This window comes from Rhipicephalus microplus, chromosome 2 (genome assembly GCF_043290135.1).
Source record: "Rhipicephalus microplus isolate Deutch F79 chromosome 2, USDA_Rmic, whole genome shotgun sequence".
Classification (NCBI taxonomy): Eukaryota; Metazoa; Arthropoda; class Arachnida; order Ixodida; family Ixodidae; genus Rhipicephalus; species Rhipicephalus microplus.
The window spans coordinates 300,910,368-301,054,546 of NC_134701.1; the positions used below are offsets into that span (position 1 = coordinate 300,910,368).

The following is a 144,179-nucleotide window of genomic DNA, read 5'->3' on the forward strand; positions in this document are numbered from 1 at the left end:
GCATCCTCGTCGAAGTGAGCAAGAACTGGTGGTGCCTGCATACGCTCACGTAGATCGATAAAAGCCGCGTTCTGTTCTTCATTCCAAACGAATGGTACGTCGTCACGTGTGAGACGAGTCAGAGGCTCGGCAATTCTAGAAAAATTGGCGATGAAGCGACGATAGTAGGCGCACAGACCGAGGAAGCGGCGTACTGCTTTCTTGTCACGGGGAACGGGAAAGGAGGCTACGGCGGTTGTCTTGTCGGGGTCAGGTCGAACACCGTCTGCGCTCACAACATGCCCCAGAAATTTAAGTTCTTTATAGCCAAAGTGGCATTTTTCTGGCTTCAGCGTGAGGTTCGCAGAGTGGAGTGCTTCCAGAACAGCCTGCAGACGTTTCAAGTGTTCCTCGAAAGTGACCGAAAATACGACGACATCATCGAGATAAACTAAGCAGGTGTTCCACTTCAGACCGGTAAGAACAGTGTCCATCATTCTTTGGAATGTCGCTGGTGCAGAACACAGGCCGAAGGGAAGCACCTTGAATTCATACAGGCCGTCCGGTGTAACAAAAGCAGTTTTTTCTCGGTCTCTTTCATCAACCTCAATCTGCCAGTATCCGCTTTTCAAGTCTATGGATGAAAAATACCTTGCTCGCCGTAGTCTGTCTAGTGAATCATCGATGCGTGGCAGAGGATACACGTCTTTTTTTGTCACGTCGTTCAGCTTTCTGTAGTCCACGCAGAAACGCAACGTTCCGTCCTTTTTCTTTACAAGAACGACTGGCGATGACCATGGACTATTGGACGGCTGTATAACATCATCCTGAAGCATCTCTTCGACTTGAGCATTGATCGCGTCACGTTCTTTGGCAGAAACTCGGTAGGGTTGTTGCTTTATGGGCGAGACATCGGTGTGTATAATAATCCGGTGTTTCATAAGGGGCGTTTGACGCACCTTTGAGGACGAAGCGAAACACTCTTGAAATTCAAGCAACAGCTCCTGCAGCGCTGCGCGTTCTTTCTGCGTGAGGCTCGAATTGATGTCCACCTTTTCAAGAGCCTTAGAAACGCCGGTCGATGTCGATTGTAGCCCACTATTTATTGATGCGGCAGAAAAACATTCAGCAACGTCTTCGATGGGGTAGGCGAAAGCGATAGCGGTGCGTCGAAACAGGTGCCGCTGCTCATTACTAAAATTTGTCACAAGCAGCGTGGCACGTCTGTCGTGAAGCGTAATGAGGCTGCGGGCTGCGCAGACACCTATGCTAAACAAAAGTGTCAAGTTGCCTTCGGCGACTGCCTCACCGTCACGTATCTCGTCACACACGACTTCAACCAGGATGCTTGAACGTGGAGGCAACGTGATTATGTCGGCCGAAACACGAAGCGAACTGAGATGGCTGTCATCAGGCTTTTCTGCTTTGTCTGTAGAGAACGTCACTGTGCGCTGTCGGAGGTCAATGATAGCACCGTATTCACGTAAAAAGTCGACGCCTAGGATGAGGTCTCGGGAGCATTCAGGAAGTATAAGGCAGCTGCAGAGAAATGTGCGTTTGCGAATGCCGACTCTAATCGTGCAGATACCGAGAGGGGTGACGACGTGCCCGCCGGCTGTACGGATTTGTGTCCCGTACCACGGCGTACCCACTTTCTTGAGATGCGTCGCCAGTTTTCTGCTCATGATGGAGTAGTCGGCCCCTGTGTCTAATAAAGCTGTAATATCGTGGCGGCCGTCGAGCACTACAGGTATATCTAGGGAAAGTCGGCTTTCTGATTCGGGAGCTGTCGTCGTTGAACCACTGCTGGTACGTACTCGCATGGATTGGGGCCCTTGTTCGTGTCGTTTATCAGCGGCCCCGCCCCCGAAGGTCGCTGTCGTTAGTTTTCCCGCCTAGGGCTGAGCGGCCGTGCTGGCGCCGCCCCTGGGTAGTTCGGGACACTTGACGAAGACCTTCTTGGAGATGGTGATCGTGACTGGCGCCGCGGGAGCAGTGGCATGCGCTGCTCGGACAGGTACTCCTCAATCGCTCTGGGTCTTTCGCCAAATCTTGGCCTGGGTGAGTCGACGGCGAAACCCTGAAGTCCGAGGCGACGGTACTGGCATTCGCGGTACACGTGTCCGGCTTCGCCACAGTGGTAGCACAGCGGCCGCCTGTCCGGTGTGCGCCATACGTCCGATTTCCGCGGGAGGAGCTGCCGATTCTCGAAATGCTGGACTGGTTGAACTGCTGGGAGTGGATCGCGATGTGCAGGGTGTACGAAACGGCGTGGAGGAGCGTAACGACTTGCAGCTTCGGCGTACGATGCAGGAGCGACGTAACAGCTCACAGCCTCGGCATAAGATGCACGGTGAGGCTCGATCGGTACAGGTGGGGAAGCATCGTTGGACAGCGGGACTTGCAAAGCCTGCTGTACTTCACTCCTGATGAGGCTGGAGATGGATCCCGCAGCAGGTGGAGGCGGCCCGTGAATCTTCTGCAGCTCGTCGCGTACCACCGATCTGATGAGGTCGCAGAGAGCTTCGAGATTGACGTTACTCCCCGCAACTCCAATCTGGTCCACCGGCGAGGCAACATTCACGTGGCGGTCGTACACAGCTGATCGCTGCTGCAGCATGTTTTCCATTGTCGTTGCTTCAGTTAAAAACTCTGCCACAGTATTCGGGGGACTTCGCACGAGACCAGCGAAGAGTTGCTCCTTAACTCCTCGCATTAGGTGGCGCAACTTCTTGTCTTCTCCCATACCTGGGTCAGCGCGACGGAAAAGGCTCGTCATGTCCTCCACGTACGCCATCACGCTCTCGTTCGGCATTTGGATGCGTGATTGGATGGCCCGTTCCGCTCGTTCACGGCGATGGGGGTCAGCGTAACTTGCTAGCAGCTGACGGCAAAACATCGTCCACGACGAGAAGGGTTCGCGGTTCTCGTACCAAGTACGAGCTCCGTCCTCAAGGCTGAAATATACATTCCGCAGCTTGTTGGCGTCGGTCCACTCGTTGAAAGCCGCAACGCGTTCAAAGTGAGCCAACCAGTCCACAACATCCTCCAACATGGAGCCGCGGAACACCTTCGGCACTCGTGGCTTCTGCAGCGTGTAATTAGCCATCGGAATATTTTCCGTACCGCTCTGGGGTGGTGCAGTTGATGCCATCTCCGGTAGAGGTTCACGCTCGGGGGACAATCCTCGGATTCTCCGGCTGGCCCGGTGGACAGGTGTTGCGACTGCGGGTATAGGGCTCCCAGGAGGCGTTTGGATCATTGACTGGGAATACCCAGCGACTCCACCAGTTGTCGCGCGTGAACAAGAGGGACTTCAGGTAAAGAATACCGCGTAGTCACAGAGGCGCAGGTCAGGGACACCACAATCCAAAAAAAACAAAAGCCTCGGCGAGAGCGCGCTAGCCCAACAACTTCTTCCTCCTTTTTCTCCTCGATGCGGGCTCGTGCTCGCCGCAGTTCATGGCCAGGTGGCAATATATAGAAGTGCCGCCATCCAGCGGACATGTTAAGGACCGGCACCGGTGGCTACATACACCGCCAGAAGATGGACAGACGCACACCCTAAGAAGTTTCGCCCCTAAAAAAAAGAGTGTTGCACATGTGTGGAAGCAATAAACATACATTCAACATACGTACCGCGGTGGTACGGTGTTCTGATACGTGTTCGATCCCAGCCTTTGTAATCGCTATTTGACGAATGCTAATCGGGTGGTCAAAACGTCCCCAAAAATTAATAATCTACTGTACACGACTTAAGATAAGTACCCCCCTGGCCCCACTTTTTCCCCCATTTTCAGTGCGCATGCCCAAGAACAAAGCATTTACAATACGTTTACTAATTCTCTTCTAGTAATCTCATCTGTCATATTTTGCAGTTAGTGCTAAAAGCTCTGAATTTCGGCCATGCTCTGGGTTGTAGAGGTGGATTGTGTGGGCATTCTCATACCATGTGGTACAGGGTGGCTGTTTTAGTGACGCAGAACCTGCACTGTGGTGTTTATGTGTCGGGATCTATCTTGGACAGTATGTATGGATTGGGGTAAGACAAGGTCTGCAAGTGACGCCATTGATACCCGAGATTCTTTACTGAGCTTTGGCCCCGGGGGTGGAAGTTTCCGTCTATCAAGTCTTTCTAGAACATCTGCGTATGTTAGGAACGGGTCCATACGCATAGCCGAGTGTGGGTGCGATATGCCGGGGTCGGAGGTTCGGAAGAATAATTCTCGGTCCGAGGCATGGGCGAGCTCATTGCCTCTAACTCCGCAGTGGCCGGGTATCCGTATCAGCTGTTTCCATTTGTCCTCTGAGCGTGAGGACGAGAGTTGTGTAAGTAGATGCGCAATGGGGCCAATGTAGCTTTTACAAAAATTTCGGTAGGCTGCTTTTGAATCTGTTAGAACGAAAGGGGACCTTGGGTTTCGTAGGGCGAGAGCACAGCACAACACTGTAGGGTGGGAGGCAGCTCTGTCCAGCTCGAATCCGAAGACCCAAGAAGCCCTCGTGAGACGAGCAAGGACAGCGGCCCGCACCAATGGGATCCCGGACTAAGGAGCCCACTCACCGACACTCCTTCCTCTGTCACAAATAAATGTTTTATTCTCTCTATCTCTCAGCCAATTAAGTAAAAAAAGACGCAGTAAACAGCTTTTTGAACTTGTGGTTTCGGTTTCCACGCCGCCTGCACTAACGCTACCGCCGGTCGAAACCACCTCGGCGCACACCTCTACAGACTACCCATTGCAGCGCCACAAGCGGATTGACCCTGTTTAGGCTTCAATTTTCGGAGCCCGGTCCGGGCACTCCTCTTGTTCTAGTACATTCTAGTACCGCTCAAGGTCGCAACACTTTATTGTCTGCGGCAACACCAAAATGCAGTACAGCCCATTGCAAAGGCGCGACAGGAAAGCAAATGGGGTTATTAACGCCACGAGCGAGAAGTAACACACAGGGTGCCACGGGCACGTCTCCGTGGTAAAAGTGATTCATGGAGACACCGGGACCAAGGCCCAGTTGCTCGAGCAAGGGCAAAGGCGCTCGCGTTGGCTTCGGAGAGATACGGATCGGCTTAGCTTGGACACGCACTAGGACACCATACAGCTCTTCGGCCTAGCGTACGCAAAGGGGCCACAAAAAGTAAGCGTTCGCCTCGAGCGCGAGGCGCCGTCAGCGAAGCCCGCCGAGCCCCAAACAATGGGAGTCGGCAAACGGAACAGGGAATACCTGCTCACCCCAAGCTGTCCCGGAGAAATCTGAGCACAGAACACCGATACACTACCAGGCCACAGAAGACCTACCAGGCCATGGAAACTCTCAAGTTCAAGTGATCACCTGTGGGAAACGGTTTAGACCGGCGGCGACAGGCTGGCGATGCAGATTATAAAGGAAAGACTGCAGGCATGGATAGAGGATGAGGGGGTGCTGGGGGAACTGCAGAATGGGTTTCGAAAACACAGGAGGTTGGAAGACAATCTGTTCTCACTGACGCAGTGCATCGAAATAGCAGAAAAGGACCTTAGGCCCCTGTGGTTAGCATATTTGGATATCAAGGGAGCGTACAATAGTGTAGTTCAAGAGGACTTGTGGGGAATACTGGACACACTAGCGTGGAACATGTAGTCACTAATCTTCTAAAGGATATCTATAAAGGTAACATCATCATCATCAGCAGCCTGTCTACGTCCACTGCAGGACAAAGGCCTCTCCCATGTTCCGCCAGTTAACCCGGTCCTGTGCTTGCTGTTGCCAATTTATACCCGCAAACTTCTTAATCTCATCTACCCACCTAACCTTCTGTCTCCCCTACCCCGCTTCCCTTCTCTGGGAATCCAGTTGGTGACCCTTAATGACCAGCGGTTATCCTGTCTACGTGCTACATGCCCGGTCCATGTCCATTTCCTCTTATTTATTGCAGCTATGATATCCTTAACTCCCGTTTGTCCCCTAATCCACTCTGCTCTCTTCTTGTCTCTTAAGGTTACACCTACCATTTTTCTTTCCATTGCTCGCTGCGTCGTCCTCAATTTAAGTTGAACCCTCTTTGTGAGTCTCCAGGTTTCTGCTCCGTAGCTAAGTACCGGCAAGATACAGCTGTCATATACCTTCTTCTTGAGGGACAGTGGCAATCTACTTGTCATAATTTGAGAGTGCCTGCCGAATGTGCTCCACCCCATTCTTATTCTTCTAGTTACTTCAATCTCGTGGTTAGGCTCTGCGGTTATTACCTGCCCTAAGTAGACATAGTCTTTTACAACTTCAAGTGCACTATTACCTATCGCAAAGCGCTGCTCCTTTCCGAGGTTGTTGTACATTACTTTCGTTTTCTGCAGATTAATTTTAAGACCCACCTTTCTGCTCTCCTTGTCTAACTCCGTAATCATGAGTTGCAATTCGTCCCCTGAGTTACTCAGCAATGCAATGTCATCGGCGAAGCGCAGGTTACTGAGGTACTCTCCATTAACTCTTATCCCTAACTGTTCCCATTCTAGGCTTCTGAAAACGTCCTGTAAGCACGCAGTGAATAGCATTGGGGAGATTGTGTCCCCCTGCCTTACACCCTTCTTTATTGGTATTCTGTTGCTTTCTTTATGAAGCACTATGGTAGCAGTTGATCCCCTGTAGATTTCTTCCAGAATGTTTATATATATTTCACCTACACCCTGGTTCCGCAGTGTCTGCATGACGGCTGATATTTCTACTGAATCAAACGCCTTCTCGTAATCTATGAAGGCTATGTATAGTGGTTGGTTATACTCTGAGCATTTCTCTATTACCTGATTGATAGTATGAATGTGGTCAATTGTTGAGTAGCCTGTTCTAAATCCTGCTTGTTCCTTTGGTTGATTGAATTCTAATGTTTTCTTTACTCTGCTAGCAATTACCTTTGTAAATAGCTTGTATACTACAGAGAGCAAGCTGATCGGCCTGTAATTCTTCAAGTCCTTGTTATCTCCTTACTTATGTATTAAGATGATGTTAGCGTTCTTCCAAGACTCTGGTACTTTTCCCGTCAGGAGACACTTCGTAAATAGAGTGGCTAGTTTTTCTAACACAATCTGTCCTCCATCTTTCAGCAGATATGATGTTACCCGATCCTCACCAGCAGCTTTGCCTCTGTGCATGCTCTCCAAAGCTTTTCTGACTTCTTCTATCATTACCGGTGGGGTGTCGTCTGGGTTACTGCTAGTTCTTATAGTATTAAGGTCGTGGTTGTCTCGGCTACTGTACAGATCTCTGTAAAACTCCTCCGCTATTTTAACTATCCTATCCATATTGGTACTTATTTTGCCTTCTTTATCCCTTAGTGCATACATCCGCCTTTTGCCTATCCCAAGTTTCCTCTTCACTGCTTTGAAGCTTCCTCCGTTTTTCAGAGCGTGCTCAATTCTTTCCATGTTATACCTTCTCACATCGCATACTTTACGTCTATTAATCAACTACGAAAGCTCTGCCAGTTCTATTTTGTCTGCTGTACTTGACACTTTCATGATTTGACGCTTCTTAATTAGGTTCCTAGTTTCCTGGGAAAGCTTGCCGGTGTCCTGTCTAGCTACCCTGCCTCCAACTTCCACTGCACACTCCGTGTGCAGTGGAAACTCGTCACTGTACACTCCGTGTGCAGTGAGCAGAGCAGCAGTACACTCCATGTGCAGTATCACTGCACACTCCGTGTGCAGTGATACTCGTCAGATTATCATTCATTGTATCTACGCTAAGGTTGGTTTCCTCGCTAAGAGCAGAGTACCTGTTCTGCAGTGACACTCTGAATTCCTGTACTTTCCCTCTCAGTGCTAGCTCATTGATTGGCTTCTTGCGTATCAGTTTCTGTCATTCCTTCTTCAAGTCTAGGCGGATTCGAGCCTGTACCATTCTATGGTCACTGCATCTTACCTTGCCAACCACTTCCACATCCTGCACGACTCCTGGGTGTGCAGTCATTATAAAGTCTATTTCGTTCTTATTTACGCCATTAGGGCTCCTCCATGTCCACTTGCGGTTTTCTCGTTTTTGGTACAAGGTATTCAAAATACGCAGATTATTGCGTTCTGCGAATTCTACTAGTAGCTCTCCTCTGGCGTTTATAGTGCCTATGCCATAATCTCCTACTGCCTGGTCTCCAGCCTGCTTCTTCCCTACCTTTACATTAAAGTCGCCCATTACTATAGTATACTGTGTTTTCACCTTACTCATTGCCGATTCCACGTCTTCATAGAAGCTTTCAACTGAAGCGTCATCATGGCTGGATGTAGGCGCGTAAGCCTGTACTACCTTCATTTTGTATCTTTTATTCAGTTTAATTACAATGCCTACCACCCTTTCATTAATGCTATAGTAATCCTCTATGTTGCCAGCTATGTTTCTGTGAATTAGGAACCCTACTCCCAGTTCTCTTCTGTCTGCCAAGCCCCGATAGCAAATGACGTGCCCATTCTGTAGCACAGTATAGGCCTCATCTGTCCTCCTAACCTCACTCAGCCCTATTATATCCCATTTAATGCCTTCTAGCTCCTCGAATAATACAGCTAGACTTCCCTCACTAGATAACGTTCTAACGTTAAACTTTGCTAAGTTCAAGTTCCAATGGTGGCCTGTCCGTATCCAGAAATTTCTAGCACCCTCTGCTGCTTTGCAGATCTGACCGCCGCCGTGGTCAGTTGCTCCGCAGCTGGTGGGGACTGAGGGCCGTGAGTTAATTGACGAATGCCTACGGGAGGGGGTGGCCAGATACTGCACCAGGGTGGCCAATCCTTCTCTGGTGACATCATCGGTGCGTACCGGCTTTAAGCCGGTACGATCAGACAGTAGTGGGAATGCTCCATGCATGTCTTCCTTATTGTTGTTCAGCAGCGTTGGCGGCCACCCACCACGGAGCCCAACGAGGGGACGCTACAAGTTTACAAATGCTGAAACCTGCAGACGCCAGCCGTACAATGCCACTATAACCCAATGCGCCTAGACCAAGGTAGGCTATTTGCACAGGGTTAACCCTAGCCGCCAGGAAGTTTGGAAGTAAACGGAAGAGAGTAGAAGACAGGACAGATAAATAGTAAGAGATAAAGACGAAGATTTAGGGAGAGAGAGATAGGAAAAGGCGACTGCCGATTCCCCTGGGTGGGTCAGCTCAGGGGTCTACGTGAAGCCTGGGCCAAAGGGGTGTGTTGCCTCTGCCGGGGGGCCTTAACGGTCCAATCACCCAGCGTCGGCTCAACCCCCAGGATCCCCTTTTCCTCGGACACGGCAAAGCCACGCACGGCTAGGCGTGGGAGGGAGTCGAAACTCCCCCGTTAGCTCGGGTTCGTGGTGTCGCTACACACCAAACGCCTACTTGCGCAGGCACCCCTGCGGTAATAAAAAACACAGGAGGTAACAGGTAACAAGGTAGGTAACAAGGTAGTTATAAAGATAACAAGGTAGTTATAAAGTGGGAAAAACAGGTATCCAAGCCTGCAGAGGTAAAACGGGGGCTTAGGCAGGGGTGTCCCCTGTCACCATTATTATTCATGATGTACCTACAAGGATTAGAGGTCAAATTAGAGGGAAGTGAACTGGGCTTCAACCTCTCTTTCGTAAAACAAAGAAAACTCATTCATCATGCACTACCAGCATTAATATACGCAGATGATATACTGCTAATGGCCGACAACAAGGAAGATTTGGAGAGATTGATGGACATCTGCGGTAATGAGGGAAATAGGTTAGATTTTAGATTCAGTAAACAAAAATCAGCAGTCATGATTTTTAATGATAACGAAGGTAGTAAGCTTAAAATACAGGAAGTCACGCCAGAGATAACAGATAAATAGAAATATCTGGGCTTATGGATAAGCATTGGGACCGAGTACCTAAGGGAACACAAAATATACGTGAACACTAAAGGTAACAGAAATGCAGCAGTGATGAAAAATAGGGCACTGTGGAATTACAATAGGTATGATGTTGTGAGAGGAATATGGAAAGGGGTCATGGTTCTTGGTCTAACTGACATGTGGAGAATTGGCATGATTAAGAAGTCTGCACAAGAGATATATCGAACTTTTAAGCAGGAAATAGCCAAGGAAAGAATCTATGATAACACTCGGTGTAGTTCTCTACTGTTTGAGGCCAGGACGGGAGTATTGCGAACCGAGACATATCGGGCCAAATACGAAGGGGTAGACACGGTATGCAGTGCATGTGGAGAGGAGGAGGATACTGCCGAACACTTGATAATGTTCTGTAAAGGGCTTCACCCTATAGTTCAGGATGATGACGCGGAGTTTTTCAAAGCACTGGTGTTTAGAGACAGGGAGGGGAAAATAGACTTTAAGCAAGTAGAAATAACTAGAAGAAGGTTATCTGATTGGTGGCTAAAGTCAAGGCACGAGTGAAAACCATTCACTGCAAAGTACCAGTCCTCAACTTCACTATTTAAAAGAAAAAAAAAAGAGATAAATCTTGTGGTTAGTTCACTAAGTATACGGCTAGGTGGCGATAACCGCCGCCCGATTTAAAGGGTACAGCCACATCCATCTATTCATCCATTCGTGTGCTCGCAAGGGGCAACGTCTGCTCCGAGCCTATTAGGACGTGTCCGGATCAATACGTGCCAATGAGACCATGCCACATTGATGGTTAAACAGACGAGACACTGCGTTGCACCTGAATGCAATGCGGGATATGTTTCGACCCGCAAACAAGGGAACAACGCGTCTCTCTTCTCTGCACCCGCTGACGATGAACAGCGCAAGGCCTAGGAGCACGCGATTCCTTGCGCTGACAAACCACTAGAAAAGAACTGCGTTGTGTGCGAAGCTCATTTCGACGAAAGATTCATCGCCCATAGCTACAAGCATGTTATCAACGGGTTCTTAGCAACTTGGGAAAAAGCTGTACCTAAGGAGGATGGGCTCCTGAGGGAATCAACTGCCGAAGGACTCCGCGTCACTTTAACCAGCACCATTTCCATCCAGCACTATGTCACGAAAACCTTGAGCTACAAATATTTGATGAGGTCTTGAGTCTGCCAAGATGCGCTTGAATTTTTAATGTTTTTTTTGAATACAGAAGCAAATGACTGGCTCGAACAATCACCCTACGCCGACACAATTTTTGATCTCTGTGAATTGCCTCAGTTTTTACAGTTTGGCACAATCACCCTCCAGTGTAAACATACCTTGTGGAGTTCTGAGCAGCCTTCTATGTCCGGGCATCCACAATAATTCAATAAAATTGCAGAATAAGCTGGATGAGCTGCTAGATGTGGGGCGCCTCAATGAAGTTCATGAAGTGATTGTTGCTTGTGAAGCCCTCTCTTAGCACACTGATCTTATTGGACGCAAAAGTGAATTCTGGATCACTTATTACGTCAGTAATTATGTGGCCTGGAAGATGGTGAAAAAGACCAAGTGCAACAATGTAGGAAGTTGTTGCTTGCTACATTGAATCACGCCTTCTGTGCCCGTCCGAGTCCTTAACAGACCTGGTCAAAGCTATGGAAGATGCATTCACCTATTGCTTCAGTTTCAACAAGTTTAAAAGTGACAGCATAACAGACATTTTCTCTTGCCTCTCTGTGAAGAAGTTAAATATGGTGGGCTGTGAACACCACAAACTGGAAGTGACAAATCAGATAATTAGATTCTTTACACTGACCAGAATACATTTGCTCATTGCTGGGGAAAATGTGCCCAATAAATAAGAGATAAAAAATGTTCTTGAAATTTAGACGTATGACTTAACTGTCATAGCGTTTCAGCGAACAAGGTTTTATTTATGTTATTGTGCATTACTCACACTGTGTTGTTTCTTGTGATTTTACTATTGTTTTGTTCACATTGTTACAAATTTGTACATGGGAGGTAGCAGTGGGTGATTGAGTTCCCTAACCGCTACCGGTGGCATAGGTGCCCAGGTGGGCTTCCAATTCGGTAGTGAGGGATTCCCATTAACAACAGTGATGTCACTGTCTAGCTGTGTTTCACATATGCAGGAATCAATTTTTTCGTGAACTGGTTTGTGACTGTATCTATGTTTGCGAATGAAATCGTAATGTCATGTGTGTATGCATGCCCACTATATCATCGTATATTTACTGTTCTTTTTGCTGCCTTATTCACTTGCTTTAGCTGAGTTTCGTATAACTTGCAGTTCTCTCCAACCTTAATGCATATGTTGTGTTTATTTTTCATGTTGTTTTTTGTTTGTGAAAATAAATGGCATGCTTGTAAAATTCGACCTCAATTGCTCAAGTCATACAAATAACGGTTGCCGATACCTTTGCGTGCATTGAGACTTCAGGGAGAACACAGCGGTATCAAAGTGAAAACTGCACGGACTTTGTTTTGGTGTCAAGCTACAATGATTGATGAGTGTGAGTTATATCCGCTACCATAGATGCTCTTTCTTGCAGGTGCCAACAATAAATTGGTTTGTCTTATGCATACTTTTTCAATTGTTAAATGGAATATGTAAACCAGATCTATTCGGAGTTTTAGGAACTCCGAATAGTGCAATTTCCTCAGTGCCAGTGACACAGACACTACATGTGTCTTTTGTGCACGATGAAATCTGACCAGGAATATTTGTTGCAGTTTATATAGAAGTGCTTATCGTTCTACATAAATGCTATAATAAATGACATCATATACACTACACAAATAGCAATAGAGGTAATCAAAATGATATATAGCTACAACACAAGGGTGTATGTGTTTATGTCCAAGCTTTCATCTCATAACCAGATGAAAGCTTGGTTGCTGTGGTAAATACATGAGTGAGAATGATACTACATACATAATGCTGAAATTTGTGCACAAAGCAAGCCTCGAGCGATGTCCAATGTGTCATCTACATGATGATCTAGCCTTGTCACTGATTACGACAGAGCTTTGGGCAACAGGCCCACAAGCTTAGACCTCCAGAAGCAATGGCAGTATTTGTAGTCTTCCACTTGGGTCTTGAACCAGCCAAAAGGATAGATGGTGAAAATTAGAGCCAGGACAGCTCTGTCTAGGGTCATAATAGGGTAAAACCAGAGAATGACACTCAGTGCGACCAAACTGGGGTGCCTCATGTGTTGCAAAAAGTGCTCCAACTGCAATGACCTTGAGCTGTTGTATGTGCTACTCTCTGCGCCGCTCCAAACCTATAAAAAGAAATAAAAGAGAGACATTGGCAGCTGTACAAGAGGTACAAATCTCAGATTAAGGTAAGTAGTGTTGAGCATGTAACTAGCATAAAGAAATGACAATCATGCTACTGCCAAATGTGAGTGTAGCTGTGTACATGCGTTCATTTGGTGATGTGTTAAGGCAAATAAGGGAAAGAAAAAGAGTACGTAAGAAAAAGGATGACACAAATGATGGCACTGTTGCTTCTATCTTCCTTTCCTTGTTATTACATTTTGTCACATTTTCTTTCCACTATGTCCGGGGTTGCCACTGACTTGCTATTGAAAGTCGCCAAATGACAAGCGAAATGTCGCCATTTTTCTTCAGATTTCGCCAGAAATGCCGCCACTGTACATACATAAGCCGTGTTTAGTGATGAAATTTCAAATTATGTATAGCCCCATGTAGTATGGTACCATCCATAAATCCTGAATTACACTGACGTTTTTCAATGCCAGTCACATCACCCGCTTCACCAGGGAAGCACTAAAAAAGGGCATGCAAAACTAGCAGCCTTTCTGAATGCTAGCGCATCACAACACAAGTTGGTGGTGATTTTAGTTGTAGTGAATACAGGATGAAGCAGTCGCTACAACAAGAGAAGGACATGATGCGTGGCCTTTCTGCAGATTTAGAGAATATTGCTGCAATGGAATCATGAGTCTGATAATTAAAAGACTTAATTACAAAGTAACGAACATAAATAGGAAACTACTGCATACATGCTTATACGCTACACATTCGTCTCACTGTAGTTTTTGAAGGCTAACCAAAGAAGCCAGACTTCTTGGTGCACCTGAAATGTATGTTAATAACAAATTTAAACTGAACATAACAAATTAAGGGGTACTACAACAGTGAAGAAGTCAACAAGCTATTCACGACACTTGGAGCTGCGGTCGGAGAACATGGCCTAATCGTCAACTACACACTTTAGACGTGAAATTTGTAGATGCTTAAAGTTTTTAAAGCACTTAAAGAACGTAGTATAGCACTACCACTTTGTGGTATGCGAAGAAGTCCAGTGGCCTAAATTGCTAGGAGGTTGCTAGCAGACACACCAGTGCACCAGTGCCTCCAGGACCTAGGTGAATTAGGAGATACACACCAGAAATAAAACTGACAAAGTAAATTGCACTTAAAGTGTGCCTTCTACTGGTGGCTGTAACATTAGGAAGATTGAAAAAATGCTGTTACCCATTCATTCTGAAGACAATGAGTATAAGATGTATAACTCAGTCGACCAGTCGACACCTAAGCTAAAAATCGCCAAGAATTGGCCCCGTGGCCAATCATAATTTTACATCGCCACGGGCCTCTTAAATTCGCCAATCTGGCGAAAAGTAGCCACCAGTGGAAATCCTGACCAGGGTCGCCACTGACTTTTGAGTGAAATTCGCTAAAAAATGAGCGAAAAGTCGCCATTTTTATTCCAATTTCGCCAAAAAAGTCACCACTCTAGATATGTGTGGCTTGTCTAGCTATAACATTGATAATTATGCATAGCTCTGAGCAGTACAGTACCATCCATAACCTCTCAATGATATTAGCGTTTTTTAATGCCAGTCAAATCGGTCACTTCACCATGGGAGCACAAAGAAAGGGCATGCATGCTCCAGCAGTGTTCCTGAATTCTAGTGCAATAAGAAAAAAATTATGATGGCTTCAGTTGTAGGGAATACAGGGGCAGTCGCTACAAGAAGAGAATGACGTGCGTAGCCCTGCTGCAGATTTAGAGAATTTTATTGAAGTGGGATTATGTGTCCAATAATCAAACAACTTAATATAAAACAGCGGAAATAAATTCGTAGATATGGCCTACTCCTTGCAACGTCCGCACCACACTTTCTGTGTGGTCTTGCTAACGCTGTACATTCAGCTCAGTGCAGTTTCTGAAGTTCCCGAAGGCTACCTAAAGAACCCGATTTCTTGGCTCGCCCAAGAAGTGTGTTAGTAACAAATTTAAATTCAATACGTACCAAACAATAAGGTACTACAGCAGTGAAGAAGTCGATGACTTATTCAGGACAATTGGTGCTGTGGTCCAAACACACAGCCTAACTTTCATCTGGCTACTTCAGAAGCAAACTTTAAAGAAGCTTGAAGCTCTTAAAAGAACACTGAAGAGGTTTTGAATTCGCCAATTCATTGTGAATTCGGTATCCGCGACCTCTTACATTTGTACGGAGGTTTTCTTGACGAGGTTCGATTAAACAACGGCGCTACATGCGAGCAAACTTTGACATTAAAAAAAATGGCAGCATATCTACGGAGTGAATGATGGAGAGTGGGGCAAAGCATTCGTCTGTCCATTCGTTCTTGCTTCCATGCGTCCGTCTGCGAGACCGTCCATGCATCCATCTGCCCGTCCGTGCGTGCGCCTGTTCGTGCGTCCGTCCATGCATCCACCCCTACGTCCGTTCATGCGTCCATCGATGCATCTGTCTGTGTGTCCGTTCGTCCATCTATTCAACACTCCAAGTACCACCATCTCACCGCCATCCAGCGGACATTCCAAGTACTAAACGAGAGCTGGCACACGCACACTTTCTTACGGCTTGCGCTTCGGCTCTACTTCCCACCTTTAACCACCTCGAGTTCATGGTATATACTAGTTCACTGTATTCATGGCACTGCGGCCCAACGCTCGCTAAACTTCACTAAAACCAAGGAGGTTACGCCCAGCGAGTATAACGTAGCAACCTTTTCCTGTCAGATAGTGCTCAATGTACATGCCAATGGCTACTAATGGGAAATGAGAGACAGGAGCATTCGGCTTTTAGTTAACGCGCACGCTGCAAACTTTTTATTGTTCAACAAAGCACAGGAGAAATCTCCCACCGGCACCACCTTGCAGGTCAAAATGTAACACTGGTTACACACATTGACTACGACAACAAGGGACGAACGGGTGCCGCTTTAAGGAGCTTCGCCCCTAAAAACGCCCCCCGCCATGCGGTCGAGCCACCGCCCAGCCGGCAACTTTGCGCCGGGCCGCCTGCATCGCTCAGTCAGCTCAGCTTGCTTACTTCGCGGTTGTATCATATTTCTGCAGCGATCTGCTGCCTGGCAGTTCTGCCAGTTCGTAGGGATTTCTTGCTATTGCACCGTTTTTTCTTCTGATTAGAGATTTTCACCATCTGACATTCAGTAGTTGTGTTTGTGCCAGGTTCAAGTGGACTCGCGATGCCTAGTTACTGCGCGGCATATGGCTGCCGCAGCACTTACGGCCGCGATGAGGTCGCTTTTCACAAGTTTCCACGGGATCAGAAGATGGCTGCGAAATGGGCCGCTGCAGTTAAAAGAATATACTTTGGACCTATGAGATGAAGCGCGCTGTGGTGGTGGTGAATCTGCCGAATCTTGAAGCAGCAGCAGCAGTCCTCTTTACCAATGTGCACGCATGCGTGCATGATCACGTATGGCGAAAACACGTGCACAAAGATATCAGTACACATAGTCGAAATCAGCTATTTTATACGACAGTCGCATGCTTCTAGTGCATATATACCAATTGCATTTTAACTCATCTTCACTGTAGTACTGGGCAGAGTTTAGAAAAAGTGACGGTATTATAAAAAACAGAATCGCAATATATAAGTCAAACTATTCTTGCGCAATTTTCAGCACAATTATGAGCCCACATCACCACTGCGGCAAGAGCGGTACTCGTCTGGCTCTTTTATTTTTCTCGCGGTAGCATACTGATTCATGGCGTGTGCCTTGCCGAGTGCAAAGTACGATACTGACTGCATTAACAACGCTGCACTATGAGCTGTGAAATCTACGAACAGCGGATGTTTCTGCATGCTGCCCGTGCCTAGCACGAACCGAGATAATAAGCGGCTAAAAGTGAGTGCCGATGCTGTTGTTTCTTATCGAACTTGATATCCACTGATAAGAGTATCATCTGTAACAGTTTAATATAGTGAAATTAAGCACTGGCATGCATCTTATACATGCAAAATTAAGCACTAGCAAGCATCTCATACGTGCCAGTCTATGTTTCCAATGCGGGTGAAGGTGGCTGGTTGATACTCATTTTTCTGTGCCGGTTTAGTCGTCACTATGAAAGTGGCGACCGGCTTGAACATGTACGGATATACAGCGAACTCGGTCCGACTTCCACAGTTTGCCATTCTTACAGCAACTACCCGATTTCAACAGACAAACATGGCATTGATTGCCAGCGAGCGCAGTCACCTGTCCTCACCTTCCTTACAATGACATCAAGGAGCTTCGATTAATCACAGTGGTGGCAAGACTTGCGATGGCGGTTTCAGCGCCTGTTGCTTGTTTTCAGCAAAATAAAGTTATTTGCATTGGTTTACGCAAATTTTCTACTTGATTTTCGAGTTAGCCGCACAAAATTACGTATAGTGACACCATATGGTCGTTTTTTTTTTCATGTTTCAGTGTCCCTCCAAAGCACCGAAAAAAACTTGGTATAACACCACCGCCTCATGACCCATGAAACAGTCTGCTTACCTAAATTTTGCTGGAAGGTTGGTGGCAGACGTACCATAGTGCCAGTGCCTACAGGATATGAGTGAACTGAGGAGATACACAAGCGAAACAAGACAGACAAACACAATGCCTTCTACTAGTGGGTCTCAAACTGCAAAAATAAGGATATATGTTGTCCCCCCTAACATTAGAAGACACTTGATTTGATTGATATGATTTGTGGGGTTTAACGTCCTAAAACCACCATATGATTATGAGAGACGCCGTAGTGGAGGGCTCCGAAAATTTCAACCACCAGGGGTTCTTTAACGTGCCCCCAAATTTGAGTACATGGGCCTACAACATTTCCGCCTCCATCAGAAATGCAGCCGCCACAGCCGGGATTTGATCCCGCGACCTGCGGGTCAGCAGCCAAGTGCCTTAGCCACTAGACCACCGTGGCAGGACCTTTAGAAGACACTTAGTATAGAATATATAACTAAGTTATGGCCTAAGCCGAAAATAACCAAAAATTCCTCATGTCACCATTCACAATTTTAGGTGACCATGGGCCTCTCAAATTTGCCAATTTTGCGAAAAGTAGCCACCAGTGGCAACCCTGACCTTGACTATGTCATACCAACATGCCCAAGCAATCACTCTAGAGGTGAATAATTTGGGAGGCATGTATGGATGTGTAGTTCGTGGTGATTGAGCTTGGCTCGCCGTCATTGCGCGGGCTTTTTCACCTATTTCGGCCGTCCACATGCCCTAACATGACTCACCACTCTTTTGCTTTATGTTGCAAACGCAGCATGACCAAACTCGTAGAAACACTGAGTGAGTGGATTTATTACTCAAGATCATAAACGCGACACAGCGTTGTCCAAGCTCCATTTCTTGAGCAATAAATACACTCAATCAGCATTCTTATGAGTTTGGTCACGCTGTGTTTGCAACAAAAACCAACAGGTTACGGGCCTAAGACAGTGCATTGATCGTTCTTTTTAAGAAGCACGAGTGGATTACCTCGGTTGAAAGAAGAGATGCGACCACGTCGAAGGGTGAAAGTGTCAGGCTGCACCGTCTTCGCCACAACATGCTAATGTATTCCGAAGGTTAGACTGGCATGCTAAGCTGTGACGAAAGTGAGAGGTGTGTTTCGTTTTTGTTTTGCCAAGAAGATGGGCCAAGACACGTCGAACGTGAGTGCGACAAAACTTTCATGAAGAGGTGACTGAATTTGGTGCTAGAAGTTAGAATCGCCGTTAGAAGCACGAGACACCATACATCTGTGATCGTCAGAAAAAAATGACTGGCAATTTGTTTTTGTTTTTTTTTTTTGCGCGTTCAAGTGACAGTAGTGTTGTGAAAAAGTGCGACTGACATACCAGTCCTGGTGGACGCTAGCGACTAAACTGTTGGGTGAGGAGTGACCGGAATTTTTGGTGTGTGCACGCTAGTTGAAAAGTATCAGCACAAAAGAAAGTGTGCTTGAGCATGATGTCAGACGAGTACGGAATGCCCAAGTTGTCATCCGACAATAATCATACATGGTACATAAGGACAAGAGCAGCTCTCGTACAAAAAGAATGCTGGGAGAAGATTGACCCTGGTTTTTCAGTGGGAGCTATGTATGAGCAAGAGAAGGCAATCAACAACATGGCACTGATTTTCCCTTGTCATGGATGACAACTACATGGATAACATTGGGACATGCAGAACTGCCAGAGACGCTTGGAATAGGCTACAGGACATACACACCAAGTTTGGACTCTTGAATATACTCCAGCTGACATGTGATTCTTTCAACGTGAAACTGAAGAGACACAAGTCAATGCAAAATTACCTCGGTAGACTGATAGATCTACACGAGAAGTTGTCAAATGTAGGTTATGCATTTACAGATAGAGAAGTTGTCTTGCTGATGCTGATGGGACTCCCCGAGACGTACGAGCAAATCATTCTAAAGTTAAAGCAAGATAAAAAAATGCTAACAACCCGAACAATAAAGACAAGATTGCTGATTGAGGAGGAGAAAAAGCTGCGTCATACCAAAGAGTGTACAAGCGATGAAGAGGGAAACAACGGCTCTGATCTCAAAAGCTCGGTCAAAGATTGAGAGTAAGCAACACAACAAGAAAGTACATTTGCCCAACGTCAAGAAGAATGAGAAGAAAAATGACCAGTGTATTTCAAGTGTCCAGAAGAAGAAAGTAAGATGCTTTGCTTGTGGCAAAATTGGTTCAATACTGAAAGATTGTGACCAATTTTCAGATGATGGGGATGATCGACTGAACAGAAATCCGCCACCTGCAAGAATTGCTACTCAGGTAGCTTTGTGTGCCAGAAATTTGGCAACACCACATCCTTACATGAGGCATACGGAAGCGGTGTGACAGAGCACATGACGATACTGCAAGCAGAGAATCGATGAGTGTGATGAGAAGAGAAAAAATTCAAATTCAGTCGTCTGAGGAGTGTGGTGAAACATACGTGACACTTGAAGATGTCTTTTATGTGTCCGTTTTGAATGGCAACCCACTGTCAGTTGAAAGAACTGAAGCGCCAGAGGTCCATATGATGTTCGCTAAGGGCAAAGCCAAAGTCACAAAGAACACTGGTGAGCTGATCCTTACCGCAACTCGAGAAGGACAACTGTATCTTGTCAAATAAGCAACAAAGTCGACGATGATGGCACAGACCAATAACATAGCCTTGTGGCTCAAAGGATTAGGACACCTTCACTATGATGCTGCTCATTGCCTCTGTGGAGCCACTGAAAATTCTGTGAAGAACAAGTGTGACACATGTTGTATGTAAAAGTTAAGACAAAGCAGTTTCCCAACGAAAGAAGCAACATGGGGCAAGGTTCCACTGTAGATTGTGCATTCAGACGTGGTTGGAAAAGTAGCAACAACATCCGGAGGGAGCTCCTGCTACTTTGTAACCTTCATGGATGACTACTCAAGATACGCTATGGTGTATTCTATGAAGGTTAAAAATAAAGTGCTTCAGAACTTTCAAAGGTACAGAAGCATGGTGCAAAATATCCACAACACGAAGACTTGTTTTCGTGCAAACTTGCAAAATCTGCAAGTAGCAACATTGAAGGAGACAACGATATTAGCAGCTCAATCTTGTTTCGAGCTGAAAACACTTTGAACGAGCTGCATGATGCTTGTGGTTCAAAAGATGATACTGAGAATAACAATCCTGAAGAAGACACCTCACCTGCTGACCAAGATGAGACAGTGACACAGGATCTGTCCAGTGCTTCAGATCAAGGCACACAGATATAAAGGCGGTCAGAAAGACTGGCGAGCTGCATTTCCGATGGAGGCGGAAATGTTGTAGGCCCGTGTGCTCAGATTTGGGTGCACGTTAAAGAACCCCAGGTGGTCTAAATTTCCGGAGCCCTCCACTACGGCGTCTCTCATAATCATATAGTGGTTTTGGGACGTTAAACCCCACATATCAATCAATCAGAAAGACTGGCGAATAAGAGACGACCTCAACGTGACTGTCTAAGCTGTTGTATAGCCAAGAGAACCAACCTGACTAATCCAAAGACAGTGGATGAGGCCTTATCTGTACTAGACAAGAAGAAACAGAAGGCTGCTAAACAGAGTGAACTGAATAGCCTGGAAGCATCTCACACGTAGAAATTAGTGCCACAACCAAAAGACAGAAGTTCATTAAAAGCAAGTGGAGGTCACTGCGATAATTTGGGCATCAAGAATGTGGATGAAATGACAGTCCATTAAGGGGGAGTGTTAGGTTGTAATGGATTGTCGTTAGATGGCAACATGGACCTGGAAGTGCACCACTACCGTTTTTCCTTTTATTGCGAGAGCAATTATATGAACAGTCCCGGCTGGTTTTTCCTGTTGCCGCCATCATTGATGTATACGTGTGTAAACACACACACACACACACACATGGGGAAAGATCCACTAGCCTCTTCTTTCTGCGGAGCGAACATCGCCTTTCCAGCCAATAGTTTGCATGCTTATTTCGTCAGCGAACAGTTAGCAGAGGGGAAGAGGGGTTATGGTTGCCGCGCTATCGCGGCAACCATAACCCCTCCGCAGCTGAGCTTGTAATGACAGAGGACGTCTCAGCGTAACGTGTCAGGTGGTCCACGGCGGTCACTATCTATTGTTTGCCACTAGATCTGACGGGGAGAGGCCCGTAACGGTCGACACCTATAACTTCGTATGGCATTGAAAGGCACTGAACTGCCTGTAGATGTACAGCAGGTGCAGATGTCGGGAGTTTACGATGCTGACATGGGGAGCAGGTACCAATGCACCGCACTATGCCAGAAAAAAGGCCAGGCCAGTAATAATGACATCAAATGCGGTCAAGAGTTTTGACTGCTGGTCAAAACCAAGATGACCAGCAGTCAAGTCATCGTGGAAGGCTTCGAGCACCTGAAGTCGAAGAGAGCGTGGCAGCACAGAACCCCATTGTCCAGCCTAAAGTGCAGAAGTTGACAACAAAGTCGTGCATTAGGTGGATGAGAATCTCCCGGAAGGTGGTCCATAATGCGTCTGCAGTTGAGCTCTCGCCAATGCTGATATGGGGAGCAGGAAGCAAACAACGAGATAAAGCGTCGACGTCTTGATGTTTTCTGCCAGACTTGTAAATTATGTCAAAGTCGTACTCCTGCAAGAGTAGTATTCACCAACACAAGCACCCGGACATGTCCTTCAGTGTAGAAAGCCAGCATGAGACATGGTGGTCCGTAATGATTGTGAAGTGACGGCCGTGGAGATAGGAACGGAACTTTTGCACCGACCAAACCACAGCCAGACACTCTTGCTCAGTTATCATGTAGTTCTTCCCGGCAGCAGTGAGTATGCGACAGGCATATGCGACAACTCTCTCTAGGAAAAAATTGTCAAGTCCCAGAAAAACGGCTCCTATACCAAGGCCGCTAGCGTCGGTATTGTGGCATTATCGTAGCCAGCAAGAAGCGCAGCTCACCGGTCTCGTAACGCTCGCGCTACGCGAGAGCTCGGGTTTGCTGAAGCTCTGGCTGACCTGGAATAAACGACGTGCCACCTATGTTCTGTTGAGTCAGTGTCGTGCGTTGTAACAGTGGCGACGAGGACCTCAACAAGTCCTGGACCTGCAGAGCCATGAGCGTGGGATGGCCAGCAGTGTTTGAGAAAATGTGGTCAACGTTCTGAGTTCGCCTCGAAGCCTACTTCGAAGCGCAAGACATCACGGACACGACGAAGCGACGAGCAGTGTTAGTGGCCTCGCTACCAGAACGCGAGATTCGAGTAGTCCAGGAACGTTGCCATCTGAGGCAAATCAACGCACTTCCTACAATGATGCCGTTAATTACCTCGAAGAGTACTACGCCCCTGAAGTCAACGAAATAGCGGCAAGTTATGTTTTTTTACTCGATCACAACTAGAAGAAGAGGGGCACAGGAATTTATTGCTGAAATAGGGCTGCTGGCAGAAAAAATGCAACTTCGGATTGTCGCTCGAACGCATGCTACGAAACCGAATCAATCGTGTGTGAAGTCTCAGATGAAGATGTGAGACGACATTTGCTGACTCTCAGGAACCTGACGCTAACAGAAGCAGAGGATTGCGTTATTGCAGCTCAGAACACAACCCCGAATGCTAGAAGGATGCAATCTGCCGATCAGATTAGCATTCAATTCATGCGTCAGAATAGGCCACAAAAAGGGCAATAGAAGGCCGAAGGCATGACACCTTGCCATAGATGTGGCAGTGAAGCTCACTCGAACGAGCAGTGCTATCACGTTCGTACGGTCTGCCGCCGATGCGGTAAACGAGAACACGTCACTCGAATATGCCGAGAACAAACCCAGAAGAAGCCCCGTGGCGCTTACGTCCTGTCGGCAGCAGCTAACGATAGCTCGGAAGATGAGAAGCTCTATACTATAGTGGCTCATAAAACGAGTACTGGTCGCATTGTTAAGCCAATTTTCGAGGAAATTACTTGGGATGGTGCCGCTTACCATGTTGAACGATACGGGGTCACCTGTTAGCATTATACTTCAATGAGCCTGTTCAAGCAGAATCAAAGCAGATGGCCACCTCCAAGCAGCACCACTCTCAAATTGTCATGTTTTTTTGGGAGAGCTTCCAGTGGTTGGAGAAAGGCACATGAAAGTGACCTGGGAGAGGCACGGCGTATAGGGCACCCTGGTTATCGTCGATACACCGGGACCAGCGTTATGTAGAAGGGATACCATCAAGGCGTTTAACAATTGTGGAGTGGCCATGCTGAGACCAAATGTCGTCGAAAACCTCGACACGTCCAAGGAAGACCGCACGAGCCAGGAACTTCACACTTTGTCAAGGAGTTCAAAGATGTGTTTGCTCCAGGTTTAGGACTACAGTTAAACCTCGTTATAACGAGACGGGCTATAACAAAATAACGGATATAACGAGCAAATCCTAATTCCCCTTGAAAGTCCCCATACAAACCAATGTATTCAAAACCTCGTTTTAACGAGGCAAAATTTGCCTGTTATGGGATATAACGAACAAATTTTGTTAGGAAGTAAAATTTTGAGCCGATGTCACGACAGTGCACAACGCGAATTTGAGACGGCGTGCAACGCGAGAACTGTATTTAGCAGTTCAAAACTCCCGCCATGTGCCCTCCAGCAACACGTGCAATGCAGATGACACCCGCTATTTCCGGAGGAGAGGTCGCTGCACGTGCGCCGCTTGGCTACCACCGACAGCGGAGCATTGCGCAGCTCCGCGAACGTCTCGCCCTTTTCTTTTCTTCTGTGCCTTCTTTATATTCTCCCTCTCCCCTTTCTCATGGCGCTGAGGCGCGCTTTCTAATCCTACATACCCTCTTCTCCTTGAGTAACCGGTTCCTAGAGGGCAGCGCAAAAGAGCGCCCCTTCTGCCCCTTCCTCTTCACAGTCACTTCTTCACAGTCACTTTCTTGCAAGTGTTGTCACTCGCCGACGTGAGCCGCGTTGCTTTTGCGTGCGTGTTTCTTCTCTTTTTCGACCGCTTCCGCCTTATCTTTTATCGTGTTGCGCACGTGATTCCAGCAACATAAATGCGCCAGGCGGGAAGCGAAAGCGCATAACGCTAGATCAGAAGGCGGCTATGATAAGAGCCATCGAATCGGGGACCAAGAAAGGCAACGTGGCAAGACACTTTGGCGCACCGACGAGCACACTGTCAACCATCTTGAGCAAGCAGGAGTCCATCATCGACGCTGTTGCACGTGGCGTGAAAGGAAGCGCTAAGAGGATGAGGGCACTTGCCTTTGAAGCGGTCGAAAGGGCCGTTTTTAAATGGTTCTTGGACACGCGGGCCGTAATCTGCCGGTGAGCGGCGCCTTGCTGCAAAGAAAAGCGAGAGACTTTGCCTGCATCATGGGCTATGACAACTTCGTAGCAAGTTCGGGTTGGCTCCAACGCTTCAAGGAGCGCCACGACATTGTCGGGAGAGCGGTCTGCGGCGAATCGCAACCTGTCGACGAAGCAGAGGCTACCAAGTGGGTGAAAGAAAACATTGTGCGGCTGCTAGAAAAATACAGCGCGGAAGATATTTTTAACGCGGACGAAACCTCTCTCTTTTTCAAGATGTAGCCGCACAAGACGTTAGCCCTCAAAGGCGAGCCGTGCCATGGCGGCAAACAAAGTAAGCTACGGATCACTGCGCTACTTTGTGCAAACATGACTGGCTCTGAGAAGCTGCCAATTTTCGTAATTGGCAAAAGTGCATCCCCTCGCTGCTTTAAGGGGAAGAGGCAGCTCCCAGTCAAGTACGTAGCCAATCGCAAAGCCTGGATGACCAGGGAGATTTTTTCAAAATGGCTTTGCGAATAGGACGAGAAGCTGGCAAAGGCGAACCACAAGGTGTGCCTTGTTTTAGATAACTGCACCGCCCACCATACCGCTGCCGTGCTTCAAAACATCGAGCTGCTGTTCCTTCCTGCCAACTGCACAGCAAAAATACAGCCGCTTGACCAAGGCGTGATTATGTCGCTGAAGGCAGGTTACCGCAAGCGTGTGATAGACAAGCTCCTGCTCAACATGAGGATGAAGCGAGACACCGATGTTGACTTGTACGCTGCGCTCGAAATGCTTCAGGCGGCGTGGATGAGTGTGACGGCGACCACGATCGCAAACTGCTTTCGACACGCCTCATTTGCCGCTGCACCAGACGCCAGCGATGAGCCATCAGACGAGCCCACTGTGCCGGACAGTTTTGCCACATCAGACGAAGTCGCTGCATCATGGACGGCACTTCGTGAGGTGTCCTGCCTGACAGCGAGTCGTTTTGCGACTATGTGAGTGCGGACTCGGAAGTGGTGGCAACGGAGCAGCTTTTGGATGACGATATTGTGCGCGCTGTCAGTGATCGTAACGAAACCAGTGACGATGGCTCTGTTGACAAACAGGAGACAAACGTGCCGACGGCGTCGGAGGCATTAGACGCGGTGGACGTACTGCGGCGCTACTTCAGCGCTCACGAGGGCGGCGAAGATGGCTTGAACATTGCGGCCGCAGCTGAGCGAGCCATCGTTCGCATCAAGAAGAAGCATCAACGTCCAATTACGGACTTATTTGCAGCTAAGTCTGCCTGAAATGCAAGCTGTGTATTTCGAAGTGCATCAAAACAGGTGCATGACTTTTTCCTTTTTATTTGGGAATGCGGTTATTTTGTTGCATACCACTGTGCGGCGGGATGCTATTTCGCCCGCTATTTTTGGGGGGTAAATACAGTGCATAATATTTGCGGTAAATGCCCGCTACGGCTATAACGAAATATTAGTTATAACGAGCGAATAGCGGCGCCCCTCTAATTTCGTTATAACAAGGTTTAACTGTATACAAAGGTCCACGGGTGAAGCTAATCCTGAAAGAAAATGCCACGCCCCGCTCTTGCAAAGTACATGCGGTGCCATACGCTTTGACAACCAAGGTGTCTGATGCTTTGGACCGATTGGTAGCCGACAGTGTGATATCCCCAGTTAAGGCTACAGAATGGGCAACGCCAGTGGTTCCAGTTGTCAAGACTGATGGGTTCATGCGACTGTGTACAGCTTTTCGCCTGATAGTGAACACGGCTACAGTGACTAAACAGTACTCACTACACCGTGTGGGTGACACCATCGCACGACTGAATGGCGGTGAAGTATTTAGTACACTGGATTTGACTCAAGCGTACAACCACTAGCCCCTGGACGATGAGGCCCTGGACGACGAGGCCAAGAAGCTGAGAGTTATAAATACTCACAAGGGCCTATTATGCTTCAATAGGCTTCCTTTTGGGATTAGCTCAGCTCCGGCCATCTTCCAGAGGCATATGAATTCCTTATTCAAGGCATTGTTAAAGCTAGTCTTTCTGCGCTTACGGGACTGTGGTCTCAGGCTAAACATCAAGAAATGCAAATTAAGACAAGAAGTCACCTTCCTTGGACATCGAGTTGATGCTAACGGACTCAAACCGAAGGACGACAACATTGAAGCAGTTCTTCAAGCACCGGTCCCCAAGTCAGTGAGCGAACTGAAATCTTTCTTGGGCTTAATCAACTATTACGCCAGATGTTTACCGAACCTTTCCACAGTCCTAGCGGCATTATACAATCTGCTAACTAAAGAAGGTACGTGGAAATGGTAGCAGGTACACGAGGAAGCATGATCATGATGATGATGATGATGACACGAGGAAGCAGTTCGAAAGGTAAAGCAGGCTATACAAAGATCAAAGTTTTTGACACATTTTGACTCTGACGAACCTTTGAGGTCGGAATGTGACACTTCATCTGTAAGAGTGGGGGCAGTACTTTCCCATCGCATGAATGGCACAGACTGTCCAATTGGATTTCACTCCAGAGCTTTGTCCAAAGCCGAACGAAACTACTCCCAGCTAGAAAAGGAAGCATTGGCCCTTGTATTCGGCGTGACGTGATTTACTACTGTCTGATCGTACCGGCTTAAAGCCGGTACGCACCAATGATCTCACCAGAGAAGGATTGGCCACCCTGGTGCAGTATCTGGCCACCCCCTCCCGTAGGCATTCGTCAATTAACTCACGGCCCTCGGTCCCCACCAGCTGCGGAGCAACTGACCACGGCGGCGGTCAGATCTGCAAAGCAGCAGAGGGTGCTAGGAATCTCTGGATACGGACAGGCCACCATTGGAACTTGAACTTAGCAACGTTTAACGTTAGGACGTTATCTAGTGAGGGAAGTCTAGCTGTATTATTCGAGGAGCTAGAAGGCATTAAATGGGATATAATAGGGCTGAGTGAGGTTAGGAGGACAGATGAGGCCTATACTGTGCTACAGAATGGGCACGTCATTTGCTATCGGGGCTTGGCAGACAGAAGAGAACTGGGAGTAGGGTTCCTAATTCACAGAAACATAGCTGGCAACATAGAGGATTACTATAGCATTAATGAAAGGGTGGTAGGCATTGTAATTAAACTGAATAAAAGATACAAAATGAAGGTAGTACAGGCTTACGCGCCTACATCCAGCCATGATGACGCTTCAGTTGAAAGCTTCTATGAAGATGTGGAATCGGCAATGAGTAAGGTGAAAACACAGTATACTATAGTAATGGGCGACTTTAATGCAAAGGTAGGGAAGAAGCAGGCTGGAGACCAGGCAGTAGGAGATTATGGCATTGGCACAAGAAACGCCAGAGGAGAGCTACTAGTAGAATTCGCAGAACACAATAATCTGCGTATTTTGAATACCTTCTACCGAAAACGAGAAAACCGCAAGTGGACATGGAGGAGCCCCAATGGCGTAAATAAGAACGAAATAGACTTTAAAATGACTGCACACCCAGGAGTCGTGAAGGATGTGGAAGTGGTTGGCAAGGTAAGATGCAGTGACCATAGAATGGTACGGGCTCGAATCCGCCTAGACTTGAAGAAGGAACGACAGAAACTGATACGCAAGAAGCCAATCAATGAGCTAGCACTGAGAGGGAAAGTACAGGAATTCAGAGTGTCACTGCAGAACAGGTACTCTGCTCTTAGCGAGGAAACCAACCTTAGGGTAGATACAATGAATGATAATCTGACGAGTATCATCACGGAGTGTGCAGTGGAAGTTGGAGGCAGGGTAGCAAGACAGGACACCGGCAAGCTCTCCCAGGAAACGAAGAACCTAATTAAGAAGCGTCAAATCATGAAAGTGTCAAGTACAACAGACAAAATAGAACTGGCAGAGCTTTCGAAGCTGATTAATAGACGTAAAGTATGCGATGTAAGAAGGTATAACATGGAGAGAATTGAGCACGCTCTGAAAAACGGAGGAAGCGTCAAAGCAGTGAAGAGGAAACTTGGGATAGGCAAAAGGCGGATGTATGCACTAAGGGACAAAGAAGGCAAATTAACTACCAATATGGATAGGATAGTTAAAATAGCGGAGGAGTTTTACAGAGATCTGTACAGTAGCCGAGACAACCACGACCTTAATACTATAAGAACTAGCAGTAACCCAGACGACACCCCACCGGTAATGATAGAAGAAGTCAGAAAAGCTTTGGAGAGCATGCACAGAGGCAAAGCTGCTGGTGAGGATCAAGTAACATCAGATCTGCTGAAAGATGGAGGACAGATTGTGTTAGAAAAACTAGCCACTCTATTTACGAGGTGTCTCCTGACGGGAAAAGTACCAGAGTCTTGGAAGAACGCTAACATCATCTTAATACATAAGAAAGGAGATGACAAGGACTTGAAGAATTACAGGCCGATCAGCTTGCTTTCTGTAGTATACAAGCTATTTACAAAGGTAATTGCTAGCAGAGTAAAGAAAACATTAGAATTCAATCAACCAAAGGAACAAGCAGGATTTAGAACAGGCTATTCAACAATTGACCACATTCATACTATCAATCAGGTAATAGAGAAATGCTCAGAGTATAACCAACCACTATACATAGCCTTCATAGATTACGAGAAGGCGTTTGATTCAGTAGAAATATCAGCCGTCATGCAGACACTGCGGAATCAGGGCGTAGATGAAATATATATAAACATTCTGGAAGAAATCTACAGGGGATCAACTGCTACCATAGTGCTTCATAAAAAAAGCAACAGAATACCAATAAAGAAGGGTGTGAGGCAGGGGGACACAATCTCCCCAATGCTATTCACTGCGTGCTTACAGGACGTTTTCAGAAGCCTAGAATGGGAACAGTTAGGGATAAGAGTTACTGGAGAGTACCTCAGTAACCTGCGCTTCGCTGATGACATTGCATTGCTGAGTAACTCAGGGGACGAATTGCAACTCATGATTACGGAGTTAGACAGGGAGAGCAGAAAGGTGGGTCTTAAAATTAATCTGCAGAAAACGAAAGTAATGTACAACAACCTCGGAAAGGAGCAGCGCTTTGCGATAGGTAATAGTGCACTTGAAGTTGTAAAAGACTATGTCTACTTAGGGCAGGTAATAACCGCAGAGCCTAACCACGAGATTGAAGTAACTTAAAGAATAAGAATGGGGTGGAGCACATTCGGCAGGCACTCTCAAATTATGACAAGTAGATTGCCACTGTCCCTCAAGAGGAAGGTATATAACAGCTGTATCTTGCCGGTACTTAGCTACGGAGCAGAAACCTGGAGACTCACAAAGAGGGTTCAACTTAAATTGAGGACGACGCAGCGAGCAATGGAAAGAAAATGGTAGGTGTAACCTTAAGAGACAAGAAGAGAGCAGAGTGGATTAGGGGACAAACGGGAGTTAAGGATATCATAGCTGCAATAAAGAAGAGGAAATGGACATGGGCCGGGCATGTAGCACGTAGACAGGATAACCGCTGGTCATTAAGGGTCACCAACTGGATTCCCAGAGAAGGGAAGCGGGGTAGGGGGAGACAGAAGGTTAGGTGGGCAGATGAGATTAAGAAGTTTGCGGGTATAAATTGGCAACAGCGAGCACAGGACCGGGTTAACTGGCGGAACATGGGAGAGGCCTTTGTCCTGCAGTGGACGTAGACAGGCTGATGATGATGATGATGATGATGATTTAAGGACTACTTATATGGCAATCACTTTGTTTTGGTGACTGACCATAAACCACTGACGGGTATGTTTAACCCAGAAAAGGCCATTCCTCCCATGGCTGCGGCAAGGATTCAGAGGTGGGCTCTTCTCTAGGACAACCATAATGACACATTGCAGTATCGCAGGGGAACCGAAAACTCAAATGCTGATGCCTTAAGTCGTCTGCCATTACCGAACACACTACACGATACCAGCACAGAAAATCCACCAGAATATGTCCTGTACTCGGAATGCTTGAAAAAAAAAAAAGCGATTAGTGTCATCGATGTGGCTAAATTTTACAGAAATAAATCCTCTGCTGCAGCAAGTTAAATTCTGGATAGAGAAAGGCTGGTCAAAATTTTTGTCTGAAGAGCTGAGCAGCATCTGGCCGTATTTCAGCGAGAAAGCTGAGCTCACTTACTATCAAGACTTGGTCTACTGGGACATCGCATCATGCTTCCTGTGGCTCTTGTGGGAATTGGGGCTAGCCCGCTCCTTTGCTGTCTGCCGCGCTGGGAGAGCAAGGAATGACGTTTAACCCCTCTCACCAGGTAGCGGATGTCGACTGTGGCACCGCACGTAAGACCTCCCGAGAGGTTTCGCGCGCGTGCGTCGGGAGCGGGTCAGAGATTCTCGAGGACAGCTGACAGTGAGCCACGCATTCCCTTTTCCGTTTGCCGACTCCCGTAGCTTGGGGGGGGGCTCCTCAGACTTCGCTGATGGCGCCTCGCGCCCGAGGCGATCTCTCACCTTTTGTTGCCCCTTTGCGTACGCTCGGCCGAAGGGCGGTACGATGTCCTAGTGTGTGGCCAAGCTACGGCGACCCGTCTCCCTCCGAAGCCAACGCAAGCGCCTTAGCCCTAGCTCGAGCAGCCGGGCCATGGTACCGGTGTCTCTGTGAATCACCTTTACCACGGAGACGTGCTCGTGGCACCCTGTGTAGTACTTTGCACCTGTGGCGTGGATAAGCCAATCTGCTTTCCCGCCGCGCCTTTGAAACGGGCTTTGTACTGCGTTTTGGTGTTGCCGCAGACAATAAAGTGTTGCGACCTTGAGCAGTACCGTGTTCTCGCCACGGCAACGGTTAACGCATGCCCTGCAGTTCGCTAAGACCGGACCCACACTAGTGGCCGTACTCCTTCGGGATATGTGTACACTACATTTTAAATCGACGCGTCTTCGACTTGCTTCATAAAACACACCTAGGCACGGCGACCACGAAGAACATTGCAAGATCCCTGTTTTGGTTTCCGGGTGTAAACAGTGAAATCGAGCAATAGGTGCATGGATGTCCTGCTATTATACAGGCTGCGGTGATGCCTCCAGCGCAAGCACTTGTACCATGGCCCACGACGGGAGAGAAATAGAGCCGATTGCACGCCGACTATGCAGGTCCCATTGAAGAACACATGGTATTGGTAGTTGTGGATGCCGAAACGAAGTGGATACAGGCAGTTTTAATGAAATCTAAAACAGCAGAAGTGACAGTGGAGGCCCTGAGGGCAGCGTTTGCGAGGTTCGGTCTACCATGTACTCTTGTGACGAATAATAGACCTCAGTTTACGGGTTTCCGATTCCGCAGTTTCCTAGCAAAGAACCAAGTTAAACACTTGACGACAGTGCCTTATCTTCCCCAACCAAATGGTTCAGCGGAGCCTGCCGTAAAAATGTTAAAGGAAGGCTTGAAGAAAAACGAAAAAATTCTGCTACAAACTTGACTTTCAAGATTTCTGTTTTGTTACCACCATGTGCCAGTGAGAGAGGGCAAGTCTTCAGCAGAGATTTTGCTGGGGTATCAAATAAGAAAGAAACTCGACTGCATTATGCCGACCACAGATGCTGTTAGAGGGAAATTGTGCAACAAAGGAGAACAGTGATGGCCGGTAGGATAGCATGTTTGGACACGAAGGTTCCGGCCATGGAAAAGGTGGATACCAGGTATCGTGCGGGACCATCAGGGCAAGCGCATAGTCCCAGTGGACACGACTGAAGAAACGAAACGGCGGCATTTTGACCAAGTGCGACGGCGGGATGTTTCAGTTGACGAATCGTGCCACACTGACACGCTATCAGCCCGTCAAGAACTTTCAGGTCAAAGTGCAAGAAATTCACCGATTCCGGCCACTCAACCTTTGCGGCGCTCAACGCAAAAGCGCCGCGCTCCTGATCGTTTGAACTTTTAAGAAGGAAAAAAGCTGTGGCATCATCATCACCAGCAAGAAAAGAAGCGCGGCTCGCCGGTCTCGTGATGCTCGCGCTGCGCGGGAGCTCGGGTTCGCCGAACCTCTGGCTGACCTGGAATAAACGACGTGCCACCTATGTTCTGTTGAGTCAGTGTCGTGCGTTGTAACAGGTATGAAGCATAGCGGGTGTGGCTTCAACAAAATGGCAGAGCACTGGTTCAGCACTGGACACCCTTCAACAGGTCGAATGCCTTTTGACATTCTTGAGACCACAAAAAGGGGACGTTGGAAAGCAAGTTCCTGGGGTAATGGAGCAGCTATGGGGGCAAAGTTCTGAATAGACCGGCGGAAATAGGAGGCGAGGTCAAGGAAACTGCGTAGCTCCTTTGATCTTTTGGGACGCAGAAAGCGAAGAACCGCAGCAATCTTGTCAGGTTCGGGCCAAATTACATCTTTGCTAGCGTCGTGTCCTAAGACCTTGATAGATTTGCTAGCAAAAGAGCATTTCTTAGTATTTATTTGGAAAGCGACACCGGTAAGGCATGCCAAAACTTTATCCAATCGTTCTAAGTGCTCAGGAGACGTTGACGAAAAGATAACAATCTCGTGCAGGTAGCAAAGGCAAGTTTTCCATTTCAGGCGGCGCAGCATGGTGTCTATCATGCGCTCAAAAGTTGCGGCTGCCTTGCAGAGCCCGAAAGGCATCACGTTGAATTCATATAGCCCATCGGGGATTGTGAACGCTGTTTTCTCCTTACCGTCTTGATGCATCCGAATCTGCCAGTACCCAGAACGCAAGTTGTGGCTTGAAAAGAATTTCGTGCCTTGTAGGGAATCAAGGGCGTCGTCAATGCGTGGCATGGTGTCATGATATGATGTCGCCTGGCGCGTTTTGTTTGAGTCAAGCGGGATTGACCCATGAAGCGGGACACAGGTGTGTGGCACAAAAACATGACTTTCATTGTACACACACAGACATGAATGATTACAGGCAGAAAAATAAAGCCAACAATAAATACCTATGTCCCCAGAGCGAAATGATGTACCATTTTTATTCCAGCCATGTCCCACGCACGTACATATCGTCCCACTCAGTAACTCACGTCTCTGTGATGAATGGAATGTAAAGTGTCGGTTGCTGACACCCGAGCGTCGCTCACCGTGTCCGTGAATGTTGATTCTGCTGGTGTGCAAGAGCATTCCGTCCAAATGGTGACGTTGTTCCCATTTCTGGGGGAAACTGATGGTGCCGGCAGGAACTCCGGGCACCTCCACGGCTGCTCTGGCTTATGCACCGTTACCGTTGCAGACAGGTGTCCATGAGCCTGGGTTGTTTGAAGGTCGGCGGCATGACGCTGACTTGTCCTAGCCGCTGGCTGCACCGCCCGCCAACCAGACGACCGGAGCCACGAATACGGTAGCTCGCCGAATGACAACCTCGGGTGGCTCTCGACACGTTGCAAGTCTTGGGGCAGGACTCAGGCTGCCTCGAACATCTGCCATCTTCTCCGTTGTTCACACCAAGCTTCTCCCCTTTCGCGCTCTTGTCCAATATGGCATCCCCACGTGCACTTCCTTTGTTTCTTCTTCTTCTCTATCAATTTTTCGAGTGCCTTGTTATCCTTGACACATGGGTACACGTCTTTGCGTGTGATCTTATTGAGCACCCGGTAGTCCACACAAAAATTCACAGAGCCATTCTCTTTACTGACCAATACAAAAGGAGACAACCAAGGGCTGGATGACGGACAGATGACTTCCCGTTTAAGCATGTTGGCAACCTTTTCTTCTATAATTTTTCTTTCAGCTAGACACACGGGGTAAGGTCGGCGGTGTACGTTAGATGTCCTAACTGTTTGAATTCGATGTGCTGTAGTAGTAGTGCGGCCCAGCGTAGACGAGCAAATATGGAAAGAATTTGCGTGTTTCTGTAACAATGCAAGCAGCTGCTGAGTCTGAGAAATTGTCAAGTCACTGCTGATGGCAGTGGTAAAGGAGGACAAAGGAGCATGCTCACCAAAGGAAGGGTTTTTGGACGTGATGGCCTAAAGCAGCATGACAAATACAGGCTCGTAGTCGGCAACACGGGCCCCTGTAGTACTCTGTTGTAGTAGGATCTTCTCCAGTGTAGAGATGACGGCGGTGATGAGTGCAGATCCATCGCGAAAACAAACGATACCGGACGGAAGAACTATGCCCACTGTGGCGGGTGTCATTAAGTCAACCTCTTGACTCAGCTATTGTCACCTACGCGAGGCCATCGCAAAGCACCGTCAGTTCGGAAGCGTGGGAAGACGTCGAAGGAGCCGTTCTCGGGGATCGAGCGTTTGGACTCCCTGAATCTGAAAGCAGCATGGACCGCTGCTGACGTTCGGGTTAGGGGCCATCTCCCCGGAGGAGCTCGACCTTCCCTCTCCGGACTCTACCTCATCGCCCTGTGGCGCCTTCAAGATGGGGGCTGGGTGCGTCATTGTGTGGTGCGCTCGTGCTCCCATTGGACCATTGAGACTTCGTCACCTGATTTGTGGTGAGAGTGCTCACCGCCTTCTTTCGATCTCAGTGTAAAAGAGATGACGGGCTATATGAGCTGAATCATGTGCGGAATCATGAACTGAATCGCTGTTGTACATATTGCGGGATCTTCTGTATCCCTGTACAGTTTCTATCTTTCATCCATAATGTAAACACACAAGAGTGGAAGCTTGGGCTAGTTGGTGCGTATTCATATTTGCAAGGTGTTTCAGCGCGCGACCAAAGGAAAAAAGGACAGGGTAGACAGAAAGAGCGCTCTTTCTGTCTACCCTGTCCTTTTTTCCTTTGGTCGCGCGCTGAAACACCTTGCAAATATGTAAACACACCTTCGTTCAGTCTCTTTCAACGCGTCTCCTCACTGGCAAAGATCGGCTATGCGAACGATGATGGGGAGCCAGCTTTCTTAATGAGAACCCGCCGTACCTGCCATCGACCTTGAGCCCTTAACAACTGGTGGCAGCGGTGGGATGGACTTGGCGACATGGTGCTGTGTTGTGGTGAGTGCTTGGTCCTTGCTTTGACTTTCCAGGCTTCGTTTTGTGAGTGAGTTAAGTAGAAGCTGGATTGTGTGTAAATTAGGGAGATCACCTATTTGTGAGTATTAAGTTGAAGGGATCACCAAATTATGTGCGAGACGCAGGACCAAAGTAAAGCAGCAATCATGGGGTGGAAGTCAATGCTGAGAGATGAACTTTTGACTGTGAGTAAGCATCTAGGCATTGAAGTAGTGGAAGGAATAAGCAGGACACAGATTGTGAGGCTGATCTCGCAAAAAGCCAGTGAGGAGGAGATTAAAAACGCGGTGGAAACTTTCGAGAAACAGAAAAAGAAAGAGAAATAAGGGAAAGAAGGGAAATAGAAAAGCGTGAGCGAGCACTCGACTTAGAGATTGAACAATTGGAACAGAAAGTCGAGGCAATGCGGCGAGAAATTCAGCCATCCGCAAGTGTAGCGCACAAGGAGTGCAATGAACAAATAAGAGTAGTGCAGTTCAGAGCCATAGAGAAGGCTAGCATGTCTTAAGCCAGCAGCAGGTTCGAAGATGAACCGAATTTGAATGCTGCGAATGATGCTGCTCTAATGAGAGAGGCTGTTGATGGTCAGAGCGAGTGTGACGAGGTGCTGTGCCAATTGAATGCAAGTGAAACAGCTAGAATATCTGTAGACAGTCTGGCACAGACCTTAACTGTTGTTGTCGCGATGGTGAATCTTGCAAATGAGGTCAAAGTGAGCAAGAACATCGGAGAAAGCTCAGGAGAGGCAGCGAATGAAGAATGTGAAGAAAACAGTACGGTTGTAGACTGCTCACAGCAATGCCAACTAGAGTGTTTGAGGGAAAACAGCCGCATTGTTCCTAAGAGCATCAAGCTGTCCACCAGTCTAGAGTGTGAAATAGGTGATTTTTTCGAAAATCATTTAGACATCGCGGCGTCGACAGCTGACGAATGCTGTGAGAGGGTGGCCGAACTTGAGCACCGATCGGAAGGCTTGGAAACGAACCACAAGAAGCAGCGCAGACGAAAGCGATGTCGGAGAGCTGCGAGCGAGACAAAAGACACTAACGATGTAAAGAAAGGCTCGACACATTTAAGCGTAGTGAACAGAACTAGGGGTTCTGCATCGGCGTCAAACTCTGTTTGCATGCGTCCGAGCCACCGGACGAAAAGTAGAAAGAAAGCAGATTCGCAGATGTAATAACATGCAAAGCGCCAGTTTTCCTGTTCTACCCACAGCAAGTTTCGTGGGGCGTCCTTGAGCTGTAAAACCATCGATGACGCAACCCGAGGCCAATTTCATAGTTGTGAGAAAAGGGTCGGTCGCAATCGTAAAAGAGTGAAATGAAGAAACGCGGTAAGCGAAAGCATGAAAGAGGTGGCAAACAGCAGGGCGAAAGAAAGAAGGGTAGATCATCGGCTCGTTTAACCAAAGGTCCTTTGCGGCCTACAGTAAGGCACAGACGACGAAATGGTAGGCCATGGCGCAAGTCCTTGCGACGGAATGCGTGGTGGAGCTTTAGAGCTTTTCGTGAACAAGAGTGTCGACGTGATCTTAGAAGAAAAGCCACATTAGCTAAACGCCGCACGGAAGCGAGCCCAAAGAGGACATCGCCACTCTTTCCCAAGCATTGCGGGAGGCCCCTCCACCAGACTAACAGAAGCTGGCCGAAATTGCGAATGAGGCGTGATTGCGCTGTTCAGCTTGTAGGACATGCACGTTGTGGTGCCGAGCGTTCTGGAAATCCCCCAAGACAACGGCCACTGTGTGTACGATTGAAGAATGAGAAACAGCTGTAAGCTGGAGACAGGGACACAGAAATTTACTGGGAAGCATGTTTGTTTGGTTATTTTCGGTTTTGAAATAATATTCTTTTGTCATCTTCATGGATAGTTTGTTTGAATACAGTTTTTTCACTTCCGGGTTTGTTTTATTAAGCAGTGACCAGCACCAGTCAGCCGACTGTGTGCAATGAGTTTATCTTTGATATAAGAGCACGTTAGTCGTGAATGCAGATTTGTACGCCCCGCTAGTTTAGAAAGCATGGTAGCGTTGTCAAGCGGAGCCGGCGTTTCTATGCTTCGTGCCTTTTAGTGTAGCGCGACATCGCATGCCGTCTTAAGAAAGTAAATGAGCAATGTTCAGGAACGTTTTAAAATAAATCAAAAGCTGTTTTTGAAAGGCTCGTGTTTGAGAAACATTTGCTACGGTGTTGGTGGTACAAAACTTACGCAGGTTTTCTTATGTACTCTTGACGTGTACAGCATCTAGCGTTATTTTCATCGCGTGTTGGTTTTTGTGAACATTGATGTTCATATGCGTGTTCGGTGGTGCCTAGCTTATAGGGATATGACCTATGGTTAGGTGTGTGTTAGTATACTAGAGCTCTTTGGATGAGAGTATGATGTCGTGCTAGGGTGCATAGCAAAGTCCTGTGCATTCTTTAAAAACATGGGCTGACATGAGGCTACATTCAGCAAACGAGTGTGCTAGTATGTGAGGGTAATTTCCTTTTGTTATTTTAGTGAGTGCTCAGAGTTCAAGTGATCTCTTGAGAAAAGCATTACGCTTTACCGAACGTTGAAGGAAGGGAAGGAAATAATTTCATTTTATATCTGGCGTGTCAGTGGGCTGGGATTCCGCCTAGGTGTTGGCTAGAAGGTCTTGTCTCCTCCTAGCGGCTTCCTCGGCCCACTGGATTGCCCATAGCTGATCGTCCAGGGCTGAACTGAGCAGCACGGCCAGCCAACGCGCGCCGAGGCTGTCGCTGAAGGCCACGTTCTCGTAACTGTGTTTTAATCCCTGGCATTCCCATAGTTTATGTCCTAAGGAAGCTCGTGCCTGACAATCATTGCATTGAGCGGTCGCGTAGATCTCTGGATACATAGCATGTAGTAGCGCTGGATTCCTATAGGATCTGGTTTGTAATTGTCGCCATTAGATAGACTGTGCCCTGTTGAGTTTATGATGAGGAGGGGGAAAAACATGCCTCTGTAATTTATAATGTTTCGTAATTTCAGTGAACGTTGTCATTCGGTCCTCCAACTCCCACACATTTGGAAATTCTGATGAGGGAGTAACATTAGTCATAGCCAAGAAAGTGAGTCCTCGAGATACGTTGTGTGCCACCTCGTTAGGGTTGATATCTCCCGTGGTGTCGGGTATGTGAGCTGGGAACCAGAGAATGCAAACGCATTAGTCGTCTTGGTTGGTTTTGCCTGTTCTAAAAATATACAGTGCTTCAGGGGAGATTCTGCCATTTGCAAAGTTGCGTACAGCTACTTAAGAATTGTTGATTGTATAACAAGGGTCAGTTTGTGATATTGTCAAAACTATACCCATCTCTTTTGCCATTTCAACGCGTCTCGTGTGTATTGTCAGACTGGTGCTGCATTGTTTCTTGTGGTTAACTACAGCCGCGACGAAGCAGCTTTTGTGTTCGTAACGAGCGGCATCTACGAAGACCGCTTCTTTATTGTTTCAATAGCTCTTTGTCATCGTCTTGGCTCTACTCAGCCTTCTACGAGCGTTGTGGACGGGATGCATGTTTTTAGGTAACGGAGGCACCATGAGCTTAGCCCGTACGTCACGAGGAATGTCGCATTTGGTGCCAAATTGTGTGTGGTAAGTGATGCTTAATTTTTCCAGAATGCATCTACCAATCTTGGTTTTAGAGAGGCGCTTGTACTGTGCAATACGTTGCGCCTCTATCAATTCCTCAAGTGTATTATATACTAAATCTAGCTCCAGCCGCCTCTCTGTACTTGTACTTTGCATGAGCCCCAGCGCTTGTTTGTAGATTTTTCTTATGAGGCTGTTTAATTTCATTTTTTCTGCTGCGAACCATCTATGGTATGCAGAAACATATGTATTGTGGCTGATGACAAACGCGTGGATGAGCCTTATGACATTTGCCTCTTTCATCCCGCTATGCTTATTCGTAATTCTTTTGATTAGGCGCATCGTTTCAGTAACCTTCGCTTCGATATTGCGTACCGTTTCCCCATTGGTGCCTTTGGCTTCTAGTATTAACCCCAGTACCCTTATCTTGTCAACAATGGGTATGGTGTGTCCATCTCGTGTTTTAAGTTGTATGTCTGTGTAGGTATGTGTGTTGTGGTGCTTGGGAAATCGGCCTTTTAATGTTGGTCTATATAGTAGCAGCTCAAATTTTTCCGCTGAGCACGTGAGACCAGTTCCTTCTAGGTATTGCTCTACGGTATAAATCGCTTCTTGTAAACGTTGTTCAATTGACCGATCGCTGCCGTTGCTTACCCACAGAGTGATATCATCTGCATATATTGTATGGTGCAAACCTTCTATCTTTTCTAATCTACTTGGGAGGCCAGTTAGGACTAAGTTAACTAACATTAGCGATATCACTGATCCTTGGGGGTACACCTGCACTACCTATAGATATTTCCTCAAATGTGAGGCCTCCTACAACGATTTTAGCTTGTCTATCCGTTAGGAAGTTCCTAATGTAATTATACGTCTGCTCATCTAAATCTAAGTTACTGATATGATCCAGTATGGCCTGGTGGGTGACATTATCAAATGCCTTTTTTAGATCAAGCCCGAGGATGGCTCGAGTTGATCTTCTAGGGTTATCTATGATCTCGTGTTTTAATTGTAGCATCGCATCTTGTGTACAGAGATTTTTCCGAAATCCTACCATTGTACATGGGAGTACGTTGTTGTTTTCTAGGTAGTTAGTCAATCGGGTCTGTAAGGCGTGTTCCATTACCTTACCCAAGCAGGAAGTTAGTGAAATAGGTCTCAGGTTTTCAAGTTGTGAGCGTTTGGCAGGCTCGGGTATGAGCACAACGTGGGCCGTTTTCCATTGCTGCGGTATGTGGCCTTGTCTCCAGCATTCATTAATAAAGTCTGTTAATTTGCCAATGATTGTATCGCCTAGATTTCGCAGTGTTCTGTTTGTAATGGCGTCAGGGCCCGATGCCGACGTAGTATTTAGTTTGTGTAGAACTGCTCTTATCTCGGCTTTGTTGAATTTTTCATCAAAGTCAGGATTTGGCACTCCTACGTAGTCGGCGTGAGTGCATGGTGGTGCCTGGAATATGTATTTAAGCGCAACCTCTTTGAGAAAGTCTTTTTCTGTGCCTTTATATGCATGCAGAATTTTTTTTTTGTGTACCAGTTTTGTGTCTTCTGGGTTTAGGAGGTGTCCAAGTAAATTCCACGTTTTGCTTAGGCTCAGTTAGTTGTCCATGGCGGTACAAGTTTCTTCCCATTGTTGGCAATAAAGCTGTTGTGCATATTGTTCGATTTCCTTGTTAAGTGTGGCTATCTTTTTTCTTAGTGTTCTGTTATGTTTTTGCCTTTTCCAGCGTTTTTGTAGCCCTTGTTTGGCTTCCTACACATGTAATAGCCTACTGTCCAGAATTTTACGCTTAGGTTCCAGTGGGACTATTTTTGTTGCCTCCGAAATATCCTTCTTTAGGTTAGCTGTCCATTGGTCAAAGTTTGTAACGCTTTCTGTGATGCCCTCTCGCATATTTCTGAATTTAACCCAGTCCACTTGCCTAAGCTGTTTGCCCAATGTGTTTGGTGGGCCCCCCAATAAGCTGGATTTCAATGATAGAATGATCACTTCCAAAGTCTTGCTGTGTATTCAGCCATCGCACAGATTGCCTGTTCTTTATAAATGTAAGGTTGGGCGTGGTATCCCCACAGACACTATTCCCTTGCCTAGTGGGTACTGTGGAGTCAGTGATGAGTGTTAGCCCTTCCTGCTGTGAGTCCAGCCAGAGATTCCATTTCACGAATTTATAAAAACGCAGTCTGATCTGTTGTGAGAGAGATTTCGTTGGCATCAGGGTGTCCTACAATAGGTACTCTCGACTACGCCTTGAAAGTATGTAATTAGAGAATGAAGAATGCGCACAGTTACCTTGTGTTGGGTTCAGGCTGCATTTGTGTGAAAATAAAGTAGTTGTGTTTCGTTGAGTTAGTGAAAAGTTTGCCGATGTTACAACATAGTAGTGCGAAAGGTAGAAGAAAAATTGTTTTCAAAGAGGGGGCCAAATTTATAATTGCCTTGGTGTGCTTTTCTCGCACGGCATATTGTTCCATCTTCAGTAGACACCTTCACATCCATGAATGTTGTAACTTTGGCCACACGAAATTGTCTCAAAATTTTAGCGTACGGGTTTTTCTTTTGTTTGTGTTTTTTGAGAAGCCTGGAGGATTTGAAGCAAGTCCAATGCACTTGACTGCAGCAGGGTATTGTGTTGCGTGGTTTGTTTTGCTGTTGTCAGTCATTGTGCGGTGGTTTGGGAGTTGGTTGCAAGTTATCAGCTGAAGGTCCCAAGCCAGGTCATCGTCCTCGTCACCAGCCATTCTCTTCATGCCCAGCGGTTGGGAGCACTTGCCAGCCGAGATTTTTTGGGCGGCAGAGGAGCTGTTACGTTTGGCCCGGCAATTCAGACGCCATTATGCATAAGCCGGTCTATTAGGGAGGCTTTCAACCCCATCGGCGCCCAGTCTGCAAGATGCTGTCCTGTAGATGTTCCAGGAAGCCGTCGGGTCTCAACGAAAGCTTCGCGAGACAAGCCTTTCTTTGAACGGGCTCGAACAGCGAAGGGGGGGGGGGGGGGGACACACACACCACTGTGGCGGGTCTTATTAAATCAACCTCTTGACTCGGCTATTGTCACCTATGCGAGGGCATTGCAAAGCACCGTCAGTCCGGAAGCGTGGGAAGAAGTCGAAGGAGCCGTTTTCAGGGATTGAGTGTTTGAACTGCCTGAAGCTGAAAGCAGCATGGATCGCTGCTGACGTACGGGTTAGCGGCCATTTCCCCGGAGGAGCTCGACCTTCCTTCTCCGGACTCTATTTCATCGCCCTGCGGCGTGGCGCCTTCAAGGCGGGGGCCAGGTGCATCGTTGTGTGGTGCGCTCGAGCTCCCATTGGATCATTGAGACTTCGTCCCCTGATTTGTGGCGAGAGTGCTCACCACCTTTTTCGGATCTCGCTGTAAAGGAGACGGCAGGCTATATGAGCTGAATCATGTGCGGAATCATGAACTGAATCTGTTGTACATATTGCGGCTCTTCTGGATCCCTGTACAGAGCTCGACCTTCCCTCTCCGGACTCTACCTGTGGTGTACACGTATCCCGAAGGAGTACGGCCACCAGCGTGGGTCCGGTCTTAGCGAGCCGCAGGGCACGCGTTAACCTTCGCCGTGGCGGGAAACACGATACTGCTCAAGTCGCAACACTTTATTGCGGCAACACCAAACGCAGTACAGCCCGTTGCAAAAAGGCGCGGCGGGAAAGCAGTAGGCTTATCCACGCCACGGGCACAAAGTACTACACAGGGTGCCACGAGCACGTCTCCGCGGTAAAGGTGATCCACGGAGACACCGGAACAAAGGGCCCGGTTGCTCGAGCGAGGGCAAAGGCGCTCGCGTTGGCTTCGAAGGGAGACGGGTCGGCGTAGCTAGGCCACGCACTAGGACGCCGTACTGCCCTTCGGCCGTGAGTACGCAGCGGGGCAACAAAAGATGAGCGTTCGCATCGGGCGCGAGGCGCCGTCAGCGAAGTCCGACGAGCCCCGAACAACGGGACTCGACGGACGGAAAAGAATGCGTGGCTCACCGTTTGAAGTCCCGGACTGTACTCTCCGCTCCCGACGCAGCGCGCGAAAAACCTCTCGGGGTCCCCGCGCGCGGCGCCACAGTCAACATCCGCTACCGGGTGAGGGAGTTAAACGTCACTCCGCCCTTCCCAGCGCGGCTGAGAGCAAAGGAGGGCAGACATGTCGGGACATGAGAATTGCAGAAAAGGCGGGAAAGCCCGCGCAAAGGCAGCGGGCCAGCCTCGATTCCCACATCCCCCTCTCCTAAATTTGCCCTTACCGGTCTGCAAAAGGCAGCCGGACGTCACCCATGCAGTTAAAATGACACTGCTATGAGCGACAGCTAACCTCAGTCCAGCCCTGCTACTGCTGCTAAAAAAATGATTACAAAGAAGAAACAAAACATAACTAACAAAATAAACACATGACACTATAAAAATAACTGCGGAAGGGAGCACAGAAACGTGGCACTATTGTTCGCGGTGCTGAAGCGGGATAGCGTCCACTGCGCGGAGGGGCGGAAAACCGTGACAGTGTCCGCTGGGTGCGATGCCCGAGTGCGAGGTCAGAGGTACGGGAGGGCTCACTGATGGCTCGTTGCTGCTCTTGATCAGCCGCGAGTCCGATGAAAGCCGCTTCGGTTGTTCGGAAGCCCCGCATATCCGGCTCGATGACGGAGCTGGACGTTGCGGGAAGCCGGGCCTCTCCGGTGGTCAGGGAGGCCGAACCAAAATTGGCTGCGGGGCGTTCTGGCGTTGGCCGGCAGCATATAGCTGCTTTCAGCTGGCCTCGCACAGGAGCCATGGTGGAAAAGGCAGCAGGGCTTCTTCGGCGACAGCCGAGAGCAGAGCACAGCCAGATGGTCTGACGTCTGTGGGTCAATGCCCCCCCAGCACCTCCAGTGTCCGCGTCGATGGAGGGGCAGCCATGACGCACTCTTCGCGGGCTCGCACCGAAGCTTACACACGCACAGAAGCACGCACACACACCGCCGACGGCTGCGCGAGCGTAGGCGCAAAGCGTCCTTCGTCTCTCTCCCCCGGCAAGCACCGACACCCAAGGTCACACACAGCTCCCTTCGCGGTAGACGAAACGAACACGAAAAAAAAGTAAACACAGAGCAAACTGACACTGAACATCTGGCAAAAAAGCATAAAACACAAATAACACTTAATATTACACAAAATAAAACCATAAAATACACATGAACACTTCAAAAAAAAAAAGAAACACTGGCAGCAGACAAGGCGGGGTCAACTTCTTTACGAGAAAAGGCCGTAAAGAAGCTAACCTATACTGAGGCTAGACAGTAAACTGAGGGCCTTCGGTTGCGGAGAAGTCCGCCGTCCGGCGCGAAATCACAAAGGTGACCGCTTCCTCAGCTTATACCGGTGCGGGGTCCGAATGCGGTCCGCCGCTCCGGGTGTGCCCGTTGCTTGCGCGAAGTGCCGCAGGGCGCTGGCGCGAGCTCGTCAGACCGTGACAAAGGGCTTCAGGTCTGCGATGTGGGCACGGCTGAGTTTTCCCAAAGGGGATCTTTCAGCTAGTACGCGCCACGGACGCTCACTGACAATCGGTTCATAAGACCGGGCGGCTTTCCAACCCTTGGCTCAACCGTTTGTCAGACGTGGCAGGCACGGAATAGCGATAAAAACCACGCTTCGTGCCGGGCCAGGTCACAACATCGCTCAGTTAGCAAAAACTTTCGAGCCACTCAGACCGGCCATGGATTCGTCGTGAGAGGATCGCAACAGTGCGGCTCTCAGACTTTTGGGCATAACCACCTTAAACGGGTCGCTGGACTCGTCGTCAGTGGCTATATAGTTCAGCAGGAGCCCGTCATGGTCCAGCAAAAATGAATCCGCCGGGGACTCAGCGACACACGCTGTATCAGCCCCCTAATCGCGCCCGCCGCAGAACAAGCAGCGTAACGGCGCGCCTCTCAAGACGGTTTAACGGCGCCCGCCGCAAAGCAAGCAGCGTATACGGCGCTCCGTCCCTCCGAGACTCGAAACGGATCACTCTGCTGAGCCTTCAGTAGCTCTTCGCTGCCGAAAGCAATTCCCATTCTCCCAAATGGGGGAGTCTGGTATCGCGCCCACTCAGGACCGCAGCAACCGCCGCGTGCACGGCGTCACGGGTTCGCTCTCGGCACGGTGGCCTTCGGAAAGTTCCCCCGCTCGGCCGCTACGCAGTGCGCCGCTTACCTGGATAGCAGCCAAGGTCGTCCTCATGGGGACTCCCCCTTCTCGCCGAATGGCGGCGAAGCTGCTGTTTCGCCCCCGACGCTTGCATGTGCTAAGGCACCGCGAGCGGCCGTCGCACCGAAAGCCAGGTTCTCGGCAGACAACAGGGGGCACGAGATAGCGCGTCAGCTACCACGTAGGAGTGTATTCCCCACAAAAAGGGGTGACGACACAGGCGAGCGCCGAAGGGCGCCCGTCGATAGAGGCGGTGGCCTCTTTGTGCAACGCGGCATGCCGCGGAGCAGACATGTTGCGACGAGCCCGAATCGCGCAGGCGAACTGACTCGCTAAGAGCAGTCAAAAGCTAGAGCTTTTGATACCGCGTTGGGCGCCAGTGTGGTGTACACGTATCCCGAAGGAGTACGGCCACCAGCGTGGGTCCGGTCTTAGCGAGCCGCAGGGCACGCGTTAACCGTCGCCGTGGCGGGAAACACGATACTGCTCAAGTCGCAACACTTTATTGTGGCAACACCAAACGCAGTACAGCCCGTTGCAAAAAGGCGCGGCGGGAAAGCAAGTAGGCTTATCCACGCCACGGGCACAAAGTACTACACAGGGTGCCACGAGCACGTCTCCGCGGTAAAGGTAATCCACGGAGACACCGGGACAAAGGGGCCCGGTTGCTCGAGCGAGGGCAAAGGCGCTCGCGTTGGCTTCGAAGGGAGACGGGTCGGCGTAGCTAGGCCACGCACTAGGACACCGTACCGCCCTTCGGCCGTGAGTACGCAGCGGGGCAACAAAAGATGAGCGTTCGCATCGGGCGCGAGGCACCGTCAGCGAAGTCCGACGAGCCCCGAGCGACGGGACTCGACGGACGGAAAACAATGCGTGGCTCACCGTTTGAAGTCCCGGACTGTACTCTCCGCTCCCGACGCAGCGCGCGAAAAACCTCTCGGGGTCCCCGCGCGCGGCGCCACAGTCAACATCCGCTACCGGGTGAGGGAGTTAAACGTCACTCCGCCCTTCCCAGCGCGGCTGAGAGCAAAGGAGGGCAGACATGTCGGGACATGAGAATTGCAGAAAAGGCGGGAAAGCCCGCGCAAAGGCAGCGGGCCAGCCTCAATTCCCACATACCTCATTGCCCTGCGGCGCCTTCAAGGCGGGGGCCGGGTGCGTCGTTGTGTGGTGCGCTCGAGCTCCCATTGGACCATTGAGACTTCGTCACCTGATTTGTGGCAAGAGTGCTCACCACCTTCTTCGGATCTCGCTGTAAAGGAGACGACGGGCTATATGAGCTGAATCATGTGCAGAATCATGAACTGAATCTGTTGTACATATTGCGGCTCTTCTGGATCCCTGTACAGAGCTCGACCTTCCCTCTCCGGACTCTACCTCATTGCCCTGCGGCGCTTTCAAGGCGGGGGCCGGGTGCGTCGTTATGTGGTGCGCTCGAGCTCCCATTGGACCATTGAGACTTCGTCACCTGATTTGTGGCAAGAGTGCTCACCACCTTCTTCAAATCTTGCTGTAAAGGAGACGACGGGCTATATGAGCTGAATCATGTGCGGAATCATGAACTGAATCTGTTGTACATATTGCGGGATCTTCTGGATCCCTCCACAGTTCCTATCTTTCATCTGTAATGTAAATAAACCTTCGTTCAGTCTCTTTTAACGCGTCTCCTCACAGGCGAAGATTGGTTATGCGGATGATGGCGGAGAGCCCGTACCCTAGTGAGAACCTGCCGTATCTGCCATCGACCTCGAGCCCTTAACAGGGCGAGAAACAGGTGGCTGCACGAGCAGAGGGCCAGTCAGAAATGTAAGTTCCTTTCTGATGATGTCACGCAAGGGAACCTGCGAAGACTGTGTAGAACGCGGTGAAGGAGGTGTGAAGCCGATAGACCGCGATTCTTCACTTACAATGTCGCAGATGAGGTGACACAGATGGCCATGAGTCTTAGAATAGTGGTCGCCAATGTCCAGTTAGAGATGAACGGAGTCCAATGCATCAAGGCATTGGCATGTCACGACGACGTCAGCGATGGTAGCTGAATTTTGTGCAATGAGGGCATTAAAGGCAGCCGATCCAATGCCTTTCAAAATGTTGCATACTTTGCTCGATTTTGGCATACATGAACTGACACGCCAGCACAGTGCAAGGACATCCTCAATGTAGGATTATACAATTCACGGGAATGTTGTCGGCGAGTATCGAGGGTCCTCTTTGCGACAGCGGAACAAATGGCCGGTGTCCCAGAAACGTGTCGGAGCTGTTGCTGGAAGGTCGCCCAATCGGGTAAGTCAATGTTGTGGTTGAAATACTATGTCTTCGCGACTCGGGTTAGATAGAAAGGAACATAACGCAGTTTGGCGGCCTCGTACCACCGATTGGCGACATTTACTCAGTCATAATCATCAAGCCAATCTCCTACCTCTTCTCCACGAAGACCAGCAAAGGTTGGGGGTTCACCCTGGTGTCCAGTTACGAAAACAGGAGGGGCGGCTTGCGACGGTGCGTGGTTGATGACATCAGCGCCGGCAGGCTCGTTCTGCGACATGCTGCTGGACAATGGGCGCAAGCGGCGGCCTGAATGAAGCTGCAGGAGTAGAGCGGGCTGCGGGAGGACAGAGGACCGATAATTCACCTCCACCATGTATGAAGTCTTGGTTGCAACAGCGTTTATTCGAGGGAAGACCTCGCAAAACAAACGGGCAGAGCCTGTACACAGACAATGATCCACAGTGGCAATGAGGACAGCGGCAAGTGGATGATGGTGATTATCATCAAGCAGGAATGGTGACGATGTATATAACAAATGCCTACCATATTCATAATCAATCATGCTATTTAGGATTATGCTAAATAATTCCCTACTAATCATGAACTTGCTAATTGCACCAGAGATAATTATTGCTGTTTTATTTGAAACCTTATCAAGACAAAGCTGTTCAGTGTTATGTTCATTAAACTCTAGATAATTAGTATAATCGAAATTAAGACAGAGCTATTTGGTCTTCACTTTGAAGCAGACCAAGCGGATGAGTAGACAATGGGCTTAGAAAGGTGGAAGAAGCAAAGTTATCACGAGCTCCTCTATAGTTCCAGCCCGCCCCGCTGCGGTGGTCTAGTGGCTCAGGTACTCGACTGCTGACTTGCAGGTCGCGAGAACAAGTCCCGGATGCGGCGGCTGCATTTCCTGTGGAGGCGGAAATGTTGTAGGCCCGTGTGCTCAGATTTGGGTGCACATTAAAGAACCCCAGGGGGTCGAAATTTCCGGAGCCCTCCACTACGGCGTCTCTCATAATCATATGATGGTTTTGGGACGTTAAACCCCACATATCTATGGTTCCAGCCTTGCACATGTAGTGCAAGCTGAGGTAATTATTTTATGTTCAAGGAAACTATAACAGAATCGAAAGTTGGGCTAGTTCGTGCACTTGAAGTGACAGTATACCAGGAAACTGTAGCTTAGCATCCACCGCATCAAACGTTTGACAGTCATGAGTTGAACCAGGGCCTTCTTAAAATCAACAAGTTTGTATACAAGTTCACATGTCAATCAGTTTGATTGATAGACGCCCACAGTGAAGATCAAGTCAGCCCACCACGTTTGCTTTTACCAAAGGGAAGTGCTCATGGCCCAACCCTTGTGAACAGCATGATTCATCTATGAGGTTTATTGTGCAGACTATGCAGATACGCATGCACAAGTAAAAGTTTTATCATTATGTGGCTATGATATCTTGCATTCAATTTCATTGTGTTTGTGAAGTATCCACTCATAGCCGTGTTACCGCCTTGATTCAAGTGCCCCTGGTGACAACCCCTCTTCATATATCTGTATGTGCATCCTGTTGTAGCGTGACGTCACTTATCACTGCGCACCCAGTGCGCGCATTCCTGTGCGACCGATCACGTGGTTCTGCGCCTATATATGGTGCGTCTTCTAATAAACTTATCAGTTGCTTCTTGGTATGCTGTCTGCTGCTCACGTTATTACACTGGCGACGAGGATGGGATCCGCCCCCTTGTACTAGCTCAGTACGAAGCAGTATTGCGGGCGATCGGCGGTCGACAGCCATGGACCAGAAAACAACGGCAGCCATGGCCTGGGACGGTTGAACTCGGCGGCACTACCTTCGGCAAGAGGCAACGCAGTCGTCGGGGAAAGCAACCCGATAAGTATACTGCACTTTTACTGAACAATGGCGCGACTAGGCAAGCTAGACGAGTTCGACGAGAAGGATCAGAATTTTGAATCCTATCTGGAGCGTTTTGAGCACTTCGTCACCGCAAATGACATCAGAGAGGAAAAGAAGCTGGCAGTATTCTTGAGTGTGATAGGACCACGAACGTACGAGGTGCTCAAAAGTTTGGTAGTACCCGCTGTTCCTGGGGACAAGTCCTTTGAAGAGGTCACAGTGCTGTTGAAAAAACACTATAGCCCACAGTGCTCGGTCATTGCCGAACGTTGCAAATTTAACAAGCGAGCACAAGAAGAGCAGGAAAGCGTCGAGGACTTCATAGTGGCCTTAAAACAGTTAGCAAGGAAGTGCGATTTCGGTCAGTTTCTGCAAGACGCGCTGCGAGACAGAATAGTGGCAGGCATAAGACGCGAGGAAACGCAACTCGCCCTATTTGCTGAAGAAGATTTAACCTTCGAAAAGGCGTGCAAGATAGCCCAGGACCGAGAGCAGGCTGCGCGACAGACAGCGTTACTTCATGCAGAAGGCAAGGAAGCGGCTTTTTATGCAATGGCGATAAGAGGAAAAGGAAGCAAAAAGAAATCGAAGCTTCGGAAGCTCAAGGAAGCCAAGCGAGTTTGCGAAAGATGTGGCGAAACCAATGGCTATGACATGTGACGCTTCGTCGTATGGATTGGGGGCTGTCATTTTTCATGAGACCGCAGAGGGACACGAAAGGCCAGTGGCATTTGCTTCTAGAACACTTACAGCCGCAGAGAAAAACTATGCTCAGTGCGAACGCGAAGCATTAGCACTGATGTTTGGGTTAAGAAAATTCCACCGCTACTTGTATGGACGAGAGTTCACTCTTTATACAGATCATCAGCCATTGCTCGGAATATTAGGCCACGACAAGCCGGTGCCTGCGCTTGCTGCAGCTCGAATGCAAAGATGGGCAATTACCCTGGCAGCGTACCAGTATAAACTAAAATACCGAAAGGGAAGAAATGTTGAAGTGGCTGACGCTCTGTCTCGGCTTCCACGGCCTATTGTAGCGGCCGATGAACCTTCCGAGTGTCTCTTGCTATTTGACAGCATGCCCCTCAAAGCGGATGACGTAGCGCGAGCCACACGACGTGATCCCACCTTGTCTCGCGTGACGCACTTCATCTTAAATGGATGGCCTTCAGAGTGCTCTGAAGCATTTAGACCATTTTATTCCCGGCGCGACGAGCTATCAGTAGAGCAAGAATGCATAACGTGGGGATCAAGGGTGATCATACCTGATAAGCTCCAGCTACAGGTCTTGCAGCTATTGCATGAGGACCACCCGGGATCTAGTCGCATGAAAGCGTTAGCAAGAAGCTTTGTGTGGTGGCCTGGCCTCGACCTTTCGGTTGAGAGCTACGTTCGACAATGTCAGGTTTGTCAGGCCGTCCAAAAAGCTGCTTCACCGGTTCCTTTGCAACCATGGAATTATCCCACAAGGCCCTGGCAACGCGTGCACGTCGATTATGCGGTAAAGGGCTCTCAGGCGTTCTTAGTTCTCGTCGACGCGTTCTCTAAATGGATCGAGGTCTCGCCTATGTCATCCACTACGGCTAACAAAACCATTGAGAAGCTACGTAGTATGTTTGCCGCGTATGGTCTGCCAGAGGTACTGGTGAGTGATAATGGACCGCAGTTCATTTCCGAAGAGTTCGCGGCCTTCTTGAGTGTAAACGGTGTAAGGCATGTCAAGACACCTCCTTATCACGCGGCCTCTAACGGAGCGGCCGAGCGTTTAGTGCAGACTACCAAACAAGCACTGTCAAAGCATGTCTTGCAGGACAAAGCTAGCCACCACAAACATTCATTTCGGGAACGCTTGGACAGCTATCTAATGAGTTACAGGACTACTCCGCACAGTACCACTCGCCAGACCCCGGCAGAATTATTCTTGAAAAGACAGCCACGGGTAAAGCTGTCATTACTAAAACCAGATTTCGAGCTCTCCATGCGGGAGCAGCAGCAACGTACCAAAGTGCAAAAGGACATGTCTAGGGGGGTTCCGCGATGTTTTGCTGTGGGGGACGCTGTGTGGGTGAAGACTGTGCGAGGTGAAACAGTGTCGTGGGAAGATGGTATCGTGACACAGGTTATCAGTCCCGTAACCTATCTGGTGAAAGTGTCGCAGGCGGTGCGATTTACGCATTCGGACCACATCAGAGCCCGCCACGGAAGCCAGGATTCTTCAAGTTATCCGCAGGCACAACCTGCTCCAACGGCATCCGTAGACACGACTCCACCGACAGTTCCGATGGCGTGTGGGCCAGTCGCCGGGTCGCCTCTCGTAAATCCACACGCAACCGACTCTGCGACGTCTCTCCTTCCGGCAACTGCATCGCCCACGGCCGGAGCAGCTGCCTCCGGCTCGCCGGACCAGCCCAGTGCCGACGACGCGCCACCTGCAGTCGAACTTCCAACTCTGCGTCGTAGTGCACGTGTACGACATGCCCCGAACAGATACCAGTCCAGTGACTTTCGGAAGTAATCTGAAGGGGAAGGAGTGTTGTAGCGTGACGTCACTTATCACTGCGCACCCAGTGCGCGCATTCCTGTGCGACCGATCACGTGGTTCTGCGCCTATATATGGTGCGTCTTCTAATAAACTTATCAGTTGCTTCTTGGTATGCTGTCTGCTGCTCACGTTATTACACATCCTAGCTGTCTTCGAGAGTGAAAATTCCCATGTGCAGGTAGAACGAAAGAACCTGCCTGAAAGAAGCAAACAGCCATGAACACGCCTGTGGGAGGTACGTGTTGAGTTGGGAAAAATATAGCGCGACGTTAGACAGCTATAGTTTACAGGACATAGTGGGAAAGTGGGCTAGTTTACAGGACATAGTGGGAAAGTGGGCTTACCGGGATCGAAGTGCGCATGCGCAGTAACATATGTGACCTGTGCTTCTTAACGTACACATGCTCTTTTCCAGGTTTAACGTTACCAGGTTAGCGTGGTGTACGTAGTGTACGTAAACATGGCAGCGCTTTCAGACACCCGCTTCCAAGTGATTTTGGTGTAGTTGTTGGAAAATTCACTTCGTTCGCAGAAAACCACTGTTTAAAATTGTTGGGCGAGTGTTGCACCACATTATGCTAGACGCAGTCTATGTGTACACTTAGGCTTAACTTTATGGCAGGCAGACGGAACAACATTGAACAAAGCAAAGAAGAGTCACCTACTTTATTGCAAAATGTCAAACAAACTTTTGCAAGGCCAAATCCTCCTTCACGTGAATAAGCCATTCATAGCACACATTGCAGATACCTGTTTTCCATTGGCTATGGTGGCTACATTACCAGGTACCCGCAGTGATTCACGAACGGAAAAAAAGTGCGGCCTTTGTATTAGGTCATGAGAATTGTCGACGCAAATATGTAAGCCAGACGGGCATATGCATTAACACGAGGCAAAAAGAGCACAACAAGAACATAGCAGACGGAAACCAGGAACATCTCAGCTTACACTACGGTAAACGTGATAAGCCTACGCACTGGTATACTCAGCTTTGCAAACCAGAGTTCCATAAATGGGGCATAGTTTATCGCCACAAAAACCAGCGCATCAGGAAAATACTAGTTGAAGCAATAGAGTTTGCTCATGCGGAAGAGGGTTGTGTCAGCATGCCATCACTTGCATTGAACCAAGGTTGCGCTAAGGTATTTAGAAACTTGGACTTCAAGACTTGTCGATATTACGCAGTGCATTACTTGCCGATTCCTTTTCCTTGCTTTATTTCTTTGCTTCACCCGCTGGCTCCGCACATGTATTTATACTGGTATTGTCAGTGGAGTAAAACAGTTGAAAGTCAACGCCCTTTAGTCTCTGTTCGTGCCATCTTTTGTAGTTTCACGCGCTGTTACGTATGTTGGTGATGCTGGTTGATGTTAACAACACAGGTTTGTTGCAGGGTGAGGTCGGAGCCGTATGAGGAAGCCGGTTGAAGCATTGCATGATACACTTGCCTTTGCTAGTTCGAAGTGGTGGCATTGTTTATAATGAGGGTGTACTGGACAGCTATGGGCAGTGGGAATGTGGCTTCGGAAGAAGAGGCCAACGAGTTGGTTATAAAACTGTTGTTCTGGTGCTGTCCTGCTTGGTACTTCTAGTTGCTCGACTCTACCATCTCAGGACTAGGTTACCTAGAATGCCTCTTGACATTTGGTGGAAGTACTGGGTATTTCCAGACCTGGAACTCTAAAACCGGACACTACAAGTCAGCCCATCTTCTTTGTCACTTCGAGGCACATGAATTAAGATTCCCCCCCCCCCCCTATTTCTTTAAACCAGCTGTGAAATGCTCAAGCGGAGAAAAAACGTCCCGCCCATCTTTAACTAGCGTAAAAGAATGCGAGGGGGGGGAGCGTCCCTCAAACAGCAACTGCGACCTTTCATTTTACGAGCGCAGTCGCGCTATCTTGGCAGCCGTCAGCACAAAGAGAATGTGCAAAGAGAGTTCATGAAGCAGACGTAATTTCTTTAACTAGCCTTTTGTACAGTTGCATGAAATCGAATCCTAAAGAGTGAGCTGCCAGCCTCACTTTGTATAACACTGCAATTTGTTGTTACTGAATTCATTGCTTCACCCTTGCAGACTTTTTTTTTCTTTGTAGATTGACGACAGCACCGATTGTTCTAACGACGTTACGGATGCGTGGGAGCACTTTTCTTTTATTTGTGATTGATTTCGTGGCTCAATATTTTTATGTACACTGGCTAGGCACTACGTTCCGTCAGTATCGCAATCAAGACTCATGACATGCACTAGGACATGTGCGAGCAGCAATTGCACCTCATCATGCCAGATGCACTCTATGTAGATATTTAGGCTTAAATTTACGACAGGCCTAGCGAAGAATGTTGCGCAGTGTGATTAAAAGGCATCTACTCTTTTGCAAAATATCAAACAAAATGTTTCACAGCCAAATCCTAATTTGCATGAATAGGCTATTTATAGCATACAGTGCTGATAGCTGTTGGACATTGGCCATGGTGGCTTTATTACAGAACCCGAAATGACTCGCGAAAGAAGTTTTTTTACATGTTATCACTAGTTCCTTTTGGTGCCTTGAAACACTTTTTCAAGTAACCATGGAATGAATCAGTGGAAGAGCTCATTGCCTCACGAATTCAACAACGCAAAAATTTTAAGAATCCTTCCAGTGCGACTGGAGTTGCAAAGATTTCTCGCGTTCTGCAATTGCATTCTCTCTTCTTTCGTGCCGAAGAAAGCTCTGGAAGCTAAGCAGGAAGGGATGGCAGGGGCAAAAAAATACGTCACGTGCGCCTCGTGACCTTCAGCAGTTTTTGCTTTTTTTTTTCTTTGAATGCGCGCCTTTTTGAGTGTGATCATGCGCACATGCGTGGACAAGTCACGGCCTCCCACGGCGATCTCTGTAACGACCGTGCGCACCATGTTCAAATCAGCCAATGGCTAATAAATGAGCTTTTTACGAGTGATTTTTGAGCATCTTTCGTGATTTGTCGAGAGAAGAGAAAGCAATATTTAGCTGACATAGATAATTTACGCTGCAGCACAGATACTTAGGCTAAGCTACATGTCATGACAAAATGTGCATAACTGTAATGGAGCAAGCAGAGGGCATCGGCGGCATTATACCTACGATAGCTTCAGGCCAGAAACAGTCAGGTGTAAACAGGTGGCCTAGTGAACGTTGGTGCAGTCGGCGCAAGTTGAACGTGAATGTGTGCAGTTAGGCGCAGGGATATAGAATTGTAGCAAAATGGCGCAGCTGGATCCCCACTGCCTGCGCAATCCCTTTGCAACTTCACAGATCTTGCCTACCGAAGGACGCTGTTGCCCATGGTGCAGTCAGCGTGGTCATGCAGTAACAGCAGCAGTGGACACACTCGATCAGTCTACGCTGTACATGTGACAGAGATGCTGGCTGAAGCTATGGGCTGACGTGGCAAAGCTTGGCGGCTGTTTCACTTGGAACTGCATGGTCGCACATAGGCACTGTTTGGCTGCAGTGAATAAGTTCCTTGTACTTAAAAGGGTGTGGTCAAATGAACACTACAAATACGTGGCAAACCCCAAAAAGATATCTTTGAATGCTTTCAGATTGATGCAAGACAATGAAGATGGTTTCAGCCTGCTCATTATATCTGAAAATGGAGCAAGCAACAATGCTTTTTACATAAATATAAAAGGCACCCTTACCTGTTTAATTCCAGCCAGCTCACCAAGGTCAGTGATGATGCAACCAATGTAGATAGAAGCCCAGCAAACAATATGGATGGTAGCAAGTGTCCATGAGAGAGGAGAACCCTCCTTTATGGCCCATAAGATGTGACTGTCCAGGGGCAACCACAGCAGCATCAGTAGCTGAAACACTGCTGTTGTAGGGACGCTTGTGCAGCACCACCATTGGCATAGTTACCTTTAATGACAGGCAGCTGGTCATCAAATAAGCACTCCTAGAGAGAGCTCCACAATTGTGATCCATTGCTGAACACACTCTGGGCCAGCAGAGGACACTGTGCTGAAAACAGAACTGCAGTGCAAGGCCAACATCCCACAGCACGCACATTAGAGGGCCTGCATCAATTGGAAAGAGAGAGCATCTATAAATGGAAGAAGCATAATGCTGGTGAGAATGATATCGTTAATGCAACTGTGCTAGAATTAGGAAGCTCAATAAGTTTTTATCACCTTAACAGGCCAACATTCATCCATGCATGTCTCTGGCGTCTGCAAACTGTGGATCTGACATTGTAAGTTCATTTGGTTGCTGAAGCTGTTAATGCAGGTATTGTTATCTTCTCAACCACTGGAGGGCCTCCCTACTATTTCTATATGACTAATCCCACGTCATACTCGCAAATTTTCTCTTAGAAATGTTGTTCTGCTCGTATGTTTGCATGAAAATACCCACTGCAATACTTCGTGCAGCAACTCATTTTTGTAGTTTTTTTTTATTGTTATTCTTTACCCTTTGCTACTTATTGTAAAAAAATCATAGCATATCCATGAAGTGAATTATGATGAGTGGGGCAAAGCGTCCATCCATTCGTCTGTGCTTCCATCCGTCTATCTGTTCGTGCTTCCGTCCGTCCATCCATGCTTCCATCCATCCATTCGTCCATGCTTCCATTCGTGCTGCCTGCCTGCCTGCCTGCCTGCCTGCCTGCCTGCCTGCCTGCCTGCCTGCCTGCCTGCCTGTCTGTATGTCTGTCTATCCGTCCATCTGCCTGTCAGCCATCTGGCTGTCCGTTCCGCTGCCTCTATGTCTGTCCGTCTGTCGGCCGTCCATCTGCCCGTCCACCTGTCCATCTAGTGAATACTCCAAGTACGGCCATCTCACATATTTTCATCATATTTTCATTATACACAAGTGCCAACATCTAGTGGACATTCCAAGTACTAAAACAAGAGGTGGGTGCTACATACAAAAGACCCACGATCCACGCCTTAAGGAGCTTCGCCCCTAAAACACACACACACCCCAAAAGCAAGATTGGTGTGAATATTCCTTAAAGAAGTCTTCTGAACTCTACGCTACCCAGTGCTGTGTAAAGGCAAAAAATATCTGTTCTATCTCATAGATATTTGCCCGACTTAATTTTCTTCAAAGAAAGATCACGATTGAAATACTATTAAGCGCATTGATTTACCAAGAAAGTACGCCATTAAATGCAATCGTGTGTGAATCTTCGTCACCCTGCTCGTACGAGCTAAAGGTGAAGAAGCGCAATGGCATATTAAAAAGCAGTTTTCATCAGGGATGTTTACATCAACATTAACATAAGAAAACTGTATCACACCATCCTACTGATACCTGCAAAGGCTAGTAAAGTTTCAGAGTCCTGAAAATAAGAACACGTTTCCATCAACGAAACATTTGATTGACGGCTACAATCTGACGATGCATTTGTTTCAAACAGATTACCTGAAAATGCACGCTCTTTTCCTAGAACATTTTTGTGACATAAAAATAGTCCGTCACCACTTCTGAAAGGACATCCGTGCAATCGAAAGTTTGGAGAACTTACACTTCATGACCTCAAGCTCAAGTTTCCATGCATTTGATGTTCACGCAACTGGTGTCTTATTCTCTGCACGGCGCATCACAGTCACGTCAAAGGCCAGCTGGGCTAACTGAATACAAATTTCGCAGTAACAAAAAGGTCTATTCACGTCGTCTTCTGGCACACTAATAAGGCGCCAGCTGAATTTAAGATAGTTTACGTTTTGTATGTGCCTCATCTTCGATATAAAAAAATTCTCCAAACTTAATTCATATAATTGCTATGACAAAATGTGATGCAAAAGGTGCGAGTCTCAACAATGATATACCAGAGAAAAAATGCAAGCATCACCTGCGGCGGCCACTCGATTGAATGGCCTTTCTTTTACTGTGGCGCCTTTAGAGGCTGCCACTGACTCTGTATTGAACTGTGGTGGCAATTTCGCGACCAAAAAAGCAATTGAGGGAGTAAGGCGAGAGTCACCGTTAACAACAGGATTTATCCCATAACCTTCTTAATCTTACAGCATTATTCAGGAGCTATTATCATTGGTATGAACTTAGCCTTCATAGGGTAGTCTACAACATGAGATACAAGTCGATAAAATTATCCACAGAAAAAGCACTACAGTCACAAATGCCACTAGGAATGCATACCTTGGATGAGCTGGAAGACCAGGTCACCCCCATCTCATTATGAGAATGCCGCTCTCAAAACACAAAGAGACAGCAGACACGTTTGGGCACACCAAATCATCATGTACATTTATTCAACTACTTTTACATCGACGATATCCCTAACCGAATCAAATATGCCACTAGTGACACACCAAAACAATTTTATACAACATTCCAATACACTCAATCAATGTGACAAAAACAAGGTAACGCGAAGGCGACGTCACCTATGTTAGACTCACAGCGAAAGACCCACTGCACAAGACCAGCAGTTGCTGCATCCAGCGGGACCCTGTCTGGAGATGACCATTCTGCCTCGCCACAAAACGCCACTGCCAGCGCTACGTGCTAATCATGACAATAATGATGATAATGATGACGGTGAACTTGCGCAAGCACTGTGCCACCTACCGCTTGATGGTTATTAACCTAAAGTGCGGCCTTTGAGAGACACGTGTGCGCCAATAAACACGTGTGCGCCAATAAACACGGCCTTTCAAAGACACGTGTGCGCCAATAGGCCCAAAATGACCCCACAGGGAGTGATAGGAACCCCAAAAATGAAAGGACTACTTCTCATTGTCATCAATAATTTTGCAGACTACAGTCATGCAACATTGCATCATAACAGAAGAATGTGCGAAGCCACTCCGTCAGAGCCTGTACAAAGTTTCGACACAATACGCGAGGCTTTAAAAAGGCAAGTCGGCGATATGCTACGCTACGACCAGGCGCGTAGCCAGAAACTCTTTTTTATCGGGGGGGGGGGGGGGGGCACATTTTTGATTTTGGAAAGGGCACCCTCTTGAAATGGCCCTTTCTCGCTCTCTATGCCATGGCAAGACAAATCAAAACTCTAGGGAGGGGAGGGCACGGACCCGGTGTGCCACTCCTGGCTATGACTGCATCCAGCTGTCCAAGAGTCCGTGTTGGTGAAGAAGTACAAAACCTTATGTTTTTATGCATGTGTTGTACAGACTTGGGAGGAAAGTTTTTCCTGAAATAAATGTTAGTTATTAGTGCCATATCTCTGCCCTCTGTCTCCGTTTCTGTGGCTCTGCTTTTTTTTTAATTTTGACGTTTTGTGGCTTCTGTAGATAATTAAGTATGCACCAACTTGCTCAACAAGCAACTTTTCTGAACTAATCTTTAGATTCTGTTTGAGAAGTGAGACGCACCAACGGTGGAAGATCTGGCTGCATATAATCTGCTGGGATGACTTCAAACCACGTTGATTCTGTAAGGTACGCAAGCGTCTCTCCACATTTCGCTAACATCGTTGGGTTTTTGTCCTTCTAAAGGCCGCATATTCATTTTTGCGTTTATTTGTAATGTTTGTCCGTGGCTTCTTTGAAATAGTTTTCAAACAACTTTCTGTTAAGCACGGTGTAGGATCCATGCTTTTTAGCTGGAGACGCTTCTCGGCTTGTGCGCAAGGTGCGTTCCATGGCAAAGCCCACGTCCGCCGCATGTTATATTTTTTGTATACAGAAAACGCAGCGTGCTTTTCCACTTTAGGTGCTGCTGTGCAATTCCCATGTTCTTTAACTAATAAATTTAGACACCGAGATCTATCGTGGAGGAGACATGTCGCAGTACTTAAATCTAAATTGAAGAGCTTTGCTCTCGTTTTTCACCACTTGGCAGGAGCAAGATGGGGCCCATCAGAATCATTGCTACTTCAATTGTACAATGCTCTATTTGTGGGATACATTCGATGCAGCATGCCAGTGCTCTCCAATATGAGACCTAGTAGTGTGAAGACGCTAGAGAGTGTTCAAGCTCAATGCTTACGAAGATGCTTGGGTCTACCGCGCTGTACTTCAACAAATGGGACAATCTCAGAGGCTTGGGCTTCTCCTATCAGTGTATACATGCTCTGCGAGCCACTTAGAGTTCACCTTCGATTGCTGAGCCGACACAGACAGCACCCACTATCAGTAGTACTCGCCACTCACCCAGAGTGCAGTTTCTCAAGAGTAATATCGCGGCATGAGAATATTATACCATCAAGGTTTTTTCCGCCAAATGTCCCTGCAGTGCCTCCATGGATCCTGCCTAAACCACCTGTTCGTTTTACGATACCTGGAATTACAAAGAAGCCGCTCGTTTCTTTTGTTGGCCTCAGAGAACTGACCTTATATCACATTTATACAACGTACGGTGATTCTCTGCATGTGTACACCGAAGGGTCCACCACTCTAAGCACCTCCGCCGCAGCCTTTGTCATCCCAGACATGGAAATTGCTCGACGATTCAAAGTGAACCATAAAACCACATCAACAGCCGCAGAGCTTGTCGCTATCCAGGGGGCAATAAGATTTATTTCCGGAGAGCGACCTCGTGCCTGGACGATTTTCTGTGATGCCAAACCCGCTTTGCAAACCATTATTTGCATCATGAAGTAAGGTCCGTATTACAGCTTGGCAATAGAAATCGCAGAACTTAGTCAGGTTGCTTAACAAATGGCCATCTTATCGCGTTTCAGTGGACTTCCGCGCATTGCGGCATGAAGGGAAACGAAGAGGCACACGCTGAATCTAAAAATGCCTTAAGCAGTGCCCCTGAAGTAGGCATTGTGTTTTTACGAGCTGACACGAACGCCCTACTTCGCTGCGTGATGCGCTGCTACACACTTAAGGGGGGACATGGGTCTTGAAACAATTTCGCTTACTTTTTAAGCAAACTTAACGAAACTTGCCAGTCTTGTTGTTTTTTTTCTGCTGATTTGAAATATGCAATTATTTTTTCTATCAGCCAATTAGTTCTCAAGATAATTAGAGGTAATCCGCCATGTTCTTCCGTAACAATAGAAAAAAAAGTATTTATCAAAAAACTATAATCTGCATATGTCAGATACTAGAAACACTGGTGATTGCAACATAGCAAGCAGTTTTTTTATTAATTGCTTGTAAGAGATTTTACAGCTAACTGAACTTGAGCACTTGAAATAGTGCCACCAGTCACCCAGAAATAAAGCAAATTTAAAATTTGCTCGAAAGAAATTTCAAAAATCTGTTTGCTACATTGCAAACAGCACCCCATTGGCTTTGTCCTAAAAAAAGAATTATAGCTCTATCTACCCGCAGTGCTGAGATATTGCTTTGGCAAGCTTGCAAGAAGTCAGAAATTCAGCTTTTGAGAAAATGAGCAAAAACACAAAACGTCAAATTTAATGGGAAACACCAGGAAATATTTACATGCTTACACTAGCAAGTGCCTAGTATCCACCAGGAACATAGTCCTTTTGACCTTTGTCAACTCTGTGGCGCTTTCCCAGGGCCTGCTTCACATTTTCAGCCGACACATGCTTTCGAGCAGATGCGGTCATCCTCCGCTTGTCCTTCTCTGCCAGGCGTTTCGAGTTTTGCCGGCCAGGGGTCAGGCTGAGCTTTTTGAGGATGCCTGTTGCAGCTCTTGTATAGCCAGCATTGAACTTCATGACGGCCTCACCGACAGCAGCCTCAACAGTAAACAGTGAAGCGTGCCGCTCCTTTGGTGCAAGCGCCCAGATCATGGCGTGCAAGCTTTCATTGTTATTTTGCGTCTTGCCACGCTGGCACCGCTCCAGCAGCTTCCTATCCGATAAGCGCTCGTAGACAGGCAGCAACGCTTCACACACATGGGCGGGCAAGCTGTAGCGGTGCTTTGGCGGCGGCTGTCCTTTGGCCTCGGCTGCATTTTGCCGGCACCACGAGTCAGGGCCTGTTGGACAAAGGCTGTGGTTGGGTGCATCATCACGTGAAGTGACATGTAAGTAGGTTGCCATAACAGCCCTGTGCGTTGCATCTACATCCCCCTTGTGGGACTTCAAGGCCCACCCATAATATGATGTCAACTTGTTGACCAAATCTCCAGTGAGTCTGCCCTTGCCCCCAAGGCCATGCCCCTTGTGCTGGGAAAGCAGCTTTCGCAGGTTTGTCCCCATGCGCTTCTGGACGTGGTTGACGCAGTCCTCCTTCAGGATGTCCATGTAGCCGTACACCTTTTCTTCCTGCAAAGCGAGGTAGGCCCGACTGTCTCCGTCTGACAACACGGTTGTGTAGCGGAGGTTGTGTTTGGAGAGAGACCTTCGGAAAAGGATAAGTGCGGCCTCAACTTCCATTTCACCAGCTTTCTTGCTGGTGTTTTTTTGACATTGGTGGTTTTCCACCCACGTTTGGTACGAAGGGTCGTTCTCCTTAGGCTTCTGCTCACAGGCTGCACAGAAATTGCTCAAGACAACATAGTCCAATACAAACCCTGTAAAAAGCTCAATCACCGTTCCGACGCCGATGTGGGAAGAATGTCCGCGAGTCATCCAAGACCCATCGTAGGAAACGGCGATGTTGCCAGGTATGTTTGTACCGAGCTCGCGATAGAGCTCTCGAACGGAACTCGCGCACTCGGTCATCAACTCCTCGGAAGCAGAGGCCACTGCAGGCGTCAGTTTTTTTTTCACATAGTTTTGCCACGTCTTCGTGTGCAGACCCCGGTGCGATATATTCATGGCAGAACAAATGTCGTTGAGCGCCGTTTGACGATTGCCGGTGCTTTGCATTGCACGCGCTGCGAGGATGTTGACGCTGAATGGGTTTATGTTTTGGTCCCCGGCCACACGCGGCGAACTCCACGCTGACGAAATGTCACCACAGTTGACGCACGTAATCAAAAGCTTCACAGCCAGACCGTACTCCCGATCGCATTTGCTGATATTCACATCACCGCCGCAAGTTTTACACTTCACGCACCTCAACAAGTCATTCACACAGTCTAAGCTGATGACGACGAAGCTCACGTTGTCAGCCGAGTCGGCCGCGGCACCGTCACTGGCAGCAGCCAGGCGATCTTGTTTTCGCGTCGTTGCTGAAATTGACGCCAGCTCTTGTAGCTTGACTTCGGCATTTCTCGCATTTTCGTGCAACTCTGCTGGCTGCAGGATTTTTGCATCAATGCGAACGCGGCCACTTCCACTCGCACTTTCACACGCTGGTGGAGCCGTTAGGCCTACACCAGCTGGCTCGGCGGCGGCGATGCTTGGCGCTGATGACCGGCCGTCCTCGACGCTCGCTGCTGGTGCTGCCCGACGCTTCGTGGTGTTAGCGATGAGGCTTTTTTTTCTTTTCTTTCCGAATCTGTGCACTGAGTGGAACTTTCCCGCTCGAGACGCCGACGCACACCGCTCCATCGTCGATCGCAGAATTCAGGAATGGCGCCGACGGGGGCCAGCAAAGCGCGCACAACGCAGCCAGAGCAGACGCCACAAGCCGACTTCAGCCAATCATGCTCTGAGAAACGGTCACGTGCACTAAACAACCAATCGTAGCATGCGTTTTTACTCTTTTTTGATGGTTGTTTTCTCCCCAACCAATGAACGCACAGAAGCGACAGTGGCGGGAATTTGAAGGCGAAAAACTGCTCTTTCAAACGATACCAAAATGGCCGCGAGTGCAGCTGTGGACATGGAGTTACGAATTTATAAAAAGCTGGTTTTTGGTGTCCGGAGCTGCGCGAATTCCGCACGCGCACGGGCTAGGAATTTAATATTACAGCTAAAATATTGATCGGAGAGATATGAAAGTCAGTACACCTGTAAAAAAATACCTGTAGTTTCTGAAAATGCTGTTTACAAAAAATTGCTTTTTTGGCGATTTTTCGGCTCCAAAGACCCGTGTCCCCCCTTAAGCACTGGACCAAACCGAAACGGCGACACCGGGGACTTCACAAATGGGACCCGGAAATGAGGTTCCGCATGCTCCCTAAACTGAAACGGCAATTCACAAGTATGATCCACCGCATTCGTCTTGGTGTGGCGTACACCAGACTTTACGCACATATCATCGGTCGCAGTGACACCGGTCCTGATTGTGAACACTGTGATGTGCCAGAAACACTTGAGCACATATTTTGTGTCTGCCCAGCATACGCACGTGAACCACGAACACTGATTTCTTCTACTGAACGATATCGCAGTAGGTCATTAACTGATGAGACCGTGTTGGGCCCTTGGCCAGACACGAACAGTGCAATTGTGGTCATAAGAGCGGTTATAACCTTTTTAGAAGCAACTGGACTATATGAGCGGCTATAAAGCTTGTCTCAGCTAGAAAGAGTACTACACACTCACCTCTCTATCTCACCATCGTCATGCATTAATCTTTCTTTTCCCCTTTCCCCTCCCCCAGTGTAGAGTAACAGGCTAGAGTAAGCTATGGCTCAGGTCGACCTCTCTGCCTTTCTGTAAATAAACCTATCTACAGATTTTCTTGCAGCAACAGATTTTCTGGCAGCGTAGATGTGGCATGGGACTGTGCAGTGTTCAAGGACCTGAGGGGGTCCAAATCCCATCATCATCATGATCATCAGCCTGACTACGTCCATTGCAGGACAAACGCCTCTCCCATGTCCCGCCAGTCAACTCGGTCCTGTGCTTGCTGCTGCCATATTATACCCACAAACTTTTTAATCTCATCTGCCTACCTAACTTTCTGTCTCCCCTTAACCCGCTTGCCTTCTTTTAGAATCCAGTTAGTTACCCTTAATGACCAGCGGTTATCCTGTCTACGCGCTACATGCCCAGCCCATGTCCATTTTCCCTTTTTGATTTCAATTATGATATCCTTAAAGTACATTTATTGTCTGACCTACTCTGCTCTCTTCTTGTCTCTTACACCGATTATTTACCTTTCCATTGCTCGCTGGCTTGTCCTCAATTTAAGCTGAACCCTCATTGTAAGTCTCCAAGTCTCTGCTCCGTAGCCTAGTACCAGCAAGATGCAGCTGTTATATACCTTCCTCTTGAGGGATAGTGGCAATCTATCTGTTAAGATTTGAGAGTGCTTGCCAAATGTGCTCCACCCCATTCTTGTTCTTCTAGTTACTTCGATCTCGTGGTTTGGCTCCGCGGTTATTACCTGTCCTAAGTAGACATAGTCTTTTACAACTTCTAGTGCACAATTACCTATCTCAAAGCACTGTTCTCTTTTGAGCTTGTTGTACATTATTTTCAGATTAAATTTAAGACCTACCTTTCTGCTCTCCTTGTTTAACTCCGTAATCATGAGTTATAATTCGTTCCCTGAGTTACTCAGCAATGCAATGTCATTGGCGAAGTGCTGATTACTAAGGTGCTCTCCATTAACTGATATCCCTAACTCTTCCCATTCTAGGCCTTTCGAAAACCTCCTGTAAGCACAAGGCGAATAGCATTATGGAGATTGTATGCCTTTGTCTTACACACTTTTTGATTGGTATTCTGTCGCTTTTTTTTATGGAGCACTATGGTGGCAGTTGAACCTCAATAGATTTCTTCCAGAATGTTTATATATACTTCGTCGACACGCCGATTCCGCAGTGTCTGCATGATTACTGATATTTCTACTGAATCAAACACCTTCTCGTAATCTATGAAGGCTATGTATAGTGCTTGGCTGTATTTTGAGCCTTTCTCCATTATTCGATTGATAGTATAAATGTGGTAGATTGTTGAGTAGCCTGTTCGAAATCTTGCTTGTTCTTTTGGTTGCTTGAATTCTAATGTCACCTGAATTCTGTTAGCAATTACCTTTATAAATTGCTTGTATACGATGGAGAGCAAGCTAATCGGCCTATAATTTTTCAAGTCCTCATCTTCTCCTTTCTTATGTATTAAGATGATGTTAGCATTCTTCCAAGATTCTGGTACCCTCCCCATCAGGAGACACTTTGTGAACTGGGTGGCTAGTTTTTCAAACACAATCTGTCCTCCATCTTTCAGCAGATCTGACGTTACCTGATCCTCACCAGCACCTTTGCCTCTTTGCATGCTCTTCAAGGCTTTCCTGACTTTTTCTATCATTACTGGTGGAATGCCATCAGGGTTCCAGCTTATTATAGTAAGGCATGCTTCTTCCTACCTTGGCATTGAGGTATCCCATCAGTTTAGTACACAGTGTTTTTAGCTTACTCATTGCCGATTTCTGTCTTCTTAGAAGCTTTCAATTGAGGCGTCATCATGGCTGGATGTAGGCACATGAGCCTGTACCGCCTTCATCTTGTATCTCTTATTGAGTTTAATTACAGCACTTACCACCCACTCATTATTGCTATAGTATTCCTCTATGTTGCCAGCTATGTTTCTGCGGATAAAGAATCTCACTCCCACTTCTCTTCTGTCAGCCTTGCCACGATAGCATGGGTTGTGCTCATTCTGTAGCACTGTATAGCCTCATCTGTCCTCCTAACCTCACTGAGCCCTATTACATCCCATTTAACAACCTCTAACTCCTTGAATACAGCTAGGTTTGCCTCACTAAATAAGGTTCTAGCGTTAAACATTGCCAAGTTCAGGTTTCAATGGTGTCCTGTCCGGACCCAGAGATTCTTAGCACCCTCTGCTGCGTCGCAGATCTTACCACTGCCGTGGTCAGTTGTTTTGCAGCCGATGGGGACTGAGGGCCGTGAGTTAATTGACGTATGCATGTGGGAGGTAGTGGCCGATACTACACCAGGGTGGCCAGTATTTCTCTGGTGAAGGAGTGCGTTACCGGCAGTGGTCACCGGTGAGGCTGCACCCCAGGCCTCCTAAGCAGTTCCATCATCACGCGTTTTTTTTTTTCTTTTAATCCAATTGGGAACTGTGCAGCACCAAGATTCAAACCACGGACCTCTTGCATGCGAGGCTGATGCTCTAACCCCTATGCTATCGCCGCATCCCTTTATTGGCAAGTGGTTCAAACACATTTTCCAATAAAGTTTTTCGGTCTATCTATCTGTCTACGTCCTCTCGTTGCGTTTTGGCAGTCAGTAATAACTTCACATGAAAAAATCTCACCAAAATACCAGCTGGCGAGTGCAAGAGCCTCGCGGCCACAGTGTTGGACATGGAGAGCGTCTGCTAGCTATGCAGCGCATAGGTGGAGCCATGGTCGAAAGAAGAGATAGCCGACACAGGAGAAGAAGAGAGGAGTTGTCTTTACTTCTACCTTAATAAAGGGCTTTATTGACAATGAACCAGCTCGCTTAACCAAGACTCTGTCAACGCTCACTTATTCGAGCAAAACAAATGCATTAAAGCCATCACCTAGTCACGTAGTGATGCATATTGCCAAATTAAAGGGGTACTGACACGAAAACTGTGGCCTCGCATTTTGCTGCTGCAATGCGTTGCTGAGGGCCTGTTAGTCATGACACAACACATTGTTTGCTGCAACATGTGGCAGATAATTAATTACAGGCCCCTCATTATCAATCAGTTCTGTTTCTGTTCGAGACAGTTCCAAAAACTGGGTGCAACTGTCGTCACCTAGCATGTGCAGCTCTTGACCACGTCACCACACAGAACTGTGATGCACTTGCACACGGTCCGCATCAAGAATTACTTTCGAATAGAAAACGGCACTGGAATGTCGCCAAACACAAAGCTTTCTAAGTGTGCGCCACGGCCATGCACTCGCAACCAGCCGCAGAGGAATATAGACTTCGGGAACTAACGCGGCAAAAGAAAAATGGCGACTATGACGTCATCATAACTTGCTTTGTTGACTGCAGCGTGGTGACGCGAGGGAAGTAGGAAGTCTTTTCGGGGTCCCCTCCGAGGGTGTCTATAGCGCTATGGAGTCGGTCGCTCACACAAAGTTCAAAACTAATCTAAATACCTTCCAAGATATATTTGTTGTTGGTATTTTGCAGATGATATACGGATGTTCACGAGAATCGACCCCGCAGGCTATCTCGGCCCTGAAATTTCGTGTCAGTACCCTTTTAATGCAAAAGAAAGTTTGCAAAAAATAATTTATCAGCTTAAACAAGGGGTGTGTGAATACAAAACAGTAGCTTTCACATCAAACTTTTGAAAAATCCTGATATGAAACTGAAACTCGAATATAAAAAATTTTATTTTCCCAGGCCTCAATCTTTACATGTTTTCCCACAAAAAGGGTATCTGCTTTATGTACACTGATTAGTTAGCTTCTTTTCAAAAACTAGCCGCACTCACTGATAGCTTCAGTCACGAGACATCCCGCTGTTCTCAAAGCCCCCCCCCCCTAAAAAAAAACAAATCAAACATGCATGCAGCAGGCACATATAAGGACAATTTCACAGCGAAAGCTGTGAAAACAGCTGATTTTGGTGGTGTAATCCGTCGCTGCTGTCGGTGTCCATAACCGATACAGCGTAAAGTAATGAAAAACATCCACAAGCAAGTCGTATTTCAACCAAAACTGTTTGCGTGGCAGGTGAGTATTGTACCACAAGGACATACTATACTGGCACTTAATGGCAAAAGAGTAAAATAACAATGAGGAATCATGTAATCCGAATAATGTAAGAAGTGGGTGGTTTAAAGCTTCCCACCAATAACAAAAGGCTCAGCCACATCATTAGGACAGAACTTTGAAGCCCTTTTAAAGCTTTTTTCAAAACTCAGCAAAAAACTTAATGCTTTACAGGTGCATAGCAGGCACCTCGTTTCTCTTCAAAATGATGAATAATGGCACAGAGGGTGTAGCCGCTGGTTACGTTGAAAGTGTACCAGAAGTACCATATTTACTCGATTGTAACGCGAAGGGTGACTTTAGGTTTCCAGAAATCTTGAAAAAAAACTCGTGTTACAATTGAGTAAATACAGTAATAGCCCCAAAAAAGTTACCAACAGGACAGATTTTTCAATGGGCCCAAGAAAGGCCTCACTCCCAGCTTTTACAGCGAATGTGGTGCATGTTCTGCACAGGCTTGGTTTTTGGGTCTTGTGGCATGCATGACAGAACTATTCTGTCTCTATTGGAGACGTACCAGATACAATATCTAGAGCACACATCCAAATGAGCAGACCCTGCGCATCCAAGTTTATAATGAGGACGACGACTTTAGTGAGAAAATTTAGGTTGAACTATGCACTTGGTCGCTACTGGGGATGTGCAACGTGGAATATCGAGCATGAATTTCAAAACAAGCAGCCCCTGGCCATCAAAGTTCATAATGACAAGTTTAGTAAGAAAGATAAGACTGAACTATGCTATAGGTCTATACTGAAAAATGTGCAACATCAAGTACTGAGCATGCACTTCAAAACAAGCAGGCCTTAAGTTCATAATGAGGACAAACCCTCTGGTATAAATGATTAGAGTGAACTATGCAGTCGGTCGCTGATGGGGACGTGCAACATGGAATATCGAGCATGCACTTGAAAACAAGCAGGCCCTGGCAATCAAAGTTTATGATGAGGACAAAGACTTTAGTAAGATGAGACTTAACTGTGCTGTCTCTATTTGGCACGTGCGACATGGAATATCAGGGGTGCAGTTTGAAGCAAGCAGGCCCTGGTCAGCAAAGTTCATAATGAGGACAACGACATTAATAAGAAATATTAGACTCAACTATGCAATCAGCCTCTATTGGGAATGTACAAAATGAAATATCTAGGGCACAGTTTAAAGCAAGCAGGCTCTGGCCATCTAAGTTCATTATAAAGATGACGACATTAGTAAGAAATATTAAACTCAACTATGCAAACGGTTACAACATGGAATATCGGGAGTGCACTTCAATACGAGCAGGCCTTGGCCATCAAAGTTCATAATGAGGATGATGTCTTAGTAAGAAGGTTAGACAGTTACTACAAGCTAATACATTATGTAGTTTATGAAGCCGATCACAGGCGTTTTTTTTTTTATGTTGAAATACGTGGCGCAAGGTTGCTAATGAGAAGAACGAGAAGAGACAGAAAGAGTGCCAATCACAACTAAGTTTATTTTCATGGAGCATTCACAATATAAACGCTCTTGGAGGACATGCGCAGAACATTCCATTCACCGCACGTGCAGGCATGAACATTTTTGATGATGTAATAAACGATTATTGCAATCATGATATCTGCGAACCAGCAACAAACAGATATGCCTGATGTAAAGACGTCGAAAAAAAGGAAACACACCCAAGCCTGCTCAAAAAAAATGTGAGGAAAAAACAGCAAAAAAGGACTGACAGACACTTCGTAGCAACCATCTAAAGTACATCTAGATCTAAAAGTTAGAATCCACTATTATGCACCAAAACTGAAGGCACGCTGATGCACGAGTTGCCTTTCTTCCTTATGTGAAAGGCTTCGAGTAACTCCCGCGCCAGCGCATCCTGGCTCCTTCCAAGTAGTCGCGTGCGATCAAACTGCGGCGTGCAGCCACACGAAGCACAGTGGAAGGGCAAATAAGACTCTGTTCCATTCCTAATTGATAAAGAATGCTCCCTTAAACGGTCATTTGTACAACACCCTGTCTGGCCTATATAGACCTTGCCATAGCTCATTGGAATTTCCTAAACAGTACCCCCGGCACAATGCAGGAAGGGCTTTTCATGCTTCTTATCGCACACCACCTTAGAACCTCTTGAAGAAATGCGGGCACAGAGCCTTGAAAGCTTATTCGGAGCAGAGAAGACCACCGGCACATGGCGCCCATTTGCAACTTTTTTCAGGTTGTGGGACGTTTTGTGCATGTATGGTACAACATGCGGTCTTTTCCTCTGTCCTTGCAATGGCTCTGGCCTCCTGCGTTCCCCTTTCAGCCTCTGAAGCAAAGTTTCAGACACACTAAGACCGAATAAGGAAACCCAGCTGCAGTGAGCTGCGATAACTGACAGGAAAAACTATCACACACTGTGTGCTGGCATGACTTGGACAGCGCAGAACGAAAACACATAGCAGCTATTGACCTCTTCACCACTTTTGAATGTGTAGAATCATATGAAAGAAGTCCTTTTCTCGTTCTAGGGCTGAATTTCCAACAGACATGACCCTCGCTCAGAGTCAGGTTAATATTTAAAAACTACAAGCTTTCGTCAATGGGCAGTTCATGGGTAAACAGCAAGCCTTTTCTATGTTGTCGGAACAGGTTAAAAACCAAATCTACCGTGCTAGAGTGCATTACAGGGTTAGTAGAAGTTAACACCATGAGTAAATCGTCCACATATATAAAATTCTTAGGGACTTTTCCTGGATCAACGGCATTTGCTAAAGCTCGATCAATAGACGCCAAAAAAAAAAAATGCTACAAAGAACAGGTGCAATGCAGGAGCCAATGCACGTGCCCTTTCTTTGAATAAACAAACTGTAATGATGAATGCAGTGGGTCATGCATAGCTCGGAAAACACATCGTCAGTGCTAAGCACGAGACGCTCGCGCCGGACGTTATTGCAGCTTTCGCTGGCTAGGCCTACGCTCCTACCTAGTTTCAAATAACAGTACTGACTGTCACAGTTCTTCATTACATTTGGTGGAGTTTGCTTGGTCTCCTCACAATCCTGGAGTTGCAAAGCCGGACTCGACCTGCTGCTATGACCACTGCATCTGCCACAAGCCCTCCGCCTATGGCTCCCCAGGCCATCGTGTGCTCTGGCGCGGTCCGTCAGCGGGACCCTCCCATATTCAGCGGCACGGATAATCACAACTTCGACGACTGGCTACCTACGAACTTGTGAGTGTCTTGAACAAATAAGACGAAGCCACAAGACAGGCCACCATCGGCATTTACCTCAGTGGCATTGCCCACTTGTGGCTTCGGAACCATGAAACCGACGTTCCAACCTGGACAGAATTCAAGACAAAGTTCAGCGAAGTCTTCGCTCGTCCTGTTGTTCGCAAACTTCGTGCGGAGCAGCGCCTTCAGTCAAGATCTCAAGTGCCTGGTGAGAATTTCACCAGTTACATAGAAGATGTCATTGACTTGTGCAAACGCGTCGATGCGAACATTACAGAGGTGGACCGCATCAAGCATATTTTCAAGGGTATCGACGAGGACGCATTCCAGATGCTCAATTCAAAAAGCCCGGCTACTGTCGCTCAAGTTACCAAGCTCTGCCAAAGCTATGATGAGCTTCGCCGGCAACGTCTCGTCACCCGCCGTGCTGTCCCCCATCAGGAATCGATGTCCGGCTTGACTCTCTCGCAAGATTCCGTCCTCCTCTCGCAGACAAAAGATTTTGTAGGCGAAGAAGTTGCCCGCTAACTGTCGCTCATCTCCGGCCTACCGGAGGGCAGTGCACACTGCGGACTATTATACAAAACCAAGTGTCCGAGGCCCTTCCTCCACAGCTGGTGCCACCAGTCGATGCGCCATTGACGTATGCCGAAGCAGCAGCACGACCACGACCGCACACATTCTGAGCGCTGCCTCCACTGCCTGCTCCTGTTTATACCACCCTGCCACCACGACCTCCAGTCCAGCGAGTCCCTAATCTATGGCGCACTGCCGACAACCGACCGATATGCTTTTCGTGTGGTCTACCCAGACAAGCCGCACGTCTTTGCCGCCGCCGCCCGCTCAATTCACATGAAAACCCGCGTTCATATGAGTACGACCACACGTTTCCCTGCACCCCAGACCCCGAATTACACCCTCCTCGTCCAAGCCAACGACCACCTGCTGATCGCCGATCTCCTTCTCCACGTCGTCGCTCGCTCTCCCCGATGCGCCGACGCCCCCCAACAATCGAAGCGGAAAACTAAATGACGCAGTTCCTGAGGCAAGAACTGCGTCTTCGTCGCAAAGCACAAGTCCCCTTCGTTCGCCGCCGAATGTGATTAATGCTGTTCTTGAAGGTGTACCTGTACTAGCCCTTATTGATACTGGTGACGCCATTTCTGTCATTACCGAAAAAAGTTTGCCGTGCAATTCGAAAAGTAACAACGCCTAACTTGGGTTCATTTCTTCATACTGCCACTGCACAGCCTGTGCAGCCTGTGGCGGAGTGTACCGTCAGACTTGTAATTCAAGGAGTGTCTTACACAATGTCGTTCGTAGTACTCCCGCACTGTTCTCACGACATCATTTTAGGCTTGGATTTTCTTTCCCATCCCCAAGCCGTCATTGATTCTGCCCATACCCAAGTTGTCTTTCGTCCTCTTGGTGATGCTCTACCTGCGGATGATCGCCCTTTCTACACGAAGTTGGTCATTAGTGACGACACTCGGATCCCTCCGCACGCTTCGCACCTGTGTCGTGTTCCGCCGTCGTCGACGCTACCGCATTCTTCACTCCTTCCGCTGCTTTCATTCATTGCCACTTATCACCGCTCCTAACCGCTCTCGTTACTCTTCAAGGTGGTGCGACCGACATGCCTGTGGGGAAGCCTTTCCCATTCACGATTCCGCTGCTTCGGGGCGAATGTATCGGCTCAATCGAATCATTTGAAACCATCGCTACACTTGACGTTCCTGATGGATCATCGGAAGTCTGCGCCCTCTCCTGTAGTTCCGGGAATGGCCCTTCCACTGCCGACATTCTCAACCGTGTAATCGACGAAGACCTAAACCCACAACAGAGATGTAAGCTTTTGAGCCTCCTTGACAAGTTTCGGCCATCTTTTGACAGTCACAGCGCTACCTTAGGTCGAACATCTACTGTATGCCACTAGATCGACACAGTTAATTATCCACCACTACGGCAGCGACCGTACCATGTTTCACCGACTGAACGCCGTGCCATCGATGAACAAGTAGGTGACATGCTAAAGCACGGCGTCGTTTAAATATCAAACAGTCCTTGGGCGTTGCCGGTTGTTTTAGTTAAAAAGAAGGATGGCACATTACGCTTTTGCGTAGATTATTGTCGCCTAAACAAAATAACACGAAAGGATGTTTATCCTTTGCCTCGGATCGATGACGCCCTTGACTCTTTACAAGGCGCAGAATTCTTTTCCTCCCTTGATCTACGCTCTGGGTATTGGCAAGTGCCCATGAATCCGGATGATAGACCAAAAACTGCCTTTGTTACACCAGATGACTTATACAAATTTAATGTGATGCCATTCGGCCTATGCAATGCGCCGGCAACATTTGAGCGCATGATGGACACTATCTTACGAGGCCTCAAATGGAACACGTGTTTGTACTACTTAGATGATGTGGTGGTATTCTCGCCCGATTTTCCCACGCACCTTTGTCACTTGGAACAGGTTTTAGGCTGTCTTTCTGTAGCTGACCTCCAACTAAACTTGAAGAAGTGTCACTTTGGAGCACGCAAGCTGACTATTCTCGGACACGTTGTGTCGAAGGATGGCGTTCTCCCTGACCCCGCTAAGCTACGTGCTGTTAGCGAGTTCCCGAGGCCTGCATCTCTCAAGGAGCTGCGTAGTTTCATTGGGCTTTGCTCATACTTCCGCCGCTTCGTCCGGGATTTCGCATCGATCATAGCACCTCTGACAGACCAACTTAAGGGAGACCGCAATCTATCTGCGTGGTCTCCAGCCTGCGACAGTGCTTTTGCAATGCTCCGTGGACTGCTAACAACACCACCCATACTGCGACATTTGATTCAAGTGCTCCCACAGAAATCCACACGGATGCTAACGGTGTCGGTCTTGGCGCTGTACTCGCCCAATGAAAACCTGGTTACCAAGAATATGTTGTTGCGTACGCAAGCTGCACTTTTAAAAGAACAGAAGCAAATTATTCGGTAACTGAGAAAGAATGCCTAGCGATCATCTGGGCCATTACCAAATTTCAGCCTTATCTGTACGGCCGCCCTTTTGATGTTGTTACCGATCACCACGCGCTCTGCTGGTTATCCTCCCTCAAGGATCCCTGCGGACGCTTGGCACTGTGGGCTTTACGGCTGCAAGAGTGCGACATCCATGTCATTTATCGTTCAGGCCAAAAGCATGCCGATGCCGATGCTCTTTCGCGTTCGCCTGTTTCTGCTGATATTGCGAGTGTCTCCATCCAAGACAACTTACTTCCACTATCAGGACCCATCGACATGGCTGTGGAGCAGCGCAAGGATTTGTGGATTGCGTCTCTGATGGATTACCTATCTGAAACACTCGTCCACCCGCCATCTCGAGCGCTACACCGACGAGCCTCTCACTTCGCCACCCGTGATGGAATGCTTTATCGCCGCAACTACCACCCTGACGGCCGCAAATGGCTACTCGTCATACCCAGGCATCTCCGTGCCAGCATATGTGCTGCCTTCCATGCCGATCCGCAGTGTGCACACGCCGGTTTGTTTAAAACCTACGCCAGGCTACGTTTTCGGTTTTATTAGCGTGGCATGTACACATTCCTTCAAAAGTACATTCGATCTTGCACAGAGTGCCAACGCCGCAAGCACGATCCTAGCCGTCCTACTGCACCAATGCAGCCGTTACCGTGCCCAGTGCGACCATTCGACCGAGTTGGGATAGACCTCTATGGTCCTCTGCCATACACATCGGATGGGAATCGCTGGATAATTGTAGAAATTGACCATCTCACGAGATATGCAGAAACGGCCGCTCTACCAGCCGCGACGGCCCATGACGTTGCGTCTTTCTTCCTGCAACGTTTTGTTCTGCGTCACGGCGCTTCACGTGAACTTTTGAGTGACCGAGGCTGCGTCTTTCTCGCGGATGTTATTCAAGAATTTCTTGCTGAATGCCACGTGATTCACCGCTGTACTACCGCATATCGGCCACAAACAAACGGCTTGACCGAACATTTCAACCGCACTCTTGGCGAAATGCTTTCTATGTATGTCGCCTCTGACCACACCAACTGGGATCTTATCCTTACCTATGTAACGTACGCTTACAACTTGGCACCTCAAGCGACGACAGGCTTTTCTCCCTTCTTTTTACTTTATGGTCGAGAGCCATCATCTCCAATCGACACTATTCTCCCTTACCGACCTGACTCATACGAAGGAACACCAGTTTCCGAAGCCACTCGGTACACGGAAGAATGTTGACAATTAGCCCGCACCCTTACAACACAAGAACAAGGGCTACAAAAATTTCGTCACGATGATGGACGGTCCCACTACCAGTTTTCGCCCAACTCTCTTGTTTGGCTGTGGGTGCCTCCCACTGCTCCTCCTGGTACATCTACAAAGTTCGTCAGCAGGTAACATGGGCCTTATCGCGTCATAGAGAAAACTTCCGCTGTCAACTACCTCATCGAACCCCTCACGCCTACTCCGGACCTGCGTCTCCGAGGACGCGAAATCGTAACGTGGATCGTCTCAAACCGCATCACGAACCACTTGTTCTCACAACACCTTAGAACACCTACTTGGCTCCGTCTTCAGCGAGGGGGAAATATGTAATGATGAATGTAGTGGGTCATGCATAGCTCGGAAAACACATCGTCAGTGCTAAGCAAGAGACGCTCGCGCCGGACGTTATCGCTGCTTTCGCTGGCTAGGCCTACGCTCCTACCTAGTTTCAAATAACAGTTTTGACTGTCACAGTTCTTTATTATAAAACCATTAATAAAGGAGACAAAGGTGCTACGAAGATAAAATTCTAAATGTGAAATGAAGTTGGAAACGGATACGCGAGAAGAATTTATAAATGTTGTGCCCTCATGTTTCTCGATACAGTCCCTTACACAGTATAAAAATTCATTATGAGGCACTGAATAAAAAAGATCCAGATAACTGATGTCACTTCTGCTTTTCAAGAAATCTATGACAACACAGGAGCTTTTTGTTGCGAAAGGATCTACAAACGCTAACCTATTTAAATTTTTCAACAGATAGTGACTCACTTGCAGCTGCCAAGTACCATTTGCTGTCACAATTGACCAAAACGGCATGTCAACTTTGCGCGTTTTTACATTGAAAAACGCTTCCAAGGAAGTTTTCTTGCATTCAAAAACTGAATTAGCAAGATTGGCTAAATTAAAACTCTTGCACAATTCAACAGCATGACTTTTTACCTTTGACGCTTTTACAGTTGTACGATCAAAAATTTTCATAATAGCAGAACTGGCTTTGTCCTGGAAACTGGAAGTGGACATCACCGCCAATCTGCTTTCTTTGTCTGCCTGAAGAAGGGAAAGTTCTTACTTGAAGTACGAGACAACTCCGCCAGTGGTCAACTTGGGATGGTCATTTCTACGGTTCCGTAAAGCCATTGCAAGGACAGAGGAAAAGATTGCATGTTGTACCATACATGCACAAAACGTCCCACAACCTGAAAAAAGTTGCAAATGGGCGCCATGTGCCGGTGGTCTTCTCTGCTCCGAATAAGCTTTCAAGGCTCTGTGCCCGCATTTCTTCAAAAGGTGCCAAGGTGGTGTGCGATAAGAAGCATGAAAAGCACTTCCTGCGTTGTGCCGTGGGCACTGTTTAGGAAATTCCAATGAGCTATGGCAAGGTCTACATAGGCCAGACAGGGCGTTGTACAAATGACCGTTTAAGGGAGCATTCTTTATCAATTAGGAATGGAACAGAGTCTTATTTGCCCTTCCACTGTGCTTCGTGTGGCTGCACGCCGCTGTTTGATCGCACGCGACTACTTGGAAGGAGCCAGGATGCGCTGGCGCGGGAGTTACTCGAAGCCTTTCACATAAGGAAGAAAGGCAACTCGTGCATCAGCGTGCCTTCAGTTTTGATGCATAATAGTGAATTCCAACTGTTGCATCTAGATGTACTTTAGATGGTTGCTACGAAGTGTCTGTCTGTCCTTTTTTGCAGTTTTTTCCTCGCATTTTTTTTTCGCAGGCTTGAGTGTGTTTGGTTTTTTTCGACGTCCTTACATCAGACATATCTGTTTGTTGCTGGTTCCCAGATATCATGATTGCAATAACAGTTTATTACATTATCAAAAATGTTCATGTCTGCACGTGCGCTGAATGAAATGTTCTGCACATGTACTCCAAGAGCCTATATATTGTGAATGCTTCATGAAAATAAACTTAGTTGAGAGTTAGCACTCTGTCTCTTCTCATTCTTCTCATTGGAAACCTTGCGCCAAATTTCATTTGATTGGTGTACGATACTGGGCAGCGAGTGGGAGGTACAGCTGTGTGGATTGCAGAACTACGTGCTCGTTTAAATTGCCGAAATAGCACGCTATGGTGAAAACTGTAGAAATATCAATTTACCTCGCAATCACCCAGCGATGATGCAGCAAGGCTGTTAGAAAACAGTCAATTATCTAGCAATGACTATTCAAGGAACAAAATATCAGATATTGGATTGACATCGCTTTACAGAGCTATTTTATATTTCATTAATGTTCAAATATTCAAGTATTTGCACGCCCCTACCTTAAACGGATTAATTGTTTCACTTTTGTGTTTGTCATGATATGTGTGCGTGTGTTAGGGCAAGAATTCTTGATGCGAATCATTGGTGAACTAGTAAAAAAAGTCAAGTGCTGAGCACGATATGATTTAAAAAGCTTGCTAAGTACCTTATTTTGTGATTCCAAAGTTCGCATGCAAGTGACTTCAATTGAGAACGAACTACTTGCACCCAATGTTGAACGAACGGAGGGCGCGCATTTCTCCCCATATCCGTGATTGGGATCGTACTACTACACAACGATTATTTTCTTTTCGAAAATTAACGGTGCCCATTTGTATGCGGTTCTTTCTGGCTACAATTCCTGCGACATGTTTTACTCGGGGTGTAATGATCTTTCAGTTGTGTTGTGTACCCGGAGCACCATTTGCACGGGTACAGTTGAGTAAAACTACAGCTTGTAGTAGCATGCAATACTCACTGCGATATACTTGGATCGCCGCATTATTTGAACTGCTCCATGAGAGGAAACTTGCAAGCTGGCCGGCAGTACAAACGGCAAAACCGGACACAAATATCGACACAGCGACGTTCACAACCCGCCGAACAGCCATGCGTAGTCGTTGTGCTGTTTTATTAAATATCCTTCCGTTACAGTGTACTAGAACTAGAAGGGGGCAGTAAAGTGAACGAGGCGGCCACGCCGCATATCGGCTGATTCTCCGGCGGGTGACATTAGCGGCGGCGCTGTAGTCCTATGGTACTGAAGATTTCGGGAGCGTCTGCAATGGGAGCGCGCGTGCCCGAGCATGCGGAAGCGTGTAATTGCTCGTTGTTAGCGCGTTTAATGCGTTTCTGAGTCTTTAACAGTGGACGCACCTGCTACGCGCATTGGTGCACGAGTGAATATGCAGGCACGCCGAAATCGCGTCGATACATTCACGGTTTCAAGAACCTACTGACCCAGAAAAAAAAAAAAAAATGTCAATCGGAATTTGCACTTATCCGTCAAGCTTCTTACTCAATCAGCGCTTTGAGCTGCGTTACACCATAAGTGGCTACTGGTGAACTACAGAGAGAGGAGAAGTATCAAAACCGCGTTTAAATCATACGCTCTTTTTGTCTGCAGTCTCTACGATATCCAGAGCACAGTGTTCCTCATATGAGCCTACATGCGCTTGATTGTTTCACGAGAAACATGAGTATAAGCAACGCCTCCTGTACTTTAAAGTATAGGAGGCGTTAGTATAAGTAACATTGTCATAACAAAGATTGGTGACGACTCTGTTTTATCATGCCAGTTTTGCAGAAGATAATATTTATTGCTTTCCGAAAGGCTTATTACATATTAAACTTATTAAAAACAACACACAAACATATTGAAAAGTGCCGATTGTATATATAGCCCGTCTGTTAATCTGCGTAAATTCATTGTAACCAGTTCTCATTTTGTATCGACAGCTTAAATTGTGCTGCTTTCCAAATACTCTATTGTCGTAACGCCATTGCAAGCGAGCAAATTTATGACGATGGTTTGTATTATATGCGTAGTTCTAATATTAAGTGTAAAAAGTGTGGGGAGGCAGTGGCGCATCTTGTTTTACACACACACACGCACAGATATATATATATATATATATATATATATATATATATATATATATATATATATATATATATATATATATATATATATATATATATATATATATATATATATATATATGGGGGGGGGAGTGTATACCTGGGGGCTCGTTTTTCCGTGTTTTGACACAATGTTAATTTTTATTTATTTTACATATTTATAGTATACTGTGAACAAAAAGTCCAAGCAGGGTGAGCATAAATGAAACACACTAAATAACAGAATGAAACAAGGTTGCAAAGCGTTTTTTACACAATTTCTTTGCATATAAGACAGAGGGGTTATGACTTTAAAAAAAAGGAACAATTGAACAACAAGGTGATAATACAATTCTAAGAAAGTCATGGAAAAAGAGTATTTGCACAAATGGTCAAGGGCGTTGAGGAATTGCTTCGGTTAGTTTATTCCAATCATCTATTGTTTGTGGGAAGAAGGAGTACCGAAAAGTATCAGTCCTTGCGAAGCTTGGCGTTAGGGAATGAAGATAGTGGTGTCGAGTGGGTCTGCTTAACAAGGTGGATACGTATGCTGCGGTGTCTGGGTAGCCTGTGGTTTACTATGTCTGAAAGAAACTTGTCTTGTCTTGTCGCCTAGGAGATCTTGGCTCATACCCACATGGGGGATTGGCCACACTGTACCTTGTAATAGATATTTTTTACAACGCAAGCTAAAAAAAGAAAGATAAATTAGATAAGAGCAATAATAATGTTCCTTTGAAAAAACGTGAAAAAAGTGCAGAAGAATTTGATAAACCAGAATATATAGAAGAAATTAACAAGAATGAGGAAGGGAACAAAGAATTGGATATATCTGGCAGTACCACTAGCAGCGTATCCTCCCGGTTGCCTGAATGAATTTATGTAGCGCTGACAGAATAGCACTGCGGCCCACCCCCAACTGACTGGCTCCAAAGGATAATAGGGTGGATGTATTGACTGGCAATCCAAGCAAACCAATCGGTCTTTCAAGTATTATTTGGCGCAGTGAGGCGAAGAGGCGGCATGTGAGCAGAAAGTGATCTGTTGTTTCCGGTTCATTGCAAACTGCACATAGGTTAGTTAATGAAAATCCTGATTTGTTGAGATAAAAATTTAACCGAGGAACTCTACAGCGAAAGCTTGTGAGGGTCACCTCTCAATGACGGGAAAGGCATTTTGCGGTGTTCCATGTGAATTGCAAGTGCCGAAATTCTTCAGATTGTAGGAGCGACGTTTCGTTGATTTTTAAGATTAACAGGCGTTTGAATCGTTCGGCAGTGATAAAAGGAAACTGTGGAGCTGCTAGCACCACCGGGAAATTTAAAGATGCCGAAGTGAGCGAATCAGCAATTTCATTTAGTACAATTCCAGCATGCCCGGGGACCCAAATAAACCGAACTTCTGATAGGCTATGCGGTACGAGAGACCAAAATATCCTGAGAAGAGGAGACTGCTTTGCGGATGTTAGATGTGAACATACAGACAAAGCATCTGAAATAATAATAGCTTTTGATTTCTGATAATTTAGTTTTCGAAGAGCCAATGTAATAGCCAGGAATTCTGCGAGATAAATTGGTGTGAAATCAGGCAATCGGAGCGCAAAAGACCAATTAAGCTGATGAGAAAAAATACCCACTCCGGCCTTCTGAAGATTTTGCGTTGCATCCGTCGAAATTACAACGTATTTGGGAAAATGACTGAGATGGTCTTGAACGAGGCCCTCCTGAACATGCTTTGGAAGTAACTTGGCATTTTTCGGAAAAATATCATCGAAAATTAAGTCAACTGGCACCGAGCATTAGGTTTGGGCAGTTGAATGCTGGAGGGAAACGTGAAGATTTGATAACAGAGACTCGACGAAAATGACTTGGGGTCTTTGATAACGAAACCACGGGCGCTAAAAGAAAGAAACTGGATGTTTGATGAAAACTGTTTGTGAACACAAAAGGGGCGCGTCGTAAAGTTTTAAAAATGTTTGCACAGTAAGTTGTCGAAATCTAGCATCAAGTTGAATGATTCTAGCTTCCAAATAAATCACGCTATTCGCGACACACCTAGGTAGCCCGAGACACAACCGCAGAGCTTGCCTTTTTAGCAATATAAGAGGTCTTAATTTGTACTCAGCACTTCCGGAAAACAGAACGCAACCAAACTCCAGAATTGGGCGTACGTAAAGTTTGTATATCATAAGTAACGTATCCCTGTGCATCCCTGAATTCTTATTGCAAAACCTGCATAACAATCCTAGGACGCTTTCTGCTTTACGGGTGTTTGATTCTATTTGTTGCTGCCAATTTAAATTGTCCACGTAAACAATGCCAAGATATTTTAGCGCTTTTACTTGTGGAATCGGATCATTTCGATAATGCAGTGAAAGAAATACGGGAACGGATAGAGGGAATACAAGCAGAGCAAATTTGCTAACATTAAGTGAAAAAGACAGCCCGCCAAGCCATACCTCAAGCTCACTCAAATATGACTGTAAGATTTGATACAAACTATTGATATCTCGGGATGACGAGAAAAAAACAATATCATCGGCGTAGACGTAAAGAGGAACATTTTTTATGAACGGGAATGGAAGATAATAATATTGTTGCGTACATGCACGAAGACAAAGAAGCGTATACGGTGAACGCAATTGTCGCCCAGAGCGAGAGAGGAAGAAGAGGATCAGGAGGATCTTTAACCAGTCGGCCGCTTCGGAGCTGCCCCTCACGACCCAATAAACGGCCCCTTTCAACGTCTACCAGTCTCTTTCAAACGTAACAGAGTCAGACGAGTCAGTCGCGTTGTCGTGGCATGTACAGTTTCAGGCGCGCAACATGAACCACTTGAGTTTTGGCAGCTCGTCGACCACTCGCCGTGAGACGAGCTATTACATAGTTGACCTCTGTAAGTCTGTCGACGATGACAAAAGGTCCATCGTAAGTGGCCAAAAACTTTTGGCATAACCCACGCTTGCGCATCGGAGTCCACAACCACACCAGATCACCACGGCGATAAATCACTGGTCGATGGTGAATGTCATAGCGTGCCTTCGCTTTGTCTTGCGATGCCAATGTGCTTAGTCGAGCTATGCGACGCGCCTCTTCCGCGAGGCAGAGAGTCTCGGCGACAGTGACGTTGTCGTGGTCACAGAAAGGCAATATTGTGTCGATTGTGTGCCGGGGCGAACGTGCATAAAGCAAAAAGAAAGGGCTATAGCCTGTAATCTCATGCTTCGCGGTGTTGAACGCGTAAGTAATGGAAGGGAGTACGTCATCCCAGTTCTTGTGGTCGCATGAGACATACATAGACAACATGTTGATAAGGGTGCAGTTGGTACGCTCAGTCAGCCCATTAGTTTGGGGGTGGTATGGTGTCGAGTGACGCAGGCGGGATTCACATAAACGGAGTAGCTCTTCCATGGCATCCGCTGTGAATTGTCGTCCACGATCACTGATAATCAGGCGAGGTGGGCCATGTCGGAGGATTACGTACTGTAACAAAAACGACGAGACTTCACTGGCAGTTGCGGAGGGGACGGCTGCCGTCTCGCAGTAGCGTGTGTGGTAGTCGACGCAAACAATTATCCATCGGTTGCCCTTAGCCGATTTTGGGAAGGGGCCCAGAAAGTCAATGCCCACTTATTCGAAAGGTGCGCTTGGAGTAGGCATCGGCTGTAGAAGACCAGCTGGACCAGTTGATGGACGTTTGGGACGCTGACATTGCATGCAGCTTGCCACATAACTCTCAACAGACTTCTGCATACCAGGCCAATAAAAGCGCTCTTTAGTCCGGTGAAGCGTCCGCGCCAAACCTAAATGTCCAGATGTAGGGTCGTCGTGCATGACACTCATAATAACTGTTCGCAGGCTCTCTGGGACCACTAGAAGGAAACGCGCGCCACTGCTGGAGAGGTTCCTTTTGAACAACAGTCCATCACGCATACAGAAACGGCGTGCACTAGTGGAAGCGGATGTAGTGTTGAATAATGGTGCTAGTTTAGCATCTTTCCGCTGTTCTGCTCTGAAACTGGGATAGTCCGGGAACGTAAGCGACACAGACGCTACAAGCTGGTCAAGGTACTCGGATTCACAGTCTGTTGTGCTAAGTGGCATACGTGAAAGACAGTCCGCGTCAGCATGTCGACGACCACTCTTGTAAGCGACGGTAAAACTGTATTCTTGTAGCCGGAGTGCCCAGCGCGCAAGGTGGCCACAAGGGTCACGAAGGTTGACAAGCCAACACAACGAGTGGTGGTCGGTTACAACTGTGAATGGCCGTCCGTACAGGTAAGACCTAAACCGCTGAATTGCAAATAATACCGCCAGGCATTCTTGTTCCGTAACAGTGTAGTTTTGTTCCGGCCTGCTTAGGGAGCGACTAGCGTATGCGATGACGTGTTCGCGGTCGCCATAACGTTGTACTAGAACGGCTCCAATCCCTATGCCACTAGCATCCATATGAAGCTCTGTCGGAGCAGAAGGACTGAAGTGCTGAAGGACGGGTCGTGGCGTCAGCAAAAACTTCAACTGACGGAATGAAGAATCGCACTCCGGAGTCCACTCAAAGGAGTTGTCCTTTCGTAAGAGGCATGTGAGAGGATACGCAACGTCGGCAAACTTCGGAATAAAGCGGTGGAAGTACGAACAAAGCCCCAGGAAACTACGAAGCTCCTTGACGGAACGCGGCGCATTGAACGCCTCAACTGCTGCTGTCTTCTGGGGGTCAGGGCGGATGCCATCCTTGTCAACGAGATGCCCGAGCACAAGCGTCTGGCGGTCTCCGAAGTGGCATTTCTTCGAGTTTAAAATTAGTCCAGTGTTTCGGATGCAGTTCAAAACAGTATCCAGACGAGAGTTGTGTTCATCAATCGACACCACACAATGGGGAACCAACACATTCTTCTTCACGCAGTTTATGTGCATTGATATTCTACGCTCGCATCGAATCTGTCAGAATCCGCGCCGCGACAAACAACAGGAACACGTACGGTAGACAACGCAGGTATGAACGTATCGCCACAGACACACATCGTAGTTTGGTCATTCGCCGGAGTTTCCAGAAGTTCTGAAGGCATCTGGCCACTCACAAAGACTTTCCCCGTGCGACAGTCTACAGTGGCACCACATTCTCGCAAGAAGTCCATGCCGAGAACGACATCATGTGTCGACCGAGGAATAATCGCAAACTCTGTCGTTATCATAAAGCCTCCCAAAAATACCTCAGCACTACACACACCAATAGGGCGCAATGGCTTTCCACTCACTCCAGAGAACGTCGAAGTTTCATCCCAGGTAAAAATAACTTTCCGCCCTAGCACGTCTTTAAAGGAAGCACTCATCACGGAAATCGTTGCACCTGTGTCCACCAAGGCCATCACAGGCACATGATCCACCAAAACACGCACTTTGTTTTTAAACATACGCACAAGAGGTATTTCTCTCAGTAGCACGTTTCCAGCGACCTCACCCCCATTGGCCGCGCTGGCTAGTTTACGATCACTGATAATCAGGCGAGGTGGGCCATGTCGGAGGATGACGTACTGTAACAAAAACGACGAGACTTCACTGGCAGTTGCGGAGGGGACGGCTGCCGTCTCGCAGTAGCGTGTGTGGTAGTCGACGCAAACAATTATCCATCGGTTGCCCTTAGCCGATTTTGGGAAGGGGCCCAGAAAGTCAATGCCCACTTATTCGAAAGGTGCGCTTGGAGTAGGCATCGGCTGTAGAAGACCAGCTGGACCAGTTGATGGACGTTTGGGACGCTGACATTGCATGCAGCTTGCCACATAACTCTCAACAGACTTCTGCATACCAGGCCAATAAAAGCGCTCTTTAGTCCGGTGAAGCGTCCGCGCCAAACCTAAATGTCCAGATGTAGGGTCGTCGTGCATGACACTCATAATAACTGTTCGCAGGCTCTCTGGGACCACTAGAAGGAAACGCGCGCCACTGCTGGAGAGGTTCCTTTTGAACAACAGTCCATCACGCATACAGAAACGGCGTGCACTAGTGGAAGCGGATGTAGTGTTGAATAATGGTGCTAGTTTAGCATCTTTCCGCTGTTCTGCTCTGAAACTGGGATAGTCCGGGAACGTAAGCGACACAGACGCTACAAGCTGGTCAAGGTACTCGGATTCACAGTCTGTTGTGCTAAGTGGCATACGTGAAAGACAGTCCGCGTCAGCATGTCGACGACCACTCTTGTAAGCGACGGTAAAACTGTATTCTTGTAGCCGGAGTGCCCAGCGCGCAAGGTGGCCACAAGGGTCACGAAGGTTGACAAGCCAACACAACGAGTGGTGGTCGGTTACAACTGTGAATGGCCGTCCGTACAGGTAAGACCTAAACCGCTGAATTGCAAATAATACCGCCAGGCATTCTTGTTCCGTAACAGTGTAGTTTTGTTCCGGCCTGCTTAGGGAGCGACTAGCGTATGCGATGACGTGTTCGCGGTCGCCATAACGTTGTACTAGAACGGCTCCAATCCCTATGCCACTAGCATCCATATGAAGCTCTGTCGGAGCAGAAGGACTGAAGTGCTGAAGGACGGGTCGTGGCGTCAGCAAAAACTTCAACTGACGGAATGAAGAATCGCACTCCGGAGTCCACTCAAAGGAGTTGTCCTTTCGTAAGAGGCATGTGAGAGGATACGCAACGTCGGCAAACTTCGGAATAAAGCGGTGGAAGTACGAACAAAGCCCCAGGAAACTACGAAGCTCCTTGACGGAACGCGGCGCATTGAACGCCTCAACTGCTGCTGTCTTCTGGGGGTCAGGGCGGATGCCATCCTTGTCAATGAGATGCCCGAGCACAAGCGTCTGGCGGTCTCCGAAGTGGCATTTCTTCGAGTTTAAAATTAGTCCAGTGTTTCGGATGCAGTTCAAAACAGTATCCAGACGAGAGTTGTGTTCATCAATCGACACCACACAATGGGGAACCAACACATTCTTCTTCACGCAGTTTATGTGCATTGATATTCTACGCTCGCATCGAATCTGTCAGAATCCGCGCCGCGACAAACAACAGGAACACGTACGGTAGACAACGCAGGTATGAACGTATCGCCACAGACACACATCGTAGTTTGGTCATTCGCCGGAGTTTCCAGAAGTTCTGAAGGCATCTGGCCACTCACAAAGACTTTCCCCGTGCGACAGTCTACAGTGGCACCACATTCTCGCAAGAAGTCCATGCCGAGAACGACATCATGTGTCGACCGAGGAATAATCGCAAACTCTGTCGTTATCATAAAGCCTCCCAAAAATACCTCAGCACTACACACACCAATAGGGCGCAATGGCTTTCCACTCACTCCAGAGAACGTCGAAGTTTCATCCCAGGTAAAAATAACTTTCCGCCCTAGCACGTCTTTAAAGGAAGCACTCATCACGGAAATCGTTGCACCTGTGTCCACCAAGGCCATCACAGGCACATGATCCACCAAAACACGCACTTTGTTTTTAAACATACGCACAAGAGGTATTTCTCTCAGTAGCACGTCTCCAGCGACCTCACCCCCATTGGCCGCGCTGGCTAGTTTACGATCACTGATAATCAGGCGAGGTGGGCCATGTCGGAGGATGACGTACTGTAACAAAAACGACGAGACTTCACTGGCAGTTGCGGAGGGGACGGCTGCCGTCTCGCAGTAGCGTGTGTGGTAGTCGACGCAAACAATTATCCATCGGTTGCCCTTAGCCGATTTTGGGAAGGGGCCCAGAAAGTCAATGCCCACTTATTCGAAAGGTGCGCTTGGAGTAGGCATCGGCTGTAGAAGACCAACTGGACCAGTTGATGGACGTTTGGGACGCTGACATTGCATGCAGCTTGCCACATAACTCTCAACAGACTTCTGCATACCAGGCCAATAAAAGCGCTCTTTAGTCCGGTGAAGCGTCCGCGCCAAACCTAAATGTCCAGATGTAGGGTCGTCGTGCATGACACTCATAATAACTGTTCGCAGGCTCTCTGGGACCACTAGAAGGAAACGCGCGCCACTGCTGGAGAGGTTCCTTTTGAACAACAGTCCATCATGCATACAGAAACGGCGTGCACTAGTGGAAGCGGATGTAGTGGCGAATAATGGTGCTAGTTTAGCATCTTTCCGCTGTTCTGCTCTGAAACTGGGATAGTCCGGGAACGTAAGCGACACAGACGCTACAAGCTGGTCAAGGTACTCGGATTCACAGTCTGTTGTGCTAAGTGGCATACGTGAAAGACAGTCCGCGTCAGCATGTCGACGACCACTCTTGTAAGCGACGGTAAAACTGTATTCTTGTAGCCGGAGTGCCCAGCGCGCAAGGTGGCCACAAGGGTCACGAAGGTTGACAAGCCAACACAACGAGTGGTGGTCGGTTACAACTGTGAATGGCCGTCCGTACAGGTAAGACCTAAACCGCTGAATTGCAAATAATACCGCCAGGCATTCTTGTTCCGTAACAGTGTAGTTTTGTTCCGGCCTGCTTAGGGAGCGACTAGCGTATGCGATGACGTGTTCGCGGTCGCTATAACGTTGTACTAGAACGGCTCCAATCCCTATGCCACTAGCATCCATATGAAGCTCTGTCGGAGCAGAAGGACTGAAGTGCTGAAGGACGGGTCGTGGCGTCAGCAAAAACTTCAATTGACGGAATGAAGAATCGCACTCCGGAGTCCACTCAAAGGAGTTGTCCTTTCGTAAGAGGCATGTGAGAGGATACGCAACGTCGGCAAACTTCGGAATAAAGCGGTGGAAGTACGAACAAAGCCCCAGGAAACTACGAAGCTCCTTGACGGAACGCGGCGCATTGAACGCCTCAACTGCTGCTGTCTTCTGGGGGTCAGGGCGGATGCCATCCTTGTCAACGAGATGCCCGAGCACAAGCGTCTGGCGGTCTCCGAAGTGGCATTTCTTCGAGTTTAAAATTAGTCCAGTGTTTCGGATGCAGTTCAAAACAGTATCCAGACGAGAGTTGTGTTCATCAATCGACACCACACAATGGGGAACCAACACATTCTTCTTCACGCAGTTTATGTGCATTGATATTCTACGCTCGCATCGAATCTGTCAGAATCCGCGCCGCGACAAACAACAGGAACACGTACGGTAGACAACGCAGGTATGAACGTATCGCCACAGACACACATCGTAGTTTGGTCATTCGCCGGAGTTTCCAGAAGTTCTGAAGGCATCTGGCCACTCACAAAGACTTTCCCCGTGCGACAGTCTACAGTGGCACCACATTCTCGCAAGAAGTCCATGCCGAGAACGACATCATGTGTCGACCGAGGAATAATCGCAAACTCTGTCGTTATCATAAAGCCTCCCAAAAATACCTCAGCACTACACACACCAATAGGGCGCAATGGCTTTCCACTCACTCCAGAGAACGTCGAAGTTTCATCCCAGGTAAAAATAACTTTCCGCCCTAGCACGTCTTTAAAGGAAGCACTCATCACGGAAATCGTTGCACCTGTGTCCACCAAGGCCATCACAGGCACATGATCCACCAAAACACGCACTTTGTTTTTAAACATACGCACAAGAGGTATTTCTCTCAGTAGCACGTTTCCAGCGACCTCACCCCCATTGGCCGCGCTGGCTAGTTTACGATCACTGATAATCAGGCGAGGTGGGCCATGTCGGAGGATGACGTACTGTAACAAAAACGACGAGACTTCACTGGCAGTTGCGGAGGGGACGGCTGCCGTCTCGCAGTAGCGTGTGTGGTAGTCGACGCAAACAATTATCCATCGGTTGCCCTTAGCCGATTTTGGGAAGGGGCCCAGAAAGTCAATGCCCACTTATTCGAAAGGTGCGCTTGGAGTAGGCATCGGCTGTAGAAGACCAGCTGGACCAGTTGATGGACGTTTGGGACGCTGACATTGCATGCAGCTTGCCACATAACTCTCAACAGACTTCTGCATACCAGGCCAATAAAAGCGCTCTTTAGTCCGGTGAAGCGTCCGCGCCAAACCTAAATGTCCAGATGTAGGGTCGTCGTGCATGACACTCATAATAACTGTTCGCAGGCTCTCTGGGACCACTAGAAGGAAACGCGCGCCACTGCTGGAGAGGTTCCTTTTGAACAACAGTCCATCACGCATACAGAAACGGCGTGCACTAGTGGAAGCGGATGTAGTGTTGAATAATGGTGCTAGTTTAGCATCTTTCCGCTGTTCTGCTCTGAAACTGGGATAGTCCGGGAACGTAAGCGACACAGACGCTACAAGCTGGTCAAGGTACTCGGATTCACAGTCTGTTGTGCTAAGTGGCATACGTGAAAGACAGTCCGCGTCAGCATGTCGACGACCACTCTTGTAAGCGACGGTAAAACTGTATTCTTGTAGCCGGAGTGCCCAGCGCGCAAGGTGGCCACAAGGGTCACGAAGGTTGACAAGCCAACACAACGAGTGGTGGTCGGTTACAACTGTGAATGGCCGTCCGTACAGGTAAGACCTAAACCGCTGAATTGCAAATAATACCGCCAGGCATTCTTGTTCCGTAACAGTGTAGTTTTGTTCCGGCCTGCTTAGGGAGCGACTAGCGTATGCGATGACGTGTTCGCGGTCGCCATAACGTTGTACTAGAACGGCTCCAATCCCTATGCCACTAGCATCCATATGAAGCTCTGTCGGAGCAGAAGGACTGAAGTGCTGAAGGACGGGTCGTGGCGTCAGCAAAAACTTCAACTGACGGAATGAAGAATCGCACTCCGGAGTCCACTCAAAGGAGTTGTCCTTTCGTAAGAGGCATGTGAGAGGATACGCAACGTCGGCAAACTTCGGAATAAAGCGGTGGAAGTACGAACAAAGCCCCAGGAAACTACGAAGCTCCTTGACGGAACGCGGCGCATTGAACGCCTCAACTGCTGCTGTCTTCTGGGGGTCAGGGCGGATGCCATCCTTGTCAATGAGATGCCCGAGCACAAGCGTCTGGCGGTCTCCGAAGTGGCATTTCTTCGAGTTTAAAATTAGTCCAGTGTTTCGGATGCAGTTCAAAACAGTATCCAGACGAGAGTTGTGTTCATCAATCGACACCACACAATGGGGAACCAACACATTCTTCTTCACGCAGTTTATGTGCATTGATATTCTACGCTCGCATCGAATCTGTCAGAATCCGCGCCGCGACAAACAACAGGAACACGTACGGTAGACAACGCAGGTATGAACGTATCGCCACAGACACACATCGTAGTTTGGTCATTCGCCGGAGTTTCCAGAAGTTCTGAAGGCATCTGGCCACTCACAAAGACTTTCCCCGTGCGACAGTCTACAGTGGCACCACATTCTCGCAAGAAGTCCATGCCGAGAACGACATCATGTGTCGACCGAGGAATAATCGCAAACTCTGTCGTTATCATAAAGCCTCCCAAAAATACCTCAGCACTACACACACCAATAGGGCGCAATGGCTTTCCACTCACTCCAGAGAACGTCGAAGTTTCATCCCAGGTAAAAATAACTTTCCGCCCTAGCACGTCTTTAAAGGAAGCACTCATCACGGAAATCGTTGCACCTGTGTCCACCAAGGCCATCACAGGCACATGATCCACCAAAACACGCACTTTGTTTTTAAACATACGCACAAGAGGTATTTCTCTCAGTAGCACGTTTCCAGCGACCTCACCCCCATTGGCCGCGCTGGCTAGTTTACGATCACTGATAATCAGGCGAGGTGGGCCATGTCGGAGGATGACGTACTGTAACAAAAACGACGAGACTTCACTGGCAGTTGCGGAGGGGACGGCTGCCGTCTCGCAGTAGCGTGTGTGGTAGTCGACGCAAACAATTATCCATCGGTTGCCCTTAGCCGATTTTGGGAAGGGGCCCAGAAAGTCAATGCCCACTTATTCGAAAGGTGCGCTTGGAGTAGGCATCGGCTGTAGAAGACCAACTGGACCAGTTGATGGACGTTTGGGACGCTGACATTGCATGCAGCTTGCCACATAACTCTCAACAGACTTCTGCATACCAGGCCAATAAAAGCGCTCTTTAGTCCGGTGAAGCGTCCGCGCCAAACCTAAATGTCCAGATGTAGGGTCGTCGTGCATGACACTCATAATAACTGTTCGCAGGCTCTCTGGGACCACTAGAAGGAAACGCGCGCCACTGCTGGAGAGGTTCCTTTTGAACAACAGTCCATCATGCATACAGAAACGGCGTGCACTAGTGGAAGCGGATGTAGTGGCGAATAATGGTGCTAGTTTAGCATCTTTCCGCTGTTCTGCTCTGAAACTGGGATAGTCCGGGAACGTAAGCGACACAGACGCTACAAGCTGGTCAAGGTACTCGGATTCACAGTCTGTTGTGCTAAGTGGCATACGTGAAAGACAGTCCGCGTCAGCATGTCGACGACCACTCTTGTAAGCGACGGTAAAACTGTATTCTTGTAGCCGGAGTGCCCAGCGCGCAAGGTGGCCACAAGGGTCACGAAGGTTGACAAGCCAACACAACGAGTGGTGGTCGGTTACAACTGTGAATGGCCGTCCGTACAGGTAAGACCTAAACCGCTGAATTGCAAATAATACCGCCAGGCATTCTTGTTCCGTAACAGTGTAGTTTTGTTCCGGCCTGCTTAGGGAGCGACTAGCGTATGCGATGACGTGTTCGCGGTCGCTATAACGTTGTACTAGAACGGCTCCAATCCCTATGCCACTAGCATCCATATGAAGCTCTGTCGGAGCAGAAGGACTGAAGTGCTGAAGGACGGGTCGTGGCGTCAGCAAAAACTTCAATTGACGGAATGAAGAATCGCACTCCGGAGTCCACTCAAAGGAGTTGTCCTTTCGTAAGAGGCATGTGAGAGGATACGCAACGTCGGCAAACTTCGGAATAAAGCGGTGGAAGTACGAACAAAGCCCCAGGAAACTACGAAGCTCCTTGACGGAACGCGGCGCATTGAACGCCTCAACTGCTGCTGTCTTCTGGGGGTCAGGGCGGATGCCATCCTTGTCAACGAGATGCCCGAGCACAAGCGTCTGGCGGTCTCCGAAGTGGCATTTCTTCGAGTTTAAAATTAGTCCAGTGTTTCGGATGCAGTTCAAAACAGTATCCAGACGAGAGTTGTGTTCATCAATCGACACCACACAATGGGGAACCAACACATTCTTCTTCACGCAGTTTATGTGCATTGATATTCTACGCTCGCATCGAATCTGTCAGAATCCGCGCCGCGACAAACAACAGGAACACGTACGGTAGACAACGCAGGTATGAACGTATCGCCACAGACACACATCGTAGTTTGGTCATTCGCCGGAGTTTCCAGAAGTTCTGAAGGCATCTGGCCACTCACAAAGACTTTCCCCGTGCGACAGTCTACAGTGGCACCACATTCTCGCAAGAAGTCCATGCCGAGAATGACATCATGTGTCGACCGAGGAATAATCGCAAACTCTGTCGTTATCATAAAGCCTCCCAAAAATACCTCAGCACTACACACACCAATAGGGCGCAATGGCTTTCCACTCACTCCAGAGAACGTCGAAGTTTCATCCCAGGTAAAAATAACTTTCCGCCCTAGCACGTCTTTAAAGGAAGCACTCATCACGGAAATCGTAGCACCTGTGTCCACCAAGGCCATCACAGGCACATGATCCACCAAAACACGCGCTTTGTTTTTAAACATACGCACAAGAGGTATTTCTCTCAGTAGCACGTTTCCAGCGACCTCACCCCCATTGGCCGCGCTGGCTAGTTTTCAGGTGGCGAAGAGGGCGCTTTGCGACGCAGCGATGAAGGAGAACGATGAGCACGAGGTCGCGGTGGGAGCGTTAAACTCCTGTGAGATGCCGGGGAGTGGTTGCGGAAGCTGCTGAGCCAATAGTTGTCATCAGGTGGTATGTGGGCCGGCCGCCGGACACCATGAGGCTGTTCGAAGGGTCGTGAAAAGTCAGATGGTTGGTGATACCGAGGAGTCACCCGACGGTTGCAAAATCGCGATATCTGGCCTGGCACACCGCAGGAATAGCACACCGGCCGAGGTCGAAACGTCGGTCGCTCATCGATGAATAGAGCGTCATTATTTGCTCTTGTGTGACGGATGTACTGGTTAGTTGATTCGTACCGAGACGTCGGGTGTCGAGGAGGCATGCGCTGAGAGCGTCGGTCATACCGTGACGCGGGAAATCTGGTTGTCATCCTTGACTGTGGGGCTGGGCTGTACTCCACAGTTGCCGCGCTCATCGTCGGTTGCCATGGGGTCAAAGGAGGCACATCCATAGCCTCACGTGGCAGACACAACTCGCGATGGTCAGCTGTCGAACACGACATTTCTCGGCGGACAGTTCCTCACGAACAATCTGTCGAATGGTAGAAAAAAGGTCGAGGCCAGGATTCGTGTCCACACTGGCAACAGTTGTAACGTTAGCCAGCCGACCAAACTTGGGCGCAATTCGACGCATCTTGAGCGTTTCAAACGTTCGGCAATGCTGAATGACGTCGGACACAGAACTGAGACTTTCTTTTCCAATTAGAAAATTATACACGTCCTCAGCTATCCCTTTGAGCAGATGCCCAACTTTGTCCTCTTCCGACATGGTAGCACAGACCACCTTGCACAACCTTAACACTTCTTCTATGTAAGTGGTGCATGTCTCACCGGGTAGCTGTGCCCGTTGCGATATTGTTTGCTCAGCCCGCTTCTTTCTAGCAACCGAGTCGCCGAAACACGCCCTGAGCTCTCCAACAAAAAGATCCCACGTCGTGAGTGCGTCCTCGTGGTTCTCGTACTATACCAGTGCGGTGTCGGTCAGGGAGAACACTACATTGGCTAGCATAGCGGCTGCATCCCAACCGTTGGGCTTGTCCACACGTTTGTACTTGGTGAGCCAGGCGTCGACATCTTCTTCGGCTTTTCCTCCGAAGGGCGGTGGAACTCAGTAGTACGGAAGCGGGCCAGATGGTGCCGTCCTGGAAACGCCTGCTTCTTCGGGCATGTCGAAGTCACTCACGGCAGATGGTGGGAGACCGGCAAGTCGACGGCTTCGTCGAAGCTGTGGCAGTGATCGTTCCGTAGTTGAAGCGCTTACCCAGCACCTCCACCACTCTGTTACGTTTGAAAGAGACTGGTAGACGTTGAAAGAGGCCGTTTATTAGGTCGTGAGGGGCAGCTCAGAAGCGGCCGACTGGTTAAAGATTCTTTTTGTTTTGTTTTGTTTTCCTGGGAGATTCTTCTGATCCTCTTCTTCCTCTCTCGCTCTGGGCGACAAGTGCGTTCACCGTATACGCTTCTTTGTCTTCGTGCATGTACGCAACAATATATTAAATAAAAGAGGTGACAGGACTGATCCTTGCGGAACACCTCTTGTTTGCTTATATAAGGCAGAAGTAATTCCCTCGTGGCAACAAAACAATTGTCTCTTAAAGAGAAACTCCTGAACCCAAGATATAATGTACTTGGGCACCTCACAGTCCACTATTCTTGAAATTAATGTAGTGTGTTTCACACTATCGTAGGCTTTTGCGATATCTAACGTGACTAATGCAGAAAGGTCACCAGATACTTTTGCAAGGCGAATGCGGCTTTCCAAATCAACATGAGCCGACCATATAGAACACCCCTGTCTAAATCCTACTTGCCTTGGTTAAAGGATGTCCTGACGAGCGATGAATTCACTGAGCCTTCTATGAAGAATTCTTTCAATTATTTTAACTAGGTTTGAAGTAAGTGAAATTGGCCGAATGTTATCCAGGACATATCCGAGGCTTGGGTTTTTTCGCAGCAACACAAATTTAGCAATTTTCCATGCGCTTGGAATCCATGTGTGCTGTAAGGAGCAGTTAACAATATTCGAAAGCTCATCGGTATGGGAATTAAATATCAATTTAATCATAGAGTTTGTAATCTGACCTGTACCGGGAGTCGCTTGCTTTGCAGTAAGTATGACATCTGCCAGTTCCACCATAGTGACTTCCCGAAAGTCCGAGGTTGCGTTTTTGAATGTCACAGGTCTCAAGCATGACGAAGCGAAACGTGCTTCAAGTCCTTTCGCGATGCCCTCTTACAAATCTGTTGTCTCTTTAGGAGACAGCACTACTAAATGCGAATATGCTGGTACCTGCGTCGATTTTTTGTTCCGTAGAAACCTGTACAGGGCAGATCTCTTATAAGGTTTTGATGAACACGAATATAATTCAGAATTGTGTTTATCTTTAGCTATAGCAACTGTACGTTTAAACAGCGCTGCGTGGAATTTATAGTCAACCCAATTTTTCGGAGTATGGTTGTGGCGTAAACGTTTCCAAGCAGCCTTACGTCACCTATAGGCAAGCGTACAATCTTCATTCCACCAAACTGAATTTGACGGTGTGCTGCTGTACTTAACAGAAAACTCTGCCGGCTGGACAGAGTCACTTAGACACGCTACTACTGAAGCAGCTCGTTGCTGTCCGACGCGTCCTCTCAATGACGAGAGCGCGGAGTTTAAAACAGTTTTATAAATTTTATAGTTGGTGAACCGTTGTTGCCGGATAGCAGGGGTGAGTTGTGGTAGCATTATTTCATAGGTAATCGGTACATGATCACTACTCGTCTCATTATCAAACGTTTCCCACGATGAAATTGTAAACTGGCCACACGAAAAAGTTAGGTCTAATGTTGACGAGCTTATCCCGCGTAGAAAGGTAACTTGCCCAGAGTTATGAGAGCGAAAATTATTATCCTGCTACCAATTCCACAATCTTTTGCCACATCCATCTGTTTTAAACCCCCAAGAAGCGTGATGCGAGTTAAAATCCCCAGCCATTAAAATTGAATTTGACGAAGAATTATTGATAACACAATCTAGGTGATCTGTGCGTCTTACTCCATTCGGAAAGTACGCATTAATCACTGTAATCCTGTTGGAGTCAGGTAACAAACAATCTATTCATAACAATTCACAATCCGGACAAATATGTTCAAAAGTTACAATAACATGATGACACATTTTTGAAGATATTAGGGCCAATAATCCACCTCCTCTGCCTGGCCGATCCAGTCTAACAGTTCGAAAATATTTCAGTGTAAATGTTTGGTTTACTGAAAGCCAAGACTTTTGAAGTAAAATGATATTCGGATTTGTTTGCTGTGTGAGATAAATAAGATCTATGTAAGCGGAAGATAAGAAACGACAATTCCACTGGAGAACATTTACAGGCGCTATGATGGACTCAATATAGTTGACTCGACTGCAGAACGCAAAACGTCCTGCTCGTTGTTGGTATCAGTAATAACTTCTTTTGGTTTCGACATTGGCAAACTGGTTGGAGACAATGAAGCATTGCGTCGTTTATGAATGATATTACCAAGCCTCATGTCATCAAACGACCCACTGGGCCCCACAGGGGTCGCCGACTGAGCGCTGACGAGCGTTTCTGGGGTAACATCTTCTTGACGCCGATTATTTTGTTCATTGTCGAGATGCTCAGCTTCACCTTGGACCGTGACAGTGTGTGCAGCGAAGGAGGGAATAAGGCTGCTTAACCTGGCGGCGAGCATCTTGGTCAGACCTTCAGCAAAGGTGTTGAAAAGCCGTTCCATAATCATTGGCATGGCCTTATCTATCGCTTCCGACACTGCGGAAGCGACCGTCGCTTCAATTGACCCACACTGGCGTGACGTAGCAGCAGCGTACCCCACTTCGCGCTCTTTAATGAAGGATGTTGCCTCAGACCGAGAACAACAGCGTTTTTTCATTATATCTAGAATTTGTGTTTCACGTTTTCTAGCAGGGCAGCTATTGTCCGTGGCTCTGTGTGCTCCATCACATAGGCAACACCTGCAGTTGTCTACCTGACAATTTGATGCGGCATGTGCCCCACCGCAATTCGCACATCTCAATGAGGACCTGCAAGCATTAGCGCTATGTCCAAATCGCCAGCAGTTACGGCATTGCAGTGGGCGAGGTGTCAATGCCTCTACACGGAATAGATAAGGCCAGGCCTTCAGCTCAGAGGGGCGTGTGAGACCAGCAAAGGTAACGATGAAGCTTTCAGTAGGGACTCATGTATCACCTACAGGTCTGGTGCATCTGTAGACAGATATCACGCCAGCCGGAGAGACCATCTTTAAGAATGCTTCAGGACTAATGTTAGTTGGAACACCACGAACAATTCCCATCACGCAAGCAAGATGAGGGGGGATAAAAGCGCGAACAGCAATGAACGTAAATCTCGTGGCGGCCAGTAAGTCTGTTAAGCATTGAATATTTGAAGACCTGCATAGTATGCCAGTCTTGCCGAAACGCCTCACCTACGAGATGTCCAGAAAATGACCGCTTATGTTACGAAGTTCTCATTGAAACACCTCCGTTTCACTCAACCGAATGGCTCCACCATCAGCGAGCACAAGCGCGACGGGCAAACTGCTTACGCCGTTCTTAAGGAAACACTCCAGTGGTACCAATTCAGCAGGGCGACTGGCCGGGACCGGAGACTGGCATGGATGGCTCCTGAAAAATCAGCGAAAAGAAATTCTACCGCTAATAAAGAACCAAAGGTGATGAGTGTGGCCAACCCCTCTCACAGGACGTGCAATCGAAAGCGCCAGCTACTGCAGGAACGGTCGACTCCTGCCGGTGTTGGGCGATTCCATCGCCGAAATTCGTGCTGAAACTGTAGCCGACTTCTTTTTCTTCGAATTTGCAATAGTTCTATACCATTTGCCGTTAGTAATGTGGTGGGGGAGTCGGTTGACATAAATTTACTATATATTAATCGTACTGCTTTTCTTTAAATTCTTTCTAGGTTTTGAACGTTAATTTTTGTGTGGGGATCCCAAACTATGGAGGCGTACTCAAGTTTAGGCCTAATTAAGGAAAAGTAGGAGAGGAGTTTAACTCTAGGCGGAGCACTCTTGACCTTCTAACGGAGAAGGCATAATTTACGGAAAGCGGCAGAGCAGATGTTATTTATGTGCAAATTCCAGGATAAGGTACTTGTTAACGTTAAGCCTAAGTATTTATAGGAGGCTACTTTAAGTAAAGGTGCTTCAGCTAAATTGTATGTGCAGTCTAATGGGACTTTTTTGTGCGTTATGGGGAGATACACACATTTGTTTGCATTAAGAAGCATTCCCCATTGTTCACACCATTTTGATACATTGCCTAAGTTAGTATTAAAGTCACATTGGTCATTAATGCAGGTTACATCTCTAAACAAAACGCAGTCGTCAGTAAATATACGAATTTGTACCGGGGTGCAAATTACATTGACAATGTCATCAATGTAGACCAGAAAGAGAAGGGGGCCTAGGATGCTCCCCTGCGGAACGCCAGAAGTCACTGGAAGGCAGCCCAATTGTTTTTCTCCTACCTGAACAAATTGGTTGCGATTGAGTAGATAAGCTGAGATACAGGAGATAAATAATTCTGGTATGCCAACTAACCGAAGCTTTATAATTAGTTTATCGCGTGGAAGTGTGTCGAATGCTTTACTGTAGTCTTTTTCATATTCCGCGCCAAAACACCGTAACATACTCTCATTCTTTTTTACCAAAAACATGCCATGATTGGAAGAACCTGCCTGCGTCACTAGTCACGATTACTAATCAGGAACGCTTTCGGGCGGCACTCGAAAATTTTATGCATTGATGTGCTCAACGCATTTTTTTCCCTGGTTTTGTTTGCTGCTGTTCGGTTACCGTTCATTTGTGTATCGCAGATTCGTTGTGCCATGTTGTATTTTTTTTTAGATATTGTGCAAGCGTTGTCATTTACACGTTGTTCTCGAGTGCTGTACGCATGTACTGAATGTGATTTGTTTTTCACCTTTCAATTGTATTTTTTGTCTTCTAAACCCACTCCCCTCTATAATGCTGTATGCCCTGAGGGTACAATAAATAAATAAATAAATAAATAAATAAATAAATAAATAAATAAGTTTAAGAATATTACATCAATTTGGCCGTTAGCATCAAGACAAGCTGCAAAGGTATGAACGATAGTAACCAATTGTGTTGTAGTAGAAAATCCTTTTCAAAACCCATTTTGATGATTTGTTGAAACTGAGCGTTCTTCTAAGAATTCATTTAATTTATGAGTTATTATGTGTTCGATAAGCTTACAGCATGATGATGTTAAGGAGATCGGTCGATAATTTTGTAGTACTAGACGGTCACTTTTATTGAATATAGGAACTATTCGTGCCGACTTCCAGTCATCTGTCGATTCCGCTGACAACAGAGAGACTCGAAAAATGACGAGTAAGTATTTTGCAACAGACTCTCCAAAGCGACGTAGAAATATCTTGGGGATATTTTCGGGACCGCAAGAAGTCTTAGTCTTTGAGTTCAACAACATAGCAACGACACCAGAATAAGAAATAAAGTTTACATTTGCAGCATTGTCCGCATTTATGACAGACGGGGAAGCACTAGGAGTAGAAAATACACTGTGAAAATACTAATTGAGGTGTTGAGCAATGGCAGCCTGATCAGATACCATTGACAAAAACCTGTGATATGGGTTTCTTTTTTTCGCTAATATAGTTCCAGAACTTCTTTGGATCATTCTTTATGAAGTTTGCGAGTGACGTATTGAAGTAGTATTCCTTCGAGGTGTTTACGGCATGTGCAAGCTTATCTAGAGCGTCAGCTATAACTTTGGGGTCAGCATGGTAGTGGTGGTGGTGGTGGTGGTGGTGGTGGTGGTGGTGGTGGTGGTGGTGGTGGTGGTGGTGGTGGTGGTGTTCTAGCAGGCGGGGTTAGCCTGGCCTGCATGGCCGGCAATTGTTCCGCCTGAGCATCTCCTGAATTTGGAAAATGTCACCACGTGTCAGACAGCCCAGTGTCTCGCAGGAAGACTAACAAAGTTCGTTGCACGTTCCTCCTAGTTGCCGCGGGTCCTTCAGGAAAGATGATGTCATCAACTGTCCGGTGCCTATGACAGCCTTTTCGAAAGGTGCGGATCATCGCTGCTCTTTGCGCATCAAACTGTGGGCAAAGCCAAATGAAATGTTCAATATCCCCGATGTCACCACAGAAGGCACAGAACGGGGAAGCGTATCTCCCAGTCTTGAATGACCAGGCCGGGGTGTATGCGGAGCTGGTTCTAATACGGTACAACAGCGTCGCTTCTTCACGAGAAAGTCCATGAATTACACATGCTTGGTGTGGAAACTTGTAGACCGCCTTGAAATGATTGCGTATCGCATCTTTGTTGTTCTGGTAAGTCTTGGGAATTCTTACTTTTGGAAACGATGTACGTGCTTCGCATGCAAGGGCATCAGCCTTTTCATTGCCCTCAATGCCAACGTGGGATGGGATCCACTGGAACCTTATATTAAAACTCTTGCCATTTAGGTGTTTGATTAGTGCCAGAGATTGCCTGGTGAACTTTTCTTGAGGTAGGCCACGATGCAGTCTTTGTAGCGCCGATTTGGAGTCCGTCAGCACTACAACATCTCGTGCAGAAAAGGATCGCAGTTTTCCCAAAGCCGCCGTAATTGCAGCGCTTTCTACCGTTGTGGAAGAAACCACGCGATCCAGGCGGCCCGACCATGACACGCCCAGGCAGGGTATGCAGAAAGCCGCTGCGCAGCTATCCGTCCGTGTGCACACTGATCCGTCGGTGTACACTTGTAGGTGGCCGCGGTACATGGTGCTCAAGTGGTCCAGCGCAAGAAATTTTGCTTCCGCGGCTGGAATGGTGCGTTTCGCTGGTAGATTGGGTACGCTGAAGTTGCACGCAACATCTACAAAAGACCATGGAGGGTCCATAGGGCGCCGTTTAAGCAGTTTCAAGCCTAAATAATGAAATGTGTTTAGTGCCGCGTTGAAATGTGAGCCAGTTCTTGCTCTTAGCCGCCGGAGAAGCGCCGTGCCTGCGAAGGACTCGCCCAGTCTTGACAGCTGCGTCAATAAGGCCTGAGACGCCAAAAGGCGGAGCGGAAGAGACTCGGCTTCATTGGTGACCTTCGTGTTTAAAGCCGCCTGAGGGACTCCCATCACCAAGCGAAGACCCTTTCTGTGCACTGCCTCTAGGCGTTCGAATTGGCTTGGTGATGGTGATATCAGGGGCAGCTGATAAAGAATGCGGCTTGTTATAAGCGCATCATTCAATTTAAGCATGGACATAGGATTGTTGCCCCAACGAACCCCTGCCATGCGACGAAGAGTGTTAATCCTTTGCACTGATGCAGTGACTATACCATCAACCGCACGTCACCATAATAGCTTGTTGTCGATGGTAATGCCCAGGAAACGGACACTTGTTGCACAACGAATTGAGTGGCCTCGAATATTCAGCGACAGACGTGTTGACTTCTGTCGCGCTCCCGGGAAGAGCATGAAGGCCGATTTTTCCGCTGATAAAGATAGGCCAAGTGTCAACAAGTGACGTTCAATGATTGAAATAGCGCTGTGTGCTATCCGGGCCAAACGTTTGTGCTGGTACCCTGAGATCCAAATGCAGATGTCATCGGCGTAGATGGATATTTTAACTGCTTTCAGAGCTAAGTGCAGAGTGTCGGGAAGGCTGGCCATGGCAGCATTAAAAAGCAAGGGAGATAGAACACTTCCTTGTGGGACGCCGAGGGAAACGCGTCTCTCTTCGCTCATTACATTTCCAAGCTTTACACGGACACAACGGTCTCTGAGAAATTCATGTACGAACCGAAGAGCATTTCCCGACACACCCATGGCTTAGAGCCCGTTCACGATGCCTGCCTGAAGCACACATTCATATGCCTTGGCAACGTCCATGAAGACGGCGAGTGTCGAGAGTCCGCTGACACGGTGGTGCTCGATGTGGCTTAATAGGTCCAAAACACTGTCCTGGGCACTCAGTCGTGGGAGAAATCCGGTCATACACGATGGCCATCGTCTTCCTTGTTCAAGGTACCAAGTTAATTTTGTACATATTAATCTTTCCATCAGCTTAGATACGCATGATGTAAGAGATACCGGTCGATATGACGCGAGGCTCGCAGGATCCTTTCCGGACTTTAAGACTGGCACCACCCAAGCTGTCTTCTAAACAAATGGGATCTCTCCCGTGCTCCAGACATGATTAAATATGTCCAAAAGGGCCTTTTTTCGCTCGTATGGTAGATTTGTCAGCATTTGATTGCTGATCAAATCGGGACCCACGGCACAGCGTCTTCTTAATTTTCTAAGTGCCATGTCAAGCTCTCGGAAGGTGAATGGCGTATCCATCGTGTGAAAAAACTGGAGTGACAGAGGAATCGCCGCTCCTGCTGATCTACCAGATATGTACACGTCTGCGAAATCCTCTGCAAGGGTTTGCAAATCTATCCCTTGTTTCAAAGCGAGTGCTTCGAATGACCTGTGTGTTCGGATCTTCCCAGAAAGACTATTTATTACTGCCCATATCTTTGTCAAGGGCGTAAACGTTGATAAACTCTCACAGAAAGCGGCCCATTGATTTCGTCTTAATTTTTTGTATGGCGACGAATCGCAGCGTTTATCCTGTTATATTCAGTTTTCGCAGACGGATTTCCTTTTGTTCTCATTAATTTCCGCTCCGCCCGTCTGCGCAGAGGTGCTGCGCAGAGGTTCTTTAATTTCAAGTCAGGAGCAGAAAAATGGTCGGGCAGTTTCAGCAATGAAGTTGCTGATCGCTTGCTTTGCAACATATCTTCGAACAGCTCACCAGTGGATTTGTCCAACACCTCTCTATAGGTGTCCCAGCGTGTTACATTGCAGAATTGTCGACCAGCAGTTCGAAATCCCAGGATATTGGTGACGATGGGGAAATGGTCGCTGCCCATCTTGTCTGGAGCCGTGGTCGATGATACCAGAAGGTCCGTGGAGTGAAGTACAAGGTCTATTGCACTCCATGAATCTGGTGGCCTGAAAAATGTAGGTTTACCATCGTTCGCCACACATAAGTCGGCAGCATCCGCAGCTGCTAGAAGTTCCTTGCCTCGAAAATCTACACTCTTGTCTCCCCAGAGTGGATGGTGCGCGTTAAAATCACCACAGATTATTCGAGGAGCGGGACATCGAGTGCAAAGGTCCTTTAGGAAAGTCTACATAGAGACCTTTTTTCGTGGGCTTATGTACACCGATACCACACTCAGTTTTCGGTTTCCCAGGCACACTTGCACAGCAGCGACTTCCAGTGAGTTAGAACAGAGGTCTTGCACTGGTAAGGCGACGTGAGGGATTTCCCGCTTTATGTATATCATTGCGCTTCCATTTGCAAACGACGTTATGCTCGGGTTGCCGTGTCGGGTGTACCCTGGAAGTGTCCTTGTATTCGGTAGACCGGCTTCGGAGAGGGCTAGAATCGGTATTGGAATGTCGCGCAGGAAAAGGTTGAGTTCGCACAGGCGTTTTAGAAGACCGGCGCAGTTCCATTGCATTATTAAGGGCGCTTTTGAAGGACGAAATAGACCAGGTGGGCGAGACATTGCCATTATTCTACTGTGTCCTTGTGGAAGCAGAGCAAAGTAACACTGACTCTAGAGCCAGGACTGCTTCCAACATATCCTTCGTTGAACTCGCAGACATCTTAGCGACGTGTGAACGTAGCGCGGTGAACAGAGCGCGAATAACGTGCTCGAGGTTTTCTTGCTGTTGGCTTCCAGATGGTACTTGAGGTGGGCTCAGTGCATCAGCGTAGGTGCGCTTGGCGGACTCTTTCGTAATACATTTCTCACCAGCGTTGAGCACTTGCATTGACTCAGTACCAGCTCTTGTCGAATTTAGGCGCGGAAAATTTCCTGCGTACTCGTTATCCGAACCGCCATGCTGTGGCGCACCGGACGTCTTCTTTGTGAGCGATGGTTCGTTCACAGTCTTCGGGCCGAGGACAAACGTCTTATTTCTTCGCTGCGCAGCTGTTCGTGCTGGACATCGGCCGTAGCTAGCTGGGTGGTCGCCGCCACAGTTTGCACACACAAGTTTTTCGTTACTTGTACACGTCCTAAAGTCACGAGGCCCCCCACAGCGCTTACACTTTTGTTCCCCACGACAGTGCTTAGCAACATGTGCAAAACGCTGACATTTAAAACAGCGTGGTGGCGTCTCCACGTAGTCTACCAACTCGTGTCTGGTGAAGCCAAGGTTGATCTTCTCTGGACGTTCCGAATTGGGAGCGAATGTGAGAACTACAGAGTCAGTGCGCCTTGATTCCCATTCGGTGGATGAGGTTTGGACTCGTCGTATGATTCTTCTTGCGTGGTATACTCCCTGAGGTCTCAGGTAGGTTAATAGCTCTTCGTCCGAGTACCATCTTGGGACCCCTTTTATAATGCATGTATTTTTCATGTAGCTGTGTGGTACACGGGCAGATATGGCAAGGCCGCAGATAGTATTGGTCTCTAGAAGCATATTAGCTTGATGTTCTGTCTCTATATCCAAGAGCAGGGCTCCCTGTGCTGTGAAACGGCTCTTAACTGGGGCTCCACCGAGAATCGTTTCAATTTCCGAGTATCGGTCAATAGGATTCACTTGCCTCAAGTTAGCTCCTTCGGATGTTGGAGCAATTAACACAGGAATGCCCACCGTCCTGTCTTTGCGATGTCGCACAAGGCGGAAACCACCCTCGTCCATGTCTTGATCTGTGAGGTTCGCCCTGTTGTGGTCCCCGACGGCAGTTGATTCGTCCCCTGATTCAACGCTGTGTTGTCGCTTGCAGTCAGGTATGCTTGCGCAGACCAGTTGGTGCTTCGGACCTGGTGTCACACCTTGGGAGGTCATGGCGGCGCTCTCCTCGATGCTTGTTTCGTTTCTTCTAGCACATTTCGACGCGGCGGGCTGCGCAGCACCCGTCGGTCGCCGATACGGCAGGTACCTTTTCGAGTCGTCCGACGTCTTGAGCAGTGCTGAGCCGTAATATAAACAAAAATAAACGATAAATGCAGAGAGAGCTACTTAGTCAAGCAGCAACAGCTTCGTCGTCTTCTTCCTCCAGCTGGGGTCAGCATGCTTTTTCTTTAATCTTTTAACTTTACGCTTGAGATGAATGATGCTTCTCGTCATCCAGGGCGTATGTTTATGCACCTTTTTACGTTTAGGCGGTATAAATTTTCGATACAGTAGAAGCATATGCGTTTAAATTGGTCCCACAATCTACAAACGTCGGTTTACAAAATCTATCAGACAGGTTTCTAGGTGCTCGATAATGCAAGCATCATTGGCATGTGTATAGTCTTTCACACAATGAAAGGACGAGTTGGCAGTTTCCGAAAGCGGTACCAGAGGGATAGAAACTGACACAAGGCAGTGATCTGACAGCCCTTGATTGATTACTATGGTATGTGTACTGAAATCATGGAGAATAAATACCAGATCTAAGATAGACCTAGCAGTACCCTGATAATGCGTTGGTTCATGAACCAAATGTACCAAATTATGTGCGAGCATGATGTCAAACACTGCATTTGCATTGCTGATATTGGCTGTAAAGGTTTCAAAACGCTCTCAATCTACTCCTGGGAGATTGAAATCGCCAATCAAAAGAAGTTTGTTGCCATGGTATTTAGACATGTATTCCTTTAGTTGTATTAGGTATTCAAGAGTAGAGTCCGGTGGTCTATATAATGCACATACGATGATTTAGTGGCCCCACAAAGTTACTTTGATACAGATATATTCAAGCTCCGGTACATCTCCAACAAGACAGCATCAAATTTTTGTTGGATCAGGACGGCCACACCACCTCCCCTTGATTGCCTGTTGTGATGAGTGAAGAAAACGACAACGATGGAAGTGCGGGGCAAGGCGCGTGTAATGTGCGCGTGAGTGTCAGCGAATCAGCTGATGATCTGTGGTGGCCCATAGAGGTGGCGTGCCACGATTGGGCCACGGGCGACCATCACGTGGCAGTGGGCTTTGTGGCTGGGGACGAGCCGAAGCAGCGGCAGACGGAAGACAGCGGGCCGAAGCGTCGGACGCAGGCGATCCAGGTTCCGGCCAGGGAACGCGGCCGTCCACGCTGCTGCCGTCCAACCACCAGCTGGGGCGGCATTGCCGGCACGAGTACTGAATCTCGGGGCGCGGCCTGGCCTGTTGTTCTCTTCCTTGCCGAGGGCATCGCGGATCTCGGCGAGGCGTATCCACGGTCAGCCGTTCGGCACAGCAACGTACGTGACCTGGCTAATGGTCACGGTTGCGCCGAGCATCGCGTGTCGACGCAAGCTGTTCGCTGGACGGGCTGGCCATTCCCCGCATGGAGCATCGCGTCTCCGATGCGGGTTAACTGCTCAGTAGTCGCACCCATGCCATCAAGCGCCGGTGTCACCAGAGCGTCGTACATCGGCAAGGGACGAGCGAGACGTTCTGCCGGGCGAGACGCGGGAGTGCGCACAGAGGAGCACGGAACCGGGCGAGGTCCAGGGTGGCCGAGGATCCAGGTGCCAGGGAAGTTGCTGGCTGAATCTAGGATCGCCGAGTGGTGCCGAGTGATGCGCCAGACTCGGACGTGGGCCACGAGCTCATGAGCTGCAGGGTGCACCCGAGGGTACCTGGCGGTGCCGTGGCCAAGAAGGAACGTGCGGAAAAGAGAGCTCGAGGGTTGAGGCCACGAAGGCAGAGAAAACGGTGCGCCGCTCGAGAGGACGAGTTCCTGGCAGCGTTCCTGAGCCGGACGTGAGACCCGTACGTGTCGGCCAGGTCGAGCTCCGGTGTGTCTGTTCAAGGTCCAAGGCCGAGACCTGCCGAACGGCTCCTGCCTGGGTGCAGTGGCCAGGAGCAGGTTCGTGGACGAGGCCTACCTGGTGTGGTCGTCGTGAGCCGTGGCCTGATCCTGGACCTCCGGAGTTGCGACCCTGACTGCTGGGTTGGCCGCGACGTCCGACTCAACGGCGCTGCACACGGTAGCGTATCCGTGCGTCGTCAGCCGTTCCACCCATGCCATGAAATAAAAAGTTCATGTTAATCCTTTCTCGTCCACTATAGACATAGTGACGAACGTCCTTAACCATCAGACCTGTCCTTACGAAAAGCCGTATAAGAAGGTGGAAAAATGTCGCCATCATTCACCTGTTCATGTAATCACGTCTCAGTTATAACAGTAATGTGAGGATCGTACTGCAGTAATAGGATTTCGAGGGGCTCGGTTTTATTCATAACACTGCGGGCATTCAAATTAAGTAGACGAGGTTGCTTGTGCGCATGCACATTACGTCAGATTTCAGACTGTTGGGGTGCGGTGTTCTTGTAGCCGGTCATTTTTACCCGCCTATTTTGCACCTCATCCCAAAAATACACATCCTTATCGATCTTTAGTTTATCGTGTATAAGGTTGATTCTTTTCCTTTGTTCTATCTCAGCCTTTGCGCTGTGCCAGAGCAGACTGCGTTTTTTAGCGTTGATATTGAGTAATCATTCTTCACAAAAATGTATGAGCCCTTCAGTTTGCTTGCGTTTTTCATTATCTCTTTCTTTTCTGTAAAGTCTTGCAGATACACTATTACAGGTCACTTTCCTACGTGCTTACCCAGTCGATGGATACGCCCAACAGATTCAGATTCAACCTGAAGTTTTTCTTGAAAAAGACCCTTCACGACCTTGTCCTTTAGTTCCTCTTCTGATTCTGCTGAGGTCTCAGGTATTCCATGAACAATTACATTTGAATGTCTGCTGTGGTCTTCAAGGTCTGTTAGCTTTTTAGTTTGAAAAGACATTGCATGTTCAAATGATTTCAATGTGACATGCAATTGATGGGTGTTCTCATGCTGTGCTGAGCACTCAGTCGCTATATTTTCGACAGTACGCCTAAAGTCAAGCATCTGTTCTCTCAGCTCAGAAAATAGTGTTTCAATTTCAAGTAGTTCCTTTCGCGTTTCTGTCTGACCGTCAAGTAGTTGCTCGTACAATTCCTTCTGGGTGGGCCCAGGGTTTTCCTCAATATCACCGCAAATTAGTAGTTTGCAAACGACAAAGCAGTCATACGCCATTACAAATTACAATAATGAGATCTAACAGACAATAATGTCAAGGAATGTATAGGTGAAGTTATTAGAACCAATGTAACGTAAATAAGAAGAAAGAAAAGTGGTTGCCGTGAGTAGGAAACGAACCTACGACCTTCGAATAACGCGTTCGATGCTCTAACCACTGAGCGTACACGGCGGCCATCCCCCCATCCACTTTTTGAGGTTTATATATGAATTTAAACGTGGGAGTGTCAGCCAGCGCTATCTGTAGCCAAGCGGCGAGTGTGGAACACCCTTTTATGAGATTGTGTGACGTCACGTAGCACGTGAACTTATTACAAGCGTGCAGCTGACCAATAGTCCCTCGTATACAACCTAACGGCACCAAGTCTGCCAGTACGAGACCCTCGTTAATGAATAAGGGAAAAAAGTGTATACCTAAGGGTTCGTTTTTCCGTGTTTTGACACAATATTAATGAGATATAACAGACAATAATGCCAAGGAATGTATAGGGGAGGTTATTAGAACCAAGGTATTTTAAATAAGAAGAAAGAAAAGTTGGTGAAAAAATAACCTGCCGTGGGTGAAAAAAGAGGGTGAAAAATCTTCTACCGTGAGCAGGAACCTGCTCACGGCAGGTTATTTTTTCACCCACTTTTCTTTCTTTTTATTTACATTACATTGATTCTGATAACTTCCCCTATACATTCTTTGGCATTTTGCATTATTTTCTGTTAGATCTCATCACACAGACACAGACACACACACACACACACACACACACACATATATATATATATATATATATATATATATATATATATATATATATATATATATATGTGTGTGTGTGTGTGTGTGTGTGTGTGTGTGTGTGTGTGTGTGACGTATCAAGTGATGGTTAGTAGAGGTAGAGAAGGAAGAAGTGCAGAACGGAATAAACATGGCGTATGAGCCACGCCACGTCACCCACTCATCATAGCGTCACACGAGTCGGCAGGATGAAGACCTCCCAGCCACTTCATCAGTGTCTCATCATCGACGCAGTTCTCCACAAGACGCCCTGACCATACATCGACTACGGAATCATCTCCTGGCCGCACACAGCAACCAGCCACCATCTTTGAACGTCTCAGCAAGACGCAGTGACCGAACGTGGATCACGAAAGTACATCCCAACACTACACCTAGACCAGCATCATGACAGCACCATCAGACGACCTTGACATCCCCAAGTACACCGGATCAGCGGACGACGGACCCGTACAGGACTGGTTTGACCTATTCGAGGTCCTCGCCGCCGCTGCATCTTGGTCGAAACGGGAGATGGTTACGAACTTCAGCGACTACGTCACCGGTGAGGCATTTAAATTTTACCTAATTCACATATTCGATAACGACGAGTCATGGCAAAAAATCAAAGAGGAGATGATTACCCGTTTTAATAACTATGACCAAGACTTACTCATTGCCAACCATCTAGAGACAACTGCACACTATCGTCAATTTCGTAAGCAGTCCTCAAGCATTCGAAAGTCCAGCGCGAATCGACAAGTGCCTCAAGACGAAGTGGCACATGCGTTTACTTACAAAAGGCCATACGTATATTGGGAAAAACCCAACCGTCAAGCGCAGCTCCCTTGTGCACGAAAGTCGGAATTTTCAAAATTGTGGCACCAACATAAGACACGAGACGTCGCTCACCCTACTGATGCCTTTCAGGCTTCTTCTCGCATACATGGTCCACCACCTGGTTTTCTACGACACAGCTCTTCAAAGGCTCCTGACGGTCACTATTCGTGTCATAAGGACGCCTTGTTCATGGTTGACCAGCTGACACATGAGGAAAATGCCGAACAACGCCATGACGACTCAAAGAGTGAAAATCAGTCTTCACACATTGGATCAGCTTATTTTTCATCTAGCACAATTGGGCTACCTCCTGGTTTTCCGCCACTTGGCTCTTTCGTCGCTCACAACGACCACCTCACATCTAGCGCGCTCACAATGGTCGGGATAGAGCTGCGGAGCTCGGAGAATACTCAGCCAAGCCGTGAACCTACCAACCAGATTCAGGAGCAAGAACCACTCGCAGCGAACAGCGAAGAAGAAGCCCCTGATGATGTATCTATCAACTCTGAAGCATTACCTTCATTACCCGAAATGCAGCACAACAGCCTAGAGACTACTACCTGCCCACTCGACACCACATTCAATTACCCAGAAAGTCAGTGTCATTGTGAAAAAGGGCTGCCACCTCAGGTCTTTTCTCAGCAACATCATCAATGCCAGCAAGTCCAAGAACAACAGAGATTCCAAGGGCTATACGAACAAGGACGACGACGAATGGAATCATCTTCGGAAGAACACACACGGTTTATGGAAAGCCGTTTACAAACGTGTCAACCAAACAGGCGACATATTCAAGATTTCTTGCTCGAAACAAAGAAAGCATTGAATCCAGGATATTTTCCCAAGGGACGTCGAGTAAGCTTTCTCCAGTCGAGATCAAGACTCAGGCAACACGACATACAACGTCGAGAAAGGCACCAAACCACACCCTGTATTCCGCAAGGACGCAGAAATCACCGCACCAGCCTCGGTCAACAAGCACGCAAACGGGCGGCGACGCATGGGTTCCAATCAAGACAAATAGCACGACACCTGCGCAAGTCATCCAGCCAATGCTTCAAGGCCATCACACCACGTTCATTCATCGCAAGAATACCGGCTGTGTTTCCATCTGATTTCCCGCTCAAAGCATGCTTATGTTGTCCAGAACGCAACAGCCAACCTCGCCCACCTGAGGTCTCCTAGATCTCACGGGACTGCCTTCCCTGTGAATGTTTTTGTGCAAGTGCATGGAACTGCCATGTTACATGGAACTACTCTATTTTGTGATATTTTTCCTATGATGAGACGCCACTTGTTCATGCTTCATTGTTTGTAGCTCGAGCATTCTTTCGGGGGGAGGGGGAATCATGTGACGTATGAAGGTAGCGATGATTGGTAGAAGCCGAGGAGGAAGAAGTGCAGAACAGAATAAACATGGAGTATGAGCTAGGCCACGTCTCCCGCATCTAGCGTCACATATATATATATATAGTCCAATAGATCCTGCGTGAGCGGTCACAACGTGGTATATTTCGACGTTTTGGCCTAGGGTCTGGCCTTCATCAGGATTGAAGGTACAGTTTGTTGGTGCTCAGCTTTATACAATCTGAAATCAGAAGGAAAAAGAAAGAGGAAAAGACAGAAAAAAGAAAAAAAAGAGAAAAGAATTAAGGTGGACTTCCCTCGGGCGCCTCCCTTCCACCCTTCCTTCCACTTCCCCCTTCATCTTTCTCCCCTTTCTCCCCTTCACCTTTCTGATGTCAGCGGTCTTGTGTATGCTTCCTTTCACTAACGCATTCTTCCCGACCAGACGGCGCCTCCTGGCACTGGCGGTTCGGTGTGGGGCAAAAAAAGAGCTTTTTTAGGAAGTTCTAAGCCTTTATCTACTCGGAGCCCCGTCAACATTTCATCGTAGAAAGAGGGGTACCGCGTATTGCGGCAGAGGCTGGTAAGCGGGAATTTTAGGATGTTTTAAGCCTTAAACTACTCGGTGCCCCGTCAACATTTCGTCGTAAAAGAGGGAGCGCGGGCTAGGAGATGGCCCCGCAGCTTATGAATGCCGGCGGCGCCCGCATAGCGTGCTGCTGTGCGAGTGGGTGCATTAGCGTTCAATCCTTGCGCTCGGAAAGCGCTGCGAAGCTTTCAGGAGGCCGAGCCGAGCGAGGCCAACTAATATTTTCCTGCATTTTAGGAGTGTTATTTATATAATGCTTTGAAGAACTACTCGATTGCTTTCACAGTACTGGCGCTTTGCAATACCAAATGAGGATTATTTCTTGACTTACATATCGCCATCCGCTACTGCGTGCAAAAAAAAAAAAACAGGCAGATCCCACGTAACTTGGGAATCAATGCTATGCAAGGTCACTGTGTTGTAATTTGTATTAAGTGAATCTTTATGAATTGGCGCTAAATATATGGGAGAAATAGTATAGTCAACACTGGAACCAACATTGGCGTTTCACCAACGTTTGGCTCTTCTTGCACATTATTTCGAAGACCTGGCGTGGCTCTGTAGTAGAATACTTGGTTTCCACACAGATTGCTTGGCTTCGATTTCTCTGCTAGGACACAAACATTTCTTATTTGCATTTGTAGGGTCAATGTTGCCAATGCCAGCTAAACGCCCATGCTTTAAAAAAGAAGATGTGGCGAGAAGGGTTTGATGGCGTACGTAACGGGATTGTGAAATTATTCATGTCAGGACCAGCGAGTCATATTCATCAAACTATCTTACCTGCCCACACTTATTTTTTGTTTTACCCTTAGCTAAAGGAGCACTGACATCAAATTTACTATGCCAAGATTTTTGCATCAGCGAGTAGCTATAGACCCCGTAGCAGCAATTCGCGACCTAAAACGCAGCTGAGAAATGAATAACTATCACTTTTATTGATTTATACTACTAAGATCTAGCACTATTCAAAAACGGCCGGCAATCCCGCCATTTTTAGCGCTGGAAGCACCAGCAGTGGTGCTACCTCGCGGTCACCTCCAGATTACGCCACAGCTGACCACTTCTGCACAGAAAATAGTGACGTCAGGCTCAGCTGCTCCGCAAACATTTCGTCTGTTAGGCGGACACATTCAGTCATGCCTTGTCACCTGCATTGTTGTCGTCGCCGTACAAAGTGTCGACTCGAATTCAATACAATAGTCTGGAGCTTGGAATCCCCACGATTCGTGACATCGCAAATTATTTTTGCTTCGATCCACCTTTTGCAGAACAGTGATTCTGAAATGGACGCCGTTCCAAGCAGCACTGCAGAGGTGCCCGAGGATGCACGCTTCAGGCATGTTCGCTCGTGTGTCTCAGTCAGCTATATTGGTGTGTTTTGGTGTGCAAAGCATTCAGGTATACGCAAAGGGGTCAATGCAATATAGCAATCGTGAGTGAGCATCAGCGGAGAAATAGAATATATTTCCTGCTTGTCAGGTTCTTTTTTGCGCCTCCGGTTGGCCCCACCTATCCAGCCCCTCACAGTTGAGACAGTATTACCACTTATATGTGGATGCAAAGTCTACAGATCAACTAAAATTCAACGATACCTGCATTTTACTTGTTAGCGATGATATCTGACTACACGCTCTTCCACTTTTGATAGCTTGTGGTCGTGTTGGTGTGTAACACATACGTGATATGAAAAGACACACTCATTGCGCTTTTTCCGTGCATCGACTAGACTGCAACTCACAACAATTCCCCGACATGCTGACCAACAAGCACACATTTAATCATGCTCTTTTCTTTCGCCATTCTTTTAAAGGTGGTTTTTATTCTGATAATTTCACGAAATCATTCAAACCGGTGCGACGAAGATCAGACGCGACGAGCGACGGCAGGGCTAGACTGCACCTGCTTGCGCTAGCCCGGCCGTGGACGAGCGAGTGCGTTTCTGCACTTCGGGGCCAGTCGGCGCCACGATAAGAACACTCGGATCGTACACGTCATCGCTACTAGGGCATCGTCACTAAGGATGGTATTTGTGGAACGTATCACACAGAACACGTAGCACTAGTGTCGATGTCGCAGGGCAGTCTATTTTTCGTTTTTTTCTCCTTTGATTTTGTACGCTGTTTGACAATGAATAAAAGTAACTTCCATGCGACGAATGCTGTTCAAATTTGGAGAAGACTTATGCATACCAAGCGATCGAATGATGGGCACATCGCGATTTTGAAATTTGCTGTCCGTGCTCCTTTAAGGGGGTCATCGTGAGGGCATCCAGACATAGGCGATTTGATAGATAGATGGATAAATAGAAAGATAGATGGGCGGAGGGACAAACTAACAGACAGACGGACGGATGGACAGACAGATGGACAGACGAACGGACAGACGGATGGACAGGCGAATGGACGAATGGACAGATAGACAGACAGACGAATGGAAAGGCAGGAGGACGGATAGACAGACGGACAGATAGATAGATTGACAGATGGACAGACGGACAGACAGACGGATTGAACGGATTGACAGACAGACGGACAGATAGACAGATGGACGGAGGGACAGATGGACATATTTAAGGACGGACGGATGTTCAAATAGACAGGTGTACGGACCGTCGGGCGGACAGATAGGTGGATGGACCGACAGATGGATAGATAGACAGACAGACAGACAGACAGACGGACGGACGGACAGACAGACGGACAGATAGACAGATGGACAGATAGACAGATGGCCAGATAGACAGACGGGCAGATAGATAGATAGATAGATAGATATATAGATAGATAGATAGATAGATAGATAGATAGATAGATAGATAGATAGATAGATAGATAGATAGATAGATAGATAGATAGATAGATAGATAGATAGATAGATAGATAGATAGATAGATAGATAGATAGATAGATAGATAGATAGATAGATAGATAGATAGATAGATAGATGGAGCCCATTCGTCCGTCCGTCTTCATTTCTTCTTCGCATATCATTGATTGCCGCTGTGCTTGGAATCTGGCATTTTTTTAACTATCTCATACACCGCGCGATTACACTGCATGCAGAAGTTGGCGCAAGCTAGAAATTATGAGTTAATTTCAGATAGATATAAATCGCACTTATGTGTGATAAGTAGTGATGGCGCGCTTCCAAAACCTTACGTTGCGCGGATATCTTTAAAAAATGCACTGCTTTCGTCACGCACAAGCACCTTTTACGAGTTTCTGAAAATACTGCCGATGCTGACTTGGACACATACTCGGGAGAGTTTGCTACGAGCACTAAAGGTTATCGATTCCAAAGCTTTTTAAAACTTGCAGCTGCAACTTGCTGTTGTAGATATTCAGTAACTTGGCTCTGTAGTTTGGTTACTTCTGCCCCGCCGCGGTGGTCTAGTGGCTAAGGTACTCGGCTGCTGACCCGCAGGTCGCGGGTTCGATTCCCGGCTGCGGCGGCTGCATTTCCGATGGAGGCGGAAATGTTGTAGGCCCGTGTACTCAGATTTGGGTGCACGTTAAAGAACCCCAGGTGGTCGAAATTTCCGGAGTCCTCCACTACGGCGTCTCTCATAATCAAATGGTGGTTTTGGGACGTTAAACCCCACAAATCAATCAATTGGTTACTTCTGCACTGAATATTTCTATTCAAATAATGTGAAAATACACAGATAAGAAAAAAAGGAGACCACTCCTTTGAAGGAATGAATGTTCTTTATTTCACAGATATCTTAAACAAAATGCGCATGAACTGTACGGTCCCATACCAAAGGCCAGTGAGGGCCACATTGTAAGTGTACATAACAGACACTGTAATATTTCTAATTATTATAAACTGAAGTACACAATTGAAATTTCATATCCTTATAGAAAAATATTGTTGACCGGCAAACAAAATCACTTGAATTCGAAAAAGCAAAGACGAAAAAAAAGGAAGTGCATAACTCATAGTTTATATAAATGTTTGGTCATTAGGGGCATAAAAAACTGCAAAATGAATCTTGTAGTTTTAAGTACCAATACGGTTACCTTATATTGCTTAATAAAGAGAGCAAGGGCATTTCAACACCCAGGAAAGAATACACACAAGGGGCGTATATATATATATATATATATATATATATATATATATATATATATATATATATATATATATATATATATATATTAATGAGATATAACAGACAGTAATGCCAAGGAATGTACAGGGAAAGTTATTAGAACCAATGGAATGTAAATAAGAAGAAAGAAAAGTGGATGAAAAAATCGTAGGTTCGATTCCTGCTCACAGTTGGTAATTTTTTCATCCACTTTTCTTTCTTCTTATTTACATTCCATTGGTTCTAATAACTTCCCCTGTACATTCCTTGGCATTACTGTCTGTTATATCTCATTAATATTGTGTTAAAAACACGGAAAAACGAGCCGTTAGGTATACACTTCTTTCCCTTATATATATATATATATATATATATATATATATATATATACATATATATATATATATAAGGGAAAGAAGTGTATACCTAAGGGCTCGTTTTCCGTGTTTTTAACACAATATTAATGAGATCTAACAGACAGTAATGCCAAGGAATGTACAGGGGAAGTTATTAGAACCAATAGAATGTAAAGAAGAAGAAAGAAGAAAAGTGGATGAAAAAATAACCAGCCGTGAGCAGGAATCGAACCTACGACCTTCGAATAACGCGTTCGATGCTCTAACCACTGAGCTATCACAGCGGCCTTCCCTCCATCCACTTTTTGGGGCTTATATGTGAATTTAGAAGTAGGAGCGACAGTCAGCGCCATCTATAAGCCAAAGGACGAGTGTGAAAACACTCTTTTTCGCATGTTTGGCGTCACGTAGCACGTGAACTTATTATGAGCGGGCAGCTGATTAATTGTCCCTCTTATACAACCTAAACACACCAAGTCTGCCAGTACGAGACCCTCGTTCAATGAAATAAGGGAAAGAAGTGTATACCTGAGGGCTCGTTTTCCGTGTTTTTAACACAATATTAATGAGATCTAACAGACAGTAATGCCAAGGAATGTACAGGGGAAGTTATTAGAACCAATAGAATGTAAATAAGAAGAAAGAAAAGTGGATGAAAAAATAACCAGCCATGAGCAGGAATCGAACCTACGACCTTCGAATAACGCGTTCGATGCTCTAACCACTGAGCTATCACAGCTTTTTTTCTTTCTTTATTGCCTGTTTACATACAACATTCACAAACATATATACATCAAACAAAGTAGAAACATGAAACAAAAAAAGAGGTAAAAAGCATCATATTTAACAGGCTTTTTAAAATTCCTTCATCTGTAGAAGGCTTTCTACTTGATGAAGCCACTCGGGCACCTCTTGTTGAACCTTTTGTGCTTCCACGAACGAACAGACAGATTGAAAGAAATATTGCCTGACCGGACGTGCATTAACATCAGCATGGCGCACCGCCATTCTAGATTGCCATATACCGTGCAGGCCCAGTAACATAACTAGGTCGAAAGGTATTCCTTCTTCATTTGATACTGGTAGAAATCTGATGCCATAGGCATCGAGAGGCAGATCCTTTTTCAAAGTCCTTTGGAGAACATCCCAGAAAAAGACTGCATCCCAGCAGTCCAGGAAAACATGTTCAATTGTTTCCGGCTTTTTGCAGAGAAGGCAATCAACACCCCAAGGAACGAATAAGCCTTTTTCTTGCATCCATGTTTTCACGGGCAAGGTCCCAGTGTGCAACTTAAAGAAAAAGGATTTCGCTCCAGGTGTTACCTCCATTTTTTTAACACGGCTTAAGACATTTTGGCCTGGGCCTACACGGTATAATGCTCTATATAGGGGAACAGGAAGAACTGTTTCTGCTAAATCTTTGTATAACTTTTTACGCGAAACCGTACTGAGGTATTCCAATGAAAAACGCGTTTTTAGAAAGAGACATGAATCAACAACTTCTTTTAAGAAACCTCTAACACTTGCTTTCATGTGAACAGATGCTACCACAAATTCTGGCAACCGTCTTCCAAGCCTAAGCTGTATAACAGTACGTATGAATGGGTCTCGATTATTTCGGAAAAACATAAACCGATTAACTAACTGACGAAGGTACAAATGACACAGACCAAGTCCTCCAGAGCGAACCCGTCTGAATAAGTTAGTTCTACTTGTTCGCTCCCAAGAAGAACCCCACAAGAAAACAGCAAATATTCGATGAAGCTTCTGTAGATTCACACGTGAACAATGCATTACCTGAAGGACATACCAGAGCTTACTGACTAAAAATACGTTACAAAATGTCGCTCTGGCGAAAACTGATAGCTGGAAACCATTGAGTTTTTCAGCTTTTTCTCGTAGCTCCACGGCCTGACGCCGCCAGTACGGTTTACTGTCACAATAATATTCTAATGGCACACCTAGGTATCGTACTGGAGTAGTAGTCCATGAAATACCAGCCACAAATTGTGGAGTCACAGGCCATTCGCCGTGCCAGTAACCCAGGCACTTGCTCCAGTTTACCAAACTACCACTTGCATTACAATAAAGGTTCACAATTTTTATGGTTTCAGCGATACTATCATAATCTTTACAAAACACAGCTATATCATCTGCGTATGCCAGTACCCGTACTTCAGCCTCTTGCAGTTTGTACCCCACTATGTTATTGCTTTTCATGACTTTTTGGCAAAATGACTCTATATAAATTGAAAATAGGAAAGAAGACAAAGGGCAGCCTTGTCGTACAGAACGTCTGACATTAATTCGTTTCCCAAGAACTTTGTTGATGATTAGCCGAGTTTTACATCCAGTATATGCCATTCGAACTGTATCTCGAATTACTTTGCCAACATTGACATAGTCTAACAAAAGAAAAAGAATTTCGTGTGGTACTCGGTCAAATGCTTTTTCTAAATCTATCTGGATCAACGCGATGTGATTATTTGTGACATCGCAGCACTCCAATACACTTCGTGCCTTGTGAATGTTTGTGAATATAGTGCGCCGTTTGATCCCACATGTCTGGTGGTCGCCTACAATGTTATTAATAACTGTCTGCAGTCTCCTTGCTAGCACTTTCATCAAAATCTTGTAGTCGATATTTGAGAGACTAATTGGCCTGTACGATTTCACTTCACGTAATTTAACTGCGTCCTCAGTTTTTGGTATTAAGATAGTATGAGATAGCAGAAAAGAAGGTGGCAAAGTCTTTATGTCTAAGGCTTCGTTAAAAACCGCTGCCAGGATCGGTGCTAGTTTGTGTTTGAATTCCTTATAAAATGCGGCTGTTAAGCCATCAGGTCCTGGGGACTTTCCCAAATGGAGGGCAATGATTGCTTTTGTCACTTCCGGTTCAGAAATAGGACATTCTAGGCTGTCTTTCCTGCAGTCCTCAACCTTTGGCATTAATTTTAAAAATTCATTCTTGAATTCATCTACATTTACTTTACATTTATCAAATAAAGTGGTGTAGTACTCGTTGAAAGCATCCTCTATATATCTTTGTTCACTTGTAACGTTACCCATGTATTCAATCTGATGTATAACATTCCGCTGAGCGTTTCGTTTTTCGAGACCAAGCATTCTTTTGGTCGGTTTCTCTCCTACGGTCATTTTCTCTGCCCTTGCCCTTATTTGTGCGCCACGATATTTCTCCTCATCAATTTGTTCCAATTTGGACTTTACTGACCTTATATCATTTGTGAATAAGCCTGGCGTTTTGCTGTCCTCTGCTAGCAGTTATTTGAGATTTAAACGTAGGGTTCTTTCTTCTTCACTCTTTCCGTGTTTTATTACACATGAGCGTTCTATAGCTATCAACTTTATGTTCTGTTTAAATTGTTCCCACTTCACTCCGTATTTTTGGTCTCCACTATCTATGTTTACCAACGCCTTTTGAACACTGTCCATAAATTTTTCATCTTCCAAGAGATTAGAATTCAGCTTCCACGTGTCCCAGTTAAATACTGGTCTACGTCTATTCCTTTTACCTATTACAAATGATACTAAGCAATGATCACTAAATGAAATAGGGAGGACATTGTACTCACTGATAATCGGAATTAAATCCAGTGATACGTAGGCCCTATCTAGGCGCGCATGACTGGAGCCTTGGAAATGCGTATACAGTGTTGGTCCTTTACCAATACACTCTGCAACATCATCAAGGTCTAAGTCAGAAATTAGATTCGTTAACGCGACTGTGCTTGAGTCGTTGAAATTGGATGTACTTGTTTTATCATCGGCACTGATCACACAATTAAAATCTCCCATAAGGATGACTATGCGATCGCATTCACAATAAGTACGAATTTCGTCGAATGTTACACACCGTTCATCAACTTTAAGAGGTGCATATAAACAAATCACTCGCCAATTAAGAGAAAAGAAGGTCAAATCACATACAACAAACCTTCCGGATGAGTCAGACGTGACGTTTTGAACACTGGCACCTAAACTATTCCGCACGAAGATCACACACCCTGCCGACCTATCAACTGCATGACTGACGCTGGCGGTGTATAGCGTCCGGTGAAACGTTGCAGTAGGCTCTCGGTGGCGTCCACGCTCTCCACTTTGGTTTCCTGAACTGCAATAATGTCCAGGTCTTGGTCCATGGCTAGTCTGTAGAGCTGAGTCTGTTTCTTCCTGGAAGCCAGTCCTCGTATATTGAGCGTCGCTGCTTTCACGAACCCGCTCAGCGACGTGATCGGTGAGCGGGTCCAAGCTGAGAGCCCTGCACGTTCACTTATAGGGCTCTCGTCGTCCAGGGCGGATCCATGTTGTTCACCTTTAGTTTGAGCGGCCATCGTCGCGTTTGAGCGACGACGACCGTTGGCGGGCAGCGTTTCGTTTCTTGCCTCCACTGACCACCTTCCACTGCATTTCCGACTTTACTTGCGTTTCGTCTACTTGAGCACCGTCGTCTGAATCGCGACGGCGTTTTGCAGACGCCGATTCTAATTCCATGTTTAAGGTATCCAGATCACTAGGCAAATCCTCATTTTCGTGTGTTTCGTTCGCCAAAGAGTGCTGTGAAGCCAAGTTTAGAGGAGTCGAAGCAGCGTTGGCCTGGGACGCCGGCGTTTCAGGGCGCGTTGCTTGCAGCTGCGACGCGGCGTGCATCGCAGGCGCAGGACGCGTCTCTTCGCTAGTCGTTGGGGCCGCTTGACTTCCCATCTTCCGTTCGGCGTTCGTGTCCGGGGCTGAAGAAACTTGCTTGCTTTTCCCCAGCACCGGCGTGTCGTCCGATGTCGTCTGCTTCTGTGGTATCGCAGGCAAAGACGCTTGTTCAGATTCCTCCTCATCCATGAGAAGTTCACTCTGTTGAGTCATGGTCGTCGCCCTGCAGCTCGTGCGTATGAACGGTTACACTCATCCTGCTCATGCCCGAAAGAGTGGCATTCGCTGCACCTTGGGACCTTACAATCGCGTCGCATATGCCCCGTGCTTCGGCACCGCAAGCACAAAGGCGGTCTTCCCGGCACCACGACCAGTGCCGTACTGCTGCCAATACGCACCTGATGGGGCAGTTGATCCACTGAAACGCCATCTCGTAGTTGCATGCGTATTACACGAGTGGTCGATTCAACTCCTTCAAAATCCTCGACTCTCCATCGGTCATCGGTCACCTCCTTGACGTCGCCGTATTCATAGAAGGCACGTCGAATAGCGTCTTTTGTAACATCGAACGCTAGCCAGTGCAATTTCATTTTAACTTCTTGCCGCGTCGGGTCAATGACGAGACATACCCGGTCTTTAACTTTGATAACGCCTGCGTCAATCAGCGCTTTCTTTGCTTCCACGATCTTCATGTTAAATAGCCACACGTGCGACATCAGCGGTGCAATTATATACAAATTCCAAATCCGGACGGAGGCGGTCTGTCGGTGACGTCAAAAAATGGGCGGTCCGCAGCGGTCGCGAGGATGAAGGGAAGTGAACAGCCAATGAGCGAAATGAAGCTTCGCGTCATCATTTTGACGTGGACTTGTGGACCCGTATAGCAAAGTGAAAAGTGTTTGTAACGTAAAAATGTTTAACTACTATTGATCATTATCAAATTGTGTTGGCACAAGTTTTCGAACGTTTATCAAGGAATTCGGCACAATATAAACGTATTTTTTTGTTATTGTTATGAAATAACGCTAAATTTAGCGGGACGGTACGTGGTGGCGCTAAGTACAACCCCGTTTCAAGCAGTTACTGTTTTCATATCTCCCCCACTATACAAACCTAAACGGCGCAACTTTCGAAGCCGTTGGCTCAGTCGAGCGCAGTCATGGCAAAAGGCAACGGCACCGCTAGCCACCAGCAGCAGTGGCTTATCCGCGTTTCCGAGGGTCAGCGCGCGCAGGTTCTCGCCTTTATGAGCGAACATCCACAGCTCGCGGCGAAAGCCATTGAGCTGCAGCATGGCGTCACGGTCGCCGACCGGCGGCGGCTGTGGCAAGAGCTCAGCGACGCGCTGAACCTTGAAGGCCCTGCGCAGAAAAGCGTGGATGAGTGGCAGGCTTGGTGGCGCAAGCAGGTGCACGAGGCCTGCCGTGACGCCGCCGCCATCAAGGAGGCACAAACGTGAGTGACCGTTGAATGTGCGGGCGATTTGTTCTTTGACATTGGTGTATATTTCCAGGGGCACTGGAGGGGGTCGTCTGCCAGGCTTCCGCGGTCGCGTGTTGCAACTCACCGGGTTGGCACGCTTCGGTGGCGTCTTCACTTCCCTCGAATATCAACAGGTAAGCACTCTGCCGCCGCATTATCACGGGTTCCTGAGCGGTGCCATGACAGAGTTTGCCCATTTTGTAAGGGGTGCCTTTAGGGGAACCTTGTTGAACAGTAAGATAGTGCAGGAAAAAGAATTCAAAAGCAGGTAGGTTTGTCAACTGAAATCTCGCTTTGCAGCCCTTGCAGTAAAAGGCGTATTTATTTATCAAACAGACACGAAATGCCTGCGAGCAAGTGCATGCACTAAAATGGTAATACGTGATATCAATGACCACTGAATAGCTGCAGAACATTTCCGCAGATGTTTAGTAGGTAAGGTTGTAAAATAGCCAGAGTAACGAATACCCTTTTTCTGAAAGATTATGCCCACGACACTTTCCAGCAGGCGGATGTTCCCGCTCCTGCAATGGAGGTCGAGGTGGAAGCCACTGAAGTGGCTGCAGCAGGTGACAGTGACACAGCGACACGTAAGCATCTGAGAACTTAGTGTTTTATTGATTATAGGACGTATGTGCCCCCAGTTCGTGAACTTTTATTCTTTACTCCACAGAAGGCCCCCCAAGTTACCTGGAAAGCGGCCCCGCTGCACCGGGTAAGTTATTGATCATCAAAGTGTTTTGAGAAAATAACCTCTCGTATGTTATTCGAATTGCCCAATTATCCACAACATGGCCATAGACTTAAAGCCTACCACAGCATGTGGTGACGAAAATGCTGCATGTTTTCAGTGCCTCAGCCTCCTGTGCGGCCTCGCCGTCGACAGAGGCCACGGCGCACCGACACCTTGTTGCGGGTGTCTTCCCAGTGCGACCAGAGCCTCGAGCTGACTGAGAAGTTGCTTGATGTGAGTAGACCGTTTGTTTAAATTTTACGTAAAGGGTGTGAACATTTTTGATGCTCTGTTATGATGACTGAAACCAACTTGGGCTGTAAATAAGAAACATGCATTGTATTGAGGGCACGGTATCTTACATCTGCAATGATAAACTGCCGGGCAAAAGGTTGGTTAGCCCTGAAAAGGGCTGTTTGATTGTAAGAGATGCATTTGAGGAGATGAATGAAGAGTAGTTCCAGCAATTGTTTGTTGATCCAAACGAAGAGGGCATAGCTTGTACACGACGAAGCTTCACACTTTCAAAGGATGCCACCAGGCCAATGAATTTTCAACTGAGGGGAAATTGTTGTTCACGTTGCAATTCTCCGCAGCAGCAGCTTCGAGCCACGAGATGGTCGAGAGTTCTTCAGCAGCTCATGCAAACATTTCCACCATGATGATTCACTGCAGGAGGTGCGGGGGATCAGAAAATCAGCCTTCCACATAACTTCTCTGGCGCGGCGTATGGCAGCAGCACAGGAGCGGGCGGCCACAGCACAGGAGCGGACGGCCGCAGCACAGGAGCGGGCGGCCGCAGCAAAGGAGCGGGCGGCCGCAGCAAAGGAGCAGGCGGCCGCAGCACAGAAGCGGGCGGCAGCAGCACAGGAGCAGGCGGCCGCAACACAGAAGCGGGCGGCAGCAGCACCGGAGCGGGCGGCAGCAGCACAGGAGCGGGCGGAAGCGTTGCAGGAGAGCATCCTGCAGGCGGTCCAATCCTTGGACCGGACCATGGCTGAGGGCCCTCTGCGGGAAAAAGCCACATAGATATTTTAAGTTTCACAGCATGTTTTCAATGTTTTAAATGTATCATGCATTATTGGTTTATTAGTTTTTATATGTTTACGTGTCGCGGTCAACGTACTATTTCATACGTTGTTTTTTTTACATTTAATACATATAACAAGCTTTAAGTTAGCATTTTCTTTGTACAAGGAGTACAGCATTTTTTTCTTCACATGTCTTTCATCTGTTTTGATGTTTGGTATATGCGTTGTAGCGATCGGGCTATGCCTTGAACCAGCGAGTCATTTGCCACGCCGGATTAGTGCAAAAAGGACAGTCTCGCCACGTCTGGACGAAGGAAGCAACAGAGGCCGGCCCCACGAGACGTCGCCTACTGATTGACAGCGGCGCCAACGGGATGGAATGTCGCCAAAGAGGGTTTTGGAGCCGCCGCTCTATCTCCCGCCTGCGCCAGCCACGCATCGTTAGCGCGTTAACCGGCAGACGACGACGGCGCTGGTCAATGGGCTCTCCCCAGAGGAATCCACGAACGGGGCACCTCTCAAAAGATCGGCACTTGTTTAATCCATTGTCAAGTAGCCGACCCGCTGACTGACTATGCCCGCCAGGCATTGTCCCGGAGTACGAGACGTAGTGTCGCCAAGACGCCACCAAGAGGACAACAGGGACGCCGTCTTCCTGGGGGAGACCGCGGCGGCTGCCGCGGATCGCCCCGCTAATTGAGCGAACATAATCGGCGGACCCTTTGAGGTATGCGGCCAGGATCGTGGGCACTCTCGACTAAAGGCTCACACACGACGAGGAAGAGCCCTGCTGGCGCCACCAAAGTGCAGTGTTCACGGGGACCTTGCATGCTCGCCCCCCTCACCTGTGTGTGCGTGATTGGTGGTCGACTCGTAGAGGAGGAGCCCGACAGGGCATAAAACGACGCGGCAGAGTGCTGGACGTCGCTCTGAACTAAGTAAAGTTCAACCACCACGCTCGTGGTTTGTGAAACCACTAGTTCTTCTCTTCTCTTCTGTCATCTCGACAACTCCCAGTAAAGATGTAAATAAATCCGTTAAGTTTGCTCAAAGCTCTCCCCTAGTCCTTGGCACGACGGAGCGACGGCGATCGGCCCCGCTACCCGCAGACTGCGGTCGCCGCGACGCGCTACAACTGGTTGGCAGCGGTGGGATGCCATCAGCAGCGACCTTCCTTCCCATTCCTAACAACTGGTTGGCAGCGGTGGAATGCCATCAGCAGCAACTTCCTCTTCCATCCGTAACAACTGGATGGCAAGCGGTTGGATGTGAGCCTGGAGGACGGAGAATGAACAACACGCCGAGATCATGGAGACTGGCAGCTGTGGACTGGTGAGTGCTGGCTTTGGTTTTTGGTTGCCAGGCTGATAAGATAGAAGTGCAATCTTTTCGCTGGTAGAGGCTACCACAGAAGCAGTTGTTTACGGAACTTCTGGGTAGAGAGTGAGCTGCACCACACTAGTTCTCTGTCATGGATTGGAAGCGTTTGTTGAAGAATCAGCTCCTGATTCTGGGGGAGGAGCTGGGAGCGGAAGTAGATACGGGGATGAAGAAACACGCAATTGTTGGCGCTATCGAGGGCTTGAATCTGACCAGTGAAGAAATTAAAGAAACGTGGAACGAGATTCAAAGGCAACAGGAACAGGAGCGCGAGAAAAAGCGTCAGGAAAGGCGAGAGCAAGAGAGAGAACAGTGGAAGGAAACCCTAAAGGTAAAGCTGGAAGAGACAAGAAGATCAATACAGTGCCTTAGATGGTCTCAAGTAAATTCGAGGATCCATGCATTCGAAGAGGGCGAGGATATAGAGAGTTACCTAACCTCTTACGAGAATGTTTGCACAGACCTAGGGCTCGACGAAGACTATTGGTCTTTCGCCTTATTGAGTGTCTTTCCATGCGACTTAATTGGTAGAATAGGGTACCTTTCCGAGGACGAGTTCAACAGTTACAATGTAGCTAAGGCAGCCTTACTGCGGTGCTTCGGCATTAGAGCTGACAGAAAGCAAATGGAGTACAAGCTCACGAACGCTCCGTTGAAGAACGCGCGACGGTGTGCTGGTATTAAAACCAAGCCTGAGAGAGGTCCGCGTGTCTCTCATAGCACAAAGGTGAATAGTGAGCGCAAATGGGAGGTAGAAAAACGGGAGCGAGGTGAAGAGCTTGAGCGAGCACTCAGTCTAGAGATTGAACTGTCGGAACAAAAAGTCGAGGCCACGCGGTGGAAGATTCAGCCGTCCGCAAGTGTAGCGCACGAGAAGTGCGAGGGGCAGCCCAGAGCTTTAGAGAAGGCTAGCCCGTGTGAACATAGCAGCGGATTCAAAGGCGAATCAAGTTTGAGTGCTGCTAAAGATGCTGCAGTGGGTAGAGAGGCCGACGAAGGCCAGAGCGAGTGCGACGAGGTACTGTGCCAGTTAAATGCTAGCGAAACAGCTAGGATAGCTGTAGAAAAGCTGGTACAGACCTCAACTGGGTTTGTCGCGACGGTGGATCTTGCAAATGAGGTCGAAGTAGGCAAGAACAACGGAGAAGGCCCAGAAGCAGCGAGCGTAGAGAATAGTATCAGTGCAGTTGCAGACAGCTCTCAGGAATGCGAGCAAGATTTTTCGAAGGCAAGCAGCTGCATTGTTCCTAAGTGTGTTAACCAGTCCGCCGGTCTGGAGGGTGAGAATAAAGATGACCAGGGCGAAAATCATTTAGACCGCGCGACTGAGACAGCTGACGAAAGCTGTGAGAGGGTTCGCGAGTGTGAGATGCGATCGGGAGGCTCGGAGGCGACACGAAAAGAGCGGCGCAGACGAAAGAGACGTCGCAAATCCGCGAGAAAGACCAACAGTACTACGCGTGTAAAAGAAGGCGCAAAACGTGTCAGCGTAGCAAAGAAGAGCTTTGCAGCAGCGTCAAAATTACATTGCATGCGTCCGAGCAACCGGACGAAAGGTAAGAGGAAAGCGGGTTCGCGAATGGGATTGCGTGGAGAGCGCCGGTCTTTCCGTTCTATCCACAGAACGTTTCAGGGCGCACCTGAGTACAGCGTTAGCACAGGTGAATCGGCCAGACAGGGCGACAGAGCCAAGAAATCAAAGTGCCGAAACACTGTGGCAGGTGGTGCAGAGGCACCCTTGAGCGGTAAAACCATTGATAACTCAACCGGCAACGAATTCACTAGCAGTGCAGGACAGGTCGGTCGCAGACGTCGCCTGAAACGAGAGAGGCGTACGCGAGCGACAAAGCGAAGGGGTGAAAGAGGGGGCAATCAGCCGGGCGAGCAGCCCAAGAGTAGGTTACCAGCCAGTTCAAAGAAAGGTCCTTTGTGGCGTAAAGTAAGGTTCCAACGGCGGAAGGGTAGGCCCCAGCGCGCATCCCCACGACGGAATGTACGCCGGAAATTTAAAGCTTTGCGGGAACGGGATTGTAGAAGGGGTCCTAGAGGAAAGGGAAAAACCACAATAGCTAAATACCACACGCGAGCTAGCCCAAAGAAGGCATGGCCACTCTGTCCCACGCATCGCTCCGGTCTCCTACGCCGAACTGATAGAAGACCACCAAAATCGCGAATGAGGCGGAACGCTGCAGTTCAGCTTGTTGCTCGTGCACGTTGTAGTCTCGCGCGTTTTCAGAGTCGAAGACCACGACCGCCGCGTGTACGGCTGAAGGGGGAGCGACAGCTGTAGGAGGGAGAGTCGGACACAGGAGTTTATTTTGAAACATACTTGTTTGGTTATATTTGGTTTTAAAGTGGTGTTCCTGTGTCATCTCCATAGCTAGTTTGCTTGGACATTTTTTTCTTCCCTCTAGATTTTGTTTGCGTATAAGCTTTGTCAAAATTTCGAGTTGAAGTGTTAAGCGTTATGCGGAAGCAGTGACCCGCGTCGGTCAACCGACTGCTTCGAAATTAGTTTTTCTTTGAGAAAACAAAAATCGTAAATGAAGTGTGGTTTGCCCGCTAAATTGGAAAGCGTGGTAACGTTGGTCGAGCGGAGCAGGAGTTTCTATGCTTCGTGCCCTTTAGTGAAGCGCGGCATCGCATGCCGTCTTCAATAGAGTAAATGAGCAATGTTTGGGAAGGTTTTAGAATAAAACCAAACAAAAGCGATTTTCGAAATGCTCATGGGGAGAAACATTCGGTACAGGAGTTTTGGCGCAAAATTAACGCCTGTTTTGTTACGCACTCCTGACGTGTACCTCAAGTGTGATTGTTCCTTGCATTTATTCCTTGAGAAAATTCACGTTCAGAGGAGGGTTTAAGGACACCTAGGTGAGAGAGATATCGCCTATGGTTAGGTGCGTGTGGGTATGCTAGCACTCTTTGGATGAGAGTAAGATGTCATGCTAGAGCGCACAGCAAAGTCTTGTGCGTTCTTTAAAACCTTGGGCTGACATGAAACTACATTCGGCAAATAAGCGTGTTAGTATACGAAATTGCATTACCCTTTGTATTTTAGTATGTGCTGAGGGATCAGTTGAATTCTTTAGCTGAGCGTCGAGTTATACGGAACGTTGAGGGACGTTTTCCGTAATGATTTTAAGGGGTATTTGGAGTAATCGAAATTTTTAGCTGTGGGCAAGAGTATTAGTGTGGTTGCCATTTAAGAAAAAAAAAAGCGTAGGTGCATTGTGGCACATTTGAAAGACCGGCCTGGTTGCCGAAAACTCATTGCCGGCGCTTGCTGGTTCTAGCGGTTGGTCTTCGTGGTTTAATTGGTGTTGGGAGACTGCGGTTACTGTGATCTCTCCCGTCGAGCAGCTGATACTGCCCGACGTCCGAGATCTTCCCGTCGGCGGAGGAGCTGTAGCGATCGGGCTATGCCTTGAACCAGCGAGTCATTTGCCACGCCGGATTAGTGCAAAAAGGACAGTCTCGCCACGTCTGGACGAAGGAAGCAACAGAGGCCGGCCCCACGAGACGTCGCCTACTGATTGACAGCGGCGCCAACGGGATGGAATGTCGCCAAAGAGGGTTTTGGAGCCGCCGCTCTATCTCCCGCCTGCGCCAGCCACGCATCGTTAGCGCGTTAACCGGCAGACGACGACGGCGCTGGTCAATGGGCTCTCCCCAGAGGAATCCACGAACGGGGCACCTCTCAAAAGATCGGCACTTGTTTAATCCATTGTCAAGTAGCCGACCCGCTGACTGACTATGCCCGCCAGGCATTGTCCCGGAGTACGAGACGTAGTGTCGCCAAGACGCCACCAAGAGGACAACAGGGACGCCGTCTTCCTGGGGGAGACCGCGGCGGCTGCCGCGGATCGCCCCGCTAATTGAGCGAACATAATCGGCGGACCCTTTGAGGTATGCGGCCAGGATCGTGGGCACTCTCGACTAAAGGCTCACACACGACGAGGAAGAGCCCTGCTGGCGCCACCAAAGTGCAGTGTTCACGGGGACCTTGCATGCTCGCCCCCCTCACCTGTGTGTGCGTGATTGGTGGTCGACTCGTAGAGGAGGAGCCCGACAGGGCATAAAACGACGCGGCAGAGTGCTGGACGTCGCTCTGAACTAAGTAAAGTTCAACCACCACGCTCGTGGTTTGTGAAACCACTAGTTCTTCTCTTCTCTTCTGTCATCTCGACAACTCCCAGTAAAGATGTAAATAAATCCGTTAAGTTTGCTCAAAGCTCTCCCCTAGTCCTTGGCACGACGGAGCGACGGCGATCGGCCCCGCTACCCGCAGACTGCGGTCGCCGCGACGCGCTACAGCGTTTAAGTTTTACATCATGTTTTTAATGTTTTAAATGTTTATCATGCATTATTGGTTTGTTAGTTTTTATATGTTTACGTGTTGCAGTCAACGTACTATTTCATACGTTGTTTTTTTACATTCAATACATATAACTAGCTTTAAATTAGCATTTACTTTGTACAAGGAGTACAGCATTTTTTTCTTCACATGTCTTTCATCTATTTTGATGTTCGCTATATGCGTTTCTCAGTTTATGTTCGACCTACTCGTGAGGCAGCGTCTCCCCCCTCCCCCCACCATCTTAAAGGTGTCTAGTCATCCACACAAAGACCAAGAGCGTATAGCTGACATTTTTTGTGAATATGTTTAGCACTGTGATATTTGTGTTGCTTCACTGTTTTCTAGCTCACTGCGCTTTTTATGCAGCATTACCACATAGTGTTGGACTGTGATATCTTTTAGCCTCACACTGTTTCGCAGCTCGCTGCATTCTTTATGAAGCAAGTTTACCTGCTGAAAATTGCTTACACTGTGATATTGTCATTTCAGCACAATGAGGCTAAGGTACAACTACAACCAAGTCTTTTTTGAGATCACTAAACTAGCAAGTGGGTATGTCGCACAGTTTCACTAATGAAAAGGGCCATCATCACAGCAACATGCCAGCGACTGTTTTCATTGTAAATTACTCATTGCAGGAATTAATTTTGAACGTGGTATGCTTTGGGAGCAGCGAGATTGCTGAGCCAAATATTCATGCCGTATGTCATCAAAACAATCCACATGTTATTTGCTGCTTTGACTTACGTATTTTGTAGCATTGCAGTATAACTCTAGCCGGGAATTCAAATGAAATGAAATATTATTTAAATATTTATACAATGCTGAGGACAATGAACAAAAAGCCGGCACGGCATTGTGCTCGGCAAGCCTTGCGTGTACAATTGAATGTTTGCAGTCAATGACTATGAGAAGAGACGGACATACGTATCATGCGTTTTCGTGAAAGAAGTTGTGTGACGTTGCTGCATTGTTCCCACAATCTTTTGATGGCAACAGTCAGCACAGGGTGCCCCTCATATGCGCTTGCTCCAATCTAGTCTGATCACCGTATCCGCTGTAGGTTGGCAAAGGCAACATAACAGCGGGGTGACCGCTTTTCGGACCAGCCGAAAGCGTTTGCACAGCTCCTGAGAGTGCTTGGATCATCTGCACGGCGTTTTGCAGCAAAGTCTGCGTCAACGCACCGGCTTCGTAGGAAACCACTGGTGCGTTAGCGGCGCGGTCGAGCGAAGACGAGCAGTCGCCCAGCTCGATCAGTGGGGCGGTTTCAAACAGACCACCGCCCTGCGCGCCATTCCCAGAGCAAAATAGGCTCCTTGTGGGATTTGCCTGTTGTCGAACCAAAGGCGCACTTGGTGCGGCTACCATCGACAATTCAGGCGCCTGCTCAGCGTGCGGTCGAAGTGTCGGTTGCACGGCTGATAGCGGGCAAAAGTCGGCGAGGGCCCCGTCAATTCCGCAGGGAACCGACTGCGAGCGCTGCGCCGACGAACTGCCATGCATGCCGAAGGGCGCATTAGCAGTCGGAGGCGCTTGGACGTAACGTTCGGGTAAGGCAAGAGGCCCATTCCGAAGCGACGCGCCATCTCCAAAGGGAGCGGCTAGGCGCCTCGTGTCACCGCAATAGGGGGTGCCGACACGGACGGGTGCAGAAGGGTTCCCGTCCGTAGAGGCAATGGCCTCCGTGTGCAACGCGGCATCCGCTAAAAGGGACAGCGGACAAAAGTCCCGCAAAGCAGCCATGTTGCGACGAGCCCGAATCGCGCAGGCGAACTGACTCGCTAAGAGCAATCAAAAGCTAGAGCTTTTGATATCCCACGTTGGGCGCCAGTGTGGTGTACACGTATCCCGAAGGAGTACGGCCACCAGCGTGGGTCCGGTCTTAGCGAGCCGCAGGGCACGCGTTAACCATCGCCGTGGCGAGAACATGATACTGCTCAAGTCGCAACACTTTATTGTGGCAACACCAAACGCAGTACAGCCCGTTGCAAAAGGCGCGGTGGGAAAGCAAATATGCTTATCCACGCCACGGGCACAAAGTACTACACAGGATGCCACGAGCACGTCTCCGCGGTAAAGGTGATCCACGGAGACACCGGAACAAAGGCCCGGTTGCTCGAGCGAGGGCAAAGGCGCTCGCGTTGGCTTCGAAGGGAGACGGGTCGGCGTAGCGAGGCCACGCACTAGGACACCATACCGCCCTTCGGCCGTGCGTACGCAGCGGGGCAACAAAAGGTGAGCGTTCGCCGTGGGCGCGAGGCGCCGTCAGCGAAATCCGACGAGCCCCCGAGCGACGGGAGTCGATGGACGGACAAGATTGCGTGGCTCACCGTTTGCTGTTCCGGAGAGAATCTGACCGCTCCCGACGCAGCGCGCGAAAAACCTCTCAGGAGTCCCCGCGCGCGGCGCCACAGTTAACATCCGCTTCCGGGTGAGGGAGTTAAACGTCACTCCGCTCTCCCCACCACGGCAGACAGCAAAGGAGGGCAGACATGTCGGGACATGAGAACGGCAGAAAAGGCGGCAAAGCCCGCGCAAAGGCAGCGGGCTAGCCTCAATTCCCACAAGTGAAAGCGTGGTGAAATGTGTGTATCCTCTGTTCGGTTGTGCCGAGAGTGGACACTGCAGAAGAGGTGTGTGATGTGCTCGTATGGTAGTGAACCTTCCGCACCCATGACTGAACGCTGCGTGCCAAACCATCCTACGAGCAGCTGTGACCAGTGTGCGTTTTGTCCGCGTGTTATCCACGAGTTTCAGCGGTGATTCTGAAGGTTTCAAGTGTGTTGTGCGCGTTAGAAACACAGAATCAAACTGCTTCGTGGCGGGTGATGATTCAGCGACAATCACAGATTGGTTCCTCTCAGCAACGGGCTGCCGACAGGACTGAATCACAAGTGTGTTGTGTTCGCATACTGTATTTCTAAGACTGCCCCAATGTCTCAATTTCGCTGCGCAAACCGAAGGCGCTGTGCGCCCGCATTTCTCGTGTTTGATTTTCCCCGCTGGGAAAATTCTTCTGTAAGATGAAGGGATTGACGTCCCCGCAAACACCGACTGAACCCCGGTCCTTTCAAGATGTTTTCGCTCGTTTCTCAAACCCACGTATAAAAAAAGGAAAAGAAAACCTTTGGTGTAACGAATCGGCATTCCGGAGTGGAGTACCTGGAAGGATTATTTCTACTGTTCTCACGCCCCCCCCCCCCCTGTGCAAACACGAGGACCGGGCGGTGCCTTGTGGTCTACAGACAGTCGGACAGTGTACGGTGGAGATAATCCGCGCGCACCCTTCAGATTTGTGGCATGCGGGAGCAGCGGAGCACCTTTTGTTCGTTCAGGGAATGCGACGCTGCTGCGGCGCCTGTGCCGGGTCCAGTACGACTTTCCGTCAGCCTCCGTGGCTCCAGGGCTCATTACTGCGTTCTGCCCGCGGCGGTGAATGACGAAGAAGCGGCGGCTACGGAGAATTTCGCGGGAGACACCGAGCTGCATGGAACCGTTGAGACTTGGTCTGGACATCGGCTCACCAAGTACGGGAAGCATCGGGACCATTGTTGGCCCGTAATTAAAGTGTCTTCGGACGGCTCGTCCATCACTCTCCCCGAGGCTTGTGTTTGTACATTGTTACTTGCTCGGCTTTGTTTGGGAGAGGGTTTTCTACTGGTGCGGGCGCGGGAGCGGCCGTCGAAGACGACACACACGGACTGAGAAGAAAATATGCCGCGTCGATAGTGGCGATTGGTTTGGTGCCCCGGTAGGGCGGAGTCGGGTCCTACAAAAAGGGACTACGAGACGATACGAGGAGGAGCAGAGAGACGATGCGATGAGCTCGAGATGGTAGAGAAGCTAAGATGGAAATCACTGAGAGGGATGACGTAGGCGACGATGACGAAGACTATAAAGACGGTGACGGAAGGGGACAGATCAGACCTCGACGCCAAGAACCAACCTTCAGCCCCGACTCGAGCAGCCAACTCCAAGGCTTCGACTACATGGAGATTTGAGACGAACTTCACCTCCTTTACTTAAACGAGCTTTGCGGAAAGGGATGCGGCATATTGAGACATTGCGCGGTTTTATCAATTTATCACTTTATCATTTGTGTCGTCGTATGTTTACCCTGTATTGAGATACCGTTGTATTGTCACCGTTACTCGCTTATGTATCCTGTTTCGCGTGTCGCGAGTATTTGCTGATGTGTTACCATTTCGTGTAACAGAGATGTCGTTCACGGACAATATGTGTGTACGCTATTTGCACTTGTTATTCAATTAAATGCGTCCATGATTAAGAAAAGATCGTGAGGTCTCTTACTTCCCGGCCCCAGCACGAATCCCTGTATGTGGAAAGTGATTGAGACACGTAGCCAAGAGGGAACCGGATAAAAAGGGGGTTGAGGGGTCTTCCCGCTCTTTGGCGATCGGTGGCGTAGCGGCGGACGTCTCACGTGCATCATCACTGCGAATGTTGGTTCAGCCGACATGATCAAAAGCCAGCTTATGATTCGCATTCTCTGACTGGAGGGATGTTGAAGACTACAAATGCAAATTTTCACACTACGGGTTTAATGTTTATTGTTTTTTAAAGTTGAGTAAAAGTCGCCCACTAGCACTACATGGAAGGTCACAATACTGTGCTATATATATCTGATAGTTCGTTCTGTGTAGTGTAGCGCGGGCTGTCAGTGTTTGCGGTGTTTTACTTTGAAGTAATAGTGCATATGTATATGTGTGTGTGCGTGTTGCATGACTATATACTGCATTCTTCAGTGCTGATTAAATTGGCATAAACATAAAATGTTCTGCACAACATTTAAACCAAGTGGAATAAGTGCTTCGGGGTAACAGTTGAACCCTTGCAGTGTCTGCCACAGTCAGTCCAAAATTGGTTCAAAATTTGTGGCAGCCCTTTAGTCCCCTAAAGAACTAATGGCATACCCTACTTTAGTCCTTTTCCGCTTAGAGTGTATCGTTCTCTCCGTCGGCCACTCTTTTGTTTATTTTCACTAGTGCCTTTCTCCCATAGCCCTCGTTTTTTATTGCTCTGTCACCAACGCAGTCTCCAGCTCGGTGATTCTCATCAGCAGTTCACTCTGGGCAACCCTCATTTCCTCCATTTTTTTCTCGACCTCACATTGCCTACACTTGGTGTCAGCCTCCTCTTTATTCGCGTCTGCACTTGGGTTTATTTTCAAATCCACCCCGCATCCTAAACGTTTTAGTTTTTTAACCATGTCTTTTTGACACCATTTGTCTTTATCTTTTATCAATTGTTCCACTCGATAATTGCAAAACACGGCGTACGACGAACCCTGGCCTACGAAAAAAAGGAAGTCTAAGCTCTACTACAAAAATTTGCGTGGTCAGTGAACGTGCAGCTCCCCCATGGGGTGGCAAGAGAAAAAAACACAAACACACACACTAACTAGTAAATGCCTGGTGACTGACCCTACCTGGTGTCAGTCAGTAAATACCTGGTGAAAAAGCCATACAATGTAATAAGTGCTACAAAGATTTAAACTGCTGCCTTATTAATTATAAACGCAAGCTCGAAACTTGTAAAACCACTTATCTGCGAAGTAGATCGGGAGCGCTAAAAAACACGTCCATCCACCATGCTAGTCCGAACAGAACAGACATCTAGGGCGGCGTTGGCGCCATGCCATGGAAGCGCGCCGAAACACATTTTTGTGACATTTTGAAACACATTTGTGAAGAGTGTAGTGGGCTCACTCACCGGCCGGTGAGTGAGCCCACTACACTCTTCTAGCTCACTTTAGCATTGTTGCGCCGGAGAGAGAGCGAGAATTCATCCGGATGCGATGGCACTGCAGCCGCTTTCGAGATGCCGCTCGCGGCCGCTGATGTAAACGGCGTTTTGCCCAGAGGACCGGAGCCAGCCAGAATCTCGGGGAGATGTCGAGGAGAGGAGCCTAGAGCTGCTAACAGTAACTTAAATTTACATTATCTACAGGTAGCGCGTTGATGGTGGTAGCATCATGGAAGCTCTCTACGGAAGCATGATGGTAGCTTCTGCGAGCTTGTGAGAGCCTGTCAGGAGCGCCTCGGCGCTCGCATTTTATGTCCTGGCCTTCCCAGGATTCCCTGCAGAAAAAGACAATGGAGGCCAGGACAGTCCAATGAAAATTGCCATATTCACCTCCGCCCTCGAAAAAGGAAGGTGAAACGCCGCCTCCTTTCTGGCCAAGAAAAAAGGGAAAAAGTACGCCCACTTCAGCCCATGGCGAAGGAGAAAACACTGCACACTGCGCACGACACAGCACAGCACAAAGACGTTGAGTCTTACGTAGAAGTCAATTTCGTAGTCTGTTGCCGTAATGGGTATGGGGCGCCAGGCAGACCACAAATTGTGGAAACAGCGGCACCAAGGCGCCACGGAGAACGTGGCAAAGGCATCCGCAGACAGTTCTGAGATGCTGGGTTTTTTTCCCGGAGCACCTAGACGACAAAGCAAGCCGCCTCGACGGCCAACAACTCTTCCTAATCCGTCAGTCGGTCAGGCGTGTCCAAATGGTTTACGAGGGGCGCCGACGACCTGGGATAACTAGAAGAATGATTTATATGTTGTCGCCGCTCTTGGTGCATCTCTGAGAGCGCTGACACGGAAGAAATCAGGGTAGGCCCAGCCGCAATGTCTCATGCCTCAAAGTGGCGTCAAGCCAGGCAGGCCGATCATAACACCACGCACGCCTATCAGTCTTTTTTGTTGTTGTTGCAAATATTTCACGCCAGAATCATGACAGGTAGACTTCGTTATCACCCTGTGGGTGATAACAAAGTCTACCTGTCATGATTCTGGCGGCTCATTGCAAAGCGTGTATTGGCACTGAAAACTAGTAATTCAATTCCCTTCGTAGTATTAAGCTACGAAGCTTAGAAGATAGAGAATCAAATGACTTGCCGTGAGCTTGACACCAAAACAAAGTCCGTGCAGTTTTCACTTTGATGCCCCAGTGTTCTCCGTGACGTCTCAATGCAGGGAAAGGTATCGGCAACTGTTATTTCTGTGACTTGCGCAATCAAGGTTTAATTTTACAAGCAAGACATTTATTTTCACGAAAGGGAAAAACAAAATGAAAAATAAACACAGCATATGCATTGAGGTTGCAGAGAACTGGAAGTTAAACGAAACTCAGCTAAAGTAACTGAGTAAGGCAACTAAACAAAACAGTAAATATACGATGATACAATGGGCACACATGCACACATAACATTGAGATTTGATTGGTAAACATAGATACAGTGCCAAACCAGTTCACGAAAAAATATATTTCTGCATGTGTGAAACACAACCAAACACTGACATCACAATTGTTAATGGGAATCCCTCACTGTCGAATTGGAAGCCCATCTGGGCACCTACGCCACCGGTAGCGGTTAGGGAACTCAATCACCCACTGCAGAATCCCATGTACAGATTTCTAACAATGTGAACAAGGCAATAGTAAAATCACAAGAAACAACACAGTGTGAGTATTGTACAATAACATAAAATAAAACCTTGTTCGATAAGTTAACATTATGGCAGTTAAGTCATACGTCTCAACTTCAAGAACTTCTCTTTTTTCGCTCTTTATTGGGCGTATTTTCTCGATCAATGAGAAAATGCATTCTGGTCAGTGTAAAGAATCTAAATATCTGATTTGTCACTTAGTTCCAGTTTGTGGTGTTCACACCCGACGATATTTAACCTCTTTACAGCCAGGCAAGAGATAAGGCCTGTTATGCTGCCACTTTTCAATTTATTGAAAATGAAGCAATGACTGGGTGAATGCACCTTCCGTAGCTTTGACCAGTGGTGCAATTATATACAAATTCCAAATACGGACAAAGGTGGTCTATTCCATTGAGTCGCACGCGATTGGCCCATACAAGCCGTGACGAATGCTGTGACGTTCTGGGTGACGTGGGCTGGGGTGTCACGTGACTGTTTTTCTCCGGTTTTCGGAGGAAGGCGAAGGAACGGTCGGAGAGACCGTCCGAAAGGAGCTGGATTGATTGAAATGGCTGCAAGGTGGCCTAGATTGGATTGAAATGTAAGGGCTTCGCGACTTTTCAGCATGCGAGCACTTAGACAACATGGCGTTTCCCACTGCCACGGTTTTTCGTCTCGCCTGTGCGGCAGCTGCAGCCGAGCAGAGACGACGAAGCGGGGTTAAAGATGCGTTTGAAAAAGTTCACTGAATAAGAGTTCCGGCAATTTTCTCGTCTTTCCGAACGAAAGGTGCGTAGTTTATGCGACGAACTTGTCCCTGTCATCGGTTGCCAGCGAGCCAGTGGCCTTTCCACAAAGAGGAAAGTGTTGTGTGCGCTGTGATTTTTCGCCACCGGTTGCTTCTAGAGGAGCGTTGGACGTGAGGAGCACATCAGCAAGTCCCAACCGGCCGTGAGCAACACAATCCACGAGGTGACGCAGGCCATCATCAGCGTGGCTGCTAGAAAAAAGCTGGTGGACTTCCCACTGACAACAGCTGCTAAGGATGAAGCAAAGACGGAGTTGGCGATACGCGGTTGCACCCCAGGCGTGCTGGCAGGTGTTCATGGTACGTTGGTCACCATTCACAAGCCAGAGGGATTCAGACTGGCCGACACGGCGAGCTTCATGTCTAAAAAGGGCTATTATGCTCTGAACGTCATGATCGTAAGTACCGTTAGGATCCTTTCTTACTCGCCCACCGGAGCAAATGTTCAGTTGTGACGCCAAAGCTGGAAGAAGTAATAATGCAACGAATAAAAGAGAACCTGGAGGGAACTGGGTGCAATTGGGTGCAGGGAACTGGGTGCAGGGAACCTGCTAGTTGGTGGCTCGCAATGCCTCGGTAATAATAAGTGGCAAGTGCTTTGTGCGTGAGCCAGTTGCCGTTTTTGCACTGGCGTGCATGCGCAATTGAGTTGTGCAAGGTAGAGGTTGATTGATTGATATGTAGGGTTTAACGTTCCAAAACCACCATATGATTATGAGAGACGCCGTAGTGGAGGGCTCCGAAAATTTCGATCACCTGGGGTTCTTCAACGTGCATCCAAATATGAGCACACGGGCCTACAACATTTCCGCCTCCATCGGAAATGCAGCCGCCGCAGCCAAGATTCGATCCCGCGACCTGTGGGTCAGCAGCCGAGTACCTTAGCCACTAGACCACTGTGGCGGGGTGTGCAATTTAGAGGTAATCTGTAATATTGGCAGCAGACGTAGCAGAAATATATACACGACAGGGAAGTATTTCCAACACGAAAGTGCTTACAATCACAATTGCATGAGCTGGCTTTGGTATTAACGAGTGTTTTTCCCAAGAGCAACACGTAGCTTTTCACTTATTGATCATTCCGTGGAAGTCGTAGCCAAGTGTACAGCAGAGGAGGGGTCATTGCCCCCCCCCCTCCTCAGTGTGCTACACCCTGTGTTTCCTTCTAAGTGAAGCTTCTTGTACCAATGACTGTACTAGTACGCGTTGTTTCCTGCGTATGCATAGAAAAAAAGGATTTATTATGAGTATAAATGCAGTATTATTTTATCGCGCTTCTCATCGCAGGTGTGCAACGCATGGCTGCGCATCCTTGTCATGGACCCATGATTCCCAGATTCGTGGCACAACTCCTGGGTGTGGGAACACAACCCACTGCATGAACGCCTAGCTGCACATCTGCAGCCTGGCGAATATCTGCTTGGTAAGTATTTATGTGTACTAACTGGTGCAGAGCACTCAGCCTTTATGTTTCTATTGTAGGAGACGCAGAGTATCCCCTCGAGTCATGGCTCCTAATTCCGGTCTTTGGCAGTAAACCATGCAACACTTCTGAAGGCCGATAAAACAAGGAGCACGCATCCATGCGCAATGTTGTGTAAAGATGTGTCGCAATGTTGAAGAGCGCATTCCGCTGCTGGCTGCACTTTCGAACGATGCTCTACAACCCGATCTGGCAGCGCAAATAATCTATGCTTGCGTTGCTCTCCACAACATTGCATTGCATACAGGCGACTGGACCTTGGACGAGTATGTTGTGGAGATGCCTCCAGCTGAAGATGACGATGGGGAGCCAAGGGAGAGCCATATGCTCACAACACGCAACGTGCTGCTCAGAGACGGCAGCAGCGCAGCGCTGTCTTGGGCTTTTTTTGAAGTGCACAGGATTGGTGAGTTTTCATGTTTTCATATCACACACATAATTTATTTATACTAATTCTAGTGCACCTAGACATGACAGGGCTGTGTTTGCCACATTTGAATACACAAATTACTTACTGGTGCTTCAATATGAAGCAAGGTGGCAATGTGAAAATGCTGCATTTTCTTTAAATGGCACATCAAATATGCAGCAGAAACACCCTTTTCCATATCAGGGATTACAGTCACAACAGACTAGATCGGAGCAAGCATATACGAGCGGCACTCTGGGCTGATTGTTGCTATCACAAAATTGTGCGAACAATGCAGCAACGTCACACAATTTCTTTCATCATAACGCATAAAAATTGCGATTCCATTAGTAACATGTTGCATGAACACATGATACATAAGTCCGTATCTTCTCATAGTGACTGACTACAAGCATTCAATTGTGCACGCCAGACTTGACGAGAAATTGTGCTCCTCAAGTTGTGCTGGTTTTTCGTTCATTGTCCTAAACATTGTATGAATGTTGAAATAACATTTGATTTGAATTCTCGACTGAAATCATGCTGAAATTCTAAAAAAATACACAAATCAAGACAGCAAACAATAGGTGAGCTGTTTTGATAACATAAAGCATGAATAATTGGCTCAGAAATCTTGCGGCTCCCAAACCATACCACGTTCAAAATTTATTCCCGCAACACGCCGTTTACAATGAAAACTAGATGAAATCAATCGCTGGCATGTTGCTGTGATGATGACCATTTTCATTTGTGAAACTGTGCAGCATGACCACTTACTAGCTTAGTGCTCTAAAAAGACACTCAGAATGTAGTTGTTATACCTTAGCCTCATTGTGCTGAAATGAAAATATCACATTGAACTGCAAAACAGAGTGATGCAAAAAGATATCACACTACTACACTATGTGGTAATGCTGCATAAAAAGCGCAGCGAGCTAGAAAACAGAGTGGGGAAATACAAATATCACAGAAACATTAACAGAAAATGTCAACTATACACTCGTAGTCTCCGTGTGAATGACTAGACACGTATGAAATGTGGGGAAAAAACACTTCCACAGGAGCACCTCGAACATACATTGAGAAATGCATATATCGAACATAAAAATGATGTACTCCTTGTACAAAGTAAATTCTAACCTAAATCTAGTAATATGTACTGAATGCAAACAAAAAACGTATAAAACTGAATATGAACAGCAGCACCTAAACACATTGAAACCAACAAATCATCAATGAATGATGACAAGAAAAAACACTGAACACATGACGGAAAATAAACTAAACTACGCATCCCTTTCTCGCAGAAAGCCCTCAGCCATGTCCCGTGCCAAGGAATGGACTGCCTGCAGGACGCCTTCCTGCGCCACTGCCGCCTTCTCCTGTGCTGCTGCCACACGCCGTGCTGCAGAAGCGATGCGGGTGGTTGATGTTTTCATCTCCCGCAGCACCTGCGATGAATCATCGTAGTGGAAATGTTTAAGTGAGCTGCCGGTAAACCCTTAACCATCTCGTGGCAGGAAGCTGCTGCTGTTGCCAAGAATTTCAACGGGCCCAACAATTTCCACTCGACGAGACATGACACTCTTTCTGTCTCGTCTTTTTTTTCTCTTGGTCAACCTTGCGCCACGTATTTCAGCCAACTACCACTCAGTTGAAGATCAACCGGCCTGATGACATCCTTTGAAAGTGTGAAGCTTCGTGTACAAGCTATTCCCTCCTCGTGCGGACCAACAAACATTTGTTGCAGCTACTCTTTATTAATCTCCTCAAATGCATCTCTCACCATCAAACAGCCCTTTTCAGGGATAACCAACCTTTTACCCGGCAGTTTATCATTGCAGATATCCGATACCATGCCCTCATTACAATGCATGGTTCTTATTTACAGCCCAAGCTGGTTTCAGTCATCATAATAGAGCATGGAGAATGTTTACGCCCCTTATGTAAAATGTAAACAAAGGGTCTACTTACCTTGAGCACCTTGTCACCCTGCTGAAGGCTCCGGTCCTGCGCCCAATAAAGCACTAAGTTCTCAGATGCCTGCGTGTTACTGTGTCACTGCCATCTGCAGCCACTTCAGTGACCCCCACCTGCAATTTCACCGCAGCAGTGAGAACATCCGCCTGCTGGAAAGTGTCGTAAGCTTGATCTTTCAGAAAGTGGGTATTCGTTACTCTGGCTATTTTAGAACCTTACGTACTAAATATCTGCGGAAATGTTCTGCAGCTATTCAGTGGTCATTGATATCATGTATTACCATTTTAGTACATGCACTTGCCCGCAGGCATTGCGTGTTTTATGATAAATTAATACCCCTTGTACTGCAAGGGCTGCAAGCTGAGATTTTAGTTAATAAACCTACTCACTTTTGAATTATTTCTCCTGTGTTATATTCCCGTTTAACAGGGTTCCGCTGAAGGCACCCCTTCAGATATCAAACTCTGTCACGGCACCGCTCAGGAACCCGTGATACTGCGGCGGCGGAGTGCTTACCTGTTGATAGGTGAGACCAGAGACGCCACTGAAGCGTGTCATTCCAGTCAACTGTAGAACCCGGCCGCGGAAGCCAGGCAGCCAACCTCCTCCAGTTCCCCTGAAAGTATACACCAATTTCAAAGAACAAATCGCCCGCGCCATTCGACGGTCACTCACGTTTGTGCCTCTCTGATGGCGGCGGCGTCACGGCGGGCCTGGTGCACCGGCCTGCGCCCCCAAGCCTGCCACTCCTGCGCAGGCACTTCATGGTTCAGCGCGTCGCTGAGCTCTTGCCACAGCCGCCACCGGTCGGTGACGGCGACGCCGTGCCGCAGCTCGATGGCTTTCGCCTCGAGCTGGGGATGTTCGTCCATAAAGGCGAGCACCAGCGCGCGCTGAGCCTCGGAAACGCGGACCTCCGCCTTGATTGCGCTCGACTGAGCCAACAGCTTCGAAAGTTGCGCTGTTTAGGTTTGTATAGTGGTGGAGATACGGGAACAGTAACTGCTTGAAATCGGGTTGTACTTAGCGCTACTACCTAGTATCCCGCTAAATTTAGCGTCATTTCAAAACAATAACGGAAAAAAATACGTTTGGATTGTGCCGTATTCCTTATTCAACGTTTGAAAACTGGTGCCAACACATTTTGATAGAGAGAAATATTAGTTAAACATTTTTCAACACGTTACAAACACTTTTCACTTTGCTATACGGTTCCCAAGTCGACGTCAAAATCATGACGCAAGCCTTCATTTCCCTCATTGGCTGTTCACTTCCCCTCGTCCTCGTGACCACTGCGGACCACCCACTTTTTGACGTCACCGACAGACCGCCTCCGTCCGGATTTGGAATTTGTATATAATTGCACCACAGGTATCTTAAGGACTCGAACAAGTACAGAAGGCCACCTCTGTCTAAAAACGTGTGAGGCATGATTCTGCCGGAGCAAGCTGGAATTCTCGGAGTGAAGCAACAACTTGCTACATGC

The 144,179-nt window shown here is 47.7% G+C and overlaps 2 protein-coding genes across 2 annotated transcripts; one reads left to right on the forward strand and one right to left on the reverse strand.

Annotated features, from left to right (window-relative positions):
• Positions 1-12,536: 12,536 nt before the first annotated feature.
• On the reverse strand, positions 12,537-79,367 carry LOC119178747 (nurim homolog). Its single transcript, XM_075882544.1, has 6 exons — positions 79,234-79,367; positions 78,946-79,106; positions 56,238-56,395; positions 56,018-56,182; positions 48,038-48,220; positions 12,537-13,102 (listed from the first exon to the last, which is right to left on the reverse strand). The coding sequence occupies exons 2-6, from the start codon at positions 79,076-79,078 to the stop codon at positions 12,833-12,835; spliced, it is 909 nt and encodes a 302-aa protein (XP_075738659.1). The 5' UTR covers positions 79,079-79,106; positions 79,234-79,367; the 3' UTR covers positions 12,537-12,832.
• Positions 49,518-50,468, forward strand: LOC142784451 (uncharacterized). Its single transcript, XM_075882830.1, has one exon. The coding sequence runs from the start codon at positions 49,812-49,814 to the stop codon at positions 50,466-50,468; it is 657 nt and encodes a 218-aa protein (XP_075738945.1). The 5' UTR covers positions 49,518-49,811.
• Positions 79,368-144,179: the final 64,812 nt, after the last annotated feature.

Bases quoted from the DNA above. Each gene is read 5' to 3' on its own strand.
- LOC142784451 (XM_075882830.1), top strand. From the start codon at position 49,812: ATGGCGCGACTAGGCAAGCTAGACGAGTTCGACGAGAAGGATCAGAAT.
- LOC119178747 (XM_075882544.1), bottom strand. From the start codon at position 79,078: ATGGCTGTTCGGCGGGTTGTGAACGTCGCTGTGTCGATATTTGTGTCC. The intron at 56,396-78,945 runs GTGAGTATTGCA...CAATTGATGCAG, and splicing joins GGCGATCCAAGTATATCGCA to GCCCTCTAATGTGCGTGCTG. The intron at 48,221-56,017 runs GTAAGGGTGCCT...GTCCTCCCGCAG, and splicing joins AGCTGGCTGGAATTAAACAG to CCCGCTCTACTCCTGCAGCT.